Source organism: Pan paniscus, chromosome 12, assembly GCF_029289425.2.
Source record: "Pan paniscus chromosome 12, NHGRI_mPanPan1-v2.0_pri, whole genome shotgun sequence".
NCBI classification, from domain to species: domain Eukaryota; kingdom Metazoa; phylum Chordata; class Mammalia; order Primates; family Hominidae; genus Pan; species Pan paniscus.
This window is the reverse complement of record NC_073261.2, coordinates 65,811,739-65,955,917: the sequence shown is the minus strand read 5'-3', so window position 1 is coordinate 65,955,917 and position 144,179 is coordinate 65,811,739. Positions and strand designations below refer to the sequence as shown.

Genomic DNA, 144,179 nt, shown 5'->3' with positions numbered 1-144,179 from the left:
GAAAGTGGGCAGGGGCAAACCTCCTCCCAAATTCCCCTTCTGAGAAGGGGTAGGAGGTGGGGTGCTTGTCCGTCACAGGTACACATTGTGTTTCCATCTACATGCACCATGCCATGCCCCCACTGCTTGTAGACAAAAAGGAATGAGTCAAATAACTGTCAAGTGACTCAACACTTGACAGGCTGTGTGGCCATTATGTGGGTCCCTTCCATACTGGCTTCTGGTGACTGAAGCCAGCCTCAGTTTTGTCCTCTGTGATGTGAGGACTTGAGCAAGAAGCTTGCCAAAGCTCCCCTAGCCAGGATACTCTACAATTGCACACCCCTGGCTTCAGGCCTCCCCAGGGAACTTTACCTCCTGGTGAGAAGGGGTTGTGGGCCAAGATCTGCTGGCAGCAGAGCTCCCCAGCATGGGCCATTAATCCACATGGGGACAGTTAGCATAACTGAAATTTAATCAAATAAATGGCTAAAACTTAATTGTTAAGTGGGAGTTTGCCTGTGCCATCTCACAGATGGCATGCTCCCTAATCCTACAGCTTACTGCACGGCTAGACACCATCCGAGGGACAGGGTAGGACCGAGACAGCTCCTGCTCACCTCCCAGTTGGCCCCACACCATGCACACTCAGGTCCTGGTGAGGCCACTTGTCACCAGAAGGCCCATTATGCTAACATGCAACTAAGATAAAATGGATAACTCTTAAGGGGGCAAAAGATCCCTCGTGGGAAAGGCTCATGGTAAGAGAACGCACCTCCCTGGAAACAGATGTCTTGGTCCTATAACACAAATTGCAGTATCACATCCCCAAAACACAAGCCCTCCCATAAATCATTCAGGGGAGCCTGTTTCGTTTTCCTGTTCTGATGAAAGTGACCTGCATGTGGGGCTCAAGGCCAAAAGCACTGCCACACTCGAGCAACTCCACACTTCCCCACGGCTTACTGTAAAGATGCTGACCAAAACCACCAGGGCTGGAACCGCTGCCCTGCCCGACCTGTAGAAGTTGGCATTCCCCAGGGTTCTGCCCACAGGCTGAGCCCCTGCCCTTCCCCCTCCTCCTTTGCCAATCCTACCAAGTGCTCAATGCCCACCCACGTTGGTCTCCTTTCTCCCACCTTTCTTGGATCATCTCACACAGAGTTGGGGGCTCCAGGTCCCATTTTTTATCTTCTATAGTGCCCAGTCTATGGCTCTGGTTTGGGCATTCTCTCTGACTCTAACTTGCGTTGTTTGTTTCACACAAACATGTTCTCTCTCCACATTGTATTTTCTGTAGTCAACAAAAATTCACCAACTGTAAGTGCGCAATTGAATGAGTTTTGTCAACCATATACAACCATATGACCACCAGCACAGTGATGTGTAGAACACTGACGTTATCTCTCACCTGTTTGCCATCAATCCCCTATCCAGGCCCCATGGCTGTTGGGAATCTCTGATGTGTCTTCTATCACTATTGTTTTGCCTTGTCTAGAGTTTTGCATTTTGCAATCATTCAGAATATAGTCTTTGTGGTTGGCTTCTTTCACATAGCATATTCTTTGAGATTCATCCACATTGTTGCATGCATCTCAACACATCATATAGTTGCATGCATAAAGTACTTCAGTACTTCAGCTCTTTTTAGAACTGAGTAATATTCCAGTGTATGGATAGATCACAATTTGTTTACCCATTCATCACTTGATGGGTATTTCAGTTATTTCCAGTTTTCCTTAACATAACAAAATGCCACTGTGAACATTTAAATACAAGTCTTTGTGTGGATGTATGTTCTCATTTCCCCTGGGAATATAGCTAGCAGATAAATTGCTGAGTCATACGGTCAGTGCATATTTAACTACATAAGAAATCACTAAAGTATTTCCCAAAGTGGCTGTGTAATCTTGCATTTCTAGTGAATGAGAGCTCCAGTTGCTCCACATCTTGGTCAGTGCCTGTTATTGTTGGTCTTTTTAATTTTGATCATTCGAGTGCATATGTAGTGATATCTCCTTGTGGTTTTAATTTGCATTTCCCTAATGACTAATGATGTTCAGCATCTTTCCATGTGTTTATTTGCCATGCCTTCTTTGGTGGAATGTCTGTTCAAATCTTTCGCTCATTTTCATTGTGTTGCATTGATTTCTTACTATTGACTTTTGAGAGTGCTTTATTTATTCCGGATACAAGTTCTTTATCAGATGTATTTTTTGCAAAAACTTTCTCCTAGTCTGTCTTGTCTTTTTATTTTATTAACAGTGTCTTTCGAAGAGCAAAAGTTTTAAACTTCGATAATGCCTGATTTATCAATTTTTTATTTAATAGTTTGGTTTGTGTGTGCATGTGTGTCCTATTTAAAAATTATTTCTCAGGCCGGGCATGGTGGCTCACGCCTATAATCCCAACACTTTGGGAGGCCGAGGCTGGTGGATCACCTGAGGTCGGGAGTTTCAGACCAGCCTGACCAACATGGAGAAACCCCGTCTCTACTAAAAATACAAAATTAGCTAGGCATGGTGGCACATGTCTGTAATCCCAGCTACTCAGGAGGCTGAGGCAGGAGAATTGCTTGAACCCGGGAGGCAGAGCTTGCAGTGAGCCAAGATCGTGCCATTGCCCTCCAGTGTGGGCAATAAGAGCAAAACACCATCTCAAAAAAAAAAAAGCATTTCTCTAATGCAAGGTCACATCGATTTTCTCCATGTTTTCTTTTATAGTTGTTGCCCTGCATTTAGATCTGTGATCCACTTTAAGTTAACTTTTGTGTGTGGTGTGAGTTGTAGGTTGAAGTTCTTTTTTTGCATATAAATTCTAATTATTCCAGCTCCTTTGATGAAAAGATTACCCTTTCCCCCATTAAACTGCTTGTGCATCTTTGTCAAAATTCAGTTAATCTTATATGCATGGGTCTATCTCTGGACTTTATTCGGTTCTATTGATCCTGTCTGTCTGTACACTAACACCACAAGTTTTGAAGTCAGATAGCACTGTATAAGTCCTCCAAATGTGTTTTTCTTTTTCAAAATTGCTTTAACTATTTTAGGCATTTGCATTTCCACATACATTTTAGAATCAGTTTGTCAATTTCAACAAAAAAAGCCTGCTGGGATTTTGACTGGATTTGCATTGACTATTGATCAATTTCTCTCCCTGTTATGTTTTAAGCTCCTGGAGGACAAGGAACCTATCTTGCATTTCCCCACGGTTCCTGAGCCATAGTAAACTACGTGCTTATCTCTGGCAATGTGGCTGTGATTGGGGGCGGGGAGGGTGAAAGCCAAGCGAGAGAGGGTAAAGCAGAAGGCAAGGAATTGTGTAGAGTCACAGGCAGACGTGAGGATGATGAATGCAAACTCTTGGCTGGTGTCATGTATTCTGGCAGTGGCACAAGGAAGTGGTGACTCGGGAGAGGCCAGTTTTCTTCTCATAGCCAAGGTCACTGTTTCACAATCAGGGAAAGTTGCAAGATCCCCAGAACTTGAGATTTCTAGGACAAGCTAGGGTTCCTAGAGTCTGGGATCTGGTGAACAATTGCCAAAGAATAGAATGGAAGTTGATTTCATGTCTGTCTGACTTTAGCTTCCTTCTAGAAAGAGCTAGAAAGGTCTCAGAGATCATCTAGTCCACATTTTATAGATGAGCAAAACAAGAACTGGAAAGATTGAGGTCACAGAGTTAAAGAGTGAATTGGTAGCACCCTAAGACTACGAAAAAAATCAGGTCTTCTGTCCTCAAGGCTGTTGACCTTTTGGCTACATCACATCTCCCCCCACTTTTTTTTTTAAGTAATGTTTGTCCTCTCCTGTCTGTCACCAGAGCCATTTACTTCACAGAACTGGAGCTCTTAGAAGTCAATCAGTTGGCTGTGCCAGAAAGTCAGAATTTGGTCTTCAAGTCCCCCCGATGCCTCCTCCTTTCCTGTGCATCTATCAACACAAGACATTATTAAGAAAGCTTAGTGACTTCTCATCAAAATCCCCTCTATAACCAGACTCCCTTTCCCTGCCATTTGCTTCAAGCCAGCTTTGGCCTTCCCAGGTATTTTGGTGAGATGGGATGGGCTATAAACCAGAAATCAGGGACATGGTTTTTAAACCACCTATTCCTTACTCATCAGGCAAATCACTGAACTTCTCCACCCATGGTTTTCTCTCTCAAATGAGGACGGTAATACTCACCCTATCTGCTTGAAGGCTTATAAGAACACAGTGAAAATAGAGCAGAAGTCCCCTCCAATGCCTACAAGGTGGCATATAATGGAAGATACAGGGAAGAAGATAACACACTCCAGAAACAAACTTTTTCTGAAACCTCACTGCCAGAAGCAGGAATTACAAAGGAGATTTATGGGTACATTGTCAGGCCTCTGAGCCCAAGCTAAGCCATCATATCCCCTGTGACCTGCATGTATACATCCAGATGGCCTGAAGTAACTGAAGAATCACAAAAGAAGTGAAAATGACTTGTTCCTGCCTTAACTGATGACATTACCTTGTGAAATTCCTTCTCCTGGCTCATCCTGGCTCAAAAGCTCCCCCAATGAGCACCTTGTGACCCCCGCCCCTGCCCGCCAGAGAACACCCCCCTTTGACTGTAATTTTCCACTACCCACCCAAATCTTATAAAACGGCCCCACCCCTATCTCCCTTTGCTGACTATCTTTTCGGACTCAGCCCGCCTGCACCCAGGTGATTAAAAAGCTTTATTGCTCACACAAAGCCTGTTTGGTGGTCTCTTCACATGGATGCGAGTGAAATACATCTTGGATGCATACACTCTCCCTGCCATGAACTGCTTCCCTACTGGAAGGAAAGACTGATTCAAATTCCTTTCATTCCCAGTATGTGTGTGGGGAGGGGTGTGTCAGGCCTCTGAGCCCAGGCCAGGCCATCGCATCCCCTGTGACTTACACGTATACATCCAGATGGCCTGAAGTAACTGAAGATCCACAAAAGAAGTAAAAACAGCCTTAACTGATGACATTCCACCATTGTGATTTGTTCCTGCCCCACCCTAACTGATCAATGTACTTTGTAATCTCCCCCACCCTTAAGAAGGTTCTTTGTAATTCTCCCCACCCTTGAGAATGTACTTTGTGAGATCCACCCCTGCCCACCAGAGAACAACCCCCTTTGACTGTAATTTTCCATTACCTTCCCAAATCCTATAAAATGGCCCCACCCCATCTCCCTTCGCTGACTCTCTTTTCAGACTCAGCCCGCCTGCACCCAGGTGAAATAAACAGCCATGTTGCTCACACAAAGCCTGTTTGGTGGTCTCTTCTTACGGACGCGCATGAAATTTGGTGCCATGACTCGGATTGGGGGACCTCCCTTGGGAGATCAATCCCCTGTCCTCCTGCTCTTTGCTCCGTGAGAAAGATCCACCTACGACCTCAGGTCCTCAGTCTGACCAGCCCAGGAAACATCTCACCAATTTCAAATCTGGTAAGCGGCCTCTTTTTACTCTCTTCTCCAACCTCCCTCACTATCCCTCAACCTCTTTCTCCTTTCAATCTTGGCGCCACACTTCAATCTCTCCCTTCTCTTAATTTCAATTCCTTTCATTTTCTGGTAGAGACAAAAGAGACATGTTTTATCCGTGAACCCAAAACTCCGGCGCCGGTCACGGACTGGGAAGGCAGCCTTCCCTTGGTGTTTAGTCATTGCAGGGATGCCTCTCTGATTATATACCCACGTTTCAAGGGTGTCAGACCACGCAGGGACGCCTGCCTTGGTCCTTCACCCTTAGCGGCAAGTCCCGCTTTCCTGGGGAAGGGGCAAGTACCCCTCAACCCCTTCTCCTTCACCCTCAGCGGCAAGTCCCGCTTTCCTGGGGCAGGGGCAAGTACCCCTCAACCCCTTCTCCTTCACCCTTAGCAGCAAGTCCCGCTTTCCTAGGGGGCAAGAAACCCCCAATCGCTTATTTCCACACCCCAACCTCTTAGCTCTGCACCCCAATCCCTTATTTCCGTACCCTGACCTCTTATCTCTGTGCCCCAATCCCTTATTTCTGTGCCCCAACCCCTTCTCTGCTTTTCTGGAGGGCAAGAACCCCCCACCCCTTCTCTGTGTCTCTACTTTTTTCTGGGCTTGCCTCCTTCACTATGGGTAAGCTTCCACCTTCCATTCCTCCTTCTTCTCCCTTAGCCTGTGTTCTCAAAAACTTAAAACCTCTTCAACTCACACCTGACCTAAAACCTAAATGCCTTATTTTCTTCTGCAATGCCGCTTGACTCCAATACAAGCTCGACAGTAGTTCCAAATAGCCGGAAAACGGCACTTTCAATTTTTCCATGCTACAAGATCTAAATAATTCTTGTGGTAAAATGGGCAAATGGTCTGAGGTGCCTGACGTCCAGGCATTCCTTTACACGTCAGTCCCTTCCTAGTCTCTGCCCAGTGCAACTTGTCCCAAATCTTCCTTCTTTCCTTCCCGCCTGTCCCCTCAGTCCCAACCCCAAGCGTCGCTGAGTCTTTCTAATCTTCCTTTTCTACAGACCCATGTGACCTCTCCCCTCCTCACCAGCCCAAGCTAGGTCCCAATTCTTCCTCAGCCTCCGCTCCTGCACCCTGTAATCTTTTTATCGCCTCCCCTCCTCACACCTGGTCAGGCTTACAGTTTTGTTCCGTGACTAGCCCTCCCCCACCTGCCCAGCAATTTACTCTTAAAAAGGTGGCTGGAGCCAAAGGCATAGTCAAGGTTAATGCTCCTTTTTCTTTATCCCAAATCAGATAGCGTTTAGGCTCTTTTTCATCAAATATAAAAACCCAGCCCAGTTCATGGCTTGTTCGGCAGCAACCCTGAGATACTTTACAGCCCTAGACCCTAAAAGGTCAAATGCCATCTTATTCTCAATATACATTTTATTACCCAATCTGCTCCCAACGTTAAATAAAACTCCAAAAATTAAATACCGGCCCTCAAACCCCACAACAGGATTTAATTAACCTCGCCTTCAAGGTGTACAATAATAGAAAAAAGTTGCAATTCCTTGCCCCCACTGTGAGACAAACCCCAGCCACATCTCCAGCACACAAGAACTTCCAAACGCCTGAACTGCATTCCTCCAGAACCTCCTTCCCCAGGAGCTTGCTACAAGTGCCAGAAATCTGACCACCAGGCCAAGGAATGCCTGCAGCCCAGGATTCCTTCTAAGCTGTGTCCCATCTGTGCAGGACCCCACTGGAAACTGGACTGTTCAACTCACCTGGCAGCCACTCCCAGAGCCCCTGGAACTCTGGCCCAAGGCTCTCTGACTGACTCCTTCTCGGCTTAGCGGCTGAAGACTGATGCTGCCCGATCGCCTCGGAAGCCCCGTAGACCATCACGGACGCCGAGCTTCCAGTAACTCACAGTGAAAGGTAAGCCCGTCCCCTTCTTAATCAATACGGAGGCTACCCACTCCACATTACCTTCTTTTCAAGGGCCTGTTTCCCTTGCCTCCATAACTGTTGTGGGTATTGACAGCCAGGCTTCTAAACCTCTTAATACTCCCCAACTCTGGTGCCAACTTAGACAATACTCTTTTATGCACTCTTTTTTAGTTATCCCCACCTGCCCAGTTCCCTTATTAGGCCGAGATATTTTAACCAAATTATCTGCTTCCCTGACTATTCCTGGACTACAGCTGCATCTCATTGCTGCCCTTCTTCCCAGTCCAAAGCCTCCTTTGCGTCCTCCTCTTGTATTCCCCCACCTTAACCCACAAGTATAAGAGACCTCTACTCCCTCCTTGGCGACTGATCATGCACCCCTTACCATCTCATTAAAACCTAATCACCCTTACCCCGCTCAACGCCAATATCCTATCCCACAGCACGCTTTAAAAGGATTAAAGCCTATGATCACTCGCCTGCTATAGCACCGGCTTCTAAAACCTATAAACTCCTTACCATTCCCCCATTTTACCTGTCCTAAAACCAGACAAGGCTTACAAGTTAGTTCAGAATCTGCGCCTTATCAACCAAATTGTTTTGCCTATCCACCCCGTGATGCCAAACCCATATACTCTCCTATCCTCAATACCTCCCTCTACTACCCATTATTCTGTTCTGGATCTCAAACATGCTTTCTTTACTATTCCTTTGCACCCTTCATCCCAGCCTCTCTTTGCCCTCACTTAGACTGACCCTGACACCCATTTGGCTCAGCAAATTACCTGGGCTGTACTGCCGCAAGGCTTCACAGACAGCCCCCATTACTTCAGTCACGCCCAAATTTCATCCTCATCTGTTACCTATCTCGGCATAATTCTCATAAAAACACACATGCTCTCCCTGCTGATCGTGTCTGATTAATCTCCCAAACCTCAATCCCTTACAAAAGAACAACTCCTTTCCTTCCTAGGCATGGTTAGTGCAGTCAGAATTCTTACACAAGAGCCAGGACCACACCGTGTAGCCTTTCTGTCCAAACAACTTGACCTTACTGTTTTAGCCTAGCCCTCATGTCTGCGTGCAGCGGCTGCCACTGCTTTAATACTGTTAGAGGCCCTAAAAATCACAAACTATGCTCAACTCACTCTCTACAGCTCTCATAATTTCCAAAATCTATTTTCTTCCTCAAACCTGACACATATACTTTCTGCTCCCCGGCTCCTTCAGCTGTACTCACTCTTTGTTGAGTCTCCCACAATTACCATTGTTCCTGGCCCGGACTTCAATCCGGCCTCCCACATTATTCCGGATACCACACCTGACCCTCATGACTGTATCTCTCTGATCCACCTGATATTCACCCCATTTCCCCATATTTCCTTCTTTCCTGTTCCTCACCCTGATCACGCTTGCCTCATGCTATCCCCAAACTGCCATTCTTAACTCTTGAAGTAAATAAATAATCTTTGCTGGCAGGGCTATGCTGAATCTCCTTAGGCACTCTCTAATCAGATGTCCTGAGTCGTCCCAATTCTTAGACCTTTTATACCTGTTTTTCTCCTTCTCTTATTCCATTTAGTTTTTCAATTCATACAAAACCGTATCCAGGCCATCACCAATAATTCTACACAACAAATGTTTCTTCTAACAACCCCACAATATCACCCCTTACCACAAAATCTTCCTTCAGCTTAATCTCTCCCACTTTAGGTTCCCACACTGCCCCTAATCCCGCTTGAAGCAGCCCTGAGAAACATCGCCCATTCTCTCTCCATACCACCCCCCCAAAAATTTTCGCCACTCCAACACTTCAACACTATTTTGTTTTATTTGTCTTATTAATATAAGAAAGCAGGAATGTCAGGCCTCTGAGCCCAGGCCAGGCCATCGCATCCCCTGTGACTTGCACGTATACATCCAGATGGCCTGAAGTAACTGAAGATCCACAAAAGAAGTAAAAACAGCCTTAACTGATGACATTCCACCATTGTGATTTGTTCCTGCCCCACCCTAACTGATCAATGTACTTTGTAATCTCCCCCACCCTTAAGAAGGTACTTTGTAGTCTCCCCCACCCTTAAGAAGGTTCTTTGTAATTCTCCCCACCTTTGAGAATGTACTTTGTGAGATCCACCCCTGCCCACCAGAGAACAACCCCCTTTGACTAGTTTTCCATTACCTTCCCAAATCCTATAAAATGGCCCCACCCCTATCTCCCTTCACTGACTCTCTTTTCGGACTCAGCCCGCCTGCACCCAGGTGAAATAAACAGCCATGTTGCTCACACAAAGCCTGTTTGGTGGTCTCTTCACATGGACGCGCATGAAAGGGTGGACATCCTAACTTTCTACCGATTGCTCCATCTCCATTTCTCTTTCTAGAAATGGAGGCTTCCCAGAAAGTGTTAAGCTCACCTTTGCTCTGGTCTTGGAAGCCCCTTTCACTCCCAAATCACTGCACACAGCTCAAGTCCTAAACTTGACTGTGTTTCCTCTACTTCCTCTACTTTTCCTCTACTTCCCAAGTCAGTCCAGCCAGTGTCCTGGCCCATCTATTGATAGACATCCAATTGCACCCCTGATTTTCCTGTTCAGTGGCTGACTTAGACACCCCAGGGCTAAATTCCCCCAGAAGCCAGAAGTTGTTTGTTCATTTAACAGAGTTTTGCACCCACCTAAGTATTATTAAGTGGGAAAGATCCATAAAAGCAATCAGTGATCACTGCTTCATATCAAGCACTGACCATTCTAAAAACTCATGGACTTCAAACTCTATCTAGTTCCCAGAGACATGTTCCTTTTGCTTGCTTTTCTGTCCTCGGAAAGGAAAGCCTGCGTTTTTGCTGAGACTGAACACTGCTCACGTGGTGAAAGCCTTCTTTTTGGTGATGCAGGATTCAACTCTGGTTCCTGGAAGAACTCAAAACTCAGTGAGCCTGGAACTGACCCTAGGCTCTGCTTATCTCTCCTGCTTTGAGCAATTTAATTAGCAAATTAAGATAATACCATTGTTTTTCTAACCACAAATGGCTTTAAAAAGATCCATGTCGCTAATGGGTAGCTGAATCTCCCTCTAGCCACCTCCCCCACCCACGTCCTAATCTTCCCACCTCCCCCCTCCAAGGAGAACCATACTGTCTTGTCTTTGAGTGAAAGTGCCACATTTCCATGCAAATTGAGTGTCCAGAGTGAATGGGGTGGGGGCGGTGCCCGGACTTTCTCCATGGCTGAGTTGCTGGAGTATTTGCATAATAAAATGCGTTAACAGCTTGGAATTAATCATTGCTGTTACCCTGAATGGCCTAGGAACTATTTTCCAGGCCCTCTTCTGTGAAAACTATGGATGCCATTTGTAGGTAATGGAGCCTCTGCATATTTTTCTAATTATCACTACTACATTTTTCTCTGTCTCCAAAATATGCCCCCATCCTAGAATATCATAAACTGTTGTAGATAACTGGGAATTTCACATGATATGAAAATTCTCAAATGCTCAGTAATTTACACTACACATGCCTTTATGCATAAGGATGATGTTGGAATAGGATGAGCAAGGTTTGCACAACAGAGTGGACAGAGTAATGACTCTAGTTTGAGTCTTCTTCTATGGTTGATTTAGGGCTAAAACTTGGTTCCCTCTGCTGTAAAAAAGGGATGTGGTAGGTGGCCTTCTAAAATGGTCCCATTCTCAGCCGGGAGCATTGGTTTCACGCCTCTAATCACAGCATTTTGGGAGGCAAAGGAGGTCAGGAGTTGGAGACCAGCCTGGCCAACATGGTGAAATCCCATCTCTACTAAAAATGCAAAAATTATCTGGGCATGGCAATGGGTGCCTATAATCCTAGCTAGTCGAGAGGCCAAGTCAGGAGAATCGCTTGAACCTGGGAGGCGGAGATTGCAGTGAGCCCAGATCCCACCACTATACTCTAGCCTGGGTGACAGAGCGAAACTGTGTCTCAAAATAAAATAAAATAGCCCCATTCTGGTATCCACACCCTTGTGTAATCCCCTCCCCTTGAATGTAGGCTGGACCTAATGGCTTGCTTTTAGCAAAAAGAATATGGCAAAAGTGATAAGATGTGAATTCCAAGGTCAGGTTACAAAAGTCTGATCAATCTCTCTCTCTCTCCCTTTTCCTCTCTCTCCCTCTCTGTCAGCTTGTTTAATGAAGCTAGCTTCCATGCTGTGAGCTGCTCTATAGAGGCCCATGTAGGAGGAAACTCAAGGGGCCCCCAGCCACTAGCCATTGAGGAACTGAGGCCCTCAATCCAACAACCCACAAGGAACTGAATCCTGCCAACAACCACTGAGTGAGCCTGGAAGCGGATCCTGCCCAGCTGAACCTCGAGGAGATTGTAGCTCTGCTGCCCTGACCACTATTCTAACTGCACCCTTGAGAGAGACCCTCAGCCCAGCTAATCTGTACCTGGATTCCTAACCTGGAGAAACTGAAATAACAATGCATGTTGATGTAAGTGCTAAGTTTGGGAGTAATTTGTTATGTAACAATAAATAACTAATAATACTTATTATTTAGGCAATAAAACCATAGAAAATACTTCTCAGGGATGTTTTCTCCATAAGATAATCAGATTTTAAATCATCAAGTTCTATACAGATGTATATTATTTGTTTTCTACCCAGTAAATAGGTTCCTCTCCTAAACACTCCACTTGCTCCCTTTGACCAGCCAGAGGAAGTTCTGCCTTCCTCTAAATGACCCATCAATATATTTGTCTGGAGTTTTTATTTCTGTCACAATTCTGTTTCACCACTTGGGTTTGTTGTGACTACGCTGTGGGCAGGACCACCTCACAGAAAACAATGGGTGGGCGATGGTGAGAAGTGAGTTGAGGGTGCAAAAGGATACTGTATCACGGGACTCCCAAATCACTAAGCCAAAGAAAAAGGTCAAGCTGGGAACTGCTTAGGGCAAACCTGCCTCCCATTCTATTCCTCAAAAAGATAGCTACTAACATAAAAAAAGCTACATACCTCCTTCACAATTTGTCTACAAGGAAATTCCTTGTGGACAAATGACAGACAGATGTCAAAGTCATCCCTCTGCTCACTGAGATAAATGCATATCTGATTGCTTCCCTGGGAAAGGCTAATCAGACACTCAAAAGAATGCAACCATTTGTCTCTTCTGTACCTATGACCTGGAAACCCCCTTCCTGCTGCGAGTTGTCCCACCTTTCCAGACCAAGCCAATGTAAATCTTGCGTATATTGATTGATGTCTAACGTCTCCCTAAAATGTATAAAACCGAGCTGTGCCCTGACCATCTTGGGCACATGTCACTAAGACCTCCTGAGGCTGTGTCATGGGTGTGTTCTTAACCTTGGCAAAATAAACTTTCTAATGCAAATCGAAACCACAATGAGATACCATCTCACACCAGTTAGAATGGCTATCATTAAAAAGTCAGGAAACAACAGGTGCTGGAGAGGATGTGGAGAAATAGGAACACTTTTACACGGTTGGTGGGACCGTAAGCTAGATCAACCATTGTGGAAGTCAGTGTGGTGATTCCTCAGGGATCTAGAACTGGAAATGCCATTTGACCCAGCCATCCCATTACTGGGTATATACCCAAAGGATTATAAAACATGCTGCTATAAAGACACATGCACACGTATGTTTATTGTGGCACTATTCACAATAGCAAAGACTTGGAACCAACCCAAATGTCCAACAATGATAGACTGGATTAAGAAAATGTGGCACATATACACCATGGAATACTGTGCAGCCATAAAAAAGGATGAGTTCATGTCCTTTGTAGGGACATGGATGAAATTGGAAATCATCATTCTCAGTAAACTATCGCAAGAACAGAAAACCAAACACCGCATATTCTCACTCATAGGTGGGAATTGAACAATGAGAACACATGGACACAGGAAGGGGAACATCACACACTGGGGCCTGTTGTGGGGTGGGGGGAGGGGGGAGGGATAGCATTGGGAGATATACCTGATGTTAAATGACGAGTTAATGGGTGCAGCACACCAACATGGCACATGTATACATATGTAACAAACCTGCACATTGTGCACATGAACCCTAAAACTTAAAGTATAATAAAAAAAATTTAAAAAAAACTTTCTAAATTAATTGAGACCTGTCTCAGATACTTTTTGGGTTACAAGGGTAAAGGAAGGCTGCCCCCCAAAACTATTCTTACCCAGCTTTTGTCACTGACAAACTCCTACCAGTATAATATGGATAAGAATCATAATAACAACTACTACCAATTTTTGAGCAACTTCTTTGTGCCAGGAACTTTGCAAATATTCTTTCAGATCCTCACCACAACCCTGGGGAAAAAAATCCAGAGAGTTTAAACCACTTAGTCAATGGTAGGCAGTTAGCACATGTCAGAGCTGAGGTTAGAACAAAACTCCTCTCTCTTGTATTTGCTTCTTATCTTCTAGGGCTGTGTGCCTAAACAAACTATTTTCAATAAAGTTAGAATTTATTGGTTTTGTATGCTTTTTATCCCACTTAACACATTAACATGAATATTTTTCCACGTCATTAAACTTTTTTTGAAAACACTATTTTTAAATGCTGCATAATATTCCATTGTCGAGTGGATTTGCCCTTCCCTTATTTTTCCAGCCTTTAAGCTGTTTCCAGGTGATTTACTGTCATAAATTATGCTGTAATAAGCATCCTTGTACATGCATCTGTGATCGCATCTCCAATTATTTTCTTAGGCTAGAGCACTAGAGGAGGGACTGCCAGGTCAAGTTAGAAAACGCCTTTAAGTCTCCCGATGCCAGTTGCCAAATTGCTTTCCCGAAAGGTTGTACCAATTCATATTCCCAAGGAGATAAACACTTAACTTTGAAAGGAAAGGGTGTTTAAAAGTGTGAGATAAGCCGGCACCTTGTTTAAAGGAACAACTCCTTGAGTTCCCCACAAAGGCCCTCAGAACCCCTGTGAACCATGGGCTGAGGAAACATTGTTCGGCCTTCCTGACTGGCTGGTTAAATTCCCAACGTCCCAGATGTCATTTTACTCATGGTTGTAGGAGGAGATTCGGTGGGGTAAGGGGGGAAATGGAAGCATTTGCATGATAATCAACCTGAAACTTAATAATCATGCTTTTATAAAACGTGTATGGTCCTTTCTTGAGACAGCTTTTCCAGAATTGGATGACCTTCTCCAAGGGGATAAGGATATTTTTCACTGCCAGATCTTAAGCTAGGGCATTGAAATTATTTCTATACACACACACAAAGAGAAGGAGGGAGCTGAGGTGCAAATATTTAGCCACCCAGAAAGAGGAGAAAAGACACCACTACAACTGTAATCCTCTACATGGTACGTAAGGCCAAAGGAAGATTCGGAACAAATTTTTTTTAATTGTTAAAATTCTCTACCCCAATTTGTTATGCATTGACATAGCCAAAGAACTATTGGCCTATTTTAACCTTTGAACATTTCTATTTTCCTTTGTGAATTGGAAGAGGGAGAGAGGAAAAGAATGTTGAAAAAGACAATGGGTAAAGATGGCAATGGGAGGGAGACAGAAACAGAAGAGGGAGAAAAGGCTATTTTAATTCTCTGTAGTTACTTGGATTTTCACACCATAGGCTAGATCTTAAGAAATCAAAGTCCACTTCCCTTACAGGTCAGGTAGGGCTGGGCCTGCGTGGTATGGTTTTTAGAGGTCAAAAAGATTTCTGTATTCTGCCATTATTTGAAATGCCCTGCATCAGTCAGAGAGGCTAACTGCTGTAACAACCCCAATCTCAGAGGCCTAACACAATAAACTTTATTTCTAGTTTATATCAGTTAGATACAGGTTAGCCAGGGGGCCAGGAGTAAAGGAGGACCTGCTCCACACGGTCATTCAGGGACTCAGGGAAATGGGTATTAAACCAAGACCAGGTCATTCTCATCCATCAGATGGACAAAATTTTAAATTTTACAACAAAAATACATGTTTATATCAATTGTGTGATTCAAATAGATTTTAGGAATTATAATACGGCTTCTAAGTGTTTTGTGCCCTCAGAGAATATAGGAAACACCTCATAAGCAAAGCTAGGGGTAGAAGGAGAATGAGGTGAAAGGGAAGACACTTGAGGGAACCACTTGCTTTGCTCCCCAACTCAAAACAGGTTTAGAAGAAAAGGGAAAATGGGTCTAAGCCGTTGAAGGCTGTGCTTTATAAAATAGGCTCTTTTAGACTCTACGACCACTCTCAGATCCCTCCCTTCAAGAATAACTCACTTAAATCAGGATATCTAAGAATCCCAGGCATGGAATATCCATGCTCATCTCTTAAAGCTCTTGTTTTCTTGTGGTCACACATTTCTTAGCAGCCCAGTCAAAGCATCCATTTTGGAAGGAAAAGATCTTTTCGGAAGAAAAGTTGCTCCTTCGCAGGCATGAGGTAAGGGCTTGGGAGACCTTGTGAGAACCAAGGCAGAGGCCCAGCCACGGTCCCACCTGACTCCTCTGAACCTTCAGCTTCCCACCCTAGGACAGGTGAAGGCAGAAGGAGAAGCCTGGGATGAGAAGGTGACTTCAGGGACATCTGGTGCAAGACCAGCTAGACCAGGTCCAAACTAGCTTCTGGGATAGGAAGTGACTTAGTTACATAGGCATAGGGGCTGGGGGAGAAAGCATTTCATCATTTAAATTTCAGTATTTACTTAATAGGGACCCGAAGAGACTTTAAGGGAAGTCAAGTAATGGCCAAGGAAAATCAGGGTTTTCTAGAATCTTTTTATATTTCTTAGTGATGCTGTCACTTGCCCTGGCACCACCTTAACACTAAATTGGTGGGAACTGTCCTTCTTGGAGTGGCCGCCTGGCTTGTTTGCCCAGTGCTTTGCTGGTTTTAAAACTGATGGAAGCCACCTGTTCTCAGGCACACCAGCATGGCTGCCCCCCTAGATTGTCTACATAATTTTGCTGACAGCATCAACTGGGAGCTATTTTAATCAAAAAGACTCGGCCTGGCGCAGTGACTAACACCTGCAATCCCAGCACTTTGGGAAGCCGAGGTGGGTGGATCACCTGAGGTCAGGAGTTCGAGACCAGCCTGGCCAACATGATGAAACCCCATCTCAACTAAAAATACAAAAAATTAGTTGGGCATGGTGGTGGGCACCTGTAATCCCAGCTACTCAGGAGGCTGAGGCAGGAGAATCGCTTGAACCCGGGAGGCAGAGGTTGCAGTGAGCCGAGATCGTACCATTGTACTCCAGCTTGGGCAACAAGAGTGAAACTCTGTCAAAAAAAAAAAAGACAAAGGATTTGGTCTGAACCACTGACCGTCTCACCTAGAGGAGTCACAGTGAGGATAGGACAGGACTGCTGTCTGTGATTCTGGCACAACGCAGCACCGTCTACTCCATGAGGAGACTGAATTTACAACTTTGGCCTCTCATCACAGACTTGGAAGGGAGCTTGGAGATTATCTAGGGTAACTATCCAGATGGCAAATAAGGAAATTGAGATGGAGAAACCTTAAGGAACTCACCTAAAGCCATGCAGCAGAACTGTCCAGGACCAAGTCTTCTTTTATAATCTAGTGCTCTTTCCAACACACGGCGTAGACCCATCACTGCAGTGCCCAAGCAACCAAATTAATGGGCCTCAAGAGATAAACATGGACATCCATCCAAAACCCTATGAGAAACGTTCCCACTAGTCACCACCAGTGGCAAAGCAGAGGATCGCAACAACAGCCACCCCCAGGGAGATCAAATGTGATGGCTAAGAAGCCACACATTACCACTTGGAGCCACCAGGTTCTTCTGGGACTCCACCCCACAACTTCCAACCTCTCCTGTCCAACTGCAGAGCACTAAACCATCCTGTAATCTCTTTCCCTATCCCACCTTCTTGGGTTTACACAAGTCTGAAAAAGAAGGCCAAAAGAGAGGGAAGAGTGGGCATAGGGTGCAGTCAGTTAGAGTCACCACAACAGCCTCCTCTGAGAATCTCTTTAAATAAAGTTTATTGGCAACTTTTGAGAAGCTGAGTTAAATACTTTGTTCAAGTTGATTTCATAGAACTCTCATTTCTGTTCTCTGAAAACCAACCTGGCACCGAGCAATGACCTCTCCAGCCAATGAAACACCTGCTTACCAATGTATTATTTTTTAAGGGAGCAGAAAAGGTTTTGATCACGCACAGAAAGGAGCGCTTTGCAGCTAGTAGCATATGGCTCTTGGGAACACAGGGCTTTTAAAATCTCCACTTTTATGACTCCTCTCATTATTATTTCATCAATTATTTCATTATTGTATCATCTGTGTCATCTGTGTAGATGTAGGTAATTTGGGTTGGTTATTGTTTTAGGAAGCATGTGGAAATTGCTGTCAATGAGTAATATTTCATATTCTCACCCCTCCCAGTTCTCCTTCTGGACTTAGAGCTAGTCACTATTAAGGCAGATGAACGTGGGAGTTAGACAATGAAACCACCCTCTTCACTATTTGAGGGTTGAAAGGCCACTCCAGGTAGTTATAATTGAACCTCAAAGCAGGTGACCTTGCAAAGTTAAAGCATCTGCTCCAATTTACCTCTGCATCTCACTGCCCCCAGACACAAGTTCTGCCGCTCTTCTCTATTCATGGTTCCTGCAAATCTTTTCTGTGCTCTGAGACCCAGCTTGAGATCCTCTCAAGACATGGTGCCAAGCCTCTCCAGCTGACATATTCTCCCTTCCCTGAATTCATATAGCTCTTAAAGTAGCACTTAATTACAAAATGTGTTATATTGTGCTGTGTTTGGTGATTGTCTGATTCTTCCCCTTAGAGCACACAGAGTGCCCCATGTGGAGGCAGCATGTTTGATGAGAAATGCTCAATTAATATTTCTTAAATTAATTAATTAATTAATAAGAGCATGGATTTTTGAGTCAGAAAGACTTGACTTTACCATGTACTAGCTAGATGACCTTTATCGAGCCACTTAACTAGTTTAAGCTCCAATGTCTTTATCTGGAAAATGGCAATAATGCTACATGGCTTGGAGGAATAACTGAAATACACCTCACAGATGCTCAAGTGGAGAGCATGTTCTTTACCCCTGCCAAGCGCCTACTGAGTAGACATTCATTTATTGACTGTCTAAACCAGTTTGTATTCCAGAGTCCTATTTTTCTTTTTAATAGTGTTCATTCCAAGACATGTCTACCACATTTTTGTTATTTTCACCTATCAATTATGAAAAAGTTTTCAGGAACCAAGACCCAAGTCCCACAACAAAAAGACACAGGTAGGTCAGCATGTAGATGTGTGTTGATGTGCCTTCTTATCTGAAAATAAAAATTCCCCAAACTTAATACAATTTGGGAAATGTTGAGTCACCTGCTGTGGACCTAGTATTGTTCAATTGTCATTTTCCTTGAAACACTTGGTACTGTGTCTTGCAGGTAGTAAGACATAGTGGGGGGCAGGCACGGTGGCTCACAGCTGTAATCCCAGCACTTTGGGAGGCAGAGGCAGGCGGATCATCTGAGGTCAGGTGTTCAAGACCAGCCTGGCCAACGTGTCGAAATCCTGTCTCTACTAAAAATACAAAAATTAGCTGGGCGTGGTGGCGCACACCAAAAATCATAGCTACTCGGGAGGCTGAGGCAGGAGAATCGCTTGAACCTGGGAGGCAGAGGTTGCAGTGAGCCGAGATCACACCACTGCACTCCAGCTTAGGCAACAGAGTAAGACTCTGTCTCAAAAATAAAATAAACTAAAATAAAAAGACATAGTGGGTACTCCATTTGTGTTTGTAAACTGAATTATAGCCATGATTCCAAAGTATTGGGAATTTAACTGCCTAGGATGGGATGAAAATGTTTTCAAAAGGCACTTAATTCTCTGCATTCTAAACTATATTTCAACAAGCAAAACTTCCAAACAGAATCCCAAAAGATGCCCAAAGCTGCAACCAAGACAGCCCCAGGCCAAGAATTGTTAAATGGTGTCCTTTAAACTCTGCCTCGTAAATACTCCCAGCCTAATGACTCAATGCCCCCAAACAGCCCCTGAACTGGTCTGCTAACCCCAATACATGTTAAATTTATGATTTCTAAACAAGATAAAAGACCTGATTGGATTTATTATCTTTAAGAAAAAAAAAAAAGCATTCCACTTCTGACCAAGCTGGGACCCTGCGCTGGTTTGTTTGCTACTGGCGCCTACTGGCCAATCACTTAGACAAAACCTGCTTGTAAACTTCCCTGGTGTTTTGGAAGTCGCCTCCTTCCCCTGACTGGCCTGCACCTCCTTCTCTCTCACCACAGATTGCTCATGGCAGGTGACTCCTCGGTGATTCAGGGATGCCTCCTGTGCCTCTGCCTGGTGGCTTCGTACCTGGCCACCCTGAGCAGCCGCCTCCCAGACGCCCCTCCTGGGTTCTCTTCCAGTGAGAGTCCTGTAGAATCTAAGAGTGACCTTAGAATTGGCTGGCTCCTGCTACAGATGAGAAAACTAAGACCCAGAGAAGAGAAGAACGTGAACTGAAGGAGCAAGGATTAGAGCCCGGGAGTCTTGGTCCTGAATCCAGTGCCATGCCCAGCAGCCATGTGGCCCGAAGACAACCTCAGCAGCCCCCTCCCTGAGACACTCCTGTCAGCTCACATGGGGAGTAGGAGGAGTTTGCCTTCAAGGCCTGGACCCAACACAGCACCTGGATAGGGTCCCTGCAGCTGCCTTCCTCGCTGCCAGCGCTCCTGCCAGCTCCAGTCTCATCTCAGCTCACTCCCCGACCTTCCATCCTCTCAAAGTCAGAGTCCTTTCTTCAGGAACCATCAAGGTGAGATGTGCTAAATCTATCTGAGGAGAGGAGACTAAAGACCCCTCCCAGATAATCTGAGAATAATAAAACAACGGCCTACTGAAGGAAACAGCTTAGCTATCCTGACCAGAACAGCAACCTCAAAAGAGGGCATCTGAATTCGGAGGGGAAGGCAGGGGAGCTGGCCAGCCTCAGGAGTGGCCCAGAGACTCCATTCATCAGTGCCATCAGCTATTGCAAGCTGAATGCAATCACGTAGAACTATGCCTCACTAGCCTGACCTAGCACTCACACTCTGCCCTTCCAAGAAACGGTCTGGCCTGAATTGCTATCACCCCTCCCCCCTCCATGGAAGGGTTAGGACCAGCTCTAGCCTGAGCACTGCAAGAGCTACCCTCCATTCCCACACTCACCCCACAACATCCAACACACTCCTGCCTAGCCCCCAGCATGTGTCTAAACCCAGGCGTGGGCATGACCAGAAAGGACAAGATTGAAAACCCCAAGGGAAGTCTGCAGAATGAGTCAAAATACCTGCATCCTAATCCATGCTTCTTCTAACCGGTTCTGTGGCCTCCAACAAACCCCCGGACTGCTCTGAGCCTCAGTTTACTTCTCTGAGAAATTAGGGCAATAGCAATACCTGGGTGGCATATAGACAAAATGAGAAAATAAAAACTCTTCAAACTTAAAAGTATTTGTCAAAGCTATGACTATCTCCTTGCATTACTAGTAATAATATAGTCACTTCCTTGCCCTCCACCCAGATATTTACTCAGAATTTTCAGAGAATTCCCCAAATTTACCAAGCACCTTGGAAGAATGAGCTTCTCTTGCTGCTCACATTCCCTTGTAGTTAATCCCAGCTTGTGCCCATCGATTTTCCTTAATAAGATTAAAGGGGAAGATTCGACCAGGTCATCTCTCAGGACTCAGGAAACAAAACCGTTTGGTAAAAAATAAATTCCAGTCATCTGCCTCTGTCACCAGCAAATATATGCTCAGTGCTACCTGAGAGCAAATCAGTGCTGAATACTTGGCTCCTCTGCACTGGTTTCAGAATGTAATTTCATTTCTGAAGTCCCTTTACTTTTGAGGCCAGTTCTTGAGCTTCTGGTTCTAAAGCCTGATGACACTTTAGCCCAGTGGTTCACACCTGTACTCCTACAGTTTGGGAGGCCGAGGCATGAGGATCCCTTGAGCCCAAGAGTTCGAGGCCAGCCTGGGCAACATACTGAGACCCCCATCTCTACAAAAAATTAGCCAGGTGTGGTGGCTATCCCCAGCTACTGGGGAGGCTGAGGTGGGAGGATTGCTTGAGCCCAGGAGGATGAGGCTGCAGTGAGCCACGATCATACGACTGCATTCCAGCCTGGGTGACAGAGCAAGACCCTGTCTTAAAAATAAAATAAAACGGAGCCTCATGGCAACAAACAAAACATGTGCCCATGCTCTGCTTTATCTCAGTGTTCACACCTTGCATTGAAGCCTTTTTCATCTAAGGACTTTAACCTTCGGGACCGAACAGAGAAATCTACCGGCAGGGGCTGGGTTGTAACTCCACTATCTTGTTGCTTAAAGGGAAAAAAGAGAGGAGTCCATTCTGAAAAAACAAGGAATGACCATACAACAAATTAATACAAAGTTTAGTCTTCTTGTCTCTGCCAGCCTTAGTCCCTTTTTTTTTTTTTTTTTTTTTTTTTTGAGACTGAGGTCTCGCTCTGTCACCCAAGCCGGAGCATAGTGGCACAATCAATCATAGCTCACTGCAGCCTCAAAGTCTTCAGCTCAAGCAAGTAGCTAAGATTACAATCACATGCTACCATGCCTGGCTCCAAGTCCAAGTTTGAAAGCCAGCTTTTCCATGTTTCCTAACAGGTAGTATGGACAACATGAAACTTTTAGAATGATAAAAGTAGATGTCACAAACTCACAGTAAAGAGCTGGGCCCCAGGGTAGGGAGCATTTTACCTTTGTTGGGAATGCTCCCATCATTTTAAAAGCCCCTATTTCTTCTACTTCCGAAGGGCTTAAAAATTATTCAAAAGTGAGAATATAATTAGAGGAAGCAGCAACCACGGAATTTGATGACTTTTCCCAATCTCCTCCTCAAAAGAAACCTTCCACTAAAGTAAATAGCTCTAAGGGCACAGTTCATCAAGAAAGCACTCATATCAACCCCCGGCCTTAAAATAGACATAAATATTAGGTCAGTTTCACAGTCATTTATCCCACTCTGGGGATAAAACACATAAATAAATTGGAAATGGGCACTTCTCCCACCCTAGGGATATGATCCTGCCCCGGGGCTCCAGGGCTGCTGCCATGCAGTAAAAGAAAGCCATCTCTTCTCTGGCTGATACTGGGACTGTTTCCCTGCAGGAGTCTCAGGCCCCAGAGAATGCCTCTCTTCCCAGCACTAAGGTATGCGACCCCTTGGGCAGAGCACCACCTGGACCTCTCCCAGAGACACCTTGTTCCTTTTCATGATGTACTGTTGTGTCTTCCACACCAGCCCCTGTCCTTTACCCTTGGGCCCTCTCTTCTTCCTTTGCCTCCTTTTTTGTTTTTGTTTGTTCGGTTGTTGTTTTCTATTTGGGTTTGTTTGCTTCCTTTTTTTTTTTTTTTTTTTTCCCTTGAGACAGAGTCTCACTCTGTCACCCAGGCTGGACTGCAGTAGTGCAATCTCGGCTCACTGCAACCTCCGCCTCCCAGGTTCAAGCGATTCTCGTGCCTCAGCCTCCCAAGTAGCTGGGATTACAGGCATGTGCTGCCAGGTCCCAGTTAATTTTGGTATTTTCAGTAGAGATAGGGTTTCACCATGTTGGCCAGGCTGGTCTTGAACTCCTGTCCTCAAGTGACCTTGGCCTCCCAAAGTGCTGAGATTACAGGCATGAGTCACTGCGCCTGGCCTGTTTGCTTTCTTTTAACAGTCTGTTTTAATTGTGTTAATATATATATAATGTACCATTTACCATTTTAATCATTTGTGAGTATACACTTCAGTGGCATTAAGTACGTTCACAATGCTGTGTCCTCATCCCACCGTCTACCTCCAGCACTTTTTCATCATCCCCAGCATAAATTCCCTACCCGTTAAACAGTAGCTCCCCTTCCCCATCCCCTCATTAATCCCTTAGTAATCTCTATTCCACTTTCTGTCTCTATGAATTTACCCAGTATAGGTACCTCATGGAAGTGGAATCATATAATATTGCTCCTTTTATATCTGGCATATCTCATTTAGCACAATGTTTGCGAGGTCCATCCATGTTGTAGCATATGTCAAAATTTCATTTATTTTTATGGCTGAATATTATTCCACTGTGTGTATAGCTCACATTTTGTTTATCCATTCGTCTCTTCTTTTCTTTTTTTTTTTCCTGAGACAGATTTTCCCTCTGTCACCCAGGCTGGAGTGCAATGGTATGATCTCAGCTCACTGCAACCTCCGCCTCCCGGGCTCAAGTGATTCTCGTGCCTCAGCCTCCTGAGTAGCTGGAATTACAGGCATGCACCGCCACGCCCGGCTAATTTTTATATTTTTAGTAGAGACGGGGTTTCACCATGTTGGCCAGGCTGGTCTTGAACTCCTAGTGTCAAGTGATCTGCCTGCCTCGGCCTCCTGAAGTGCTGGGATTACAGGCGTGAGCGGCCACGCCGGGCCTCATTCATCTTTTTATGGATGCTTGGGTTGTTTCTACTTTGCGTTTACTGTGACTAATACTGCTATGAACGTGAGTGTATAGAAATCTGCTTAAATCCCTGATTTCCATTCTTTTGGCTATACACCTGGGAGTGGAATTTCAGGATCGTATGGTAAGTGTGTAACTTTTTGAGAAAGTGCCCAACTGTTTTCCACAGTGATTCCACCATTTGACATTCCCACCAGCAATGCATGCGGTTTCCATCTTCTCTACATTCTAACTAACACTTGTTATTTTCTGTTTTTGTTTGTTTTTAATAGCCATTCTAGTAGGCATGAAGTGGTGTTTGCCTGCTTTTTTGATGGAGGTGGAGGAATAGGGTGGAATTGGTCCTTAACCATCAATTAAGCTGGGGGCCTTAGACCTCTGTGAATTGGCTGTGACAATAGCTAAAGGAGGCTGCTACCTCATACTGAAGAGTATGAAGACATACTAAGTTTGTCACCGGAGAGGGCACCGAACCAACTTATTGTCTTGGAGGGAAGAAGCAGCAAGGCAGAAGACTTGAACTTCTCAGAGAAAAAAACAGTCTACAGACTTCATTTTATGCTGTCCTCACACAGTACTGAAAGCTCTACCCTGGGGACCTGGCTTGACTTCTAACTAGCTGTGTTATCTCAAGAGAGCTCCCAGCTGCTCTGAGTCTCAGTCTCTCAATCAGTGAAACGGAGGCAATAGCACCTGCCTGGCTGCATCGCCCCACAGCGCTGCAATGAGCATCCAACGAGAGAAAGCTTGTCACCTGTGTTGCAAACTAAGTTACACAAATGCAGGCAGTAGCAGCTAGAATAAAATGGTTGGGAATCTGAAAAGAATTAAAGCCCCCCATGAATTTCTTCTCACGCCTCCTCCAAAAGCCAGGGACTGCTTCACCCCGCCTCCAGGACTGCTGCTCCAGCATTTCCGGCAGCTGCTGACAGAATGTATGTTGCTTCTGATCCCCCATGGCACAGTCAAGCCCAGATGGAGCAAGGGCCTCCCTCAGAGAGAGGCACCCAGGGCTCACCCTTCCAAAGGAAGCACTTGGAGGGATGGCTTCTCAAAGGTCACACAGGAAACTAAAGTTAAAGCCTGGATCTAAACTATAGGAGAAATAGGAGCATTTGAATCCACACATTTGAATGTGGTAATTAGTGATCCCACTCCCCCGACCCATCCCCAATCTTCTGCCCATCTGAGAGCGTTTAGATGCTCTGATGATGTTAATTTGAACTTCAAAACACTTGAGAAAAATGTCCACTTTGCTTTTTAAAAATGGAAAGAAAACAAAAGTAAGTTACTCCAGAGACCTGGATGCATGTGGCCGTTCTAGTGACAACACAATAAAGAAAATAAAATCCATCCTAGGAGAGGAAATTATCCCACCAAAGTTCTTCTTGGCCCTTCCAAAGGCCATTTACCTCTGGGCATCTATGCAGAGTTCACTCATCACCCAGGAATTACGTGAGGAGGGCTATGCTTGCTACAAGGGAAGCCACGAAGAGTAAGACAGGATCAGATGGAAAAATAAGACATTTAAATATAATGCTCCAATTAATAAAGCCCTAACAGCCAACCTCCTTTGTATGAAATAACCTGGGTTTAAAAACAAAAAAAGCAAAAAGCTTTATTGAAGAATGCAAAGTTGAGCTGTGGTCTTTGCAGCTGCCTGACTGAAATATAACCCTTGCTGAGATGCTTCCTTTCTCACTGTGACATAAACTAGGCCCCCAGACTCCTGGCTAAGAGGAGAGACTTCAAAATGCACGCTCTGCACCCAGCCCTCTGATCAGTTTTATCTGAGTCTTTCCCACACTTGTTCAGTGCACCCCAGCAAAACCAGGAGAGTTCCATGTCTTCACTCCTTGTTGAGACTTGGTGATTGATTGGCTGGTTATTCTTTAACCCATTCATACTTAAGTGTTACCTCAACCCAGCCTTTGTGGGGTAAGCATTTTTCTCTCCTAATTGTGTTACAAAAAGATTTTCATCTTATTAAGGAAATCCAGACCTTGGCAGTTTAGCGGGGCAGAGTTAGTCTAAGAAGCCCCTGCAATAACCGCAGGCTCACCCAGTCTGCCTCAAGGTTAACTGAGTTTCATCATTAGGTGACCTGGGGACCCCTGTCCTCCGGCCCCTTCCCCCTCCTCCCTGCTGTCCCTAACTTTCACTCTTCAGGAGGTGGCTGGTGGCCTATTTCTGGAGAGGGTTAGGCAGGGGCAGACCACACTTATGTCCATAGCGTCCTCTTGGGCTTGAGCCAACGCCATCAGAGTAAATGTGTCTCTCAGCAAACATCTCATGTCCTCAAGGGCTGGACGTCCCTTTCCTCCCCAGCCAACATCAAGGTGACCCCTGAGGTTATCTAACATAGTGTTAGTGGTATTTCATGCTTGCGCCCTATTGACCTCTGATGCATCCCTATGCTTCTTGCAATAATTTTCCCTCTAATCATAAAGGTTTAACCCCCTAAAAAGGAGGCATTTGGAAGACCCTCTCTTAATTCTTCAAACCCTGCAAGCCCTAAATGGTGAAAGAGGGGCTCATGCAGTGGTCAGAGAGTAGGGGTAGCACACTTCTCACAAGTTCATGTGTCTCCCTAAAACGCAGATCGTGACTCATAGGTCTGAGGAGGGAGGGGCTGCAGGTTGCGCATTTCACCTGGCTTACAGATGACGCTCTGTGGCTCTACGGTCCACACACGATCCCACATGAGTCTCTGGCGGGGAGCTCCCTTCACCCAGAACCCCCAGGTGAGGAAGGCTTCTGAGAGGGGGCAGAGCTGAGGGCCGATGTCCTCATCTGTGGAGCCCATGGGGATGACCACCTGGAGACACACAGAGTGCATCCTCTCAGTGACACCCTGAGAGGGAATTCACTGACTCAAGCGTGGCAGGAAGGCCACTAATTACCCAGAAGGCTGTTTGTGCCACCCAGGGAAAGAGGAACTGACCTTTTTCTCATGGGGAAGTGCGTCTTCTCCTCTCCAAACCACAGGCTCACAAGCAGACCAGCTCAAGTGAAGTTCCTGCAATGACCACTGGGTGTGGGCCTGCTTTTCCGGCCCCTGCTGAGAGGGGTCCCTGAGAGAGGTCCACGAGCCACGCAGGGCCACCATTCCCCTGCCCTGGTTTGGAACCCCAGCCTCCCCCACCCGGAGCCAACTCGCCTCCAGCACACGGGCGCTGTGCCTCCCAGCCTAAGCCAGGAAAGAAAGCTGTGTACGCTGACACTTAAATTAGAGCCTCGCAATTATCTCTCAATCCCGGCTTGCCCTGTGCTGCTTTATCACTGTTTTTTATAGCTAAAGTTACTCGCCCTCGTTTTAAGTACATTGTGCATAAGGCATAGGCCAACTTCTGATATATTCCCACAAGCAAAATTAAATACCAGTAACATGTGTTTTAGTGAATTGGGTCCCTCAATTTCCATCTTATAATAAGGATGTTATCATACTGGTTTATGGCTGAGCTCTTTAGTTTTTATCTCTCTGGGGCTAGATTCCCCCTCATGAGTTCAATATAAGTCCATGAACTAATGCAATTTTTAAAACACTTTTCTTCTGTCTTAACATTAACACCCTTATGAGTGAAAGTGTTTTACTCCCCAAAGTGTACAGAATGTTTGCATTCAATGGAGGATGTGGCGGGATATTAGCCCTCAGTGATAGCTGTGGTTGCTCATAAGTGAAAGGAGTCGAGTCTGTAATCCGGTCTGCCACTGCGAAGAAGCCTTTTTCACCTCTTTGCACTGAGACATAATCTCTGGTGTGTTCATTCTCTTACATTTAGATTAATTATAAAACATTGTCACCAGAATATTAAAGTAATGTTTAATACACAGAAGGGAATAAGGTATTCTGGAAAATGCATAATTTCCCTATGATGATTTCGCCAGTTGCATGCAATATGATCTTTTGATTGCCAGCTATAGAAATATTGTGACTAAGCTTTCACTAGCTTTTTATTTTTGCAACCATCCTGTCATAGCACTTTGAAAACTGTAAGCTTGGCCCATCAAAAAAAAAAAAAAAAAAAAAACAACCAAGAGTGCCCATGCTAAAGACTTCTGTCAGCTTGGTTCCAAAGAAGGGAGATGATAGGAGAGGGTGAGCCTTGTACAGGCAGCACCTTCCACTTCAGCAAGCCTAACACAGCTGGGTGGTGGAGAAAGGATGGACTCTTACCCTCTGTACAGGCCCAACACACATGCACAGCCATACACACACACACACACACACACACACACACACACACACATCCTTTGAACATGGGAAGGTGTCAACATTCCTAAATGGAAATCTCAAGTCCTCTCACTTGCTTCAGATTTTCCAAGCTCTACTGCAGCCATACACCCCGGAGGAATCATCTGAATCAACACCGAGTCACAGCTAGCAGAACTCTCCTTGCTGGCAGTGGCTGAAATGGGACCAACATTCCTCAGGGGGCTGCTCCTGGGGATTGGTTACCTCCCTCTAGATACTGGGCTCCATCCTTGGCTGTGTTGGTTAACAACCAAGTGTCGTTACCAGCGGAGGGCTCCTGTCCTTCGAGGTCTCTCTCCAGGTCTCCGCAGGTGAAACTTTTCCACGATGATAATCATTTAAAAAATAATCACAATAATAGCAGAAGGAGCACTCCAACCCATCCGTCTTCCCAGCACACTCACTGGGCAAGTTGGTAACCCCATGCTTCTGTCACACCATCAAGAATGCTGGTAGAATTCTCAGTGTGTTTTAAAACTAAAATTAATTTTTAAATGTGTTTTCTGTTTATCCATGCCCCCTAATGGCAATGTACCCAGCACCTATTATCTTGTTTCTATTCTCTTCAAGGCCTCCTACGTCTCTCTGACCTCTACCCTCTGCTCTTCGAAAATATACTGGATGTGAAAAGCCCTCTCAACCCCAAAAGGCTCAAAGTCTTGTAGCTTAATTACCTTTCCATTTGCAACACGGAGGCCCCTTGGGTCAGAATTCAATGTGATTTCCAGTAGGAGAGGGGATAGGTTTACTTGGCTCCAGCCCACCCCACATCTGTTCTATAGACACAAGGACCCCCTAGGCCAGGAGAGGATATATGCTAACCTTTGCTGGCCTGGCTTTCTAGCCTTTACCTTTAACTCCAGGAGAAGAGTGGGAGCCCAGAGTGAATACAGCTTCTGAGGATAAGACTACAGAAACTAGAGGATAATGACTATCAAAGATCAAGGCCAGTAATGTCATTGAGATCGTCATAGTCGTTACAGATGAGGCATTTTTTTATGTCTAGATAGATGTGTGTATACGGGTGGCACATGAATAGGCATGTGCTATAAATAGATATATACGCAAGGAACTATATGTGTGACTGTGCATATGTGCATACTTCCCATACATATACCATGATTCTGACTCATGGGCAAAATGGAAAAGAACGAATCTATGCAAACAGGCCCTTGGAATGCATGCTTGCATTTCCTAACCCAAGTATAGTATGTATGACTTTTAGTGAATATGTTTTGCTGAGGCACGGATTAAGCCTTGTGCTGACATGAAGAGGGGGTGCTTAGCTAGTGAAGGAAGTTTGCCTGCTCACAGACTTCATCTCACACAGGCCTTGCTTTCCTCCCTGTCCCCAATCAAGGTCTATACCTCACTTTTTCATTACACTTTACTATATTTCAGTGGGAGGGGAAATATGGGGCGTCCTGGTAATAGCAGAGTGTTTTCACACCTCAGGGGAACACTTCCATGTGTGTTGAACCCCTCAGACGCCTCCCGGCCGTTCCCTTGTGACTGATCCTTAGCATTTATTTACACGCTTGCTCCTAGGCCACCGTCCTGAGGTGGGGGTGTTGCAGGGTGGGCATTGCTGAGACTTGTGACCATGGCAGGTCACAGGAGTGGAGACCACAGAGCTCTGGGAGAAACTCTAGGATGAAATAGAGAGTTTGCAATCCAGCACCAAAAAGGAATTCTTTATATGCCCTAAATATTATGACTTAAGACACTGGACAGTCATAGACTAGTCCTGCTTCCAGGAGAAACAGGATAGTAGGCATGGGGGAGAGAGATAGGGAAGGACACCAGATGATATGACTTATGACTGCAGTACAAAAATACCAAGTCTCTATTTTTGAAATGCAAGCTCCAAGAGAGTGAAGCCCCAGCCTGCACTGCCTTACTTTGTGCAGAGAATGCTTCTTTGGTTATGTATATACATGCTTGCTTATTCTAATCCATGCCTTTATTACGAAATTCATCTAATGTTGTGGCCAAATGGCAATAAAATAATATTATTACAGGACACGGGCCTGTACCAACAAGCATATTGCAAAGAAAAAACAATATAATGTAACTTTTACAAATAGTCAGGAGAATCAAAAAATTCTTAAATCACAGCTGGGTGGTGGCTCACGCCTATAATCCCAGCACCTGGGGAGGCCAAGGCAGGAGGATCATTTGAAGCCAGGAGTTTGAGACCACCCTGGCAACAAAACAAGACCCTGTGTCTACAAAAAGAAAAAAATTCTTATATCTCCCCTCAAAAAAGAAGTATTTGTACCTCTCTGATCTGCAAAAATCTTGTAGCATTCTATTCTTTTTTCTGTTAGGTTTATCATTTTGCTTTGAGACATGATACTAAAGTGTTAAGTGCTTAATGAGACATGAAGTCGTCCTTTGTGTTGTAAAAATAGTCAATCCCTAGGAACTAACTGACCTGTTTGGGCCTCAAGGTCTTTATCTTTAGGCTGTTTGTGGTGTGGTGTGGTGTGGTGTGGGGTCAACCCATAAGGAAGAACTTTTTCAAGCTTCTACAGTCTTTGATGGGTCTAGACCAGCACAAATGGGGAATTTAGACACAGCTTCAAACAACAGGGTCAATGTCTATTTGAATGTGTCAAGGATGACTACATAGTTTAACCCAAGTACTGTATGCACAGCAGAATCCTTCTTCAATGAAACAACCAATGCCTTCCAGGATCGGCCTTCTACTGGTCTCTTGGCTTGTTTTGAATTCCCTTTCAATCTATTTCATGCCCTGCTACACTCTTCCAAAACTTTTCTATGGACATGATTTTGAATAATCATTAACAGACTATAAGATTTAAGAAAGGCCAGGTGTGATGGCTCACTCCTGTAATCCCAGCACTTTGGGAGGCTGAGGCGGGTGGATCGCCTGAGGTCAGGAGTTCAAGACCAGCCTGGCCAACATGGTGAAACCCTGTCTCTACTAAAAATACAAAAAATTAGCCAGGCGTGGTGGTGGGCACCTGTAATTCCAGCTACTCGGGAGGCTGAGGCAGGAGAATTGCTGGAAGCTGGGAGGCGGAGGTTGCAGTGAGCCAAGATCATGCCATTGCACTCTAGCCTGGGCAACAAGAGTGAAACTCAGTCTCAAAAAAAAAAAAAAAAAAAAAAAAAAAAAGATTTAAGAAAATGTTATTGACTATAAGATAAAATACAAGACCCTTGGCCTATTGTCAAAATTTCTCCATAACATGGCCCCAAATTAGTTTCCCACCTTATGTTCCACTAGTTTCATAGACGAACCTCTTCCTGCCATACTGGTCTGGTCAGTGCCCTCCAGACACTGCAGTACTGCCTTGAACTGGTTTGCTGTCATCTTTTCTCTCTGTCATCTAAATCCTAGCCTGTCTTTGATGGCTAAAAGCCTAACATCTCTGTGGGCCTCAGAGAAATTGTCTTCCTCTGCATTCCTCCAGTTGGCATCTCTCAATAATGGATTAATCATATTACCCTCTCCTATTGTTATGTGCTTTTATGCATATAATCTCAGCCCCCCCATAGGACCAACTGTAATCCCTTTGAGGACAGGGGTTTGATCTTGTACCTATTTATAGTTCCCCACGTGCCTAGAGCCTCTTGCACACCGCAGGCTGGGGGAAAATATTTGCTTATGCTGATGATCTGAGAAAGATAATCCTGCAAACAGGAGAAGTAAAGATTTCTTTGTCTTGTTCCATTTGGAATGAATTAGTGGCAGGTAATCAGTTAGAGGTCAGTTCAGAAGGCTAAAATACATGGACTTATCCCCTGTTACAGGTCTCTTATCTTTACAAAGATTGTGTTCCTGTTACTAACCTCTTTCTAAATCATTGGTGTTGTTATTTACAAGAAGGACTGGGCCAAATATGTGAGGAAACATCAATGTATACTCATCCCTACCACTTGAAAAACAAGTTTTAAGTGTGTGTACCACTGATGAAGTATGAAGAATAACGTTCCCATTCATTCCAGAGTACTCAGGCCCTTTGCCTGGGACTGCTAGCTACACATGCAAAGTGAATTCTATATCAGCATTTTGAAAAGCCCACTATTCTCACCATACCAGCTTAACTGCAACCAGTTATTTAATAGGATTCTAATTAATTTAATTCTCCACTGGTAGCAATTTCTGATGCACAATGTCTGTGCCTTTTACCTCTTTGCATCCCTTCCCCAGCACTTAACTCAGCAGGTTGCATATAGCAGGAACCTAATAAATATTTGTTGATTGAACAAATGAATGAGCCATACGGCAGATGGAGAAAACTGGAGAGTGAATTCCTCAGATATGCCTCACAAAACCATACCGGTCCTCCCAGCACCAGAAATGGACAGAAATGCAAGCACCACAGCACGAAATGGCACCAGCCTTGCTCCATAGTCTGCAGAACCAGAGCCCTCAAAGCAAAACCACTTTGAATAGACTTCTTAATCAGTTTAATTAGCACTGCTGTTAATTTTTTAAGATGGTAAACTCAGCATTGGCATTACAACTGGTGAGAAAATTTCAGGATGAGGTAGATACTAGGAGTCAAAAGGTAGAGGTTGGGAGTAAGCATTCTGTAGTTATATGACAGTAGTAGTACTATTTGCAAAACCTTAGACATGTCATTTAAAGTCTCTCTAAGCTTAAGTAGAATGAAAATAGTAATAGTACCTATACCACACGATGGTCAGGAAGAAGAAATAAGAACATGCATGGAGGCCAGGCACGGTGGCTCACGTCTGTAATCCCAGCATTTTGGGAGGCCAAGGTGGGTGGATCACCTGAGGTCAGGAGTTCGAGACCAGTCTAACCAACATGGTGAAAGCCCACCTCTACTAAAAATAAAAAAATTAGCTGGGCGTGGTGGCACGTGCCTATAATCCCAGCTACTCTGGAGGCTGAGGTAGGAGAATTGCTTGAATCCGGGAGGCGGAGGTTGCAGTGAGCTGAGATCGTGCCATTGGACTCCAGCCTGGGCAACAATAGCAAAACTCCATCTCAAAAAAAAAAAAAGAACATGCTTGGAAAAGCCTTATCACTGTGCCTAGAACATAGTAAATTCTCAATAAACATTAGCTGATATGATTATTTCTACTTTAACCTACGTTTTCCTCTTTACCAAGCTCTGGGCAGTCTGCCAATCAAGGACGAGAAGGGTTAGGTTCTCAGTCAGAGATCACATTTCAGAAACATCTGGGCCTGGATCTCCAGGCACTCGAAGAAGTTTGGTGCTTTGCCACCCCCAGTGAGATGCCAAGGCCCTGTGGGAAAGGGCTGCCCTCCATGCTACCCTCCAGCAGGAAAAGGGGTGAAGAGGGACCCCCAACCTTAAAGTACAACCAAAGTGATAAGATGCACCCTGAGCACTGTATAAGCAACTGTGTAAAAAATGTGTGCATGACGACGGCTTTAGTTTTCGAACAAAAATCGCTTGCTGCTTTTTTTCTGTGACATAAGCTTATAAAGAAAAAATGGGTTTACTAGCCAAAAGCAAAGAAAAGCCCACCCTTAACATGGACCACCACCCCACATCCCCGTGGCCATCAAGACTGGATGTCAACACTCCAGTCCCAAGAGGCCGGAACACAAGAATGTCTCCCACTGCTGTGACTGTTGCGTGCTGCTGGGAAGTAGGAGGTAGGAAGCAGATTGTGTCCTTCCTTTTTCAGAGGGAGGAATGGGCCTTGAATGTGTCACATGCAGAAAGAGGGGACACCAGGTGGGTCAGCATGGCAATGATAAAGCCAAGATCATAACCCTGAGCTGTGGGCTCAGAGAACAGCACCGTATACCAGTCCAGACCAAAAAGCACAGGAACCCCATCCTCATCCTGCCCCCAACACATAGGCCTGTGTCAGAGGGAAAAGAAAATGGGCTCTCAGAGAAGCTGAAAAATAAAAAGAGTTCCACAAATAAGGCATATTGGCTGCAGGCAAATCCACACAAAGGACCGCTTTAAAGAAAAATCACTTGTGTTCCTGAGTTCTGAGCTTTGGGTGAGTTTCTGAAGAGGAATATTTGCATTTTGGGTTTTCCCCCTTTGTGTGGTGAAGCAACAGGTAAAATCAGTCACTCTGAAATAGAAGCATGAGCAACTCTGCAAATCTTAGAGCCCAAAGGAAGCTAATCTCTTCCTACCTCTCAATTGGCTTTCTACGTATTCTAGAAGAGGGACAAATCAGCAGGGAGAGAGAAGCAGAAGGTTCAGAAATGGCAGCGGGAGTTGTCTGCTTGCATTACCATCTAAGGAAATTCAGGGAACTATCACTGGGGGAAAAATCAGGCAAATTACTTCGTCTCAGACCATCCTCAACAGGGATGTTTGATTTGCTGTTGCTCAGTGAGGCTTCCCGCTGTCTTTCTCCTATTTCAGGGAGGGCTTTGCCTGTGCAGGCTCTAAACAGCTGCTGCGCACAGCAACTGCTGCCCTACCGGGCCCCAAGACATTCAAAGTCAACCCACGTCCACTAGAAATAAATGTGAATCAAAGGGTGACTGGCAAGAAAAGAAATGGCCACAGAGGCCGGGTATGGTGGCTCACGCCTGTAATCCCAGCACTTTGGGAGGCCAAGGTGGGCGAATCACCTGAGGTCAGGAGTTTGAGACCAGCCTGGCTAACATGGTGAAACTCCATTTCTACTAAAAATACAAAAAATTAGCTGGGCATGGTGGCTTGTGCCTGTAGTTCCAGCTACTCAGGAGGCTGAGGCAGGGGAATCACTTGAACCAGGGAGGCAGAGGTTGCGGTGAGCCGAGATCACGCCACTGCACTCCAGCCTGGGAGACAGGGGTGAGACTCCATCTCAAAAAAAAAAAAAGAAAGAAAAAGATACAGGTTATGCTATTGGTTATTTGGATTCTCTAACAGGATGTGATGTGGCATTGAAATTCAAATGCAGTGGGTGTTTCTCTTATATCTTGTCTAGAGAATGGAACAGATTGTGAGACCCACTTAAGTCATTGGAGATGAATTTGGTTTGATGAGCAGCCCTTTTAACTTTAAAAGCGGTCTCTCAGAAATTCTTGGTCTCCAGGTTTATTTCTACCATTGGAGGGGTGAATTAAAGAAGAATCCATTCAGGTTGTGACCTAAATCTTCTCCGTCATAGGAATACTATTTTAGAAACCTGTTTTCTGTATGGGGCAGGCTGACATGTTCCCTGCTAGTACTGGCACTACCAAAACAAGCTTTTGGGTTTGTTCTTAAATCCTTCTGAAATGCATACTTTTCTGCTATTCCTATTTCTGAATTTAGTGGGTCACTAGGGAGAGATTTGCCACTTGAATTCCTTTGCACAGGAGCTGGGAGACTTGGGTTCCAATTCTGACTCAGCCACTAACTGTGTGGTTTCAAGCTTGGCTATGATGTTTTTTTCACACTGTGATCTTAGGTACTTCACTTAATCTTTGGGCCCTTATTATTCTGATCTCTAAAATGAGTGATTACTAGGATTCCTTTCAACTTCAGTCTATTCTTTTCTTATCTAATTTATAGAATCACAAGGAAAATTGATTCTATCATGTATATAAAAGTATTCTATAAAGCTTAAGTACTTCCTGGGAGCATTTTTTAAAATACAAAGCAAAAAGAAAGGCCATGTGGTTTGTAATAAGATATCCTAATTTAAACTAAGATAGAAAAACGGACAATGACTGCTTCTGGATTTTACTGGAAGTGAGAAGTTCCATGACTTAATGTAACTCCAGGGGAATGCAAACTGAAGAGTACTGTCTCTCCTAGGCAGTCAGAGGAAAGAAATATAATATTGTTTCACTGCTGGTTAGGAACTCAAGATGAACTCTTGAAGAAGGAAGGTGTGCTTGCATCACCAGTTATTTCGGAACTTCTACCAGACTCAAAATTCCTCAAATCTGCTTCCTTCACACTATACTCCAAAAGGAGTCAAAGCTATGTGGCATACTGTAAGAACAGAACCAACAGCCTACAAAATACTTCCATTCTAATCCTACTATTACTTCCGGGGACACTGATTTATAAAATAAGAATTATAAAATAAGAATTTTTAAAAATAGGAATAAATATAGCCATCTTCGTCAATGTTAACCTCACTATCAAAAAAAAAAAAAATCATGTCAATGCATACAAAACCTGAAAGATATTCCTGACCACTTGAAGGGCTTGGTTTTAATCTGAATGCTCTTGGAAACTCCAAGCAAAAGTGCCCAGAAAATATGCTGCCAAGGTTTGGGGCACTCAGTTAGACCTCAGCAGATTCCAAGATTGCACTCCTTGCCTAAGAGTTTTCTTTAAATGATCACTGGTTTGGGAAACAATTATTTCTCAAACAGGTTGATATTCAACATGCTGGATGCTGGGTGCTGCAGGGGCTTTGAGTGTCTTTCTCTCCCATCATGGACTCCAATTCTAACAGACCTTTTTTATATAGTGTAATAATCTGTCCGGGCGCGGTGGCTTACACCTGTAATCCCAGCACTTTGGGAGTCCGAGGCAGGTGGCTCATGAGGTCAGGAGTTCGAGACCAGCCTGACCAACATGGTGAAACCCCGTCTCTACTAAAAATACAAAAATTAGCCAGGTGGTACGCACCTGTAATCCCAGCCACTCAGGAGGCTGAGGCAGGAGAACCACTTGAACCCGGGAGGTGGAGGTTGCAGTGAGCCAAGATCGTACCATTGCACTCCAGCCTGGGCAACAGAGTGAGACTCCATCTCAACAGTAATAATAATAATAATCTGAACAGCCCACAAAAGGCTTGGGAAAGTAAAAACAATGCCCTGCATTTGGTCTCCTCCATCCAAGTGGCTGGGACTCTGTCCTCTAGTCTGTGCTCATGTCAGGCAACCAATTTATCTCTCTGCAATCTGAAGTTCCACTCTGCAGAGAGGACACAGTGAGAACCCCTGGCAGATTTGTGAGCCTCTTCCCTGCTTCTGCCATTCATGGATAACCATGATCTTGACTCATCACACAGAGAGATGTCTTCCCAAATTGTCAATCTTGTATGGGGTTTCAAAAGTCTAGCCCTAGGCCAGGTGAGGTAGTGCAATGCCTCTAATCCCAGCACTATGGGAGGCCTAGGAGGGTGGATCACGAGATCAGGAGATGGAGACCATCCTGGCTAACACGGTGAAACGCCGTATCTACTAAAAATACAAAAAATATTAGCTGGGCGTGGTGGCACATGCCTGTAGTCCCAGGTACTTGGGAAGCTGAGGCAGGAGAATCCCTTGAACCCAGTAGGCGGAGGTTGTGGTGAGCTGAGTCCTTGCCACTGCACTCCAGCCTGGGTGACAGAGCGAGATTCTGTCTAAAAAAAAAAAAAAAAAAAAAAAATGGCTAGCCCTAACACAATACCATTTCCTAATAAATTCTGTAAATAAATTTTTGTTGTCTTTCAACTTTAAAAGCCATGGGAAAAGACAGTCTTTTTGTTCTGTTTGTTTTGAGGGGGTTCTTCTCCACAGTGAAGAGGATAAAAAGATATCCTTTATCCACTTCTGTTATCCTCTTGCCCCTTAAAAATCCCACTTTTAGAGATATCCACTTATTTACAAACTGACTCTGAGAAGAAATATATAAAAAGTGGGGGTAGAAACACAGACCAGAAATGAAAGTGTAGTGACCACCAAGTGAGTTACAAAGGCTGAACTTGTCTCAAGACCCAGGATTGTTGTTTCAGTTCTGGCCATCCTTTGGAAGTGGTGTCACTCTTTCTAGGCATCAGCAAGGAGTTCAGCACATTTAGGGAGGATGCCATCACAGAAACCCTAATGGTCTTATGTTTCAGCAACACATAGGCAGAGCATGGGGCAGGGAGAGGGTTTCTTTATGAAATAACTTCTTGTCTGAAAGTCCCAACTAATTGATAGGAAGTCACAAACAGGCCACTCGTGCAATCAGGGTTATTTGTCATGGAAAAGCCACAGGGGAAAGGTGATGGCAAGGAGGCTGCAACCTCCCTTTCTCAGTGCACACATCTGTTGGTAGGAAGGGGCAACTCTGCATGCCTTTACCAAAGGCCATCCTGGGTCTGTATGTGTAAGCCACATGTGTGTGTCTGTGAACATTTATGACTTATGTGCTAACACAGGAAAAGATACTCCCTTTGATCAGTTAAACAGAGTTTGGTGAAATTCGCTCTGGACAAGAAACCAGAAAACCTGGCTTCTCTGCTTTCTCTCTTACTGATGTGGCCTCTGGCAAGCCCTTAACCTTGGTGAGCCTCAGTCTCCACCTCCATAAAGTAGAAGTCATGAGATCTGTCCCAGAGAGCAGGTGAAATAATGCACGAGACAGCACTGTATACAGTATAAGGTAGTTCACTACTGTAGACAGTCATTATTTATTATGAATAAGCAGGAAAGAATTCACATGCCAATTATTTGGCTATCTTTTCACTAAGTTAGGTAATCTAGCCAGAAGGTGGATGGGTAGGATTTTCCCCACTTAGGTTCACGGCCTGTATGTGAATCTACAGCACACAGGTGTCTGAGCTCTATTATTGACAAACCTATTTTAATTTGCTATATTGTTTCTAATTCTCTTCTGGATCTCCAAGCAGTAAAAAATACCAAACTGAGAAAAGTTCTGTGCAAATTAACTGGGCCAGAAAGAATTTTTACCACCTGTTTGTAGATGTAACTTATTTGTGGCACTAATTTCTAAGGAATAGAGCATTGCTGTGATTGTCTGTTCTGATGCGAACTTCTTTCCTCCTATAATTTCCCCCCTCTAAAATCTGCCCCAAATTTCCTGATGTAAGTACTAAAGAAGTTTTATGTTTGTTTGTTTGTCTGCATTAAGATATATTTCCTGAAGGTTTGGGAACCTAAAATTAGAATATTTAATAAGAAACTACTGACATTTATCACCTTCTTTAGGATTTACCGCTCGCCCAGTGATGTTCTTTCCTAAGCTAAATTAAAAGACAAATTCAAATCCTGCATGGTAGCCACCAAAAGCATATATTTGAAAAACAGGATTCGGCGTGCCATATTATGCATTATTTAATGGTATGCAAATTATAAGTCAGACAGTTAGGAAAACCACACTTCAGCATTAATAAACAGCAATATTACTACTACATTAATTATGATATTGCTATGATTTATTCCCAAGTTTTGCATTGTGATTCTCCTTGAAAATTTATGCCATCTGATAAGCGGTAACCTAGTTCCCCTCCTACATCTCCTGCCCATTTCTCAAATCTGTTCCTCCTACCCACCCGATGGGTGTCTGTAGGAAACGGGTACAGAAATACAAAATCATAAGCAGCCTCATTGTCTTATAAGCATTAAAAATTAAAGAACAAGCAAACACCACCTAAAGCTCCAACATTTATTGTGTCAATGTTAAGCACACTTTTTAAAAGACAACATAGAATGTATAGAAACAAGGGGTTGGGGACTCATGCGCATTTCCACAATACAGGTAATTAGATTGGCTGGTTTCAGAAGGGCCAGGGCATCACTCATGACAGCGATGGTCCACGGGCCCTCTCTATGGGACTGATTCACTGTTCCAATGTGGGTCTGTTTTTTTGTTTTTACTTTTTATTAAAAAATATAAATAAAATGGCGCTGCAGGCCTAGGCTGGAAGGACTCTGCAGGACTCTGTCTTCGCACAACGGCTTCTTGGAGGCTACTGTCAGAAAACATCACAAACTAGCAGGATGACAGACCACGCTGACGTCGACTGGGCGGCACGCGTCCACCCCACCCCTGGGGGCTTCAAATTTTCTCAGAACTTAAGGGCTCTCGAGCTTCCATCCGAAAACTGCCACACATCTTGAGCTCTCTGGGTACTACGCCGAATGGGGGTGTGTGAAGAACCTAGAAAGAGGTTGGAGACAGAGGAGGGGGAAAAAAAAAAGTACAGGTGTGACTTGGCCCAGTGATTTTCTGTTCTCTAACTAGCTTTTTAAAAATTAGAACTTAAACCAACCACAGGTCGAGCCACTGGCATCTTAAGCATGATTTCAAACTCAGCCTCCCCTCCCCAAGTATCTCTGACCTCTGAGTGGTCTTCCCATGCCTCCCTCCCTTCCGTCCCCCCAAGGAGGACCCAGGTCCCCCCACCCCTGCCCAATTGTATGATAGTCCTAATAAACTCGGGACACACCTGGAAGGAAACACTTGCCCTTATGACTGAGAAAACTTAGTAAGAAACAGTCCTTTGGTTGAGGAGAGCGGGAGAGGGAGGAGGGAAAGGGGACACCTTCTCAAAATAATAATAAAATTATAAAGAAACAAAAAATCAAAACTGATGTAAAAGCAGCACAACGAAAACATGAAATGTCATCAAGTTCAACGTCAAAGCAGCCAATGATTTACAAGAGGCGAACAAATCTCTGAAGAGAAAACCAGAACCCAAAAGAGTTGCTCTCAAATTGCACCAAAAACTGCCTGTAGTTTCTTTCAAACATGCAGTTTTCTTTTCTTTTTTGGAAGGGGGAAGGCAATGGTGAAGGGAAGAAGGGAGTGGTTATTTTCCTCCGGGGTTCCTCCCTTGCTGTGGACATTGACTTGAAGCAGCAGAACTGGGAGTCCGGATGTGCCGAGGAAGAGGGCTACCACTGTGGCATTCCAGGCCTCGTTGCCATGGCGACCCGAAGCAGGGGCCTGGGGCCTCCTCTCCCCTGACTTGGCGCCGCAGGAGGCCCGGGGTCTGGATCTCAGCTGCTCTCACGCATCCCACCCCTGAGCAGAGCAGCGGAGACCTGGGCTGAGGGGCATGCTGTGTCCAGGTGGGTTCTGGGGAATCCCATTCCCAGTCCAGCGCTAAGTCACTGTCGTCGAGGCCCCTTTAGCTGATACCCCAATCAAACCCTTTCGTCCAACCTGCTACCAATATTCAAATTCTAATAGACAAAGTATATCATGGGCATGTACCACGTTCACAGCTATTTAAAAGCACAGCCCCCCTATGGGTTTAGGGGCTCCCGCTTTAGAGGATACTTGGGGAAATGGCTTAATTTGCCTTTTCTACCATCTCTATGAAAGATCTGATACACGTGCTCCCTTGAAATAGTTTTTGCCACTTTACAGAAAGGAAAAACGTATTTGGATCAACCATCGAGCTGTGTTCAGCCAAGTTTAGGTTCTCAAGTACAATGACCCGTGTGAACTGGATTGGTCTCTTTCCCATTTGGAAGGGAGGAATTAATAGTATCCCATGACCGTAGATGACGCTGGGAAATAGAGAGAGAGAAAGAGAGAGAGAGAGAGAGAAACAGCCCCATCCCCCTAAAGGCTGAGTCACTGGCCTCGTGCTGTATGTAGTAAATTAAACAGCGGGCTAATGGGATAACGAGATGCCAGCAAGCAGAAGTGCAGACCGGACAACCCATGTCCACAGTTCATAGCTATAGCAGCCCTAGAGTAAATACACATCATACCAATTCCCTCTATGTGTTCTGATGTCCATTTCTCTAACAATGGGTTCGTTTATTTTCAATTGGGAAATATGCAGGGCTTTAGGAGACAACTAGGAAAATCTGCTAGATGGCTCATGCCTTTTAAAAGTTAGCAGTCTTTTAAGAAACATTTTTCCAAGCAGGTTGAGAGAACTCTGCCAATCCCATCCTCATATCGGCAAAGTTCCCACAATTTTTTTTTTATGGGAAGTTGTCTGAAAAAAAGAGAATGGGATGGGTACATTCCTGAACACACCAGGCCCAGGGACAATGGAGTAACAGAATCGTAATGAGGAACACACAGTTACAACACAGTCATAAGAAGTCATGTTCATGTGTGTACGGAGGGGGAAAAGAGGCTTAAAACAAGAAAACACTGTATTTCCTCCCTCAGTCTCTGTGAGCAAAGTACTACAAGCAGGAGAGGATGGGGCCTGAAGCTTCTCAACTCCTTTTCAGGAAGGCCCGAAATAATCCCAGTACCTTTCAGCAAACTGTGTCTGTGAATAAACCACCTCATTTCCTTATTTCTCCAACTGGAATTATACCTAAGCCATCTCCCGCCACTTCCTTTCAAGTTCTCACTTCTAGCATTATGAATATATACAATATGTACTTATTGCATATACAAAAATGGTATTTAAATAAACAGTTCTATATCTACAGAATGCCCTGGGAAAAACTCAACTACTTCACACTTTCTGCCATGGCCAGTGCAAATGAAGAACTGTGTTCACCTCACTTCTTAGCAACCTTTGTAATGTGTTGGTTCCAGCCTTTTTGTAGGTCCTAAACAAAGAGAGGATAGCAAATGGGTTCAGGAAGGAGGTAATATAGGCACTGGAAGAGTTTCTGGTTTAAAATCTGTGAGAAATAGAATTTGCGGTATTCCTGTTTATTAAGTTGTTCTCAAATGAAGATTAAAAAGAACATTTTAAGCATCAGTTCAGGTATGTAGAGAACATTCCATCAGCACGTCAAGCCTGTTACAAAAACTTACTTGAGGATTTTAAGAGACATTAATGATCTTAGTAGTTCCTCATTTTAAAAAAAAAGATCATGAATTCATCTTACTATTGGAAATGTGCATGTTATTTTATATTAAGATTTTAAATTTTAGAGTTCTGGATACAAAATATCATTTATAAGTTATATCATGTTGGCTAGGTTCTCATGCTTCTATTGTTCATCAGCTTCAGAAATAATATTTTATCAGAAGGCGTCAATAAGTCAGGAGACTAAGTAACCTGAAGAACCCATCTCCCAGTAAATTTATTTAACTTTGGGACCATGTAAATCAAACATAATCTGTGATTTATCACCAGATGTTTGCACTCCTCCCCATTCCCCATTTGATTTAAGAAATTTGAACAGACAAGTGTACAGTATCCACTATTAATTCTGTCTGTCAGGATGCAAAACCTAATTACGCTAAGAGCAGCATATACTGAGAAATTAAAATGAATACTGTACATAAAACCTACACAGTTGCACTCATAGCTCCTAATAAAAGAGTAATAGGGACACACAGAGGTTTTATGGACATTTAATAGGGTGGAGTTGAAGTCACCACATCTAAAGCTGGCATGGCACTGGGGAATTATTTCTATCTGTCTTGAGCAGCATTTTGGATTCAGTTTTGGAGAAACCTAATCCAAAACACATACAGTATATCTTTTCTAAGTTCAGTGACAAACATCAAGTTCTCAAGGTACCGCACGCCCACCCCACCCCACCTCCTATGTAATATTCTCCAACATCCTTTCTCAGTGGATTCCTCTAGCCCCACTCTCTCCTTCCCACCCAAACTGGCTTTTCAGAAAACATTGACTTTCTTTATACTTTAGAAAGATAAAACTATTCTTGCCTCAGATAAAAGGCATGACATGAAAAGGCCACCTCACAGGCACTAGGGCATAAGAACTGAGCGACAAAAAATGCTACCACAAGAAGACAACAGAACGGCTTTTGTTTTGGTTTTTTACAAAAATAAGAACAATGTCGTATTCATTCATCTACACTGGGAACAGGGACACGATATCACAGAGGTATGTGTTTAGTAAAGCAAATAGATGCTGCAACATGCAGTATTTGTAAAAGTGACAACACAGATTTCTAAGGATTTTTAAAATAGACCTAACTGGCTGGTCAGAAGATAATTGAAGGGTATTCCCGCCCTTATTTGCTGTCATCCAGGAAGACCCTATCAAAACACCTAAAGTAATCTGTAGCATCTAGGGTTCCTGGGATCTCAGAACCACAAGGCAAACCACTATGCATCTCAGGAAATCAGTGGCTGATTCCAAAGATTTCACTATGTCTGGCTACACCCCTAGTGGCTGCTTTCTTTTCTTTCGTCTCTCTCTTTTTTTCTCCCTCTTTTTTAAACAAAACAAAACAAAACAAAACAAAACCTGATGCCTTTGTTTCCAGATTTTTAGATTTCAAAAGTGGGGTTATTTTGTTATGAGAAAAGACTCTTACATGGAAACCAAAGAGCTGATTTTTTTTAAAAAAATCTTTTTTACATTATGTTCTAAGATAAAGCAAGGATGGGAGAATAGAAAAGAACTTTTAGACAACAAGAACAGCAAAAAATTTAAAGGAAATAAAAGTTTAAGATGCTATTACCAGCAAGTTTTTTCACTTATGTTTGAATGGATTTCTGCTAAGAGATGGAGTAAGTTTTTAACATCAGACTGAAAACACCTTCCATTTCTTGAAATCTATTCTAAACTGGAAAGCCTTAAAACTATGTCCAGGGTTTGAGATATGTCTATTTTAATATAGTAAGTACTTTATGTTCCTTTAGGGTATAATACACGCATCAGAATGCCCATAGAAATAATCCTGAAAAAGACTGACTGGCCTTCTCTTAAAACCTGTTATTTTCTTGAAAGTAATTTACAGAGTGTGTCAAATGAGGACACAAGAAGCTTACAATGTGTACTTTAATTTTTTTTATTTTTTCAATAAAGGGACAAAATGGGTGTATGAACAGGTTAATGCAGACAACTGCCAAAAAAACACAGACAGTGGTTTTTCCAATAGAACTTAACAAAGACCAGAAACAAATACAATAAAAAGCCAGGTTGTAATGACCTTTGGTCATCTAAATAAAAAAAAAATAAAAACAAAGAAAAATAAAAGATCAAATTAAGTGCCTCTGTTTTGAACAGGGCACATAAGCAATAATAAATAGTGACTCCCATAGTAAAAGATAAAATTTCAAGTTACGACAAACAGCTTTCATTACAGGAATAGAAAAGGCCAATAACAAAATATTCTGCATTGCCATTTACAAAAAAGTATTGACTAAAGCGGGCTTTCTCTTTAATATGCTTTGCATATGAAATTCTTTCCAATCTAAATATAAAGCACCATTTAGTTTTTGGCAATGAAAAAAACTGCAAAACATTGGTTTTTTTTTTTTTTCCTTTTTTTTTCTTTCTTTCTTTTACTGCATATGAAGGTAAGATGCTGGAATGTAGGGTGATAGAAGGAAAGGGACAAAAAGCACACTACATAACAAACCAACGTTATTAGCTTGCAGTACTGCATACAGTATGGCAGCAGGAAAAAGGAACAAAAAAGGATATGTACAACCCCTATGACAGCCATCCATGTGACATTCTAGCAGGCTCCCCCAAACCGCCATTATATGGCTTCTCATCTGTAATGTCACACTTTTTTGTTTCTCTCTTTTTTTTTTTTGAAGCATACAAATAATTTGCACTATATTATCCTGCCAAATTAAAAAAATATACTGTGGCAGCCTGTCTTTTTTTTTTCCACTACCAAAAAAGGTACATTGATACCTTTTAAGAGAACAAGCAACAGTTAAAAATACAAGCTTCAATATAAATACTATAGTGCCTAACACTAGATGAACATTTAATTCAAATACCATTCTAGAAATACAGAAAAAAGACCATAAATGTATTTTAGCATAGGAATCAACATGAGTGTGCATTTTCCTATATTTAAGTACTATATAATCTTAAACCTTTCCCCAATGTATGTTTTTTTTTTTTTTTACAACCTGAAGAGCGGTGTGTATCCAAGGCATAGAATTTCCACTACCATTTTTAAATGGATAACAAGTCTTGTAACACCACCAAGACAATGGAACCCTAAAATGCAGTTCCCCCCTAAACATAATGAAGTGTTTTTTAAAAAAATTTTTTCTTAACATTTATATTTAAAAAAGTTTTGTACAAAAAAATCCTTGCACTGTAGAAGCGAAAGCAATCATTCATTTCTATGTTAAGTGTATTCTGTTTCCATTCACAGCGCTTGCAATGTTGCGTCCAAGTAAGTAAGCTCAATAGTCAAGTAAATGGCTGGCAAAGTTTTTTTTTTTTAGTTTTTAAAAAATGCTCCTCAATGAGATTGTGTTCAATTTTTTTTCAGCATTCTTGCAACTTTTCCCTTAAGTATAGACCTGTAAACTGGGAAAATTGTACAGTGCACTTAATTGTCCTATCTGAGCAGGTTTATTTTATACTCAACCTCTGTATCTCTGATTAGAGAAAAGATACAGATATCACAGGCAGAGTCAAGTGCTATTTGAACACCAACTGGGGCAGATGCTAGCTTAATAAAAAAGAAAAAATTAAAAAAATAAAAATAAAAACAATGAATCCTCTTCCATGTTAACACAAATAGCACACAGTGTATGGAAAAGAAATGAAGTACAACTTTTAGGGAGCACAGACATATATACTGCTACTCTTAAAATTCTTTCTCTTCTTTTTTTAAGAATGTCACATTTAAATGCAAGTCTTAAGAATTCATAGTTAATCATCATTGTATCAATATTAGCTTATATACCTGTTCTAGTTTTAAATGGCAAATAGTACCACGTTGTGCTAATAAATCATATTATTTTCTTCTGTTCCCCTCTGTCAAACCTTATTGTCAGCCTCTTCCTTTCAATATGGTATACAAGGTCTTAAAGTTTATCATTTGATTGTCCACTTGACAACCAAGTAGATCTGGATCTATTTCTTTTGGTGCCAGAATTTTTAAAAAGACATTATTAAAGCAAATATCTTCATAAAATGAACTCCTTACTAGTGTATTTAATTGCGTTCCAGGGCTTTTGCACATTACACATTCAATTTAATCATTGTTTAAAAAAAATAAAACTTTGGGCAAAACAGCCCATTTCTTTTAAGCTCTCACCAGGAGCAAAGTAGCTTTTATACTGGTATAATCAGTTTTGTTTATAAAATTAAACTAAAGGAAAAATGATGATTAACTAGGACATAATGGGTCATCTTTTTAGGTAGCCATTGTTGTGAGAAATACAATATAGAATTATATGCTAGTTCCTAAGGTTTATTACCTCACCCAATGCTGAATTAAGCTACAAGTTTATAACAAGTAGAAAGAACCATCGATGTGGTTTTAATAGATCCAAGGCACTCATATTTTAAAACCAAATGATAGAATAAACTTGTTCTGTTTTTCTCTTAATTTGTCAATTCAAGGCCTTTTTTTCTTCCTCTCCAATTGATACATTTAACCCTTTAGAGACAGACATTTAGCTCGTAGAGATTTTTTTTCAGTGCTATCTATTCTGTCTATAGAGGGTTAATCCAAAGACTGTTTTTCCTCCTCACGTTATAAAATAAAACTGTACATGATATGTATTACAGAATGTATGCAGCATGGTCTTTTTCTCTCTCTCTCTCTTTTTCTCTCAGAACGGAACTGGAAACAGCAACATGTTTGCTCAGCAACGAATTAGGGACAATTTAAAATAGCCATAACATACCATACATGCTGTCTAAGTTTAAAAAAAAACATACACAACATGTAAATTATTGCACAAGAGAAAGGCTCAAAGTTTGCGTAAAATGCAATAGTATTGCCCCATACAGATCATGCATTCAAACGGTGAGAACATAAAGGAAAAAAAAAAAGGAAAAAGAAAAAAGAAAAAGAAAAAGAAAAAAAACAGGTGTGCTGGTGACAAGCACTCTCATATTCTTAGCTTCGTTACTTCTGTTTGTTTGTTTGTTTGTTTGTTTGTTTAAATCACATGGGACTAGAAAAAAATCCTACAGGGAGTGGGGCTGGAGGGCGATGGGGAAGGGGAGTGGTGAAAAAGGGGGTGTCAGGTGGGAGTGAGGGAGGGGTATTAATATACCTCTATTCAGTTTTTATATCATTATTCAACACTCGATCACTGTGCCATTTTTTCATGTGTTTCTCCAGGGTACTGTACACGCTAAAAGGCATCTTACAAATTTCACATTTGTAAACGTCCTTCCCCACCTGGCCATGCGTTTTCATGTGCCTGGTGAGCTTGCTACTCTGGGCACAGGCATAGTTGCACAGCTCGCATTTATAAGGCCTTTCGCCCGTGTGGCTTCTCCTGTGGACAGTGAGATTGCTACAGTTCTTGAAGACTTTCCCACAGTACTCACAAGTGTCGCTGCGTCTGCCCTCTTTTGAGCTGGGCCTGCCCGGGCCCGGACCACTAATATGGGGCGTGCTCCCTCCACTTCCCGTGCCGCTGCGCCCCGAGATCCCTCCGTCCAGCTCCCCGGGCGGTGTGGAGAAGCGCAAGCTCCCGTTCTCCGAGGAGTGCTCCGACGAGGAGGCAAAAGGCGATTGTCTGGAGTCTCCGAAGCTAAGGAAGGGATCTTTGAGCTGCCTGGAGGCCGCGTAGCCGGCGAGCCACTGCGAGTACACGTTCTCCGTGTTGGGCATCGCGGCCGGGGGCAGGTCGAACTCCTTCTCGAGCTTGATGCGCTTAGAGAAGGGGCTCAGCGAGCTGGGGCTGCCCAGCAGCAGCTTTTTGGACAGGCCCCCCGAGGCCGACTCGCCCGGGGAGCAGCCGCGGCCATTAACAGTGCCATCGTCTATGCGGTCCGACTCGCCGGCCACCGAGTCTTCGTCGCAAGTGTCCCTGTGGCCCTCGGCCTCGGCCAGGTGGCCGCGCTTATGCTTCTCGCCCAGGACCTGGTGGAAGGCCTCGCTGAAGTGCTGCATGGAGCTGAGCACCATGCCCTGCATGACGTCGGGCAGGGCGCGGCTCTCGTCACCCACGCCCACGACCGCGCCCCGCGAGCTGTTCTCGTGGTGGCGCGCCGCCTCCAGGCTCAGCCCGAAGCCGTAGTCCACCCTCTCGCTCTCCGTCAGCTCCTCCTCCTCCTCTTCCTCCTCTTCTTCCTCTTCCTCGTCGTCCTCCTCTTCCTCCTCGTCCCCGTTCTCCGGGATCAGGTTGGGGTCGTTCTCGCTCTTGAACTTGGCCACCACGGACTTGAGCGCGCTGCTGGCGCTGCCCACCAAGTCGCTGGTGCCGGGTTCCGGGGAGCTGGCGGTGGAGAGACCGTCGTCGGACTTGACCGTCATGGGGGACGATTTGTGCATGTGCGTCTTCATGTGGCGCTTCAGCTTGCTGGCCTGGGTGCACGCGTGGTCGCACAGGTTGCACTTGTAGGGCTTCTCGCCCGTGTGGCTGCGCCGGTGCACCACCAGGTTGCTCTGAAATTTGAACGTCTTGCCGCAGAACTCGCATGACTTGGACTTGACCGGGGGCTGGGAGGGAGGAGGGGCGGATTGCAGAGGAGGGAGGGGGGGCGTCGCCAGGAAGGGCGGCTTGCTACCTGGCTGGAATGGTTGCAGTAACCTTTGCATAGGGCTGGGCCGGCCTGGGGACAGCGGTGGGCTAGACGTGTTCCCTGCCAGCTCTCTAAGTCTCCTAGAGAAATCCATGGCGGGAGGCTCCATAGCCATTGGATTCAACCGCAGCACCCTGTCAAAGGCACTCGGGTGATGGGTGGCCAGGGCCATCTCTTCCGCCCCCAGGCGCTCTATGCGGTGGGGGTCCAAGTGATGTCTCGGTGGTGGACTAAACAGGGGGGGAGTGGGTGGAAAGCGCCCTTCTGCCAGGCCGGAAGCCTCTCTCGATACTGATCCTGGTATTCTTAGCAGGTTAAAGGGGTTATTGTCTGCAATATGAATCCCATGGAGAGGTGGCTGGGAAGGACATTCTGCACCTAGTCCTGAAGGGATACCAACCCGCGGGGTCAGGGGACTTCCGTGTTCGCTTTCTAAGTAGATTCTTAATCCATGAGTGTTCTGTGCGTGTTGCAAGAGAAACCATGCACTGGTGAATGGCTGTTTGCAAGTTGTACATGTGTAGCTGCTGGGCTCATCTTTACCTGCAAAATAATACAACACCAACATCAATGTTTAATCACTGGGCGGGCATCAGCAATTGCTTATTTATGTTCCACCTCCAGCCTTCCCTGCCCCCACCCCTCAACCCCAAGGCCTAAGCCCTCACTGACCTACCCCCTGTGCCTGGCACGTCTGAGCATGGGCACCCAGTAAATATTGGTCCAATTGGTCTTCCTGCCATTAAACTCAGTTCTAGAAATTTTATATCCAATCCCCAAAGCAGAAAAATCCTGACCAGTTCTGGCTTGAGGATGAAGGTCCCTACATTCTAGGCACCTCAACAAATGTCTTCTAAACTTTCCAGTTCCATCAGCTGTAGTTTGGGGCAAGCCATCTCATCTCCATGTGCCTCTGTTTCCTCCTTGTTAAGTGAGAAACTTGGACAAGGTGACCCAAGGAAACTTTTGGCTTCCTAAATCCCAGCTTTCTATTCCCCCCTGGGTGGCAGGTGATCTTTCTAAATAGGCAAACATTTCATAGAGGTATCAAAAAAGGGGAAGAAGGTCAACTCACTACAATGTTCTATGGCCCTAAAGATGCTTTCAGCGTTAGCCTGAAACACACTAATTGTTGATATTGTTAAAATGAGAGGGTACTCATAAAATACTTCCGTGGAAAAAAGACTAGCAACATTCTCACACCCCAGACTGTGGGAGGATCAGTGAGTCCCAATTTTGGTTCCACAACACCCCATGGGGACGTCCATTTTTATCTCAAAGAATGTTTAAAAAATCTGAAAGAAAAACTTCATTCAGATTTAACGGATAGGCTGTATCCAATCTTTAGGAGTTGTCCCCCGGTCAGACAAATGCAAGTCTGGAAAAGTTAGGAGGAGTGGCTGGTGCCCACTTAAGCAGACACAGCATCCTAGTTTAAGGAACAGTTAAAACAGCCAGCACCATGACAGGCAGCAGGCTGAGAAATGCTACACTATCCTCCTCCTCATTATTTTGAGAGGCTAACAACGTGAACCAAATTATACAACATCCTGCGCCCTCGGCTGGGACTCAGCTTCAGTTGAGAAAGAAACAGAAAGATACAGTTCAGCTAGTCAACTCTGGCCAGTAGCCAAGCCGTCTGGAGAGGGGCCCTGCTTAAGTCACATTATTTCCCTTGCTGAAAAGAACCCAAGAGTGGTAAATGCCACTTTGGCAAAGAAGGGCCAGCTTGACTTCACAAAATATTTCATTTGGGGAGATGGCTAAATTAAATATATATGGGGAGATAGCTACATTAAATATATATATATATGGAATAACTAACCAACAGTTTACTAGTCAACTGCAACATTAAAAAGGGCAGAAGTAATGGTAGCCAAAGGACGAGGATGAGAAAAACAAAACTTCCCAGAGATTCTGAAAAAAAAGCCTTAAAATATAACTGAGAAATAACAAACTTTTCTCCTTCTTTTAAAAGAAGGGCTGCAAGAGTTCTTTAAGGCCACAGCTAGTATTTGTCAGTAACTTTCTAAGAAGGAAAAAAAAAAAAATCTACCAGGGAGGTTAAGAGTGAGAATGAGGAATTAATCAATTATATGATGCCTCCATTTAGCAAGTCAGAAAGAAAAGCCGGCAGGGTCTTCTCAGGAGCCCCCAAACACTGGTATTCCAAAATAAGCCAGCCTCGCTCAAGCACTTGTCTAAATAATGGACTCCTGCCCTGACCTTGTAATTTACTTTACAATGCATTTATAATCCCACTCAATATATCTCACTCCTGGGTAAATCTCTTAAACAAGATTAGATGGTAAGATACCAAAATTAGGTTTCAAACATTTGTCTAATGTGGTAGGGGGAAAAAAGGCAGAAAGATTTTGAAAGAAAACGCTGACATTAGTATCACATTATCTGCCTATTTTTGTTTGCCTCCTCTCTTCAAAGGGAAATAAAAAGCTTCATTGAGAACATTTTTATAAATTTTTTGTTGTTGTTGAACAATAACTTGGGTCCCAAATAGGCTGGAAAAAAAACTATCTGGTTCCAACTACATGATCCTCTGTGGCTTCCTCCTTGTCCTCCCTAGATCTCTGGGTGACTATCATACCTATTTAGCCTGACGATCTGAGTTGGGCAAGTAAAAAGATTTGTCTGATAATCCAAGTCCTTAACACGTTCATCACTCCAAATGCCTTAAAATTATATTTTACCTTATAAAACATCGATTGAAATCCAGGACTAGACTCATAATTAGTGGTGCTGGTTTCACATGTGCCATGAATTGTAGTCATTGATAAATGCCAAAATCTGTAGCATACAGCACTACATCAAGGATCTCATTTGTATCCTTTCAAAAAGGCTTAAATGAGAAAAGTCCATTTTATTTTGCTGCCCTGAGCATCCTAAACTTTTTTTCAGAGCCAGTTATGTGATCATGCTACAGTATGTTAACACTGTGATGTTATCCTCCCCTCTCTCTCATACATCAGGTCAGAGAAAATGGCATTTTATCTTATAATGAGCATACAACATACAGTTTTCACTATCGCACTTTAGTATTCCCATCAACTAGATATTCTAGATCATGAGGGCAGCTAGTGTAATCATAATGTCAATGAGAAGGGCTGTTACGATTGAGACTAAAGATTACATGGAGAGAGCTGCTTTGAAACTGGTAATTATTACCAGTCCACTAATAGCAAATGATGCATTACAATTTCACCATATAATCTGTATTTCACTCAGCTCATGCCGGTGTACCATATTATATTACAGTGCTCACAGATTCTAAATTCCTAAACTGCAGTCATCAATAAATGTGTTACTTGCCATAATTTGTGAAATTACTTTGTTCATAACATCTTTGATGATTTAGAAAGACTGGAATTGATTTCCTGCGTGGCAAAATTAGGCCTACATTGATTTATTGATGTGTAAAATATAATAATATTCTTCATTTACTCTGATGAAAATCAACTTCTCAATTTGAGAGCCTCATTGGGCATTTACGGGGATTGTTTTGATTTAGAGCAATAAACTGACACCTGGCCCCTAAGCATAGGAACTTGAGACATCAAAAGGGTTAAAATCAGCTATTAGCCCACCTACTGGCTTTTATTTTATTTCATTTTACTTTAGGGGAAGGAATGACCCCTGTTTCTAGTATGTCACCAATGTGAAAAAGTCATGTGATCTAAGCCTCAAGATTCAGAAGAACAAGGAGGTCTGAGACTGGAGTCCTAGCTCTATTATTCACTAGATTGTAACTCTGGGATAGTCATTTGATTTCTCTGAGTCTTAGAGTTCCTATCTGTAAAATGAGCATAAAAACAGTACCTGTAAGAATTGTTGGGAGGTTCAAATGACAGAAGTATATAAAAGCCCTCTGTAAACTATCAGGTCGAATGTGAATGTGAGTTTTCATTACTACCAGGGGTGATTAATTACTGAGGGTAATGACTAACCACATTACACACCCCGAACGGCTTCCAGAGGAAGGTCCCAGTCCAGGCCTTAACCCAGGCCAAAAGGAGGCTCTAGTTAAAGAGCAGGGGTGACTGGCACACAGCAGGGTGGCCACAGGGAAGTGCTATGAGCTCTGGAAGCCAGGGGCAGCAGGTTAATGCCGCCAAGTGGAATGGGCATCAGGTTTGTTCTAGAGCTTTCTGGACCCCCACAACCCACTTCCACATACCTTGTTCTGGTCACTCCTAAATTGGTCCTGCCAGCAGGGGCACCAGCAAACTATGTACCCTCCCTTTGTGGGAAGGTGGGAGAGGACAGGGGTTCCCTATCAAGCTCAGACTTTCCTACCAGTCAAATCAAACTCCCAGCCCTCAGGAAGACCAGGCTGAAGACCGAGAACTATGTTTCCCTGGCAACAGCCCTTGGCCTCTCAACTCCACCCTCCTCTCAACTGCTCAACTCCCTTCTATCCCTTCCCTCCAAAAGTGGCTCCGTTCCCACAGCCCCATGCAGGCCCCAGATGCCCCCAGCAACAGGAGAGCTCTCCCCACCCAGCCAGCATGCAGGGACTAGAAACCGTGAGCCCAACCTCCTAAACCTTCTGCAATCTGTGACCTAACCCAGGCTTAGGCCCAGCTTGGGGGAAGGGAGCAGATGAGGTGCTTTTAACCCCTGAACCACCCAGCCCTCAGGACCTGAGGGCTTATGAAATTCACACAATAACTCTTTGTTACCTAGGATTACCTAGGAGTTAACAAAAATAAACAACTGGCTTTGAATCTGGTCTCAGGGTGCATGCCCTGCTCTTCAGATACCATTTACAAGATGGGTAAGTGTCATCTCCCTCCCATCTAAAAACAGTCCCCCTTAGAGCCTTAACTCTGGCATCTTGCTCTTTGTTATTCTCTCTCCATGACCTTTTTCCTTTTCTTTTTTTTTTTCTTTCCACAGCAGGTTATTTTTCATTTACTTTCAAATAAAAATTAGATGTCACACTTCTTTTCTTCTTGAACCTGCTTTTTTGTGTTTAGGGTGGAATCACTGCCCACCCCCTAACCTTTTAGCCATGCATGATTCATACCATGTGTTCCTACACAGAGAAGCAAACTGTATTATTTTCTAAAACAGTATATTTCAGAAAACATTTGTATAAATGGACAAATTTAAGTTTCATAAAATGGTCCCTACTATAAACCTCACTTGAACAAGTAAATGGTGGTGGCGGTGGTGGTGGTGGTGGTGGTGGTGATGATGATGATGGTGGTGGTGGTGGTGGTGGTGGTGGTGGTGGTGATGGTGGTGTTGGTGGTGATGGTGGTGGTGGTGTTGGTGGTGGTAGTGATGGTGGTGGTGGTGGTGGTAGTGATGGTGGCGGTAATGGCGGTGGTGGTGATGGTGATGGTGATGGTGGTAGTGATGGTGGTGGTAATGGTGGTGGTGGTGATGGTGGTGATGATGGTGATGGTACTGGTGGTGATGGTACTGGTGGTGATGGTGATGGTGGTGGTGATGGTACTGGTGGTGATGGTACTGGTGGTGATGGTGATGGTGGTGGTGATGGTACTGGTGGTGATGGTGGTGGTGGTGGTGATGGTGGTGGTAATGGTGGTGGTGGTGGTGGTGGTAGTGATGGTGGTGGTGGTGATGGTGGTGATGGTACTGGTGGTGATGGTGGTGGTGGTGGTAGTGATGGTGGTGGTGATGGTGGTGGTTGTGGTGGTGGTGGTGATGGTGGCAGTGGTGGTTGTGGTGGTGGTGATGGTGGTGGTGGTGATGGTGATGGTGATGGTGGTGGTGATGGTGGTGTTGGTGGTGATGGTGGTGATGGTGGTGGTGGTGGTGGTGTTGGTGGTGATGGTGGTGGTGGTGGTGGTGGTAGTGGTGATGGTGGTGGTGGTGATGGTGATGGTGGTGGTGATGGTGGTGGTGATGGTGATGGTGGTGGTGGTGGTGATGGTGGTGGTGGTGATGGTGGTGATGATGGTGGTGGTGGTGGTGGTGGTAGTGGTGGTGATGGTGGTGTTGGTGGTGATGGTGGTGGTAGTGATAATGGTGGTGGTGATGGTACTGGTGATGGTGGTGGTGTTAGTGATGGTGGCGGTAATGGTGGTGGTGGAGATGGTGGTGTTGATGGTGATGGTACTGGTGGTGATGGTGATGGTGATGGTGGTGATGCTACTGGTGGTGGTGGTAGTGATGGTGGTGGTAATGGTGGTGGTGGTGATGGTGGTGGTGGTAGTGATAATGGTGGTGGTGGTGGTAGTGATAATGGTGGTGGTGGTGGTGGTGGTGATGGTGGTGATGGTACTGGTGGTGATGGTGGTGGTGGTAGTGATGGTGGTGGTAATGGTGGTGGTGGTGGTGGTAGTGATGGTGCTGGTGGTGATGGTACTTGTGGTGATGGTGATGGTGATGGTGGTGATGGTGGTGGTGGTGGTAGTGATAATGGTGGTGGTGGTGGTGATGGTGGTGATGGTACTGGTGGTGATGGTGGTGGTAGTGATGGTGGTGGTGATGGTGGTGGTTGTGGTGGTGGTGGTGATGGTGGCAGTGGTGGTTGTGGTGGTGGTGGTGATGGTGGTGGTGGTGGTGGTGATAGTAGAGCCTTCACATTTTAACTACAATGATGTGCATTTTTCTCTAAAACCAGGAGAAAAATTAGTCAAAATTATGTGTGGGCATGAATATACAACATATACTATGTTCAAATACACATGTAAATACATAAGGAATATGCATTGGAATAACCCTGGAATAACCCTAAACTGACTCCTTTTGATTCTGGCCTTGGCTAAAGATGTGTGCCATGGACTATACCCAAAGTCCTAAATGAGACCACAGGAGTGAATGTCCAGTAATAAAATGGGCTCCAGAGGCACAGGCATCTTCAATCACTAGCCACGGAGCAAGACAAGACCCTGGGGAGAAGACCCACAGGGATGAGCTACTATCAGCTCCCAGCCTCCAGTGAGGAAAGAAAAAGGGGAGGGAAGAAGTCCCTCTGGGGCTGAGTGGAGTGGGGAGCGGCTGCCAAGTGAGTAATGGAATAATACATATGACAATCTATTTTGGAAGTAACTCCTTCAGTACTTAAAAAGTAAGGGCAATTTCCAGAAATTCTCATCTCTATACACATGGACATTTGTAGAAGAAATAAGGCTCAACTTACAAATACCCTGCGGTGCATATTCTGCACTCATCCCAGGCGTGGGGATTAGAGCTCCATGTGCAGAACGAGGGGAGGAGAGGCCCCTCCAGTGCAGAAGTTTATCTGTGAAAGAAACCCAAAATCAAGCACTACAGCTACAAACAACGTGCATCATAAACCACAGGATATCACATTTCAATTCCATTAAAATAGATTACAACATCATTACAACAGCCTTGCAGATAGTTAACAGGCCCAAGGCCTGAAACAAAAGAAGAGTGGTGAGTTATTTCCCAGAGTTTCTGTTTTGTTTTCAATTTCGGTCTTTTTGACAAAAGGGAAAGGGTTTGTTTTAGGAAAGGGGAGAGGTGGTCTTTGGTTCATTTGCTTATTTATTTGTTGTTGTTTGATTATTGTCTTGTGGAAAGAAGATGTGTAAACAGCAAGGGGAAAACTGGTAATATTGTGGGTAGCCTGGAAACATGGGGGGATTTTATCTGCAAGGCTGGTTTACATGCATACATTAACTTTACTTTATAGACAAACCCAAGCAAAAAGCAAAATGCTGATAGGAAATGAGTAGATTTGTGAATCGTTTTTTATGGGACAGAGTCCCACTTTGCTTTCTCTGTCCCTCTGCCCCCCTCTTCCCATGCTATATTTATGATAGCGCCTTCAGTGATAGGGGAAACCTGGGCATTTCTGGACTGAGCTGGGCCATACTCTAGAATCCTGTCAACTGGAAACCTTACACAGATGTGGCTTCTCACAATACAAAGCAATGGAAGATAAAGATTAGACTTCTGGGGTCCAAATAACTTTGACCATTAAATGACAAGGAAAGAACCAGCATTCCAATAATGCCAGCACCCAGAAACCCTGACCCATCTTCACCATTTTACTGCACTTTGTTGTACTCTGGTGAAGACAAGTGACTTCTCACACTAATAAAATGAATCTAATAGTCAATGAAACATTTGTAGCACTGAGATTTTTTTGAGAAGAGGAAAATTTGGTTTGTGCAATCTGGGGATTTTATGGTTTATGTGGTAAGTGCCTAGCTTTTCCAAGTCCTCCTCTAGCTAACTAACCATGTAGCTGTCCATCTTGAGACAGACTGGAGGATAGATGGTGCAGGAGACGCTCTGTGTGTTCTAGAGGTTTGGAGTTCATGATGATTGGGGAGGGCGGGAGACAAGAAAAACAGACTTTGATGGTGAACAAACAGTATGTTTTCCATTAGCTTAATATTAAGAGCACTTAGAAGTGTTGTTGTTGTACTCTAGGATAGCAGGTCTCAAGTGTAAAATACATCCTGTTCTCCTTATATAGAGCACACTGCCAAGCACAGCCAAGGCAGTTGGGACAAGATTTCCTTTCGCAAGGAGCCTGGTGGGTAACGATGGTGTGCTGCTGAGAAGGCTCTTACACAGACAGCATAGGTCTGCTGTTACCAGGCCTGCAGAGGGAAGCCCTGGTGGAAGCACCACCTAGTCTGAGAACATCTACAGAGACATTTCATCCTCTCTGACCCAAAACAAAATAAACACCACAAAGTGAACCAACACAAGCAGGAAGACCGGACTTAACAAACAAGTATGTCTACATTTGACTGTTTATGTCAAGTGAATTGAGAGTGTGGTGTAAAATTACTACAGATTTTGTCATGGTATTTTTCAATGAGAAATCTGAGAATCCATCTTTGCACTTGTTTTTGCCTCAGCCGTTCACTAAGTTTGCTGCCAAAACAGACATCCTTTTCTTAGGAAACACAGGCAACCCAGGTATCTCTGTGATCCCAGCATAAAAGCAACAGGTACTTGGATCCTTGTATGGGGAGTATCGAATTTCAAATTCTCTGCCACTTACTCTGGGAAGAGACCCTGAAGTGCTTCAGCAGGCCTCCAGCAAGAAATGGGAGAACTGCTAACCTAATCCATGCCTAGCCCCTCGCATGAATCTCTTGTTGGCAAACTTGTCTACAAACCCATTAGCCCTAAACAAGCTGACGGCAGGACCAGATCTCTACAGTGTCTGGCCGTGTGGCAAAGTGAGGTCTCATCTGAGTATCTGGCAGCATAGTTTGTTTTTGTTTTTGTTTTCTAAGTTGTAAAAAACCCTAGCTATCATCAAGTCTGTCCCTTCATTTTACAGATGGGGAAACTGAGGCCATGAGAAATTAAGTGACTTGCCCATGGCTACACTGATGATTAACCACAATGTGAAGATTAGAATTAATCTCCTGACTCCTGATCCAGTGGTCTTTCCTGGGAATTTGTCTCTTCCCCCCTGCTGCTCCTGCCGTGGTCTTCACTGCCCAACAAGAAGGTCCTGTTTCTACTGATCCATTAAGCAGTACTTAACAGTCTTGGGGGAGGGTCCAGCCCAGCAGCGCTACATGGGGCTTTCGAAAGGTGCCAATGAACTGACTTGGTCTCACAATTGGAAAACAAGGCCTGCTCTGCTGCCTGGGCCTCCTGGCCTCACCTTTGCTGTGTTCACCCTCTACCTCTGCTTCCCCTGCAGAATTAGACAGCTAAAAACATTTCTATCAGCCTAAGAAGCTATTTACTTCAGAAAAAAAGCACACTGTCTTTGTGAGACTCACCCTTGCATTTATCTTCCTTCAGGAAGAGGGTCAAAGCAAAGCCAACTGGGGACCCCAGCTGATTCTGCTGCTTCTTCCACTAAACACATCCATAATATTCTCTTTGGTAAGTAAAATCGACATTCCCACATGAACTGGAAATGCTAAATTGTTAATAGCCTCCCTAGGGCTTAACTTCTTGCTATGATGCCTTCAATTATTTCATCACGGCTTAGGCAAAGTAAAGTATCACAATTAATGCTTCTGAGCGTCAAACTCGAGGAGCAGCTCTGCCTTCCCAGGCCAAGGTGGGGAAAAGGAGCTGCCCCTGGTTGAGGGCCTCTTCTTTTCCCACCTTCGCTTTCATTCTCCCCAGCCAGAGATGGGCTCTGGTTGCTGGCTAGGAAGTGGGTGATCTAGTTATGTCCTCTTTTTTTCTTTGTTAGTGCTCTTAGGCAAGTGATTCTCACAGCGCAGACCCAGGCCCACCCCCGATCAGCATCACCTGGGAGTTTGTTCAAAATGCAAATTCTTGGGCACCACCTCAGACTTACTGAATCAGAAATTGAGGGTGGGGAAGCAGCAGTCTATGTTGAATAAATTCTCCAGGTGATTCTCATGCACACTCAAGCTGAATCAGCACTGCTGTCTTAGGGTAAGGGAAGTATGAACGCTGGAAGCTTTGAAATTCCCTGGGCAGAGACCCATGGGCCATGAGGCTGTTTTCCCTCCTGTCCAGGACCCACCTCCTTTAGGACTGGAACAGTCAAAAACAAATTAAGCTTAGGGAATCCCTAAGGATCCCTCCATTAGGAAATTCAGGTTCCACCCTCCGTCTGTCATTGATAAGGACAGGGAACAGGTCCAGGCTCTCCATCAGGTCCAGGGCCTTCTTAGCATGAGACAACACCCAAACCAGCTTGTGCCAGACAGATTGTGTCCTCACTGCTTCCATAAAAGCCGACATGTCAGAGAACGCAGCTGTGGCAACTGCACGGACACAGCAGGAACTGGACTCTTGTTTCCCTTTCTGGTCTCTCAAATGGGACACATTTCCCTTTTCTGACTCAATCTTTTTTCAAATGTCTTACACTTTTCTGGTGGAAGGTGTTTCAACCTGTTCTATTTCATAAAGGTCTCTCTAGACCCAGTATTTCCACTTGGGGCCTCAGAAATGCCTTACACATTATTAGGTTGCAAAGTTTCCTTATGGCTGAATTTAAAAATAGTGACTCTTATTTTTCAGGTTTCATTAAAAAATATGCAGCAAACTGGGAATGGCTTTGATTTAATGTTATACATTTGGTCACTTTGCATTTCTACATATATTGGGTACCAACTTTTGACAAAGAGCTCTAAGCCCAGTGGGATGTTCCTGGAATTTAAGTCATTAAATCAAGTTTTTTGGTTTCCTCAAGAACATCTCAAAGATTCCTTGACTATTAACATGCTATTTGTTTCTGAAACTAATCACTGGGTGTGTAATACAGCCACATTACTGTCTACTAATCAACAGGTAATACTGCAGATTTCCAAATGTCCCAAAATAGCTAAGCAAAAAGCATCATTCCAACACGTTTAATGACTGCTTTGGGAGCCCAACTTTAACAGGTATTAAAACCACAGGACTCTCCACAGGAGTACATAGATGTGTGCTATTCACTAAAATGTACGTGTGTGTGTGTTTGCAAGCATTTGTGTGTACATATGTGTGTTAGCGTGTGCATGCATATGTTTGTGAGCATGTGCATGTGTGTATATTGTGACTGTGTGCATGTGTGTGTGCTTGTGCATGTGTGTTAGCATGTGCATGCACATATGTGTGTTAGCGTGTTCATGTGTGTGTATATGTGAGTGTGTGCATATGTGTCTGTGTATGTGTGTGAATGTGTGTATATTTCCTAAACATATGTTTTTAGATAATTTCCCTGTTTTTTTTTTTCAGTGAGACAGGCACAAAAGCAGTAGAGCTGTCCCACGTGGAATGGGCTATCTCGTGACACTGTGACCCCCTTTCTTTCACCCTGGGTCTTCAAAAAGAGAATGGATGACACTGTGATGAGGAGGGGTCTCTATATTGGTGACAGGCCAAAATACAGGACTACCTACAGTCCTTTCGCAGTCCATAATCCTCAAGTCCCTCAGCTCTTCCATGTAGCCACCTTCTAGACTACACTTAAAATACATCCTGAACGTTTGTAAAGTACCCTGAAGGAACCCATTCCAGTTCCGAATCCGATTACTAGGTTCAAGCCACACAAATAACAACAGTGCAGCTAGTCTGAGCTAGAGGCTTCTTTACCTAACTGCAAAGTAAATGTCCTTTCTATTCAGCCGCATCTAGCTCTTGACCCTATGTTTACCATAGATACCAGTTCTTCTCACTTAGATTCTCTGACTTATCAGAGTATTATAGAGCAAACATTAGCTATGCCTGTGTCTTGAGTTGTGTCAATCTGTAATGAAAATGTGCCAGCTTTATCATCACTCACAGACTTCTTAATTAACCTTCTGATATTGTCAAAATTGCACTCTCTTTTGTTCTAGAAATGAGCATTTACATGTGCATTTTTTTCCTTCATTGCTTTTTTACTGGCTAAGGTTTTACCAAATCCTGATGTTCTTTAAAAAGTGTATTCTGCAAAAACAAAAGAAAGCAATAATTATAGACACTACAATATAGAATTTCTTCCCTGAAACTCTCTCATGGTCCTTAGATTCCTTGATACTTCACCAGTGACTTTAATAACATCAATCACTCATTTTAAAACTCTTTTTTGATCAATGCTATCCTCTCAGAGCCTTGATTACTCAAACAACAGGTTACTAACTTCACCTTTTAAGAGTTCTCCTCCTAGGCTTTTTCTCAATAAAGGGAGGAAGTAGAGATGACATTTTGCGTGCCCCTTTATCTATAAAAATGCCAGCCACCAATCTGTCAGGCCTAAACAAAATTTTTCTGCAAGCTGTGTCTTTAACATAAGCAAAGCATATAATTCCAAAAAAAAAAAATCTTGCTTTTCTGAAAAGCAACTAAGCCAAAGACATTGTGTTCCATCTTTGTGTTGAAATGCAGATTTCCCACTAAAAGGCAAATCCTTCATTTCAAAAGGTTGAATAGGATGGTACTTAAAAAAAGAATTCCAGCTGGTTAAATTTAGGGTGTTAAAAAAAGTTCACTCCAATAATATTCTTTGGCTCTGGGCCCAAAGTATTTTCACTTGATCGTGAATTAAATAAATTTTTATTACACTTTAAGCTTTTGCCTTAGAATGGTGGAACTTATCTAGGAGACTGAGAGGGCAGCTGCATAAAAAGACAAATTGTCTTAGGACAATTTTTTTTTGTTTGTTTAATCACATACCTCACTATGCAAAATGTGTGTTCCCAGGATAAATTCCATTCATTCATTCTCTCATGCATTCATTCAACCTCTCATGCATTCATTCAACAAATATTTACCGAGTGCCTACAATGCCCAAAGCAATGGGCTAGCCGCTGTGGGCAGTACAAAGAAAACACGGACACAGATTTCTCCCACAGCAGGCTTCATTTAGTAGAAAAGGTAAGGCCTGCACAGAAATTGCTCTGCCCCCATGTAGAAAGTGTGTCATGAGAGAGGTACAGATGAGCTGCTATGGAAATTCAAAAGAAGAGAAATTACTTCCATTTGGAAGGGAGGGAGAGAGGCTTTGGGAAAGAGGAAAACTTATGAGTTAAACCTGGAGAGCCAAGAGAAAGGATATCCTAGATAAAAAGAAAAAGCAGGTAAAGATGCTCAGAGAGAAGCAAAGCCCAAGGTGGGCACAGAGTAAATGGGGCCCAATAGGCGGTTACATTCACATCAAAATATTGCACACTGATTCATCCAGTTGACAGCGGAGGATACGACCATCTAAATAAATCCTCTGAAGATTTCTGTGACATCTTCAGCTTTCACAAGTGCGTATTTTCCAATTTCACATTTTCTGAAAATAAGGGACACAACCATGTGGACTCTTGTGAAACTCCATGAAGGTTCATCTGTTCTGTTTTCCCCCCACCTCAATTGTTTCTTCCCCCAATGAATGTGGGTGGCCCGCTAAGGCAAAATTTACTATGTTTTATTCCTCTGAGTCAGACAAACAAGTGTTGATAGCCATGTTCTTCCTTGCAATACTGCCTCCCTGGCTTAAATAATCTATTTCAGATGTCTCATTGCCAGTTTAAGATGGGCTTGTACTTGCTGACACATTTTCAACAAATGACTGTGCAAGAAACATTGAGATTTTCCTACAGTACTTTGTCTCTTCAATCATCAACTTGACCATCCCTCCAAATTTCCCCTCTTTCTTCTTTTCAAAGCCATGGGGAGGATAGAGGTGCCCTTACTCCTGCTCTGAGTCCTCAGCTGAGGATCTTGTTTGTGTGTAGTGGGGGCAGGGGGAGGGGTGTAGCCTTGCCTCTATCCGAGGTATTTATCAGGTTCTTTGGGAGCTACTTTCAGAGATGCCCTTGCTCTATGTATTCCCACTGCCACCACTCCCCGGATTCTTTTCTTCCTTTAGGAAGCAGGGACTTGTTCCTCTGGAGAGACTGCTAGAGGAAAGTCAGGAACCTAAGTTCTGCAACCCCAACTCTGCCACTCACCAGCTGTTTCGTGACTTTGAATAAATCCTTTCTTTCTGGCCCTAAGTGTTTCCATCTTTAAAAGGAGAAGACTGGATTAGATGGGGTGGCTTCTCTCTCCTGCCTCCCATGCCAGTCCAGGCCTCCTTTGGACCAACCAAGAGACCTACTATAGGCTGTGCTAGAAGCTGGCCAGGATACACCTGTTCCCCTCATGACCTTGACCTGAATGAGGAGGGCCTTATAGGAGAGTTCAGGGCTGGGCTCGGTCCCCAGGCTAATCCTTAGGCTTAGAGAGTGAGCCTGATGATGGATTTCAACCTCCTGGGACACAGTCTTGCAAAGTTTACCTGTCTGAGCTTCAAGGAGGAAACCTAGGTGCGTCCTGAGCCAATGAGACTGAAGGTCAGAGAACCAGGAAGAAGCTTCCCCAAACCCAGGCTAAATGTCAAGGGAAAAGGTCTCAGTGGCTCATGCCAGAAGTCCAGTAGCAAAGCTCGGCCTCATGCCAGAGCCTGGCACCCATTGCTCACAAAGGCACACACAGGACTCTAAGAAAAGGGAGTCCTCTCCCCAGCCACCACAAACCAGGACAGCAAAGCCCAGCACCCTGTGGTCCTTGACCTCCCACCACACCCCATCAGCATGGAGGGTTCTTGGAAAGCCATGTGTAAAATGAATTTCTGTAAAATAAATCATATTTGCTAACCAACATAATTTCAGAGATGTTTCGTCACCCTTCCAGGCTCACTGAAAATTGGCAGGGCTTCTAACATTTTACCTTTTAAGTGTGTCTTCCTTCCCCCAACCCCCAATATCCTCTCTGTCAAGTAGTTAATGATCTGTAAACAAACACTTTAAATTCAGTGGGGGAGCTCACTATTTAAAGAAACCCTGTGGTGAAACCTTTTGAAAAGTTAACAATCTTTCTGTAATGTGAAAAATCACTCTCTAATTTATCAGTTTCCATTAATGAGATTTTTGTGTGTATTGGGCCTTCTGAAAGTGGGGCTCAACTGCAATCCATGCCTTTGTAGTTAGAAGGGATGATAAAAGACACTGCCCTGAACATATTTCTGTCACCTGAATTGTCCAGCTTCACACAAACGTATCACAAACACCCCGATGCCTCCCTGCCCCACTCGAGAAATGAAGAAAAGGATGGGAAATCATCATTTGGACACCTGGAAAGCCTTGCAAACCACACTTGCGTTTCTCCCAGGTTAAGTATTAGATACCTGAGGAAGGTGAAATACGCATTTTCAACTGAGCGTTCAGGAAGAGGCATGGGGCTGTGAAGATGGATGCGATGAAAATGATCATTTGCAAACGTTTGATTCTGATAACACCTGCCAGGGCAGAGAAGGGCTTGTCTATCAAAGCCAGCAGAACACACAACTCCCAAATTACTCTGAAGACCACCCCAAGCCTTTTTATCTGCATCAACTCACAACAAATGTGCTTTATGCCTCTATATTATCATTTCGATCGGTCTTGAGAAAATACTAGAATAAGCTAAAGAAAACCAAACATGGGTGGAGGGGCAAGGGGAGGGATAGCATTAGGAGAAATACCTAATGTAGATGACGGGTTGATAGGTGCAGCAAACCACCATGGTACATGTATACTTATGTAACAAACCTGCACATTCTGCACATGTATCCCAGAACTTAGAGTAAAAGAAAGAAAGAAAGAAAGAACCAAACATGGTGTTTCCAAGAGACTCCTGATGTTTTGTTTGTGGGCACTGTGGAAACAGGGGCAGTGGTGCTGTGAGAGACAAGGGAGTGGGGAGCCATGGTCAGCAAGTGTGGGCAGCCCCAGCGACACTGCAGCCCGGCCAGGTGGAGGGCTTTCCTGACTTATCATCCAAGACTGGTCTGTGCACGGAGAAGGGGCCAGAAGAACGGGCAGCCCCAGGAAGGCTCTGTCAGGCCTCCCCCAAGGCCAACAAGCCCAGAGGAGGGCAAGGCCTCCAACTCTAGCCCTTCTTAAGGAAGCACATCTGTCCTGGCCTTTATGGAAAGCTTTTTTTTTTTTTTTTTAATTGAGACATGGTCTCACTCTGTTGCCCAGGCTGGAGTGCAGTGGTGCAATCTTGGCTCACTGCAACCTCTGCCTCCCGAGTTCAAGCAGTCCTCCTGCCTCAGCTCTCAAGTAGCTAGGACCACAGGCATGCGCCACCACCACACCTGGCTAATTTTTGTATTTTTTGTAGAGATGGGATCTCACCATGTTGCCCAGGCTGGGTGGAAAGTGTTATGTTCTTCCCAGAGTACTCTCCTCACATCCTGCCCCCACAGTCGCCCTGTGGAATGAGGGAAGGTATTAGCCTCACCTCCCAGTGAGGAACTCGAAGATCTCAGAAGTGTCCTGCTGTGGACAGGGAGGACAGGGCTGGGCTTCAGGACCCTGCCCACCTTCTGACAAACTCCTCCCACTGCCACCTCAGGGCCGCGGCAGAAACGTGTCGTCTGGACACTGGTCATACAGCCCCTTTCAGGCAATCTCCTCACTTGCCTTTCTGGCACTATTGAGTGAGTGGTGTGTGGACTTCAGGGGAAGCGTGGAAGGCACTTCACAGGCCTAATACTCTGTGACAGTCTTGGCCAAGAGATTCTGAGAACCAGAACTGGCCATTCTCCAGAATTAAAACCTATTATGTCCTATGGTTAACACAGAGCTGCTCAGAAATTATGAGAACTAATTTAAGGCTTCAAAGCTCTACCAAAAAAAAAAATGGTCTAGCAGGTCAGGCTCTAACATTTCTTCAGGAATAAAACTAGGCTGCCCTCTCGCCTGAGGTGAGGCTGAATGAAGGAGCGCTCTGGTGCTGCGAGGCCAGGCCTCCTCCCATGACGGCAAGTCCTTCTTTCAGAAAACAGGCCTCTGCCCGGGGCATGCTGCAGCTGCTTCTCTGCAGTGCCTCAGCACCTTCCCGCCTCCCAGGCACACAGCAGCCCAGCCTCAGTCCTCATCTCTCTGGCAAAGTCCCACAGAACAAAACACAGGCCTTGGCTTTGACGTGCTTTGTTTTTTTTGTTTTTTTGTTTTTTTCCCCTCCTCCCTGGCTTTTTACCCAATTTCCTAATCCTTCATTTATACCACTGACCAATCTGGAGAGAGTTCCCTGAGCAAATCGGAGATGCCGGCAGATACAACCTGCCATCATTGGAGCAGCCTCAGTCCAGCCATGGGGTGGGGCACTGCCGTCTGTTCTTGGGTCTACTAATTCTGCTGATTCCATATGAGTAACATCCAATGTTCCCAGACACCTCCAAGCTCCTCCAACCAACAGCACAACATCTTCAACTCCTTTCTACCCACCTAGCAGGTCCACGTGGGGACTTAGCCTATGGACACCTGGCCTCTGCGGGCACAGGGGCCACACACCACGGTGGGACCCGGAGACCATTTTTTGTTTTGAGTCTAAGACTGCTTGGAAAATGAGGTCTCTCAGGTCTAGCATTTCCACGCAGTCCCAACCATGAGGCTTACCAGAGGCCACCAATGTCAAGCTTTCTCAGGTCTACTAGGAACAGGAAAGAATAACTCTCCCTTAACAAGCCCCTCAGGCTGAAATCCTTTTGCTTCCAGGGCCTCAACCTTCTACTGCTGGGTAGAAAGCCCCCTCTGTCACCGGCCCACAGATCTCAGCCGCCATCACACTCAAACCCTGTCAGGCGGTGGAGAGTGTGGACGGCAGGCTGACACGGTTTCAAAGAGGCCGACCAGGCAAGAACCGTCCTGTACTCCTGCCCCAGCTCTAATGCAATAAAATGTCTTTTATCAATGTAATTCAAGGCAAAGAGTCAAGGGTCTGTCACCATTTTAAAGAGGCTTATTACATGGCCACAAAAATTTGCCTCAGGCTCAAACCTGGCATGTAAGGTATCAGCGTGGGACAGGTTCTTTTGATTTTATTTTATTTTCTTACAAAATCTGAAAATGAAACGCTTCTGTCCCTCCCTTCCACCAACCGTTTTTTGATTTATGGGGAGGAGGAAAGAAATCTGAAGTTGACAGGTTGGGACAACTCCACTCAGCTTTCTCACTCAAAAGCTGCTTTTGTTAAATCATACTTTGCATTTATGGCCTGCGGCTCTTGGCTGACTTTGGCGGCTCCTCCGGTGTGGAGCAAGCTGTGGACTTCCCCGGGAGGAGGCCCCACTGAGATGACTGCCCCACTCTGCACCAAGGACAGCGAGGAGGGGGGAAGGTGGGGGTGGAGGAGCTGGAGGCCAGGGGGCTGGGGACATGAAGGCACTGGCTAGATAACACACAGGCCTGTAAAGGATATGTCTCTCTTCTGAACCTGGCTCTCCACTCCATTTCTCCTGGATCCAAGTCTCCCTGTAATCAGCATGTATCTACCACTGGTTCTCCAACTAAAAGTTCAAGGCTTCTAAGAACCAAGACTCAGTGGTCTACCTCTGACTGCCCAGCACCATGCTGGGCAAAGAAGAGCCCCTCAATAAATAATTAGGATTCAAGCGCTGTGCAGTGAACTTTTCTTCCTGTTGGAGAGCCATTCTAAATGACCTGGCTGGAAGGACCAGGCCATGGAGCCAGCAGTGACCAGGGGAAACCTTCCCTAGTAAATGATTCACTAACCAAGGAGCCTCTGGGTCAGCCTTGACCCAGGAGAGGATTACAGCCCCTTGAAAGTGGCTGCTGGTCCATCGCTTCACTGTACTATTTTGGCAATCTGTAATAGTGTATTTACTCAATGGTTGTTATGGACAATCAGGTTAATCATTCACTTTCCAAATGCTGTGTAATTACACAGTTAAAACAGCTACAATGGATGTCAAATTTCCTTAAGTCTTCTGATGAATTGGTCTCAATTACTAGTCTGGGTCCCTTTCTTCCTTCCTCTCTCAATTTGTTTTAGCAATCCTCCACATTTTCCTCTATTCTAATCCCCTATCTGCACCCCCATCTCTGTCCCAAGAGAAAGAACTGTGTGAAGTACCTCCGCTTGAATAATCCTATTTTTGAACTCATAGTTCTAAATAGTTTTTGCTCCACTAAAAGGGCTTAAAAATAAGGCTAGGAAGCTAGACCTGGGAGGGGCATTACAGGCTGGCTGGAAGCCCCCAGCTGCCTCCCTGCCTCAGATGCAGGGAGAACACCTGCAGCCACCCACACCTTGTCACCCAAGTTGCACTAGATCCTGGTACAGCCCAGTGGTGGCCGCAGCTCAAGGAAGAAAGAAGGCAAAGCCCTGCTGTGCTCAAGGAGATTGAGGCTTCCCAGCCCCAAAACTGGGAAGGGCCCTGGAATGGGATATCCCCTCCCCTCCCAGCACCCCATTCCCAAACCTAGCCACCCATCTCTGCTTGGGACATGCTGGAAGGCAAGAAGAGAGAAACAAGTAACTCCTTGAAAACAAAAATGAAGCAGGGATCCTAGGAAAAGCAAAAACATTCAGAACCCAGGGCCTTCTCTCTGTCTCCCACGACCTACACCAGGCCCTTCGCACCTCTGCTTTGCGGCTTTAACGCACTACACCCCACCCACCGCAAGCACATACACATGCTCTCAAGAGTCAGAGGGTCACCCAGGGCTAGAACTTAAGCCACCCAGCCCACAAGCTGGCAGGTGAAGGAGGACAGGGATCAAGGTGACAGTGCTGTCCACGCTGGCCCCTGGCTAAGAGCAACTGCAGCAGAAACAGTGTTTCTTCTCCATTTCCATGGCTCGTGAATTTTTTTGTCTTGTTTTTCTTGATGCTCCACCCCCTACATCTTTCTTTTCCCCACATGCTCCAGCACATACAACTCAGGGCTCCAGTGTTTTAAGGGCATTTTTTTTTCCACAAGTGAGATTAATTTTCTAACAGAACCCTAGTACATTCTGTGTGATGGTGGGAGAGCCTTTTGACCATCACAGTGTCCTGGAATGAGCTCAGCATGCTCTCTGGGAAGTGAATTGGGAAAGTGAATGGGGAAAAGCCTCAACACACAGACAGCCCCATGGAAAATTCTCCAGATCAGGAAACCCACCTAGGTATAGAGACCTTCTCTGGAACCTCTGGTCTGTTCTAGTCCTGCTGTCAAAAGAAAGGGGTTGGACTGATGTTTCCCAGTGGAGGGCTTGTTTGTCATTTTTGGACCTAACATCCAGTTCATCAAGGTCACTTCTGACTCCCAGGAAGAGAGGCAGACCTGTTAAGGGGCGGGTGGTTTGATCCACTTAGGACATTTTGGACATTTTGCATCTCTCATGATTCTATCTTGAGAGTTTAGTTTGGTTGGAGTTTAGTTTTTGAGTTTTTTGTTCGGGTTGTGGTTTCTCTTCCTCCATTAAAAAAAAAAATTGGAGCTGTATTTCTGTTTCCTGTTCACGGAGCGGACAGAAGGAGGGTGTGCAGTGGAGGAGGTGTGTGGGGAGGAGGCTGATACATGGAGCAGAGCCGAGAATATCCGGAACTGGAGAAAAGTGAGAAATGGAGCTTTTTTCTTGGCTTCCAAACAGTTGTAATTTCCACTGCCACTGCTTAGTTCCTGGGCACCAGGCATACAGAGTGGGAAAGGGGCATGTGACAACTTTGCCACAAATCAGGATTTGGCATTTAAATCCACAGGAAGCAAGAAGAATAGAGGGACTGCTTATTTATAGATTTGCAGATGAATGAGATAACCAAAATGCACTTCTCGCGTATGTGAAGGAGCAATTCCATTTTCAGACTTGGAAAGTTCTCCATAATTAAGTATCACCCAACCCTGAAAGCACACTGCATCCCAAGGTTAAGATCAGCTTCCTGAAAACAGGGCAGAAGAATGCTGCTTCAGTGGTAGCTCAAAAATTCTATTTTGAAGGACAGGTTAGTACCACACTACATTTAACTGGATTCAGTTCATGTGATTATACAGTGCCTTGCTTTCTAGAATATGTAATCATCTCTTTCTGATGACATTTTAAATATCCAACTAGACAAATAATTGCAGCAATAATTGATAGCAGAGTCAAGCTGGAAGATCATTGATTGGCAGAGTCCCCACTGAAACAAATCTTTCTTTCAAACATTACAGAAATGATGATGTTTAAGTCTAACTTTTGCTGATAAATGCTCAAAATCTGATTTACTGATAAAGGCACTGCAAGAAAACCTGCACTTCAGCCCATGATTACTTTGCGAGATGTTTGAGAAGAATCAGGCAGTGTGATTTATATTATTTCCCATGAATAATTGCAAGGATAGTGTGGGTAGTTGGAGGAGAATCAACACAGGCGAGAGAAGTGTTGCTCCTTAATGCTACACTTCCTGAACAATGCTAGCCAACAATCAGGGTTTACAGCCGTTTTCCCCTCTAATATATATCCCGTGGTAGAGAAATGGTCTTGACAAGGGGAAGACCAGGAAAAGAAGACACACAAATAATCAGCTCCATTCAGGCCTTTGAAATGTGGTTTAAATCGATGCCTCAAACTGGGACTCAAATTCCCCTGCCCAGTGCAAAGATCCCTGGCCAAGGTCAGAAGACTTGAGACCAGGCAAGTCCCAAATGATCTCAGGCAAGTCCCCAGGTATAGCTGCAGTCCCTTTAGCCCCAGTCTGTTTCTCTGTCCAAGGCAGAACCCAAATCAACTGCTGTCTATGTCATGTGTTTTGATTGTAATATTTAAGTTAGGGCACTGTGTTCAACAACTCAGACCCTGTGGAATGCTGCAATTGTCAGAAATAACTCAAGAGAGGATGCTCGTCTCCAGGAAACATCAAATGAATGAGCTGGCATATTAGCAGACGTGGATTACAGTAAGGAAAATCTAAAACAGAAGATGTATCTGGATGCTTCAGCAGACAACAAAGGAAGAATTTGGGGACTGGGTCTAAGCACTCGCCCAAAGCACTAGAAGGAGGATTTCTTTTTATTTTTCTTTCCTATTTTTGTTCTTCTGGTTGTTCTTTCTTTCTTCCTTTTCTCCCTTTTTTTCTTTCCTTCTTTTTCTTTCTTGGTTGCTTTTTTTTCCCCCTTTGAAACTGAACCATTATAAATGAGTTGGTCTCATAGCTTCTGTTAAAAATCAGAAGCTTGTTAGATGTAATGATTATCTGCATTGTGACACTTACCGCGTATGAGGGGTCTTGTCGAACAGCTTTACTCTAATTTAGAGCTCCTCTGTTAATTAGAAAGCCCTCAGATTTTCTGCAAATGCAGGTCACTATCGACAGCTCATGCTTTTGATGCTTCGTCTGTGACAGTTGTTGGGTTGCCCTTCTAGGAGCTGGCAGGGTTGTCCAGACTCTGACAGTGTCAGAAAATGCAGTCACCACGGCTGCTTCACAGGAAGTTACACGCAAGGTCCGCACACAGTCAGTTTCCCTGTAGCCCAGAAGCCTGATGAAATCTGCACTCACATTCAGCTGAAAATAGCTCGAATTCCAACCCTCTCTCCCCCTGCCTCCTCTCTTCCCCTTTTCCTCCTTTCTACTTCCTTGCCTCTCTTTCTCCAACCTCTGTTTCCAGCATCTTCTTTCTCATCTTCTCTCTCTTTAGTCCTCAACAACTGGGGTCCTCTGCTGTCAAAAACAGCCACATTCACCAGAAAGGGAAGTAGGTTTTACAGATAAACCGGGTTGCTTTTCACTGAAACAGCAGTGATTGTGGAACAGAAACTCTCCCCTCCCTGCCTTTTAAATAATATTTCCTATTTTTTTGCACCGGTCAGCAGCCGCACCTGGTGAGGCTGAGGTCAAGGCTGTACTTCCAACATGGCTCACATGTTTTTTCTTAAGAGAAGGGGGAATTTGGAGGGGGGCAAAAAAAGAAGGAGAAAGAGAGGAAAGGTTAACCACTCGAGAAAAAATGCACATGGGCTGAGGTTTCCTGCCCTTATCACCATTCCAGTATAAAACCTCAAATTATGGGAATTCTCACTTAGGAACACCTCATTATGGAACATATGTGCTGGGGGGTCTGGGGAGATGGGAGAAGGGGTGTGTGTTCATGACCATGTGTGTAAACTTGTGTGCTCCAAATTTTATCAAGTTCAAGCCAAAAAGAAATCCTCTGTGGCACTTGTTTAGGACTTAAAAAAAAAAAAAAAACCAACGAACCAAACAAACAAAAAACAGTATTTAAATCAAAATAGGAAATATAAAAACGATTTGTACACCCTCACCACCACCACCAAGGCATAGCCTTGGAAGAAAAAGGCATCCCTTGCAGCCACAATTTCGCAAGTTGACCTTTTAACCAGGCCAGTGCCTAATTTCCTAAACAGGCCCCTTCTTCCTTGAGGTCCCTGCAAACAAATGCAGTCATCCAGAGTGTAATGGAAGTCTGGCCTTGGAGTTACTGGCTTATGAAATGCAATGGGATGAGGTGGGGTGAGAGGCCATAGCCCAGACTGAACGGCACAGTGACCAGGCAGGGTGGAGCAAGGCCACTCCAGCAAGAATGCCAAGGATAGCAGCAGCAGCTGCTGCCGCCGCAGTGGGTTATTAGCCCCAGCAGGGCCCATGCCTCTACGGCCATGTTGCTGTCATCTTCGTTCTTGGCTAGCAGACGCTAGTCCCAGGAATGTCCTCCATGCCTTTAAGCTAACTGCAAAAACAGAACGGTGTGAGCCAGGGCAGACCCCATACTCTTTTAGATTCTACCTATAAGGGAAAAATAAACCTAGACCTGGAAAATAATGTGTAAAGTGGCAAAAGCCAATCAACTCATTTAAAAAGAAAAACCCTCCATCCAACGTCACGAAGCTGCTGAATATTAGGTTCCTGGGAAGCTGTCCCAGCAACCTAGATATGAGAAACAACGCTTGCTATTCTGGGGTGAGAAGTGAAGTTGCCTTTCACTCGGGACTGTCAAACACAGTCTATAAATACCAGCAATGCCCCTTGTGAACTACGGGCTGAGCTCAACCCAGAGAAGGCAAGTGTTTCCCAAAGGTCACACAGCAATTCCAGGTCCCCCAGAAGTAGCCCTTCACCAGATGGATCCCATCACCAGATAGCTCTTGGAAATAATACATTGCTGCATCTGATTCTCATTTTCAACAAGAAGGCTGAGGAATGAGATGGCACATTTTAGTTTCCTTCCCCAACTTTCTTTCTCCAACCTTCTGCTCTGGTTCTCCTCTCCCCCACCACACGTACAAAAAAAATCTTTTTAGTATGTTTAGGGATCTATTTCCATATCTACTCAAAATCTCCAAGCCCCTTGTTCTATCAGCAGGTCAAGAGTAGAGAACTGTGACAAGCTGTTCTCCATTCTGAAATGGATTTGACTGAACAGCTGCTGAAAGGCAAGACATCCTAGGGAGACTGGTACTGGGGATTTCAGGGTCCTTGTTCTGTGGGTGGACCATGGCTCCTTTCCAGAGAATGACTTGTGATTTGTTCTCTCTCCTACACATCAAAGTGAGACACCAATCACAGCTCTACTGGCCCACCTTGCCCCACCTCCAATTTGGCAACTTTGCCTCCTTCTCACACAATGAGAAAGAACGGATAGCCAAATTCTAAGAGTTCACTTTCTGCACATATGTGTAGTTAAGTACTGAAGTGAGAAATTCAAGAAAACTATACTTAGGCACACACACACACATTTTGAGAGATAATTTCTAAAGACCTACCAATCTAAGATACTGAAAGAAAATGGCTATATCAGGCCCAGAAAAGCCTTGAAATTTTCCCTATCCACAGACCACAGCCCTGTGATGGACATGAGATCCTCTGGCTTTGAGATGAATAATGCACAGAAATGAGCAGCATGATGGATTAGCTGGCAGATTATTACCAGACATGTGAACATGCCAACTCAACATCAGGATTGGGCCTGAAACTTCTCTCAGGAAGGCCTTGATAGCATTAGATGGTTGACAGAGGTATTACAGTGTGACAGAGTCTGAGCCCACAGTCTGAGAATGACCACATCCCTTCCCAGGGAGACGTTCCCACTCAACACCCTGGGAAGACTACTGCGAATCACTCTGTCTCTCAAACCTGGCCATGGCTCAGCCCACGCCCTTTCATGTATTCGCCCTTTTCCCTGCTAACAGAAATGGAATCAGAACAAATTAATATTTAATTTTAAGATTACTATTCTATCAGAATAAAAAAGACTCGGGAGATTCAAAGCGAAGGCAAATGCCCCTCCTTTAAGTCTAACGTTGCTATTCAGGCATTTAGGAGCGCTAGACACAGTGAGTTTCCCTGCCTCCAACCTGTGATTTGCCACAAGGCAGGAAGGGGAAGGATAGTGCAACACCCCTAAGTGTGTGAAGTTCTAACCTTTTACCCATGTAATGATCTAGTTAATGTAATATTTTGCCTTTAATCAATGAAAGAGTAAGATAATTTGATATCCTATAAAACTCCCTAACCTATATTTTGCAAGTCGATTAGCCAAGCTCTTCATGCTAATGTCAGCAGAGCCCATGTTACATCTCCAGTCAGGCTTTCAGGTGTCTGCACCCCACAATGCCACACACCGAGAGTGGAAAAAGAAAATTCAGCAGGGGGAGCAGTGTAGTGGGCAGTTACGTTTTTGTCATCTGTATGGAAATTGGGAAATCGTCTTCTCAAATGTAGATTATCTTCCCTTGGGATCCTTCTGGAGGGCTATAAATAATAGAACATACTAATCAACATTAGATATTTAAAAATGAATACAGATTCAGATTAAGGGAAAACTAAATGATGCCTTTATAAAATCCAGAACAAAACAAAACAAAAAAAGGCACGAAAAAGAAGGCTTAGCGGATCCCCCTCAAGTTAGCCCTATTCTCTGGCAACCAAACCAGCCTTTAACGAGGGTGTTCAAAGTAACCATTTCCCACTCCCTTATTTATGAGCAGCAGAATGTAAAAAGCAAGAGGCTTAATTTTAATGCGGTAATTTTCTCATCAACCATTCTATCTAAGGAAGCTGCAGAAAGGTGAAAACTGGAAATTTATGAACCTTTAATGGGAAATCTGGATAAGAATTTGGTCTAAATATATGAAGAGGAACATGGACAGCTGGCACAAACACAAAATGCAAGTACTCCAACTCCAGCTCCCTGATAACATCTGCCACTAAAGGTTTACTGACTTGGTTTTCCCAACTCTAGAATGGAGCCCTCATCTAAACCTGGGGAAGCAATATATGAACAATTAGATATTAAATGCTTATAGATCCCTCTCTGTGCTATTACTTTTGACCTGGGTTTTAAAAACACAGTAACACTTACAGTTTATTCTCATTATGTAGAAACATTTAAATTATCCTGGAAGAGTTTGTCTCACGGGCTGTTCAAAGAGTGTTTCTTCCTTTCCTTCTAGGAACATGAGGAGTGAATCTGACTATTTCATCAAAGCCTGTAAAAGATACCTGAGTCATGATTTTAACTGAACGATGTCTCCAAGAATTCAAACTGTGAGAGGGGGAAGAAGACCGTCTCTTTGGTGCAGTGGGAATTGCCATTGTGTCCTCCCTGGTTCCTCTCCTCTGTCCTTGGCAATCCAGTTACAATTTGACAGCATTTAAAGATGACAGTACTTGAGATAATAGGACAATGCCATAACAGGATTACAGCAAATGTGAAAGAAAGGACACACGTAGGTACTGTCATTTAGGTAATGTCATCTATGATCAGTTTTTGTTTCATTTTTTGCTGACACAGAACTCAGTGCTACTTATACAATTCACTGGAAACCCTGTTATGGCTGTAAATAGTTTGCTTCCCCCAATGAAAGAAAATACTTACTGTACTGCAGGGGAATTCAGTAAAACTTTCTAGTTTTGCTTAACATGAAAATAATAACAAAAAATTTCAAATCAGTATCAATAGCCAAAGATCCAAAAACAGCCTAAAGCCACTGCTACCCAAAACGATTTTGTTTGTTTGTTTGTTTGTTTGTTGTTTTTTGTTTCTGAGATGGAGTTTCGCTCTTGTTGCCCGGGCTGGAGTGCAATGGCGCAATCTCGGCTCACCGCAACCTCCGCCTCCCGGGTTCAAGCGATTCTCCTGCCTCAGCCTCCCAAGTAGCTGGGATTACAGGCATGCGCCACCACACCCAGCTAATTTCTGTATTTTTGGTACAGACGGGGTTTCTCCATGTTGGTCAGGCTGGTCTCAAACTCCCGACCTTAGGTGATCCACCCACCTCAGCCTCCCAAATTGCGGGGATTATAGGCATAAGCTACCACACCCAGCCATACCCAAAACAAATTTATCTTCAAAGAAAAAAAATGCTGTGTGTCCTAAATAATAGGTGGTCAAAATGTTTCTAAAGGGTACCTTAGACCCCAATTAAACTGTTGCTTTAGAGTTTGGGGAAAATAAAGTGGAAACACCTAACTAAATTCACACTGTGAGAGCCAGTCAACACTAGCCCACATGCCAATGGGGTCCTTGTCAGTCACTTACACTATTTCTCATTCCATTTCTTTTATGTCATTTTGCCCACAACATATCCAAATTCATACAATAGAGGCATTTGGAACCCAGTGCTACTCTGCTTCCTAACTAATTTCTGCCGCTGGAAGTTTGTTCCTAAAACCACCAAGTCTCCTAGAAGCCCTTATTTCTTGGCAGTAAACACACGGCGGCCCTGCCTGCCATTAAAATAGCTGCCTCATCATCCAGGATGACAAAGAGCCACACTGTGTGCCAAGTGACCAGCCACAAACAAAAGCTTGTTTGACCAGCACCTATCTCAAAAGAAAATTCTGAGTAGAAGAGGAAGCACCTGAAGGAAGCTGAAAAGAAAGTCTGACATTTGAAATTCTAACAGAGGTTCTTTCCCCTCTAGGACACTCTGGGTCACTAGCATCTCTGCTTTCCTTGTTCCCTGGCTCATCTCCTGAGCCCCCGGGCCGTTCTCCTTTCCAACTGTCTATTTACTAACCACTTTTATCAGCCCCCCTCTCACCCCATCCAAAAATGTTTACTCAAGTTCAGGCTAGCTTAATAACCCCCAAAGCAGGAGGACACTATTAAAGAGAGATCACAGGGATATGAATTTTGATGCCTGCCTTATTTTATCACATATCATCAAAATGATAAATGCTATCATGAAACACCATCCATGCCCTGAGTATCCCAACATGGATGGACTGGAGGAGAGGGACAAGGGACCAATACAGACCCTGACGGGCCCTTGATTCTGAACTTCATTCCTGCCCACTCCCCATCTGCAATGGGGGCAAAGGCAAAAGGAAAGCTTTCCAAGATTTAAACAGTCCTCTATATTAGTAACAGACCCATGTGCTAGGCTCCTACAATATCTGGTTCCATTCTGCTAGTGAAAGGAAACCCTACGGTCAACCAACTCCATCCTCTAGAACATATAAGTCAACAGGGGAGAACTCGGCATGAAGGGTATAACAGAGAATTTCAACAACTCATCCACCCCCTTTGCAGAGTCCTCACTTAACATCCCCTAGCATGCTGCCTTTGTCTTCTGATCAGAGTATTTCAGCAGCCCTCTATGATCTATAGGATATGGTCCAACTCCTTAAGCCATCATTCCAGAGCTCCACAATCCAACTCCAATTTTCTATTCCAGTCTTAGTTCCCCGTACCCATCAAGGAAAATATTCTGCCCAAGTAAAAATCCCTTCCGTTCTCATTTCCTTCCTGGCTTTTCTTCTTCTTCTCTTACCTCCTGGAATCCTGCTCATACTTCAAGGCCTCAATGAAGGTCTACCTAGTCACCTTAGCAAGAAGAATCAATCTCATCCTTCTCCAACCTCATAGAACACTCATCCCATGCACCACTCCCTGACTCATATCTAGGCCTTACATTGCTGGTTAACCCTCTATGCCTCTAACTAATTTCATGTGTTCCCAGTGAGTTTCTTAAATACGGGGACTCTTTCTCCTACTTGCTTCTATTATATTTGAAAGTACCAGCACAGCATGTGACATGATATTCATATATTCTAGGAATTCAACAAATAGCATATAAATGACTGATTTACCTTCCTAAAAGGGAAGTTATTTTTCCAAATATCATTTCTGTTCAAAATGGTAATTTTAACCTTCTTAGCACCCACAAACAGTTCCCTTCTGATATCTACTTGAACTTTCAGATAAAAAAAAAAGCAAGTTGCAGTAACATGTTATGCTACACAAAGATTAGCATGAATATCCACCCTCTTTAAACAGCCACCCCACACCCTGGAGAAGAGCAAATGTGAAGTTTATGTGCCAACCAGACTGTGCGCCAGGTTGGTAAAGTCCGACAGAGTTACCAAAAAATGACAACATCTTCTATATGTGAAGCCCAACTACGTGGTTGTGCAACTCTATAGCTGACTTTCAACCATGGTCATCTGCAAAGAAGTTAGTCTCAGCCACCTGCGCATCCTCAATGCAAAAAGCTAAGTTCTAACAACATATTCTTAATGCTGTTTTAAATGCAGCACTACTAAAAAGGACCTCATTTTGATGCCAGAGGGCAGCAAACATGGACACTTTTGGCCCCCTTCAGCTATTAAGTACAGTAAAAGGAAGTCCTAACTATCATTTGAAATGCTCCCGGCCAGGCGCTGTGGCTCACACCTGTAATCCCAGCACTTTGGGAGGAGTTCAAGATCAGTTTGGACAACACAGTGAAACCCCGTCTCTACTAAAAATACAAAATTAGCCGGGCGTGGTAATACATGCCTGTAATCCCAGCTACTCGGGAGGCTGAGGCAGGAGATCGCTTGAACCTGGGAGGCAGAAGATGCAGTGAGCCGAGATCGCGCCATTGCATTCCAGCCTGGGCAACAAGAGTAAATCTCTGTCTCACCAAAAAAAGAAAAAAGAAAAAAAAAAAAAAAAGAAAGAAAAGCTCCCCTCAGTTCTCCAGGCTGGGCTGACTGCCCACGTCAAAACACCCTAGGCATCATCGCTCCGTGTTGAGAGCCAAGTGGCCAGGTAGGACCCAACACTACGCAGGCACAGACGTTTTCCATGTTAAGAACCCAAATCTATACAGTCCTTAGCACCCAAATAGGTTCAGAAAAGGCAGTCCACACAAATCTGCCAAATAAATGAAGTTCAGATATTGCATTTATGCTAAATACCTTGGAAATTGAGAGGGAATCTGGAGAGGAAGATGGATGTAAGAAAAACAAAAACCCTCACTTTACAGGAATTCAGCACAGGAGATGCTACATTGTTAGCATCACCGCTTAAGGAGAAGACATACTGATGAATAAGACTGAGTTGGTGACAGGCACAGTGGCTCTCACCTGTAATCCCAGCACTTTGGGAGGTCAAGGCAGGAGGATCACTGGAGCCCAGGAGTTCAAGACCAGCCTGGGCAACAGGGAGAAACTCCATCTCTACAAAATTAGCCGGGCATGGTGGCATGCACCTGTAGTCCCAGCTACTCAGGAGGCTGAGGTGACAGGATGGCTTGAGCCTAGGAGATCAAGGCTGCAGTGAGCTATGAACATGCCACTACACTCTAGCCTAGGCAACACAGCGAGACCCTGTCTCAAAAACAAACAAACAAACAAAGACAACTAATTGGGCTAATGTTTAGAATAAATGTATTTCTAGGGAAGAAAAAAACTTAGTTGGGTACTCCCTCCCCTTTTTACTTTTTGAAGCCTGCTGGAATTCTAGGAAAACAGATTTCCTCCCCTTGCTCTCTCCTTCCTCACATACTCACCAGTACTCATGCGCTTCTCAGACCCAAATGCTCTGCTTATGGTGGATAACCCCATCTCAGTGGGCCTCTCTCTCTCTCTCTCTCTCTCTGTCATTACCAACTTCTATAAAATCTCAGAATACAAAGGGCATTCTCATTTCCCTGAAATGTACTTTGGTGCTACTCTGAAAGACGGCTAGAGTCTTGAGGAGACCCAAACAGTTAAAGGTTACAGACAGACTTGGTTCCACTCCAGTGGTGGGTGTTTTGTTTTGTTTCGCTTTAGCTTTATTAAGGTATAATTTACATACAACAAAAGTCATTCATTTTAAGTGTACAGTTGGATTCAATTTGCCAGTTGTATACAGCTGTGTGGCCTCCACCAAAATCAAGATACAGAACACGTCCACCAGTCTAGAAAGCCCCCTCATGCCCCTTTGCTGTCAATCCCCTTCCCTAACCCTCTGACCCCTTCCTTCTAACCACTGAACCCTCACCTACCACCACAGTGTTGAGAATTCTAGAATTTGTTACAAATGGACTCATACAGGATATCGTCTTTTGTGTTTAATTTCTTTCACAGAGCAGAATGATTCTGGGATTCATCCATGGTGTGGAGTGTGTTACTCTTTCATTCTTCTACTGTTGAGTTGTATTCCACCATAGGGCGTTTATCCATTCAACCTATTGGTTGCCATGTGGGTTGTGACCACTTTTTGACCACTATGAACAGTGCTACAATGGACACTGTGTAGATGTGTTTATAGGAATGTATGTCTACATTTCTCTTAGGTAAACACCTAAGGCATTTCGAGAACACAGAAAAGGTTTTGAGTTTGAGTCCAGGGAGCCCTCATTTTGTCATCCTCCAGGCTGCCCCCCTCCCACCCCATTCCCTGGAGAGTTCAACTCCAAACCCTGTATCCCAGCTATCTGTTTGGCTCAGCTACCAAATGTCATCCTATTCCGAATAGAAACCTCTCCACTACACTAAGGAAATGATGGGAAGAGACCCCAAAACATTCTTAAAATGGGCATTCATTTGAATCAGGCCAAATGAATTGGACTCTGGGTCAGAGATAACTTAAATGTGGTGTTCGGAGTCCTAAGAGCACCCACCAGCTCAGAAATGGACTTAGTTGACCTCCCCCATTAGCAGCATGGAGAGTTGAGGAGATGACTTCTACCTTGCCAAAGGCCTTGGGAAGAAAGACAGCATCAAGGTCTCACACAACACTCCAGGGAGGCAGCTGCTGCCCAGTGCTGTGGACAGCAAAGCTTCGGTGCAGGAAATTAAGATTCCCCCTGCCTCCCCCTCCCCCATCCTCATCAGCTCGGCCAGGGCAGGGCTGGGGGATCAGAGGTGAACAGGAAGCAGAAGGACCCCTGGGGGAGACAGGGCCTCCAGTGGGACCAGAGCTGAGTGGCCCCAGGCAGTGGCGGAAGCTGATTAAAGGAAGGTACGGGGAGTGGAGGGGAAGTGGGCAAAAGACAGGACAGCCATCTTAGACAACAATGCAAGGGGGAGAAACTGAAGAAAACAGAACAGAGACCACTACTGGCAATAAACAGAGAGAAAGTGAAGCCCCATGGGTGAGGCACACCTACATTACTTAAGAAACCTGAGCACATTCTTACGCCTGGGGCAATAAATACATCCTTGAGCTACACAGGCTAAGCAAGAGTGAGAGAGGGTGATGCTGACAGGCCACATGGGAGAGTGGGAAGACGTGGGCTGGGAGCTGGGAGTTTGGCTTCTCATCTGTGCATGGCCTCTAAACTGGGCAGTGACCATGGCCTGGTCACCTCCCCACTCTGGACCTGGGTTGCCCCTCTGTCAACAAGGAGGTTGTAATAAATTATCTCCAATACCCTAATGTCTTATAAATCTTATGCAATTTTTGCCGAGATGGAAGTGTGGGGAGAGAAGAGTGGAAACGGCCCAGAGCTCAGTGAGATGAGATATCAAAGGGGAGGAAAAGTGTTCATTCCATCTCCCTAATCTCCAATTGGCAAAGCCAGACTTGGGGCAATACAGACTGGTTCTGTGATGACAAATAACTCCTAGCTCATTCCTAATGATTTATCACCAAATGTTCTTTCTTCAGCTGGAATTTAAAATATGGACTCATCCGTAAAATAGGAATAATAATAGTATATGCTTCATAGGGTTTGTATGAAAATAAAATGAGTGCGTATTTGTAAAGTTCCTAGAGCAGAGTAAGTGCTCCGAGCTTGTGAACTAAAATGCTGCCTCCTGGTATTTATTAGTTACACCTCAGCAGAAACAAAGTTATCAGGCCCTTTCCCGAATTCCTAGTTTGGGTCAGAAGAAAAGGGAAAAGGGAGAGGAAAAAGGAAAAGAATATGATGTCAGGGGGAGGCAAGTCAGTTGGGAACACAGATCCTAACACAGTAGCTGGTACCTGATAGGTGCCTATATGTGATGGATGGGTGGACAGCCCGACAGATGAAAAATGGACAATTATGAGGAGGGGAGAGTGCAGACAGGGGAAGCTTCACCTCCTTTACAATTTTGGGAGTCCACACGGCATGGCATACAAATTATTTCATTCCCATTGAGAAATAAAATCCAATTCTCCATCACCAAGAGAGCCTTCCGAAAGAGGCCCCCCTGGGCAAACGGCCACCGACGGAGAGGTCTGCCAGTCCTCTTCTACCCCACCCACGCCCCCACCCTAATCAGAGGCCAAACCCTTCCTGGAGCCTGTGATAAAAGCAACTGTTAGCTTGCACTAGACTAGCTTCAAAGTTGTATTGACCCTGGTGTGTTATGTCTAAGAGTAGATGCCATATCTCTTTTCTGGCCTATGTTATTACCTGTATGGACTTTGCACTGGAATCAGCTATCTGCTCTTACTTATGCACACCTGGGGCATAGAGCCAGCCCTGTATCGCTTTTCAGCCATCTCACCACAGATAACTCCCAAGTCCTGTCTAGCTGCCTTCCTTATCACAGGGATAGCACCCAAGGTCCATCAGTACCTCAGAGTAGAACCCCCTATAAACTAGTCTGGTTTGCCCATGGGGGACAGTCAGGCTGTTTTCCGGGGTGGGGTGCAGACATTCTCTGCCTGTTGTGATGCTTACATATAACGTCATAACAGACACACGTATGTGTTGTGATCCCTGTGGTTTGAGAGTTTGGAGCTTCCCTAAAAGTCAAAATATACTCAATGGGCCCTCAATCAGCACATACACACAAAAGGTACCTGGAAAACTGTAATTCTTTTCCTGCTCAAAGACAGGCAATTCAATACCCCTTCCCCCAACCAAAAACCCTTGCCACCATGGGAGCCTGGGGCAGAGAAGGCACAGTGAAGTCAAACTGTAATTCCAGGCTCTAAATGGTGCTGTCATTTTTCTGAGAGTCTCTAAATTACAAGGGTGTTTTCACTATTCTTAGCATATTTTTTAAAACACCTAAGAAACATACTGCAGCTCTGGAAAAGAGAACAAACCAAAGAGAAGGGATCCAGAGGTCACCCTCATATGTGAAAAGTCAATTGATAATGAAGGCTTTAGGATAACCGGAGGGGAGATGATTGAAAGCAATGCACCTGTGCAGGAAATGGATTACGGAAACGGAATTGTTCATGAAATCCCAGAAAACCAGAACCGGGAAAGTTCTGGAAGTCGGAAAAACAAATCATGACTTAAGCAATGGAAGTCCAATACACGTTTACAGAATGCCTTGTCCCACGAGGCAACACAGGCTACCACAGATGGGGGACAGGGTGGGAGTGGACCATCCCAGTGGTGTTACTGAGGGGCAAAGGGATAGCCCTATGAGGCAAGTGTCCAGGGCAGAACTGGAGCTTTGTGAAACCATTTCCCAGGTGGAGACAGAGCACTAGGCTGGTGCTGCCAGTCTGACAATAAGTCTGCCATTGTCCTCTGGTCAGCTCTGGACACACAGCAAAAGTGAGTTCAGAGTAGCCTGAAGCAGGAAAGAGGGAAGAGAGGAGGATAACACCCATCTTCCACTTTGCTGCAGGTTCGCGGCAAGGATTTGAGACAGTTACCCCTTCTGGAAGAGCCTGGTGAGTACATCTCTCCTGCCTTGTACAACCCTCTCTCCTCACCGACTTTCTCTCCCAGCAGCCAGCAGGGGCCTGGGCCATTTATGGAATGCAAGCCCTGACCACACAGACTTACTTACATGCCAGGACAGCCACCAGGTAGCCTTTCCCACTCTAGGTTCCATTGTGAGTGCTCTCTCTCTCTCTCTCTCTCTCTCTCTCTCTCTCTCTCACTATGCTCCCAAGAGGAGTCTTACATCAACCCCTTCCTCAAATCTCCCTCACTGGATGTCACAGTCATAGGCCTGAAAAGCAGCATGCAAACTGAATTTTTGTAAAGCAGGACCCATTTCCCCATGGACAGTCATAAGAGATGAGTGAACACAACTTAGCACTTAATTTCTGTCTTCACGATTACTTCACGATAAATCTGGATTCCAAAGGGACTATAAGCTCTCACATGGAAGGAAGCAAGATCTCTACTCCTCCCCCAGTGTTGAGTGGACAGGGAGTACACCGCAGACACCTGTTGGCCAACCAATTCTAATTCCCTTTAGCTAGCATCCCCTAAGCTAGAGCTAGAGCTAGAGCTATTTCCTTGCAGCCTTCCTTTTCTCTAGCAAAGTCCTTCCATGCAATAGCTAATGACCTGTAAACACTTAATGAGCCAGAGAAACATTCCATTGAAAGGAATACCACTGTGCATCCTTTTGTAAAGAGGGGGGAAAATCTTTTGTAAAACGAAGCATCGCCTTTAACTGCTCTGTTTGATCAAGTCAGATTTTTCAGAATATGAATAGCTAGTATTCAAGCATATATGAACTGTCTTTAAGTTAATCAATCCCTAGAAACTAGCCCTCAGGTTAGCAGGCCAAGGATATATGAGAGTGCTTTGAAGTCTAGACTTAAACTGCCGCTCCTGAATTGAATTAGAACATTCCAGGTAGACAGATTCATGGCCCCTAACGTCAGGAATCAGCTAGAAACTCAATCGGCTCTTACCAGTCACTACCTACGTCAGTGCCATATCCTATAATGGTGATGATAATGACCATTATGATGATGATAATAATAATAGCTTCCACTGGATGGCACTTTGCACCTTCCAGAGCAATTTAACATCCTTTACTTTTTTTGGAAGGCCTTCAGGTCCAGCCTCCTACTCTTCTCTTTCTCTGAACTATCACCTTACTATAGGCACATATTTCCCCCAAAGGACTCAGTGGCCTCTTTTGTCTCATTTCTCCCTTTGCTGATGATCCAGTAGAGAAATGATCAAAAGGATACTGCACATTGTCCTAAATGAAACCAAGCTTCCTCTGCAGGATGGAAGTGAGCCAGGTGATAGAAGGGGGAGCCTGGACCCACCGCTTCATTGGCCGAGGATGACCCCATAAAGGTCAGGGTGTTGCAGAGATTGCTATGCACAAAATCCAAGAGGCCCATGGAGGTGGGGAGATGAGGGACCCACCTGGCAGACCCTCAAGAGCAGGGGTCTTCTCTTTGGGGGAGGACATCACTCTTAGCAGGGCTGGGGTGAGTCAAAAGTCTGGGAGAATGGAGGTGTGGAGGGGATAACTGGGTCAGACCCCAAGCAGGAAGGGCCTCTATGTAGACGGGTGTGTGGCTCCTTAAGGTGACCCAGCAGCCCTGGGCACAGAAGTGGTGCGTGGAGATAATGCCAACAGTGATAACCAGCAGGGCCTGTCAGAAGAGGCCCTGGACACTGAAGGCTGGGCACAGCCTTGGGGACCGCTCACAGGACATGCAGCAGTGTGTGCCGACAACTCCCTACCGCGACCCCTATCAGTGCCGACCAAGCACACAAGATGCACACCCAGGCTGGGCTGGACAGAGGGGTCCCACAAGATCACAGGGTGTGCCCTGAGAAGGTGGGGAGCTCACAGCCTCCAAGCATTGCATCATCCTGGTACCAGGAAGGCAATGGGCTGCCCCATACCCACTTCCCTTCCTAGAATTGGCCTGGGACATTCATCATTTAGCCACCTCTGGCACCTGCATTTGTTTTTCAAATTTTAATAGCAAATAGGCTTAGTGTGCTGGGCAGAGCTGAGCAGAGGTGATCTGACCCCTCTACCTACTCACATAAGATCAGTAAAGAGAAGGAAGCAGGCAGATGAGGTGACAAGGGGAGAAACCAGTGAGGTCATCTATAGGTCCAAGTTCGTACAGACCCAGCCAGACTGCCAGTTCTCTGAGGAGCTAGAGACTTGTGGCTTAAGGCAGCCTCTTTGATGGATGTACTAATATGTATGTACCTTATACATACATTTGAATTACCTGTAAATCTTGATCAAACTCAGATGACTGTCCAACTCATCCAGAAACTACGTTTGTCTAATAGAACAGGAAGCAGGTGGTGGTGGTGGGTGGTGGGGGGGGCATTGATGAGAGGCAGGGCCAGTGTTTCTTCTTCATTTTCCATTCCACTGATTCTGTCCCCACACAGGCATCCAAAGGGAAGAATGCTACAGCTACAGTCCATTTCTCGCTGGCTTTTCTGGGAGATCACCCTACAATGTGTTCCCCAGTATTCAGGTTTCTGGGCTGCCATTATCTTCTCTGGTCTCGGGGCCCAAGCCAAAGAGCTGGAGAACAGTATCTGGCCACAGAACCTAAGGCCTGGTAGAGCAAGACAGCCATGTGCAAGGCGAGTGGATAGCGCCCTTCCATCACTCCCACAGAGCTGCAGGGGTGTGACGCCCCTGCCCAGCCATACCCTTCTGGGCCACAGTGCTGGAGGCTGAAGTCAAAGCCCATCGTGCCTTATTCCTTCAGGAGCAATACTCCTGGGAAAGGTTGCACATTCTGTAACTCCTCTAAGTGATATTTCTTCCCAGGGGCAAAAAAGGAAATTAGCCCCATTTTATAGATAAAGAGCCTGAGGCCCAATAGGCTGATTGACTTGTCCGGGGCCACCTAGCCAGCAGGTGAAAAGACTCATGTGTAGCTGACTTTAGAGTCCAAGCTCCTTCAACGTCCCACTTTCTCAAGACAGTGTTTGCCACGGGCCAGGGCTAGCAAAAAGACCCCTCCAACCCCTCACACCTCCCCACCAACCCCATGCAGGTCTCAGTGAGGCCCAGGAACATGAAGCTCCCCGGACCAAAGGGGTGGACAGCACTGAAGGAAACCGCTCAACCTTGAGTGGAGAGGCTGCTGTGAAACAGCTCTGGGCAGCACCTGGGCCACAGCATGTGGAAGCAGACATGTTCCTAAGCTGCCTGGTACTCTGCCATCTGTCTTCTCTTCCTCCTAATCCATAAGCACCAGACCTCAAGCCCCATGTGCAGCTCCGGAAGCTGCTAGACCTCAAGCAGGACTAAGATTCGGAGAGAGCAGCCACCGACCTGGCTCCTCCCAGGCAGGCCAGCCCAGGTGAGCCCCTCCAGCCAGGCACCCACCCCACTGCCAGGCTGTTTACTCTTAGCTGGTGTTTGTCTCCTGTCTGCTCTACTGTAGCTCCCTCCCTCCTCTCCTCCTTTCGGTCCTCTGCCCAGGCCTGCCTGAGGCTGCCTGCCAGTGAGATTGCATGTCAGGGCTTTGCCCTGGGCACTGAGGGCTGGGGTGCCCAGAGGCCTGCGGCTGTGCCCTGGATGGAAAACCAGCAGCCTGCAAAGCTGTGGGGGCAGCACAGGAGCTGTGTGTGAGAGGGGTGGTCTTGAGAGTGAAAGTGGCCAAGTCTAGCCCAGGCGGAGAGGGGACAGGGGGCAGGTAGGGATAGGGCAGGTGAGGTTCCCGGGGCCAGTTCCCCCATTATGCACTGCCTCTGCTCCCCCGCCACCATTAACCGTGCCTCTGTGGGCTGACAGATGTGCCTTCAGAGAAGGGCAGGGAGCAGCTGGGGGCCTGGCCAGAGCAATCATCCCAGCAGGAACTTACATCAGAGCTGGCAGCCTACCCAAGAGCCAGGGAAGGAAGGAGAGCCCCTGAGAAAAAAGGGCAGAAGAATGGAAGGGACTATGTGTATTGATGGAATAAACCAGACACCCCACACTTCCCAACCCCTCAGGATGGGGTTCAGAGCTAGGCTGGTGGCTGCTACACAGAGACAGCACCCTCCACCAGTTAAGGTATAAGACAAGGTATAAGGCTGATGGGCTGTAGGCATCAAACCTGGAACTCACAGTCGGGGCACCTCACTTCAAGCCTTGGTGGATAGGTAAGATGAACACTCAGGTTCCCAAGTTAGACAGATGAGCTGGATCCTTCATCTACCACCAATTTCCTGGCTGTGTGTCTGGGAGCAGCTCTTTAACCTCTCCAAGCCTCAGTTTCTTCACTGGTAAAATGTGTATGATGACATTGTATGGCCAACCTGGGGTTGCTGATGGAACTAGTTAAAAGAGTGTCTGTAAAGCAAGCCTAGCTGGGTGGGCTTGCAAGCATTTCTGGGTCGCTGCATCCTCCTCTGTAAAATGGGAGAACCCTGAACTGCTCAGCCGACCTCATGGTTGACTCACTCAACAACAGAGGTCTCCACAGGAGCCCTGCCCACATGAGACATCTTTGGCACATCTTCTGAAACAAGACCTGTTTCTGGAAAGTTTGGTAAACACACAATTTTGCACTTATTTATATTATTGTTTCAGAAACACTACCTTCATTCTGCTTTGATTCAATGGCAGCCAATTTAATTCATTTGGTCCAAACCTGTAGTGCTACTTGCCAGAACAAAATGGAATGAGCCTCATTCCCTGCCCTCAAGGAGCTCACAGTCCAGTGGCTCTGTCTTTAATATCTATAAGAGCACAGGTAAGTGTCATAGGAAGCCATGGTCCTTTGGGGGAAATGAAGAACACTCTTGTAATATGATTAATCACTTCCAAATACTTTACCTGGTTTGTAAGTTCTCTTTCGGGTGCTTCCCTGAGTGGCAAGAGGGAAAGGCCTTTTGCAAGTACTGACACCGCTTTCTTTTTTTTTTTTTGAGACAGAGTTTCGCTCTTGTTGCCCAGGCTGGGGTGCAATGGTGTGATCTCGGCTCACCACCTCTGCCTCCTGGGTTCAAGCAATTCTCCTCCCTCAGCCTCCTGAGTAGCTGGGATTACAGGCATGTGCGACCATGCCTGGCTAAGTTTATATTTTTAATAGAGATGAGGTTTCTCCATGTTGGTCAGGCTGGTCTCAAACTCTCGACCTCAGGTGATCTACCCACCTCGGCCTCCCAAAGTGCTGGAATTACAGGCATGAGCCACTGCGCCCAGCCTTACACTGCTTTCTTAATTACAGCAGTGTGCTCATCTCACATAAAAATTTAAGAGGGGAAAACAGGAAGATGCATTCTGAGAAGTTATATCAGCCCCTCTGCCTCTCTACATTCCAAAACAGCCTTTTATTCTAATTATTTTACTAGTGAATTATGGAATAAAGTAGTATTATGTTTCTTTCTACACAACTTGTGTTGCACTAGGTGAAATCTCAGGCTAACAGAGCTTCAGGGAGGAAAGGCCAGACCAAAAATATGCCTCACTCCACAGAGAAGCTGTACCACCAGAAGTCCTGGAAAACTGAGAGGTTTGCATGTTGTAACAATGCAACTCAAGACTATTAGAATGATATAAATATTTGTATAGATACTTATCAAAGCAACAATCAGAGATCAGGTCCCTCCAAATGAGCTTACAGTTTATTATCCTGCTTTGTAAAAGTTGGTGAAACAAAACGATGGATAGCAGATTTGCTGAGCTCCAAAGTCAGGGAGTAGGTAAACAGTGTGAACATGTCAGCTCCCTCCTGGCTCTCCTCTACAGTCTGTGAGCAAACGGAAAAATAAACCATCGGAAAAAGTCTCAGCCTAATAAAACTGCACAGACAGAATAACTTCTTCATCGGATTCAGAAGAGTAGCAGGGGGTTTCTTGCTAGCACAGATTTGAGCTCTGCCACCACACACTTTGTACATACAATTCTGGGATCTCAGGTATTGCTCCTAAAGAAAGAGCCAGCTTCCTTCTCTTATCTTCCTCCAACATCCAAAAGCAGTGTTCACACCCAATCCCATGCTTTCTAATATTAAAATATGAATTTAAGAAATACCAGTGAAAAGAGATTTTTTAAACCAGAAACTCTTTGTGTTGTAATGTTCTTGATATGTTAATAAAACTGTTTTCAATCATCATCAGAGAAAAACAAATTTACCTCTGATCATGGTAGCACAGTAGAGCAGAAAGAGCACTCAACTGGTGATCAAAAGAAATAAATTCTAGTCCTATCACCCAGAAACTATGTGACCAGGGGAGGTACTTAATCTTTAAGAGAATCAAGTCTCGAGTGGGTAAAATGAGCTGGGGAAGGAGTGAACCAGTGAGAAAGAACACTGGTCTGTCTGGGGCTCCCAGAAGACACAGCCAGACTTCTTTCTTGCTCTTGTCCAAACACCTCCTTGTCTTTTAAGGCCTGGGCTGTCTAGGGGGATGGCTACTGGCTTGGAGCAAAACCAACGTGTGTGTCATCTTAATACACACGGAATGTGTTGAAATGAAGGTGTCTGTGTGGAAGGGACAGACCCAGATCCACTCTGCATTTGTCCTGGCAATGGGAGCAGGAATGAGTCCACCTTCTCTAAACCTGGTCACTCCTAGTCCCAAGATGGAGAAGCCACATCACCCTTGATCATGTTAGCCCCATTCTGCAGCCTCAGGAGGCTCTGACCAGGTGGAAAGCCAGAATGGGGTCCAACCAGGAGACCCAAGACAGAAAAGGCAGGTGGCTGCAAGGAGCCTCACTTCTCCAGCCATTGTGACTTTTTATTAAAAACCCTTACCCATGCCACCCACCGCAGCCTGGACAGGCATTCCAGGAGCCAGACATGTCCCTGGAAGACAGTAGGCTATTGCTTCCTCCGAGCACTGCAACAATTTTCTCTGGACCCTATCCTCCACCTATTCACAGGTGGGGCATAACCCTCCCTCCTATCCATTAGATTGCCCAAATCTGGGAAAATAATGTGTGGCGCTCAGGTCTGAGTGCAGACCAAGCTCCCAATACCAGTGGCTCTTTCAGGCTTACAAAGCCTTGGTGGTTTCCACACCCAGCAGTTCCTACCCAGGACTGAGAAGCCCTCAGCAAACACCCAGATGGCCCTTGTTCACCCTCCTGGAAACCTATAGCTGCCAGGGAAATGTGACATTTTGTGAGGACTAATTTAACCCGCCTAGAAGATTTAGGAGCCAAGATGCAACCCTAAAGCCCACTGCAAGGGACGATATTCTGGATCTTTTGTCAGAGCTTTATTATTTTAATAAAACTTTTATATTAAACAGTAATTCACATTCATCTAAACCTCCTGAAAATTGGTTATTGGCTGCTTCGTTGATTCTAGAAAAAAAAAGAAAGCAAGAAATGCAGGAAAGGAACGAGGGGGCAGAGAGGGAATGAAAGACACTGAGTGTTAAGGCCCAACCCAGCCAAAACCCCACCTGCTAGAAGCCTGCTGGAAGCCTACATGGCTTCGAGCGGCACATTCTGAGAACTCTGAAGAGTACCACTCAGCCGACACTGCCCCCATGACATAGGGCCCTGGTCTCCTCTTTGACTCACACTTGCCTGGCAGGACTCCCCAAACAGAACAGAGATGCTCAGCCGGGCACAAGAGAGCAGGCCCCAGGGCTCATGCTGCACTGTGGTTTCCGCAGCAATTCCAGAACTGCTGCCTACCGGCATGCATGCAGGATCAATGATGAAGATGCAGTACCTTCTGGGTCTGCCTGGGTCCACCCTTCCTTTCTTAGTCACTGCAAGATTTCACCCAGCCCAGCCACACACTGAAAAGGCAGAGGAGGCCACCTATCTGAATGCTAGGATATGACACACTTGAACCTTCCTCCTGGCCAGCCTGCTCTCCCAAAGAAGGAATAACAGAACAAAAAAGTCAACCTCTGACTACTTCTGGTTTGTAAATTTATACCAATGTTCTTCTTGAAGTGGGAGCTCAGCATCGGGACACCCAGGAAAAATAATCTCCAAGGCAAAAAGCAAATAGCAGAATGAGTCTGCTGAAACAGCCAACTCTGTCTCTGTCTCCCCCAAGCCCTCCTAGTCAGAACCTTCTCTCAGCATTTCAGCAGGTACTGCTCACCTGGAAATACAGCTGATGTATTTACTGAGAAGCTTCTTCAAGCTTTCTACTGGTGCTTAGGGACAATGCCAATCAAGTCTTGAAATTATATAGAGAGGTGGAATATCAGGTACATATCTGTCCCCGAAAATGCTTAAAAGATCAAACTGATTCCTATCACATGCCTCCCCTACCAGTGAGCGCCCACCACTAGCTTCCTTGCTCCAAACTATTAAAACAGAGCGTCCCCCCAAAAAAACAGCCTTCTGCAGGCCGCAACTTCCCTACCCTGTGTGCAGGCTGTGGAAGCGTGGGGTGGACCCAGAAGCATAAGGAGTTCTGGATCAGAATCCCTAGTCTACCCCTGCGGCTGCATGAGACCAGACATGCCATTTAACCTCTCTAAGCTTCAACTACCCCTTCTCCTGCCTCTTCACAGGGTTACTCATGAGGTGAGGCTCAATCTGACAATACTCCTCAAAGGGCTTACTCAAAAAAAAATGTGATTTTATCCGTATCCTCATTATTAACAGCACAATGGACATTCGAAAGGGATGGGCCCAATTTTTCATAAGCCAAAAAAGCTAGAGGATCGGAGAGAAGAGAAGGGACGGATACTCAGAAACGGCTTCAAGGGTGTCCTTTGGCACCCCATTCTTCCAGATTGTTCCAAATGCCTGCTGCAGTAATAACAGCCCCAAAAGAACACACCACTTTGTCAGGACTTGTAGGTGAAATGTGTTGGAGCAGCTGTCAGCTTGGGGAAAATCACTCATCAGGTAGTCAGCCGAGTGAGGCTGCCTTCAGCTGGACAAACACTGCATCCACACAGGGAACAAGCGGGTGCTTTCCTGTCCTTCCCTTAGGGGCCAAACCAGCCCTCTTTTACCTTCTTGTCCAACCCAGTGGGCCTCTCTCCCTCAAATGCATACCTCCTTCTCTTTCCTCCAGCTCCCTAAGCTGTTGTTCAGGGCACAGACAGCTCTTCAGGCTGCCAGAGCAAGAGAGTTAGGAAATAACGACCCCTCCACATGCATTCCCACCTCCCGGAAGCAGGGGACACAGCTGGGCACTCTGTGACGGAGGGTGGGTAACCTCTCTACCTGGGTCTATCATTTTAGAATAAATCATTCGTGGCTGACTCTTAAATGGGAAGGGCCAATTACAGATATCTCTGAGAACAACTCTACCTGAGGGAGGGGGAAATACCTCCCAAAACAACGGTGGGCAGAAAAATCTGCATCCCGTAAATACCCAGAAGCAATAGCAGCCCCACCTGGTTCGTCTGCCAGATGCTGTGGAGATGGCATGGTGGCATTTGGTAAATAACCCAAATAGGGCTTTGCAGGGTATGGGACACCACACTAGGCTTTGCAGCCCGGGTGAAACCAGATGGTGCGAGAAGATAGTGAATCACTCATAGGCAAGGGATGTTAGCACACCTAAAAATCCCCTTTTCCCAGCCATCCTTTGACACCCACCATAGAAATCACAGAGAGGTCAGAAAGAACACCTGGGCCCAAAATAGCCTGTCCTGTTAGCCAAATGCCAGCACTCCCACTTTCTCTGAGGGCATGGAGGGGAGGCAGCAGCTAGGGCTTTGGCCTCCTCATTAAATTCTCTCTGCATCAGAGGAAGAGTCACCTTCACAGGCCAGCTGTGGTCTGACTTGCCACATCTAATGCCACCAGGCCCTGCCAGCGGCCCCCATTCTGGTCTGTCAAACTCCTGGAAAACTTCAGACAGTGTTCCTCAGATCCAGGACAGAGCTGGCTCAGGACGCCACATGGGTCAACCCGAGCGCACCAGTCCTCAGACCCTCCAAGGTGGCAAAGACCTCACTAGACTGTATCTCATTTTTCCAGCCTCAGTGAGCCGGCCCCAGCTGGCATGTTGAGTCCAGGAAAGCCCTGGCTATACAAAACACAGCACCCACGCGCCTTTGTGCATGGCTGCTTAGAGGGCTAATGATAAAGGCAGCTCACTAAGGAAACGACCGTGCCCAGCAGTCTCCTAAATGGCGAAGGCAGCATTTACCACTGATGACAGCCCCCCGCGTGTTTCCTTCTAAACGCCTGATATATATCCATTTTTCTGTCAGCAACCTCAAATAATGTCTATAATGCTGAGATTTATACATGGGTACTTATAAATGTGATTTCATTATAGCCTCTGCAAAACTACCTTTCCGCCTAAACATTCAATTAATGTAATTAAATTGCTACCTGATGGCATTATCTAATTTAACTTGGGATCCAAACTATTGAAAAGCATGTGCCTTTTAACACCCTGACTGGTAAGGCATGTGATGAACAGAGCTATAAACATGTTGGCGTAACTGAGCTGTTTAAAAATAAATTAGCAAACTATAAAAATAAACAGTAACGTACATATGTACTCAATTATGAACTAACTCTAATTTTTGTTCTGAAATACTGTCTTTGACCTTAGTCATAAACAAGCACTATTAAAAAAACATAATATCCCAACAGACAGAGGGCCAAGGATTAAATGCTCTTCTAGGTCTGCAGAATGCAAAGCAAGACAAGGAAGAAAGGAAGGGAAGGGAAGGGAAGGGAAGGGAAGGGAAGGGAAGGGAAGGGAAGGGAAGGGAAGGGAAGGGAAGGGAAGGGAGGGAGGGCGGGCGGGCGGGCGGGCCCTTGCCTTTCTTGAAAAGCTAGAAAACTGTGTCCAAAACCTACAAAGACTGCTGTGCTCTTGTTGACTTGAAGCTGCTTCCGTTCAAGCCAGAAAAGTTAAAACCTTGCGAAGGGCTTTTACATTTTCAGATGTTTTGGAGTCTCTCAAGAAATGAGGACAGGCAAGGGGAAGAACTGTTTCCACATGCAGCTGTTTCAACAGCTCACTGCATAACAGAGTCTCTTACACAGGGCTGCCTCCGCACCTGAGCTGAGCTTGCTGTCCTAAGTCGGCTACTGCTTCTAAGTCCCCAGCTTTTCTAAGACATATGGCAGAAATGTGGAAATTGTCTTCCAAATAGCACAAGACAGAAAGCGGGTGGGGTGGGGGGCGACGGGTGCGGGGAGAAGGGAAGAAGTAAAAACAAGCTGTTGAAACTGTATACAGGACACGTTTTCACAGTAATCCAATGCTCCTGTAACAAAGGACAGCATACTATGGGATAATTACTATGGATTATTATTACAGTTTCTAAAGCAAAAGAACAAAAAAAAAATTCACAAAAGACATATTACACAAGCAGATTTCTAAAGCTTTAAAATCATACGGTCTTCGGTGTTGGTTCCTATGGGGTTACGGATAATGCCCTAACTGAGCACGACAGATGCAAACACAAAAAAGAAATCACAATAAACCTGAAATTCTCTCATGTCATGGTGCTTACTGCCCTTTCTTTCACAAACAAAAGTAGTTGAGCAACAGCTAAGTAGTTATTCATCTCAAAGAACCAACCTAAAATGCTGACAGGCCCAGCACTGTCTACCCCCACCCCCAAACAACAACAACAACAACAAATTACACAAATAAAAACTAGGAGGAAGCTCAAACTCATCCACACTTGGTTCAGAACACAGGGAAGGCCTGATGTGAAAGAGGAGACAGAGAAGCTTCCTGGGTGTGCAGAATTACACCCCAGGCCACACTCCCTGCAGGGGCCACAGGAGCAAGCACTGCAGCCGGGTCCCTGAGTCTGACTTTTACCCAAACAGGGGGTTGCCAGTTGCTGCGAGACAAATATCCCTAGCACATTACCTAGTTGGCAAAGGAATGCAACTGGGAGGTTCTGGAATAGCACAGTGTGGAACTGCACTGGACTTTTCCTGTTCTGAAGAGGACTTTGCTTTCCTCCGGGATGTAAAGCATTTGGCAGGCAAAGGACAAAACTTACCTCAGGTACTATGGCAAACTGGCCAAAGAGAAGCGTTGCTAGGAGAATGGACACGGCAGGAAACAGCCTCAGCTTGGCCCAGGAAGAAGCTGGCGCTCAGCTACAGGGGCCGTGGGAATAGCTGGAGGCCTGTGCATTTCCCTGAGGGTCTCCTTGGCGACAGGGCTGGACCTTTGCACTGGCAGCCTGGACTCTTCTCTGAGCTCCCCCTTGGGTTACCTATGATTCCAGAAAAGTTTGTTCTACATGTGGCAAAGCCAGCACCATAGAGGGGACAGAGGGAAACCTAAGGCCTACCTTGAGGGATGTTAAACTTACGCCCTACCCACTGCAACTTAAGGTGTCTTTTGAATCCTGAGGACCAAGGAGCTCTCCTATGACAAGGAACCTGTCACTGGTTCTTCTGTGATTGCTAAAGCCTAGAGGACCTCCTCCAAAGAAAAGTGGCTCAGACAGAAACACTGACTCTTATTTCTCATCAGACTCCGAACTCACAGGCTTCTGGTCTAAAGATTCAAGCTGAGAAACAAGAAAGCAATTTGTTTGATTCAGGCCCTTGCAAATTACCCCCCAATAATTTACTTGGTCTCAGCTTTGGCTGGCTTGGATGTTATGAGGATTCCAAGAATTTTTTTACTTTTCCATTAGAGGGCTCTGCACTCTCCTTTCAAGGAAAAAGGCTCTATGTGCCAGCCCACTTCTTTCCAGGAATGGGGAAAGGGAGGAGGAGACCTGTGGAAAAGAGGACAACGGATTTCCGGAAGAAATTCCAAGCCAGGGGCTAACCGTGGACCTGAGCACAGCAGAGCCACACGGACGTCTCAGAAAACGGTTCTGTGGAAGCACAAGACACGTGGCAGTGAGAGTCCTGAGAAGTCCAGGAAAAGATGCAGCTTCCAACCCATTCCTAAATATCACCAATTAACAGCAGCTCGATGGTCTACCTGAGACCTGAGAAAACAAACGAAGGGAAAGAAATGCAAGAAACAAAGCGCATCTTTCTGGATCAAAAGATCAAGTTGTCTTTGGTAGCTAAAGAACAACAGAGAAGGAAAAAGAACAAAAAGATTAGGAGGAGGAGAAAAACACCTGGCCTTCCCCAAAGGACTCGACTTAAATCATCTCAGCTATAGGCAGTCAACTGGGGCTCTCCGAACAGTCACAATCGGGGGGCTACTCTCTTTCCCCTCACGATCTTCCTGAACAGGGCAGTAGTCTAGCATCCACTGAAGTCCTGAAGTGGGGAAGGAGCCCCAGACACACCCATCCTCTGAGCACCTCCACAGCCTTTCTGGCCCATCCCAATAAACAGCAATTCTATTCTCCCAGTCACCGAGCCACACATTTTGGGGTCCATCTTGACTCCTCCCTTCCTTTCATACAACCCATCCCAGCAGTCAGCAAATCCTGCCGGTTTTACCTTCGAAGTATGTCCAGAATCCAGCCCCTTCTCACGTCCCCACCACCCTGGTCCACGCCACCATCACTTGCCTAAAATTTGCCTTCTGACTGCTTCTGCCTCACTTTCCCATGCTTGAGTCTCAAAATGCAGCCAAAGAGACTCTCTGGAAGCGCAAGTCATATGACATCACTCCTCCAGTGGCTTCCATCTCCCTTGGAGTCAGAGCCAAAAATCCCTGCTCTACATCCTTCAAGGAGCCAGCTGGTCTCCTCTCCTCCTCCTCCTGCACTCTTTCCACTCTGACCTCAGGGCCCCTTGCTCCTCCTCCAGTAGCCAGGCGTATTACACACAAGGTCTCTGCTCTCTACACACTCTTCCTGGAACCATCTTCTCAAAATTCTCATGGCCAACTTCCTCACCTCTTTGGAGCCTTTGCTTCTCATTGGGCCTTCCCTAATTATCCTATTTAAAAGCCTGGTCACCATGCACCCCTTACCCCTCTTACCCACTTTATTTTCGTGCAGGCAGTTTGATCTTCTTTTGCCATACTATATAATTCACATATTTATTGGTGCATCTTCTGTCTCTCCCCAGCTAGAAAGGGGGTGCCACAAGAGCAGGGAGTTTTTAAGGCTTTCTATGCCCAACACCAAGAACCGTTCCCAGCATGTGGCAGGTGTTCAAAATATTTGCTGAAAAATGAATGAGTGAACCTTCACAATTCCAAACTGCCAGGAGGCCACTCAATGCCATATCTATAAAACTGTCAGGCAGCCCAACCTGGGGGCACTTTAGCTTTGGATCTTGGGTTTGAGCCAGATTCCATTTTCCCCACAGGCCCTGAGACCCACAGGGAAGAGCTTTTGCATTATAATGTAAATGGAGGGGTTGAGCTGGTTTGGGGGAACCCTTGACAGGAGCCAGTTAAAACCAAACGAAAGTCTTTCCTAAGGCTTAGGTGGAGCCTCTAGAAAGAAGGGCTGAGAGCCTGGGGAAGAGCCAACCACCAGCAGTTCCTCAGAGTTCTTCCCACTGGGGCTGTGCAGCCAACTGCTTTTCCAGGCACACTGAGATGCCCATACTCATATCCAATACTGTGCAGGGGCACTGGCCAGGCACAAATCCCAGCTGCCTCCACGGCATTACTCTCCCTCCATTCTTGCTTTCAGATTCTCCCTCCTCCTGGCAGGGGCACTGGGGAGGGCAGGAGAGAAGGAGGCCATGGCAAAGGGACAAATCCCTTCTACCTGAGAGCCCGGGATGCAGCCAGAAAAGCTAAAATACCCTTTCCCACCCTAGCATACATTTTGACAGGTGAATAAGTGCTCCCCAGTAGGCAATAACAAGGAGAAGTCTGAATTAAAAGAACTCGCCAATTTGGGAAGTAATGTCATTCTATGTGACTCCACTCTTTTCCGTTACCAATAAAACACTTAAAGATGCTATTCATGCAGACATAAAGTGCTAATGGCCACTTGTTAACATGTTTCATAATGCTAATATTTCCCTCTGATTTCTGACAGTTCTTTTTTTTTCCTTCTTCTTTTTTGGGGCTATTTTAAGTTAACAGAGCGCTAATCTGATTCAAAACTGAAGACTCAAAGAGCTACACTCTACATAACTGCACTATTAATGACAACCATTGCTTTACATGTTGCACCATTTCATGAAAACAATCATCACTCAGTCAACGTATTTTCCAAGCCACAGAAAATAAGTTGAAATAAGTTGAAAATGCAGTAGGCAAAGAAGCAGCTAGTCATGTAAGACACTAAAGGGCAGGGGAGTCATTAATTCTTCTCCAAGCTTTCAGCACTCTGTTTCTATGAAGGCAAGGGTTGGGGGGAGCTTTTTTCTTTCAAATAAATCAGTAAAATGATGAGGTGCTTCCTCTGCTACGCCCAGTGGCCCAGGCACACTCACTAAGGTATCCTCCCAGCAATGTAGGTGTTCAAAGGCAAAAGAAAGGGAACCAGCTCATGGCGTAATACTTGCTCGGCCAAAGACATGGTAACACTTCCCAGGAAATACAAGTGTCACAGTCACTCCAAAATGAATACGTGTGCAGCCACCTGGGCTTGCAACTTAATTCAAACAACTTGGAAGGCTAGGGAGCACTGGAGCTGGGGAGCTGCAGATGAACCCCTGTGCTCACCACCCCTGGAGAGCAGTCAGAGAGGAAGCCTGCTTTCCTCAGATGTTTTAAAGGAAGCCACCTAGAGCCCCACCTGTCACTGTGGAACTGCTCATGGTGGCTGCCCGATGCGCTGATGTGGAACTCAGAATCATTCATTTGGGCTTGTGGCTGAGCTGTGCTAGGTAACTGGGTGGCCTGGGCAAGTCACTTCACCTCCCTTGGCCTGTGTCCTTGAGCTTTCCTGGCTGCACATCTTGCTCTCAGGTATAAAGGATCTGTCTCCTTCTACCTGCCCCTGTGCCACACACACTCGCCTCTCAAATGAGAAAGGCAGCTTTGAGAGAGGATGCTTGCCTTCCCGGCTCCCCTCCCAACCCAGAACCTATCACAATGCTCTACAGAGAGTACATGCTCAACAAATCCAATGCTAAATTGTAAAAAGTGAGACTAGATGGTATCTGCCTCTCCTCTCAGCTCTAAATTATTTGGTCTAAAGAAAACTGAAGCCCCCAGCAACTCCATTTTGCATATCTAATTGGAGATGGTTTCAATAATATAATTATCAAGGCATCCCTACGTTACTTGAAGTTGGTTCATAATCTGGCGACGTTCACAGCCTGATGAAGACAGTTTATTCTCTTTTAGTGTCTCAAGTATGAGTCACCTCTGATGACGGATAGGAGAACAAGCAGGTTTTACTACAATACACACCTAAAGTAAATGAATAAACCCAACCACTTTGCCCACCCACATGGCATCCATTTGGAGGAGACACAGAGAAAGGAGTTTCACCTCTTAGACGTCTCAGAGATTAACATTTTCTCAAAAATGAACACACAGAGCAACAGCTGACGAGTCACAGCGGACCACACCACCACCTCTGGTTACCCCCTGAGAAAGGCAGAGAAAGGACCCCCAGAACAGTCACCATTTGAGGAGACGTTCAGGGATCATGAGGACTCACCACCCCACTGAAATCCATGGATAGTCTAGCCTGTGAGGGGTTGGGGGTGGCAAATTACTTTATCTTTCTCATCTTTGAACGGCTCTTCCCCAGAGTCAGGATGACTCTCACTAGGTTTCAGGTACATCCCCCTCATGCCCCGGACTCCAGTCTCTGCAGCTGACACGGCTCCAAGATGCTAAATATGAGACAAGGAGGGGACAAGGAATTCAGTCCCAGGAGTGGCACTAGAAGGAGTCCCTGCTCCCTCAGGAGCCATCTGCCGGGTGCTTCTGGAGATGCTGCCTCCACTCCCCACTTGAGGCTGTCCACAGCAGAAACCAGCGCCCAGATCCCCTCAAGCCAGCCACCCCATGGGAACCCCTTTGGCAGGTGTGGGTGCTGGGTTAGCCTCTAGCCAGAACTCCTGCTGCTTCTCTCTTTGTGGAGCAAATCTTCATGTCCTGTCTGGATCTTCCCAGTCCTGCCCTCTCTCTTCTGAATCTTCCCACCCTTCCAAGGGCCTGCTGCCTAATCCATCTCCCCACTTACACGCTAAAGTAAATGAATAAAACCAACAGCACAGACTCATCCCTGATCAGGACTGAAAAAAGAAAAAGAAATAGCCTCCCATCACACCACTCTCTGGGAAATTAGAACTGAGTCCTAGCTCTAGCACTGGGCACAGCTGGGTCAGCACCTACGAAGGGTCCTATGCAGTGAACACCTTGCAGTCTGAAGGGCAGACTCTCTCTTCTCAACAAGCCAGAGATTCTCTGCCTTCCAGACAGGCACCTCCATGAAGAGAAGCTGTTCCTGGCTTGTGGTGAGCAAAACTCCCTGGATTGAGTCGAGACCTGGATTCTAGTTCCACTACTTTGAATTCTCTAGGTTCACAGTCCTAAATCCTCAGAGAAGGACAGACTTGAGGGCAGACAGCCACAGGTGGCCTGGCATGGGCTGAGGCAGCACACAAGGACTCTGAGCCACACCAGCCATCTCCTTGTGGACTTTCCTGAGAGCACATGCAGCTAGCAGTGCTCCAAGCACTCTCTGAGAGGCTTCCAGGATGGAGCTCTGAGAGGCTTCCAGGCTGGGCTACCTCCAGCCATGTGGTGGAAACTGGTAGCAAAGGAAGCCCAGAAGGGCCACAACTGAACTAGAAGGCTAAGGACCACCCCGGCCACTGGTGGGATCGCAGTGCTGAGCCATGAGCCCTACCAGGCAACCCATTTCTGGGCAGTCCCAAGACTTGGAGAACAAGCCATCTGAAAATAGAATTAAATAGCCAGGTGCGGTGGTTCACACCTGTAATCTCAGCATTTTGGGAGGCCGAGGCATGTGGGTCACCTGAGGTCAGGAGTTCAAGACCAGCCTAGCCAACATGGTGAAACCCCATCTCTACTTAAAAAAAAAAAAAAAAAAAAAAAAAAATCATCCAGGTGTGATGGCATGCACCTATAATCCCAGCTACTTGGGAGGCTGAGGCAGGAGAATCACTTGAACCTGGGAGGCGGAGGCTGCAATGAGCCGAGATCGTAGCACTGCACTCCAGCCTGGGCGACAGAGCGAGACTCCATCTCAAAAAAAAAAAAAAAAAATTAAATTGGGTGGGGGAGTTTCTTAGGAAAAAAATCAGAGTTGTGCAAATAAATCTAGTTGGTCTGACTGTCTTTACAACACAATGAAAGGGTAAGGCACCATAAGAGGCTGTGAATTCCATTGATAAGAGAGGATTTCCCTACTCAAATATCAAAGGTCTTGCATACACATACACTAAAACAGAAAAAAGAAAAAAAAAAGAAAAGAGAGACAGAGAGAGAGAGAGAATCACCTTTTAAACTCATCCAAGAGCCAGTCAGAGCCACCCAAAGGAAAGTAGGCCCCAGTCCCTTCCAAACTCAGCCGTTCTCCCTCTGGTGAGACAGGCTCTAGCTTGTTTCCAGAATGCCACTACCAGCTTCCCACACCTCCAGGGGACCCCCTAACTCCAAAGTGTTGCCCAGACCTAAGGATCCTCCCCCACGTGCTCCTTCCCCAACACTGGCTTCCAGGTGAGTGAGACAGAATCTGCAAGCAGAGTTCACTGCTTGACCATGGGGTGAAAGCCACAAAGACACCACCAGCTATCCCAACCCCAACACTTTCACTTTTTCACTTTCTCCACAGGGAGGAAGGGGGAAATAAACTTGCCCAGCCTCACACCTTCCCTGGACAGGGAGCTGGGGATCCATTCAAAGCCCGGTCTTTCTCTGTTCAATCAAGCAGCGTGAGCAAAGTACAGATTAAATACTACATATGAATCAGCTTTATGTGAGGCACCAAGAAGGCACAAAAAATAAAACATGACTCCTGCCCTCCAAAAGGTTATAATTTGAGGAGGAGAAAATACACCCACGAGCCAATGTGAATACCACTGATCCCCTTTTAACTAATCCCAGAGTGACACCTCCTCCAAAGAAAGCCAAGTTGCTGACAGAGTCAGGCCTTCCTAGTTACCTAGAAAAATGGCCTGGGGAGGTCCAGCCCACTGGAAGGAGATACAGAAACAAGCCCTCCATAAATATCTGTGGGACCCAGCTACCTCTCTGAATCACAGCCCAGTGCTTTCAGGCAGGGAGAAAGTGGTGGTGGGTGGCGGACGGAGATGTGAGTGGACTGACACAGACATGGGGGCTTCCGAATGACTCTTGATCACCCAACTTTCCAGCTTCCCCATTTCTGCCCCTGACTTGAGTTCCCAGGCCACTCAACCCACTGTGAGGTCTTACTGTGGGGATTACCGAGTCACCACCAGGCTGCGCAGAACAGGAAGTGAACAAGTCAATTCGAGAAAGATCCAATAAGGGAATATTCTCTGGGCACCGCTGGGCCAACACCCACGGAGGGGTCCTGGAATACAAATACCCTGGAGTCTGAAGGGTGGTGGCCCCTCTTCTCACCACTTCAATTATGTCTTCATTGAACTGGGGTATGAAAAAGGGAAGCAGGGATTGAAAATCTAGCCTTGTGGCCATAAGCCTGTGATGACTCATGCCAGCTTTGTGTGCTCTAAGATGCTTTCCCATGTCTGTAATGCTTTTCATATCATCCTACACACTCACTGTCACCTCTCCTCACCCCAGCACACAGAAAAGATGTGCTTATTATGTGCACTTAGGTTTTGTTGTACTATTAAACACAATGACCCACTCCTATTATTATAACACAGGTTTTACTGGAAACTCAAAAAAGACTTGGCTCTGCTGGCTCACAGGGAATCTGGGCTCCGCTCTTCCAAAACCTTTGTTCTCCAGATGTCAGCGCAAAGTTATGAACAGCTCTCCCCCTGAGCTAACTTACCGAGCAGTAAGTGAGGCAAGAAAGGCCACTCACTATATTTCTCAGCCTCCATGAAGTCGTCACTGGGAGAGGAGCCAAGAGGGAGGGGGCACCTTAGGAGACAAGATCGTAACTCACCGTCATCCGGGGAAGTGGAGAGGAAGTCAGGGAACTCGTGTCAGGAGTGGAAAGCTAAGCTCAATATGGACAAGGACAGAGAGGGGCACCTGGCATGGGAGAAATGTGGCATCAGGACAACTGGGAGTGAAAGTTTAACTGCCCTCAAAGATGGCTGACAAAGATCTAGCATTCCTAGTGGACACCAAGCTGAGCATGAGTCATCAATGAAGCACTGGTTTTTAAAAAAGCAAGCAGGACATAAGAGTGCAGACATAAGACTAAAGAATGTGGAAAACACTAAGATATCTTGCCATTGGACTCTGTAGTTATCAGACTAATGTTTGAGTAAAAGAGCTGGAAAACCAGCAGATTCTAAAGAGAGGCATAGAAACAATAAATGGGTTACAAGATAATAGATGCATGAGTTCAGGTTCAGGAAAGAGATTATTTAGGAAGAAGAAGTGGCGGAGAATGGAATGAAGAATGTAAAATATGAAGCATTTCAAACCAAAGCTGGTGATGAGATACTGTGTCGTCTCTGGAATGAAGAGGAAATGGGTTTAAAATGAAGCATAAGGGATCGAAGGTAGACAAAAGGAAGGATTTCCTGCGATTGAGAGGTGCCTTTAAAAATAGAACTAGGGTGGTGAGGAAGAGGTTGGGCTAGCCAATTCTGGAGGGCCATCTGCCCCTGAGAGGGTACACGTTCCTTCACCACCCCAACTCCATCTACTCCATTATCTCCAGTTATCTGAATAAAAAAGCCAAGCTATTCCCTGGAAACACCATGTAAACCCCAGAAGGGCCACACTTTGGGAGCCCTAGCAGGAAAGGTGGTAGGAAGACCAGCCCCGAAAAAGGGCAGAGAAAATAGGGAAAGGAACAAGGCAAGAAGAAAGGGCAAAGGACCATTCTCTGCAACAGCACAGGTGATTGGGTGGTGGTTTTGTTGCTTGGGTTTTACCATGGGCTCCCCAGGTTAGCACTGCCACAAAAGCACCAGGCTCTTCAACAAAGCTCCAGTTAAGAAAAGCATTCCAGCCATCACCGATAAAAGCGTGGGTACAAGTTCCTCTGCAAAGCACATGCGGGCCACCTCTGGCTCCTGCTGGCCATGGAGAGGCCGTGTGCGATTGGTACAGTCAGCCAGGAATGAAAGTGGGAAGCCCCAGGCTCTGGGCCAAGTCTACCACTGCCTAGCAAGTAGCCTCTGGCACTCACTCCCCTCTTAGCCTCAACCTTTCTCATCTGTAAAATGACAGGGTTAATGATATGACTTCACAAGTCTATGTCTACATAGAAGATGCTCAATAAGTATTCACTTTGCCTTTCCACGAAGGAAACTATCTATGCTCAAAGAGCTGTGCTTTCTTCTATGATTCCTCAGAAACTCTTGTCGACTAGAGGAACAAGAACCTTACTCTAAAACCCAATTTTAGGGGAGGAGAGAAAATTTTTAAAAGACTTTAAATTAATTACTTGAAGGCCAGGGGCATTTGCTTATGCCTATAATCTCAGAAATTTGGAAGGCCACAGAGGGAAGATTGCTTGAAGCTAGGAGTTCAAGACCAGCCTGGGCAACATAGCAAAACCCTGTCTCTACAAAAAGCTTAATAAATAAAATAAAATAATTGCTGAGATTTAGCTATCTTTTCAAAGAAAATATAAAATTTGGCCCAGTTTTTTATCTATCAAACCTAGACCTAAAATCATCTTGTCTCATTCCCTCTGTCAACATCTGCTGAGCTCTCATAATACATAAAACATCATAGATAAAGGAGTCACAGGATTAGACCTACCGTTCCATACCAGTGTGTTACAGCCTGTCATGAAGCAGACTCAGAGAATTTGGCTACTACTTAGTACTAACATTTAATTTAGTTTTAAAATGTCTGCGTTAGAGCAGATTCAGGATTATGCCTGTAAGATGACATTCCAACTCACCTGCATTTAAATATGAATAAAGAGTGAGCAGAAGGGACCAGGTAAAAATGGCACATGGGAGGGCATCGCACATGTGAATTTTAGCTTCCCACACGCAAAGGCATGGGGGGACAAGGCAGGAAGCATTGCTCTAGATCTAAGAATCACCACACACCAGAGAGGGCATGGGAGGTGACACACAAACCCAGCAGAGAACGTTGAGAAAGAGTTTTAAGAGCCTACTCATCATTAGAGTTCACTTAAAAGTCCATCCAGAATCAGAACGTGGGATGGGGTGCCCCAAGGCATTCCTGGGGGCCGGGCGTGGATTTTAAGGACTCATCAATTACTGTTCAAGTTCAAGTCAAGCTGGATGGACACCATCCACATGGTGCTGCTCGATGGGCAAAGATCAAGAGGCAGTCGTTCACCACCAGCCGTATTTCCTGGGGCTGCTTGTTACTGACATTCTGTCATTCAAGGTGGGTCCTGAAGCCACAGTAAGCACCAAATCTGCTCCCTACAATCCACAGCAAAAGGAGAGTTCTTTCTTTAAAAGAGCGATGGCACACATCTCTCAACTCTTGAGAGAAAACGGACAGAAGTGGGATTTTTCAATCCTGATACCAGCAGGAGACAGGGAGTCTCTGGTAGGTAATACCAAACCAAGAAGCTTCTTTTCTCCCAAGTATACCAGGAACCCCTTTCAAATACAGGTGCTACAAAAAAAGAAGTAGGTGTGAAAGCGGGGCAAGAAAGGGAACCTGAGGACTATGCATGCTCTGTCTATGGGTATCAACACCTTTAAGGCATTTTGCGGTCTTTTTGATTCTATAACCTCCATATTGAGAGACATAAAACACAGAACATTACACCTGTCAGGTGCTGGGCCCTGAACTATCTCCAGGCAGCTGAAAGTCAGTACATCAGCTTTTTAATGACGTGAAAGTTAAAGATTAAAAACATGTTGGAACGCTTACTTTATGCAGTGCCAAAAATGTGTCTATAACCTGTAAGGAGAGATGGGTGTGGAACATCGTAGGAAAAAGGTGACTGCACTCATGCTGCAGAGAAAAAATAAGGTCCTCACTTGCCTGCCTGCCTTCCTTCTTTCCTTACAAGAGAAATCGCTCCTGAAATCTGACGTGCTTTGCAACAGCAGTAAGTTGACCACTGGAGAAAGTGAGGCTGGAACCACTGGAATCTTGTAGATTTCTGAGGCCAGTTCTGTTCTGACACATGCAGCTGGGAGCCACTGGTTTAGGAATTCACGTGGGCATGGGACTGTGCTTATTCAGAAAGGGCTCCCAGTCACATCCTGTATTCTCCTAAATTACTCCAATGACAAAGAAAACTCAGTGAAGACAAAGAGATCGTTTTCATAGGCATTGTCATTTGCCAATCCATAACTCAGGAATTCATGGCTATGCTTTGATAATTCTCTCTAGACTTGGAGTGTTAAAAGTTTGCACCTAGTTATTCTCCCCTCTCTCTGGCAGGAGAATCATGTCACTGGCAAGCAATTATTGTATCCTCTTCAAATAATTCGGCCTAAATTTTCATTTATGCCTGTGTATTTATGCACAAATGTGTGTATGATATAGTATTATGGCTTCTTTTTCTGAAAATTGAAAAATTCAGAAAGCCAAAGATAATAGAATATACCTTGAGTGGCAAGGTATATTGATTAGGTAGGAATCAAAAATAATTGCAAAATTATTTATGCAGGAGTATTAAAATTTTCCTCAAAAGTTCCCAGGCAAATGGGTTCCTCTTTAATTTTCACCCTTACAATAAACTCTTCTGCAGGTTTTGTTTATTTTGAGGAAACATTTCACTTTTTTTTTCAAGACATGAGGTGTGAATGATGCAAAACAGTATTTGGATATGTAAACTGAATTATTTGCATAATGCATTACTAATCAGTGAGTATAAATTCTGGAGTCTGAGGACCTGAAATCAAGTGCCACCAAATTTTTTAAAATCTAGATTATAAAAGTAAAGAGCATCACCCTTCGGTGGGATAATGTACACATTTGCGTACACATTCGCCTTCCGTTTATAAGAAGGAGAAATTATCCTCACAGAGTTTTCTGAGGAAAATTAAGTAAGTGGCCTTTGATGTAAACTGCTTTGCTCTGACTCAACACTATGAGGCATAAGGTCCTAAATTCATAGGCACAACCACAGAAGCACCAAGGAGAGCGAAGATATTTGCATCAAAAAGAGCAGACGGTCCCCCACCCCCACCCCATGTTGGTCGCCTACGGAATCTACAGGAATCTGAAGGGGCAGCCAGACATTCTGCCTATACCACCCATCAGATCAGCCACCAACCGAACCAAAAACCACCCATGCCCTTCTCCAGTGGGTTCCCACCGGTGTTTTCGTGCAAGCTTAGCCCCTTCTTTGCAGAAAAAAAGATATTGATGTGCCAACAGTAGAAAGAAGAAAAAACTATTCCAGCTCTGTACACAACCTTTGTCAACCCAGCATGATAAAACCAAGTCTGGGAAACTATTTGTCTAAACACTTTTTGGAAAGGGATGAAATGGAGAGGAAAGGAAAAGGAAGTGTAGCCTAGTGGTCAGCACACACACACACACACACACACACACACACACACACTCTCACACAAATCCTTGAGGGTGCCAGATTACATTTCTACAACAGCTGCCTTCCATTGTCTACTGCCAGTGAAGCCAAACCAGCCTAAAATTTAATTTAATCTGCTGTAAACCCAAGTATCAGGCACTTAGATGGCAGCTAAAAGCGCCACTCTCAGATAACTGAGTGACACTTGCTAATAATAGCCTCTGTGTGAAGCGAGAGAGAGCGGACATTTTGTAAAACCAGAGGGACCTGGGCCTGGGCCTGGGTCTGGGAATGGTGTGATGTGGTTAGGCCAGTCTCAGCTTCCAGGCAGCAGATACGGCAAAGACGAGGCCCACCATGGCTCCCGTGTGACGGGCTGCACGAAGCCCACCAGTGACCTAGCTTTCAAGTCACACAGCGACAGTCCTGGCTTTTGCTATCTAGAAGAACAAAATGCCCCTTTCCAGCTCTGCATTTGCCACTCTGCTCCCTTTCATCTTCCATCTTGTGCCCCAGTCCTCCCTTAAAGGGAAGGCTGCTTAACCCTTGACGTGTTCTTTGTCCCCTTCTTTCTGAGAGTGTGGTCAATCTCCTCTCAGGCAAATCATCTTTCTCTAATAGCCAGGGCTCAAATGGCCAAAGAAAGGTCCCAAAGCCTTGTCTTCATAACACTACCAGCCAAGTGAGCACGTCCCAGCTGCTTCTTCCTGACCCCCACCACGAGGCACAGAGGCACCTGTGCTGAAACTCAAGCAAACGCCACATCTGACTCTGCCTCATGCACTGAAAAAGACAAGGGATCTCTGTTCTTCCAGGAGAATGGGGGACAGTGCACAGTACAGACCCTGAAATGACCCCTTCACAATGAACTTTCCAGATACAAGACTTGAGCTCACAGGTACTTTCTTGCCCATAGGACACTTGTCCCCTTGCTACCTCTGAGCCAAACCCTTGGTGAAGAAACAACACCGACTAAACAAGGCCATACTGCTCTCCACCAGTCAGGCAATACCTTTATTTTCTGGAAAAATCTCAAATACTACAAAAGTAGAGAGAATGTTATAAATCAGTCCCCAAGTCCACATCTTCCAGCTCCAACCACCACAGCTCACAGTCATTCTTGTCTTCTGTAACCCTATCGCCTCCCTAGCCCATTTTATTATTTAAGTTGATCCCAGACGTCATATCATTTCATCAGTAAACACCTCTGTATGTATTTTTTAAACATAGGAACTCTTTTTTTTCTTTTAAATACAACCGCAAAACCATTATCACACCTAAAAATAATAAAGTCACAAATATAGTCCCGTATTATCAAATAGGGGAGTTATTTTAAACTCAGAAATACTTCTTTCCATCTGGGTCATGTTTTGGAGGATCCATTCCAGTGAGGTTCAAGACTGAAGCTGCCAAGAAAAGCTTCAGAGAATCACACTCTCTAAAAAGGGCCTTGTGTAAAGCCACCTTGCATGTCAGCCCAAGCTCCTGCCCCTTGCAGTCCTTTGCCCTATTCAGGGCTGAATGCACCCTCTGAGAGTCTCTGTGACAGTCCTCCCACATCGACTGCCCCACAGGCCCTGAGTCTCCCTCACTCCCCACCATGTGGCCCATCACCACATCCGACAAGCAGGTGCACTCCCAGTGTTCAGAACTGGAATTTATTTGTCTTGGAAGAAAGTGTTCTCCTGGACGGTTCTGCACAGAATTCATTCACAGAGCATGTCTTGGATATACAGCTGACTACATATGTCAGTTATGTTCCAAATGGGTTTTCACAGGTCAAGGTTCTGCAGGCAAGAGCAAATACTATTTTTAGACAGGATAAGGTCACAATGCTTTTAGAGACAGTGAGGTCTACAATAAAACCTATTGATCAGCCTCTGGAACTAGTGCTCCAGAGAGACACAGAGATTGAAACAAAAATTGCCTGGCCGTTTTCTCTGTAGACTCTGTGGGTAAAAGCTTGTTGGACTTAATATCTTTCAGGATATAAAATAAGTAAGAAGTAACTGTGTACAGATTACTGAAGTCCATTTAACCAGATGCAGAGGCAGGTCACAGAAAATACACTCATGGCAGAACCGTAAAGAAGGGAGATTTCAAGGCAACACGTGTTGCAACCTAGAGAAAGAATAAACACCAGTCTTCTCAACTCAGGGGAGGCACAAAGGACAGCCTGCCATCCAGGATTCCTGCTTGGGACTGTTGCTCCTAAATTTGCCACTATGATCCTCAATCCAGCGCTATGTGAACAACAGACTTTCAGATAAATAGTATGGAGATAATTTGCTTAAGTCAGATTTTGATGAAAAGTGGTTTCTACATGGACAGCTTTCAAAAACTTCTATATTGATTTGATGGAATCATGGTGAATTCTAAAGAATTTCCTATTCTCTCTCTCTCCCTTTCTACACACACACAGGGACACAACTATACATATATTCATACATGTGTATACGTATGTATATATGTAGTATGTACATATGTATGTGTGTATATAGATGCATATGTATATATGCTTTATCTTATGATGACAGTGTTGATGTGTTTGGGGATTTTTTTTTTTTCAAAAAGAGTTAATAAGCCTTTTATAGGTGTACCACACAAGACTCCAGTAAGCAAAATCATTCATTGCCAGGCAAAACTTGAGAAATAAATTTAGAAATCATACGCGCACACAGGAGCTCAATCAAGTACATGAATCACCAAGGCACAGAAAGTCACTGGAAAATTACTTAACTAGCCCAAACGTTCAAGAATTGACCAAGGTTTAAGTAGTAAACCCTAAATAATTTATTTAAGCCAAATAGGAGCTTTAAGCACAGACATTAATGTAATGGACTATCCCATCTTAAACTTCAGCCAGAGATCTAAAACTTTGAAGTCAATTATGTTCCCATAAATACCTCTCCATTATCGGGGTGTTTTATTGTTTGAGAGACTCGGGACCACAGGAACTAGTGTGAAACTGGAGGGTATCTTCATTTATCATCCGCTCCCATTTCGCAAACAAAATATGCCATGGTAAATATAATCTATATATCACATTGTGACACAGCTGACCGCATTAGTGAGCCAAGACTGTCCTAGCGGCAGCTTCCTATCATACATTAACAATACAACGGCTGATACGTTTGCACAACACAATAAGAGGTGGGGGAGAAGAGAGAACATTGGGCTATGAAATCCTAAACTTCATGTCTGAATACATTATTTTGTCCCCTATCTCTGGCATGAATGTTATCATGCTTTTATTTCAGGTAATAATGGAAGGGGAAAGTAGAGCCTCTGGGGGGCTGCCATTCATTCGGCCTGTTATTTGCTTTTGGGTTGGGTTAGGGCTAAACTTTATGTTCCTTGTTTTTGTTTTTGTTTATTTTCTTTTTTCTTGTTTTTGTTTTTGTTTTTTTTCTTTTTTCTTGTTTTTTAAGATTTTATTTTTTTACCAGAGATAGAAGAGCATGCAAAATCAGATACAGCTGATTACCAGTGCCCTTACAGAGCATGCCTATTAAAAATCCCCAAAACATTATAAATTAAAGAGGCAGTAATTTAAATAAATTACCTTTTTATTGAAGCTATAGATCTCAAGAGTGCCTGTGTCCTACAAGGAACACATATTTCACAACTGATTCATTTGCCCCTTACTCTGAGCACATGGGATAATAAAAGAAAGTTTTAGATCATTATCCAAAGGATAACTTTGAATGCCCTTTTTCAGCATGCTTCTGAAAACATCATTTCATATCTCATTCAATGCCACATATAAATGGTATTTGCTGGACAGTGTGGAAAACAGAAACATCCGTGCTAAAAGCCAATGGTAAACACCAAGTTTAAAAAATGGATTGCAAAGATCGCATGTCCCAGAACAGGCCATATGCTTTTACCTACATGATGAATAAAAAAAGAACATTTTCCCTCAATTTATGCTGTCTTCAACACTAACAGAGGGAGAGTTCTTCTAAACATGTTGCATCGGATGCCTTTAACAAGCAAAAATTCCTAACTCCAGGGACTCAGCATATGTAGGCTATGTCCATACAGAGAAACCAGCTTTTGGGAGGAGGAAGGAGGAAAATATCACTGAATTCAGTCAGTTAATTGAATTTAAAATACCTGGTTGTTTGAATTCAACTATTTCTTTTTCAAAAACGTACTTCTATTTTGATGTAGTTACATTTGCCCAAAAAAGCAAACTTGGAGAAAATACACATTACATTCTTTGGAGTTTTTCAAAAAAAAAACAGCTTGCAACAATTAAAAGATGGAGAAATCTTGTAAGGCTGGAAACTTCTGTGAATTATCACCATTCCATTATACTGCACTTCAATTTTGCTTCCAGCAATTTGAAAGATGCCTTTAAGCTTTCTGTTGGGGAATCACGAATCCAAGCCTTAATCTCCGCCATAGCTTCCATCTTTGAGGCAAATCAAGAAAATAATATTCTGCTGTCTTTGCAGGTGAGCCCCATTCAGCAACTAGATTCCAAAAAATAGCAGGGAGAAAACTGGTCAGTGGCGTTCATACTATGCTAGAACATCATGGGGACTTAGAGACCCACCCAGTCCAAACTATCTATTTTACCGACTTTACAAGACAAGGAAACAAATGCTAACAGGTGAAGGGAGCCCAAAATCTCACAGCATGATACAATAAGGGTCAGAACCCAGGTGTCCTGGTTTTCAGATCAGTGTCTCTCTGTTAACACTAAAAGTCAAAGTTTGGTTCTGGAAAATCTGTAATGCCCAAAAGACCTTAAATGCCCTCCCCGCAAACCAGTCTTGGTAATTTCTCCACGGCTTTCACAGAAGGGTAAATGTCTACTTGGAAGGCCTTTACTAATTTTTATGTTATCTTCTTCCTTCATTCGTGTTTGGTAATCAAAAATAGTTTATCATAATGCTCTCAATTGGAAGGTCTTCATACTACAGGCAGATACTGTTATTTTCTGGTAGAGGATGGCAGCAGGGCTGGGAAAAAAGAATGTGGTTTTTTTCTAACCACAGTAGGTTTTTTCTATAACAATGATTTCACTTTCTAGATATAAAACAGGCATGGTTTCTCTCACCCTGAACTTCTGCAAAATCTAGATTTGATCAAATTCAGAAACTGGTGATTTGATCAAATTCAGAATCCCATATTTTGGGATGATGTGTTCTAGCAGAAAGCTATTGGTTGGCTATATTTTGCTCTTTCTTCCCCAAAAGATTTTTAAACAGTTTTCATCTTTAAAAGGATTTCAACTTCAGATTGTGCCCATGCCAAAGTCTCTATACATCTAATCAATCAATAAATAAGACAAACAAAGCAGCATATGTTTATCCTTTACCATTTGGGAAGTGTACATTAATTACTGCAGATTGTCTCCTATGCATCTCCCCCCACCCCCTCTGCATCGCAGACAGCAGTGCTCAAAAGGGTCCGCAAAATAAAAATGTATTGAGTAATTAAATGGATATTTATAATTAGAACTTAATAATTTGCATCAGGGACAAATGAGCTCTGATTTTAATCTGCAGCGCATTTAGATTAGCCCAAAGATAGTGTAATTTGATGGTTTATAGGCCTGCTCTCGGATTATGAAACAATACCAAGCCTTCAAGTGCAATGTGTCTATGTCAGGAGTGTGTTAAAGAAGAAGATGCAATGAAAATGTTTGACAACGTGAAAGCAGCCATAAATTACATGACAACTGTGTAAAAGTCATGATGAAACAAATAAAGGGCTGACCTATAATGCGTCTGATTCATTGTGACACACACAACTCCCTGCGCTAATCTCTGCCCAGCCAACGCATTCTTAAGCGGGGAACTACTTAGCACCAGGAATGTTGTAAATTATCACTAGTCAACAGCATTGATTTTTAGTCGACATTTCAATCAGGTTGAAGTAGAAATACTACCCGGCTCATCCAACAGCCTCTTAACCAGTCCACTGCCCCTCTGAGGTCTCCCCGGTTATGGCTTTGTTAAATTTCCATTGCTCTCACCATTCGATATTTATTGTAGCTTTGCCACATCCAGGCACTTGGCCTGAAGGGTCACCGGCCTGCCTCTTGGGACATCAAATTTGTGCTTACCTAACGAAGGCAGAAACAGAAAAAGAAAAAGAAACAAAAGGCCATCATCAGAGACGTGGCCTGATTTTCACTGATTTTCAAGGGAAGAGAAGGAAAACTAGGGGGTGCGAGCGAGGGAAATAAGAAGGGTTCTAAAGCCATGATACGCCTTTTATCATTTCAGCTTTATCATTTCAGTCTAGGAGACCCAGCAAATAAAACTAAGAGCTTCTCTTCCAGGGTGACAAGGGAGAACCACTACACTCTTGACCCAAGGGTACGTAGAGACAATGAAGAGGGCCAAGAGAAGGGGTGAGGGGGAAGGGCTTGCATGACCTCCATTGAGGACGTCCATGCCCCGGGACAGAGTGCGAAGTAAAAGTGAAGCTTTGGAGCTCTTGACCCACACGGATTCTCAGCAGCCACCTCCATCCCACCTCAAACTCAGAAGACAACCTGGATGTGACCGACAACTTCTTTGTGATGGATCTGAACAGCCTCCCTTGGTTCTAGCAGAAGGACTTACCAAGTGAGCAGAGCTCCCATCCGATACTCGCCAGTGCTGAGGCCAACTCTTCCACTCCTCCCACGGGGCCTCCGCATGAAGTAGGCGCTTCTCAACTACCAAATGATTCTGAAATTCTATCAGTGGAGGTCTATGTTAGCCTGGCCAATTTGAAAGGATGGAGAATACAGGAAAACAGTAACATTTGGTTTTGGAATACATTGTGTAATCCATCTGCAACGAACCTCAGGTCTTGCTTCAGCAAATATTAATAGTGTCAGGGCAGCCTGTGGAGTGACTGGGAGAGGCCACCACGCAGCTGAAAACTTGCCTCTGGGGAAGCCACATGCGGATCATATGGAGCTGTTGACTGCAGTTTCCATTCAAAACTTCCCTCAAGTTTCCAGCATGCCTTCCGGACTTGCCTTACCACAGCCTTGTTCAGCCAGAAATGAAAACCTCCTTGAAGCAGATTATGACCCCCCAGAACCCATCGTCCTAAGAAGCACCACTGCCACGCACACTCACTCACACTCAGTCTCTCCCTCCCTGTATAATTCTGATTCTCCCCCACCTTTGAAGGTACGATCCGAGAAGTAAATGCCACAGAGACAACACACAGAACTGCTGCAGGCCAAGCCTCACCACTTCTTAAAAGTCCGAGCTTGGTTTCTCATTCAGCCCACTGCAGTCTCCTGACCAAGCCACACACAAACAGTAAAACCTCCTCCCTCTCTTTCTCAGGACCCTCACTCGATTTCAGGCTCATTCTGGACAGATGGGGAAATGACTACTTGCAAAGCAGGATTCCTTACATTGCAACTTTTCCCAACAGCTCCGTGCTCCTTCAATATGCCCAGAACTGGAGGGGAACATTCTTCTCTTTCCCAGAAGATTGAAAAACTTGACCACAGAACCCATGGGAGGGACAACTGTCCAGCACCAGAGCTTCCTGCCCAGTTGTTGCCTGGCACCGCTGAAGAAAGCTGCACACGTACTGAAGAGGTAGCAGAGGGTGGCGGCCGCAGGCCAAAGGATTGAACAACTGTGGACCCTCAGGGAAGTCATTTAACCCTTGATGAACCCCAATTTCCTCCTCTAACAAATGAGGCTAATGGGAGTGTTTCCTTTCTGAGGTTGTTGTGGGATGGAATATCAGTGTGTCAGACACATGGTAATGACAACAGCAATTCTGGAGGTGCAGCCCCCGGAGCAAGTAATGTCTGTGCTTTCCCTCATTTACTTCTCACATGGACTCTATAAGGTAAGGGACCTTGAGTTATCTCCATTTCACAGAGAGGTGAAATGATTCCCTCAGACTCTCCCAACCAGCTAGCAGTAACATAGAAATCTGAACCCAGAGTAACTGTGTCACACACCCAGGCAGGCACAAGCCTCTCGTAAGGCAACACACGTCTATGGGGAGAGGGGACTCCCACCCACTGAGGGAGCTGCCACCAGAAACATAATGAGACCCTGAGCTCTTTAGACCCCCACCTGCCCTGCTCTTCTCTCATCCCAACCTGCTCACCCCATAATGGGGGGAACTACTTTGAGACCCCAGGAGCACACAGTTCCAAGCCATGAGTCATAACCGTAATAGTAATGAGCTTTTGTGACATGTTTTACCATGTGCCCAGCACTGAGCCCAGCGCCCCCACATGCTCTCATAGGATGCTCAAAGGCCCTATGAGGCAAGCCCCGTGATTCCCCCCACTTTACAGATTGAGGAAGCAGAGGCTTAGGGAATGAAATCTGCCCAAGGTTGCACAACTAGAAATGGTATTACTTCTTTACCCTCAGCCTAAACCATTTTATTTCGTGTAATCAAAGAGAAGAAGAAAAGAAAGAAGATACATCATATGTCAAGGGCATATTTCCCCTCTTTCTGTCCCTCCTCCCTTTCTTACCACCTCAGGTTACAAAGACATCTAGGTGGGAGAGAAGACTGCCTCTAAGGGCTTGGCTGAGTTGGCGGGCGGGAGGTGGGGCAGGTATCCATGGGATAAACCCAGAGGCCCCCAAATTTTCCCAGTTTTTATTTGCTACTGGAAAAGGAGAAGGAAATCCTGCCTCCCTTATGAGGCCTCAGCCAGGGGAAGTAAATGTGATTTTATCACATTTTATATAGATGTGCACAATGGTGCCTTTTCAAGTCTGTGATGGGAAAAATATTTTTTATTGTGTGAATATCATTTCAGACAGGTCCCCAAACCACTTGAAAGCCCTGGTGTCCCCTAGGTGGGATTCTATGAACCCAGCTTTAGCCCCAGCAGCTCCTCTGGTGGGAACTAGAACATGCCTCCTGCCAGTTAGTAACAGGGAAATTCAATTACTTCGCCACTTGTGGCAGGAGGGCAAAGACTGCACATTAAAAGAGCTAAAAATGTCAGGAAGTTATTGGGATGATGACTCTTGCTTGCCAACATTCATATATGAATGCATAATGTCACAATAAACTAAAAAACACAGGAAGAGGCCAAGAAGATAAGAAAATCGAGAACAAAACAAGCCCAAACACATGGGTTTGCCATCGGTCCTGGGTCCTGCCCAGGAAAGGCTGCGCCTCTAACAAGAGCACCTTTTCCCCACTCCTGGCCTTTCTTGAGCCTTCCTTGAGCCTTCCTTGCATATTATCGTTCTCAGCCACCGACAGCTTAATTCACAGGCCCTTCCAACAAGTTAAACTTCAGCCATTTAAAAAAAAAAAAAAAGAGTTTCCACTGATTTCTTACCTGCACATGCAGGCACGCCGGCCACGCCCCACCCCACTGCACCACGAGCTCTCACACCTGGTCGCCTGAACACAACCAAACCCTTCCCATCTGGCCCTCGGGTTACTGGCGTTATCACAACTCTTTTTTTCCCAACGGCAAGCCAGGAAAGATGATAGAACCCGCATATGTAGCCAAAAGACTGGCCTCAACTGGTTCAGAGGAGGGAAAAAATTGAGCTGTGCGTCTCTTTATTTTTTTTATTTTTTATTTTTTTGCCTTTAGCCAAAAGACCAGGGAGCATTTGATGTACAGTCAGCAGGTATTTTAAAAAGAAAGAAAGAAAAAGGAAAAAAAAACACTGAAAAGGCTTGGCTGCACTGGGGCCCTGACACGCTCTCATCTAAAGCCTGGCCCTCGGCCAAGTTCATCTGTTAATGGACAACCACAACCAGGGCCTGCACCTCCCCCACCTCCCACTACCCCTCCCGAGTCTTCTCTGTTCTCCTACCTCTTTCGAGCTCCTAAAAACTAGACATCGATTATGTCTGCGCTTTTCCCTTTCTATTCAAGATAAACAAAGTGCTTCAAGTTCAGGGCGCACCCTGGGACCCCTGACAAAACAATCTATCATTCTGTCTGCTAAACCAGTCTGGCTACACCATGGCCAGGGAGAGTAACGCTCCCAATGTACAATTTTCCCTTTGTGCTCCTTCCCTCTTGCCACTAACTTCTTTTCTTTACCACCTTCTCCGGAGCAGATGGACTTGACCACTTTGCTTAAGCCCCTCCTGGCAACCTCAGAAATTAGAGGAAAAAAAAAAAGAGCTCCTGGCTACCCTACTCCGGTCCAGGTTTTTCTCCTCCCTCTGTGTTGCCCGACGGTCCTGCACACACAGACACAAATCCCGTTGGACCCACAGAATCTTTTCGACCCTCTCACACTGACACTAAACCAGAAAATAAATTAAATACTGGGACTGCCCCCTCCTTTGCGTTCTGCAAGAATATTTTAAGTGAGTTTTGTTTTAAATCATATCCATTAATTTACCCTGACTTGCAATTAAATGCAAGTACACTTTTTACAACCAGTACGGAATGCATTAATTATAACTACAAATGGTCAAATGAGAGCAAGGTCCCTCCAAAAAATATTAATAAAATACATAATAAATAATATTAATGAAACAAAAATAGATTCATAAGCCTTGGCCAGGGCTTTTATTATTTCATGCAAGGGGAAAGTCCAGCCAATGAAACTTGCTCCATACACTTTGGCAGGACTCAGACCAACCACTACCATTAAACTCAAGAGCGTGTTTTGGCAGTGCCCTGGCATTGGGGGGCCCTGTGCAGACACCACCAGGAGACGCTGACCCCAGTACCCAAGGCAAGGTCCATAACGTCTTATTCAGCCTTCCCATGTGGTCGGGAAGTTACCCACAGGCTGCTTCCCTCTTCCTAACCACCCTCTCTGCCGGCCGCAGCTGTTCTGTCAGTGTCCACCCTGCCCCTCAAAGGACAAATGAAATCCCCCAGACCCAGTGGGAAATAAGCCCACCTAAATGAAGGACTCAAGACTAGGGCACCATGAGCATCTGGGTTAAGGCTCGGAATCCTGCACCAGCGTTGGAAGCTGCCTTTGTTCCTGCCACACCGCCGGGCCCCTGCTAACCTGTCTCCACAACACTCAGCCTCACGCCTCACCCCAGCACTCCCTGCCTCTGCCCCTCCCCCCAAATCCAACACACCCACCGCACAATCGAATCTAATTAAGATCAGGAAGAAATTTGCATTTTCTTTTCACTGTACCCCCAGTAATCACAGAAGTTCTTCAAATTTTGAGAATTTTGTTCCTCTGCTAATTATTTCCCTCATTTTGCATTTCAAGGCACAAAGACAGTCTATCTCACTGGTGGTCTATTAATAGTTTGAAGTTTTGAGCGTCAGAAGGTGGTTGTTGCTTTTTGGTTTTTGGGTTTTTTTTTTCCTTTTAAAACTATTCTGTCATTTCCAGTTTTGTAAAAAGGTTTTGTTTTGTTTTGCTTTGTTTTTTGTTTTTTTGTTTTTCTTTTTTTGGTGGTGGTGGCGTTAATGTTTCTTCAGAAAGACAGCTTCTGGGCCACTCTGGGTATTATGATTTGGTTTCCCCCTTACAATAGTTACTCTCTGCCTGGTTTACTGATTTACAGAACCTTGGTATGTGAATGGCGAAAAAGAAAAAAAAGGAAAGAAAAAAAGAAAATTCCTTGGCATAAGTATATGTTTGCTGATCAAATTTCAGATCATGTGTTGTTCATTATTATGACTTTACTTGAAAAACAGTTTGCCACAGTGAGATGGATTCACTTATATGCTTTCTACCCCTCCACTCCCTTTAAGTACTTCGAAAAACAGTACAATTTTTTTAAAGGTAGATTTAAAGCATTAACTGGTTTGGATTAAAACAATGTTTCACCATCTGTAAATTCCCTGAAAATACATTTTCAAAAGACTTATGCAAAGCCACATGATTTTGAAGGAGCTAATGAGATTGTCCCACCAACAAAATTTAATGGTGACTTAAGAAATTCTAATACTTTTCATTTACTTCCTGTAGAATTATTTGTGTACTTGACATTTATACAGTTTCTCCATTATATAACAATCTACCCTGGGTACACTAGATTATGCCAATCTATTAGAATGAAATTTGTACTCCATATAAGCAGAAGTTTCCAGTCGCTTTTGACTTACCATTATGTTTCAATGTAAAGTGTTATTATAGCAGAGTATAAAGCACAGCTCCTCCATGCTCACGTTTTTAACTCTAATACTGTAATCTTTCTTGCTGCTTCTAGGGCTGTGTCAGTGTTTACATTCCTGGAAGTTAAATAAACCGACATGGCAAAACTCCTGGATAGACTGAATAATAAGGCTTGTGATGACTAAATTGTTTACTTTTTACCTTGTTAGGATCCCTTTCTTGTAAAGTTTGGGGGAGAGAGAGAGGAGAGAGAGAGGAGAGAAGGAATGAAGGGGGTGATGCAAGATAGAAGGAGAGAGATTTATACACTGGCTTCCATATGTCACAAAGACCTTCCTATCCACAGCCAACGCGACTGAAGCAGCATGCATAAGTTAGTGTTGCTTGTTTTGTTTTCTTAAATACCAGGTCAGCTGAATACCCCTTTCTCCACTGCCCACTCAGCCCCACATAAAGTATGAAGATTTTTTTTGACCATTTTCAAATAGCAAATTATCCATTAGATTTCATCATATCTTAGTAAAGCAATTACATCAAGAAAATGATAGTGCGTGTGGAATCAATTATGCATGCAGTTGGCCGGAGACCAAAGGCTGTGAAGTCGGAGAGGGCAGAATCGCTCGACACACACAAATAAAAAGCCCCTGGATCTCACAGATGGACCCCATCAGTTCATCTTACTGCCTAAAAAGTTCATGCACTTAATAATTTATTTGTGTTCTGGATACTGTTTCCCAGCTGAATATTAACAACTTTAAACTGAAGCATGCTTTTAGCATGGTATGGATGGAAGTCACGGTAGGGCAGTGCTAGGTCCCTCGGAGGTTAAAATTATAGTTATGTTTCTTACACACTGTTCATTTTCCATCACAATTTATTTTCTTTCATTAAACATTCGTTTTAATCAGAATATCAGTTACAGTGTTCTGATTCTGCTTGTTAACCAGTGATAAACTCATAAACCAAAGATGAACATCAATAATACAGCACAGGTTATTCAACAGCAAAGGCAAACACCAAAATCACAGGCTCTCAAAAATCGGAAACCGTTAGTTAGCACCTTGTTTTCACCACCAGGGCACTCGTGTACCTTGAGGGAGACACTGGGAGCCCAGGGAGCCTGGAGACCAGGATATACTTTGGTGATGAGGGGAGGACACATTGTAGCTCAGAGCAGCAGCTGAATGAGAAAACTTACTTGATCTAAAAGATAAAAGAGTCAGCCAAACCCAGGCCCAAGTCCTTTAGGTGCCAGCCATCTATCTAAAGAAGAAACCTAAAGCATTGTTAGAAAGGTTTGTAGTTCTGTAGCCTTCCCTCTTCCAAAGGAGGAACCTGATGTCTTAATACACTAGAATAGCCAAGGCTTCCTGCCATCAAACTGCTAACAATAAAACTGCCCTGCAATGTTCGTGGGGAACAGAAACAGGCAATACATATTTCTCTATGTATCTGGAAGTGCCTCAATCATATACTTAAATTTTACAGTCTTCTCCCCAAATGAGAACGATTTCCAGCCAACACGTTCACAAACTGTACTTAACGTTAAAAGAAAACGGATAAAACATATGTAATTACTCAAGGTTAGACTTCTAATTCCTCAATTCACTAAAGGAAACTTGGCAAGAAGATGCATCATTTTGCTCCTTTCTACTGGGGCATCTGAGGAGGAGAGCCACTGAGGCAGCTAATACACAAAACATGATCAAAAGTGATTAACAACAGCTTCATATGCAAATTACATTAATGAAGGAGTGCAAAGTCATCATGTAAATTAAATATGTCAAATCTCTTGGTGAACTTTCAATCTTGAGAAGAAAAAACACTGCTTTAATTTTTTTACATCATCAATTTTGCAAGATTGAAAATCTAAGAATCTTGGTGCTATAAACAATTTTCACCTTTTTTTTCTCCTTCAGCAGGCTGACAGGCCAGCCTGATGTGCACCGAATGTACATGTTAATAGGCCAATCAAAAATGCAAAACAATTCGCAATTACTGGAAGGACCTAATGGTCATTAGAATTTACAACTAGGTAATGAACTGAAGTCTGCCCACACCATGCATATTCATAAAGCAATTTAGCCTTTGAAGATTAAAGAAGTGCTTAAAATTCAAATGAGCTTTAGCAAATTATCAGTAAGATTCATCCAAAAAGCAAAGGGTTTTTCTTCCTATGATTTCCTCATTTTTTTAATGCAAAATTGTTATATCTTCCAGACTGAGCTTAAACTAAACATAGAGCTTCTAGTCAAGCCAAAGGGGCTAAGAGACAAACAGAGGCTGCAAACATCGTCACGGACTTTGTTCATAAAACTAAGCCCTTAAGAGCCAAACCTATCTCTAAACATGGTAATTTATCAAAAACAGCCCAGAGTCGCTCATAGGCAATACTGCATAGTCCTCCAACAGAACAGATTAACTCGAGTCCCTCCACCCTTCCAAAAAGCCTTTTCCCCCTCAAGTTGTCTCTCCTGTGTAAACATCCACTGTGGTATAAAAACAGCTTTTTCATTGGCTTGGAGTGGCATTAATTTTAGAAGTTTCTGCTTCCAAAGGGAAACCAGCAAGAAAGGAGAGGCACAGGAGGGAGAGGAGCAAGGTCTGGTTTACTTCTGAGGAGTGCAAATCCTGTTGCTTGAGATTTGCCTTTCTGATTTCCTCCATTCAGCACCAGCCGCATTTAATCCATGGTGAACGGGTCATGCAGACATCAGCTGACATTCAGAAAGTTGTGGTGTCCACCCACCACCACCATCCCACCCCAGTTATTAGAGAGTATCGTGGGAACCTGGATTTGCAGGCTTTCCAATTACTAGTCTGGAGAAGAATCCTTTGCTTGAATGCTAACTCACACCTTGCTAACCTCCTGACATTTAAAAAATTCTAGTGACAGAATTCCCAATGAACTCCTCTTCCTCCCAACCCCAACCTCTCCAACCCAGGTGAAAGCAAGAAAGTATATGTTAAGTCCTATCTCAGCTGGTGTGCAAGTCAGACTGAGAATAACAGCTTCGAAAGGCCACGTGTCCCAGCTTACCGCTCCACTGCTAGACCCAAAAGCTCTCTGCTGTGGGGATTTCATTTGAACTGCTATCGAAGAATATTCCAAGAACCTCTCTCCACACCCTTCTCCCCCTCTCTCCCCCAGCCTCAGACTTTCTCCTAGAGTTGATCTTACCGAAAATGTGGATATTATCAAGGAAATCGGAAAGAGAAGGGAGAAAAATCTCAGGTACTACCCCCTGATTTCTTAACTCTCTTATCCTTGGGCCCTGCTCAGAAATGTGCCACATTTTAACATTTATTAGAAAGGATAGGATGCAGAGCTGCATGGAACCCACATCCACAACCATCTGTATGAGCCACAGGTCCACAGTCCTGACCAATTCCGTTTGACACTAATGTTACTCTACATGAGTAGAGTTCAATGAGGGTTGATATGGGATGTGACAGGGCAAATCAGAATTAGATTAAAAACAAAAGTTTAGAAACCAATGCTACACTACAGAGCAAATGGGACTTGAAGGCCAAATTTCCCCTAACTGCCTTCAAGTGATTTTCCCTATTAGAGCGTTTGCCTGCCACCCCCCTGCTGGCAACACCGCAATCACATCAGAAAGTAAAGTGGAATGCATATAGGAAGCCTTGAGATATTCCTCTTTAAATACAATACCTATATACTTAATATATAGCAATTAACTTCTGGTCAGCAGTGTGCAGGCAGCAGGCTGCCCCAAGCAGATAGGAGGGGAGGGGGACCCAGAGCTGGGACAAGCACAAAAGACAGGTCCAACAACAATGCCTGCTGTCAGCAGCTGAATTATTTTTATACAGGAATTTTTATCTCTATTGTACAAACAAGTACGTGTCTGTGCTGACTTGTTAAGCAATCCACTTGTATGTAGAATAAGATTTTTTTTCTTTCTTGCTACCAGTCACACAGCTCCAAGATCAGAAGAAATACATAGTCTTTGAAGCTGCTCAAATGTTTTAGTTAAAAGGACAGCAGTTGTTTTCAAAGATCCAAGAGTATCTTTATCAGAATTAAATTTTTCCTTATTGATTTTTTCTCCTTAACATAACAAAAACATAACATGAGAAGGTTACGATTTATTATTAAAATTTTTTTCAGCCTTTAAATCATTCTTCAGTAGCCAATGTTCAGTTTTAAATGTAAAGGAATAATTTTTTTTTAAATATTAGGGTGTGATGGAGTAGGAGAGAGAAACTCATGAGATTTAAGATTTAACATTGGTTAATGCATTGTTTTAACTGGAAACTGAAAGGATCAGGGCAGGGGAGTTAAAATGGGGAGTAAATGGTTCACTGAGGGGTTCCCCCCTAAATGTAAATAAATCATAAAATCATGGTATACCTTGAGTTGGTGAAGGAGAATACTTCAGGTTTGGTTCTCTTAGTTTTTTGAGGTTTGTTTTTGTTTGAGGAGGTGCAGGGATTGGCCAAATATTAAAACTCTATATTTAAAATGTACAGGAACAGACTTGGCACATAGTGCTTTGTGCTCCAACATAAGAATCCAAGCTACACTTTATTTCCCTAAAAATTAACAGATGTGATTTCCTTGCAGCCTTTTTATGCATCATTACATATTAAGAAAATGAACAACTGATGAATATAAATTTAAATGCCCTGATGCTTAGCAAAAAGCTTCCTTGTGTTTTTTAGAAAGTTCAAAAAGCAAATAGAAAGGCAAGGTAGGTATACAACAGCACTGGTTTTCTTTTTGAAGGCACCCTTGCAGGTTTCACAATAATTCCATTCTTCATTTTAACGGGAGTTTTTAATCAGTGGATTCGCCTCTATCTAAAACTAAAATCAAATTGTAGGTGCAATTGTTCATTGGCAATGCTAACAACAGTGAGAATACAAACAAAAACTCATTGTGAGTGACCAAAGGTCCCCAGGTATCCCCTTCATCAACATACCTGCTCCAGGTTCCCACTGGGAATTCCCTGGCAGAGACCGATTCAGTTCTGAATAACATGCTGTCAGCCCTATCTGGAAAAGGGTGTGCAAGGCGCCTTCTCGCCTCTTTTACAGGAAGTTTAAACCTGACCATCTCACCTTTAGGTATATATAATTTGTTGTTTAGCACTCTGAGAACTTGGTATTTTATCTATCTAAAGAGATCAAAAAGGGCAAAAGATGGAGCGAGCTGAGGCCCAGCCTAGCTCTGGTGCATACGTCAATCGTGCACTGCGCGTTGCCTTAGAGGAGCAACCTGTGCAGGTAAATCTTCCAGCAGCATTGCATCAGATCCGCTCACATCAGTCTCCAGGGTGAACCAAGAGATGACACTTCAGTTCCCTGTCTGCAAACTTCTAATTCGCCAGTTCTTAGCAGCTTATTTTTCCAAGTGTTTTGTTTCAGGAAACGTGTATTTTTCTTTATACGTTTTGTGGATCTACCACAACTGCTTCTGACAGCTGTTGATTCTGTTAAAGGAACACATTATAAAAATCTTCTTTAAAACCTCAAGCAATGTGAACTCAAAAATATAATGGTGAAATATTTTAATGGAATTCCAGTTGAAAGTTGTTTTTTAAAAAAAGTACAAATGAAGGTACAGAAGTCCTTTAGATCAGTACTAGATTTAAACTGAATGTCTCTCTTTCTCTCTCTCTCTCTCTCTCTCTCTCTCTCTCTGTGTGTGTGTGTGTGTGTGTGTGTGTGTGTTTAATGGGGAAAGAGGGGTGTTGCAAATCACCACAAATATTTACACTGTACTCCCTTTGTTCAAATCACATACTTTTAACGGGAAAAGCTGGAACTGTGGCTATTTAAAATTTTAAATATTCAAACGCCTGTAATTAACCATATGAAACAAATTATGTTGCATTTCTCCATACCAGCACATGCAAAAAAATTCTGGTGGTGAATTGGGAGGTGGCAGAGTTGGGGAGACAACTCCAAGAGAAGAAAAGGATGATGTTTTCATTTCGCTATAGATCAAAGGAGAACAAGAATGGAAACTGTGGCATATCGAGCATTTTTCCATTGCTGTCTTTCACACTGGGCTATCTAAGTTTATACAATTCCCCAGACTAGCTGCATATTAAGCTTGCTGTGTACAGCTTTATTATGGTGCGGTGGTGGAAGAAACATTAATATTCCAGCTCCGCATCTGACAGGGCATTTACATGCGCCCATCTGAGCGGCACCTGAGAGCTCCTCCAAGGTGCAGTAACTGTGCGCCTATTGTAAAGGCAAATGAAGCTCACCTATTCCCTGCTGGGATCAGAAGTGACCTCACCACCCCCCATGCCTCAAATCCTTCCCTTGCCAACCTAACTCAATGCCATTGCAGAATGACGAATGAGCTCAGAAATAGACCCCAAGTTACTAACCCTGCTAAGAACAGCAAAAGCCTTTGCTGAAATGTTTTAAAAATGCATAGGGAGTGCAGCTGGCCAGTAAAAAGCAGGGAGACAAATTCCAATGAACCCAATATGGAATACGTTACATTTTAAAACTGATTAGAAATACAGTCTGATGTTTACTGGCTTCAAATTGAGTTTGGCATCAAGTATACTGGCTTTAATAATGCTGGCACTTTTAAAATTATTATTATTTTAAATCTGCCTTTGGTCTCTAGGAGCACATGTAGAGAGCTAAAGAATTCTTATTTGTCAGGTTACATTTCCTGGAAATTAAGTTTGTGACAGAAAATGACTCCAGTAGCAATAATATGGTTCGTGCTCAAATTAATTAGGTCATGTTGTAAAATCTACGTGGCAAATTACAAAGGTAAATTTACTGATATTGGCCAGTGCTCTATACCCTGGTCGTAAAGGGGAGAAGCTGTTTAAGGATGCCCATTTACCTAGGTAGGAGAAAAGAACCAAGGAGGGAGGGAGACAACAGTCAATTTCCTATTTGTATTACAAATAAAAATAGTAGTCATTATCCATTAAATTATATAGTCTGAACATATTTTACGAACTTCATTAATGTCATCCAAATTGACACATAACATAAAAACCTGCTTGATTTGAAATAATGTTAGAAGTGGGCTCTAAGTTAGAATCTTTTTTTTTAATCCTTGAAATAACAACACTGCTGACATAGCCATGACCCAAATGAAATCTGAACAAGCAGAAAGGTACTAAAGATGCTTGGTGATTAAATCTCATGCTAAAAAAGTGGCAAGGTGCCAGGCTGGGTCCAGCTTGATGCTAAGTGCTTTTTATTGCACAAAGCTGGTACTACTGTATGTAAAAACAGACTTGGGCTTGGGGTAAATTTTGTCAAATGACTTCTTTGTGCAATAAAGGGTGTGAACAGACCAACCAAAGTAGATTAAATTAACATCCAGTGACGCAATCTTGGTGCATCTCCCTAGCTGTGCTTTCTACTTCGGTTAAATTTAATATTTCCCCCCAAAGGAAAGCCAAAATTTGTTTCCTTTCTTACTGACCAGCATGCAAAGCCACCATTCACCTATTCTCCTTTATTAAACACTTTCATTGAGAAATCACAAAAATCTAAAAAATGTTTCCCTAGGATTTGCATGTTTTTTATGTACCCCAATTTAGTACTCCCACATTAGCCAAACTACATGGAAGCTGCAGTGTGAAATTAATGATTTTCCAGGACTCTAAAAGGTGCCATTAATATGCATCCAACTCGCCTCCTCCCTGAGCTGAAGGTTGCCTGTCCTGACCCTGCCTGCACGTTTCTACACCCAGTTGCATTTTCCAGCCCATGTGCAGCTCCACAATTATATGTCACATTCACTAAGAGAAAGGTGTGCAAAACATATTTCAGATCCTTTATAGTAAAGGCACAACTTGCAACACAACAAGGAATGGGGTGATTTAAGAAATTACAGCACTGGTTTTGTGTGTGTGTGTGTGTGTGTGTGTGTGTGGTTATTTTGTTTTTGTTTTTGTTTTTTTAAGCTTTCACAGAATAAACACAGAGAACGGGAGGGAAACTTTGTCCCCCTCTGCTCCTGTTCTTGAAGTGAATACATATTTGTGTTTCCAATAAAAGGCCATTTTTACATTAACTGTCTGTAACAGCAGGAGACAGAAAAACTAACACAATCTCCACATCACACACAGGATGATCTTCATATCACGTGGACCTATTCTCAAAACATTATTTATAAAAGATGACTAGGAAAATGCACAATGCATCTTTTCTGTGTCACCACAAGGGTAATGTCTGAAGAAGTTTGGGATCTTTAGGATCTTCTACATTTTAGATATTTTTTTTTTTTCCTTTTGGCTTTCCTTAGTAAGTTTAGCAGCCATGCGGGCCACTGTGTTTAATTAAGCTTTCAAAAGTCCTGACAATGCCAACAATTGTAGGACACTTCTGCGGCTCAATCATGCAATCACTGTGACAGTTCTATTTACAATTTGTCTTAGAAAGAGTTTCTCTGACATTGTACTTTGACAAAACATCCAAGCTGCCAGTTCACAACCTTTCTCTGTCTTATTTACAAATACAGCTTGTATATAGGACTCCCAGTTTCATGAACATTAGTCTTTGGATAGTGGCCTCACAAACATAGGCTCCCTATGAAAATCCTAGGTACTTATTAGGAAACAATATTCTCTACTCTCTGGATTTTGAAGGTAAGTAAAATGTTCACCAGTATATTGTTTTTGTAGTAGTGGTGTTTTTTTGTTTTAACTGCCATGCTGAAAATTCACTTCAGAGGTCAGTCGTTTTTATTCAGAATCACATAAATAAAGAGAAAAGAAAAATAAGTAGTCATAATAGCATACTATAATTTATAGTCTCATTTACAATTACACCATAAGGTACACAAATACATCCTCCAGTTCAGTCTGAGCTAGGAGAGAATCAGAATGGATACAAAAAGAAAAGGTAAGTTCATTTTCTAAATTCTGAAAAGCATATTGTATTTTATTTACTTTTAAGAGCATGCTAATGTATTTCCATTTTGAATTACTATTTCTCCCTTCTTTAGAGTATCTGTCTGATATATCATTATCTAAATACCAGCTATACTGTCTAGGCAAATAATTTTAAATACCCTGATATAAATGTCTATGTTCATGATTTTAAAGAGAAAAAATGTTATATATCAACAGGAGCAGACTTTACTACATTTTATAGGACTTGTCATATTTTTTCTCTAGTCTCTCAAAAAGCTAACTTTATGACAGCCCAAACCTAATTTAAAGATTCCTATGTGCAATAAGCCAAAACCTCAAATCTGACATGATGGGATAATGTTTGGGTCTTTTCTATAAGGGAACAGCAGTTTCACATTCAGTAATCTTCCATGAATATTTCCCCCATCATAAAATATGAGACTAAAAAAAAAGAAAACAAAACAAAACAAAACCCCTATTGAAAGCTCTGACTGCAAGTCAAAGGCTGCTGATATCTGAGGGTGGATATTTGACACACATATTGATGAACTGGGCCCACACAACATAAGCTGCTAATTCCCAGCTAAATTAATACTACTTCAATGATCTCAATGGATCACAATCACACAATATTTTGAATATTTAAATAAAATGAAAAAAGCAACCTGATTAACATCTATGTGTACAGCTAATATGTGTACGTGGATGAAGTGGGGGAGCACATACCCATCTATTCACCAGGTAAAAAGAATCCTCTAAAAAATACTCAGTTTGGGCCAGGTGCGGTCGCTCAAGCCTGTAATCCCAGCACTTTGGGAGGCCAAGCCAGGTGGATCACCTGAGGTCAGGAGTTCAAGACCAGCCTGGCCAATATGGTGAAACCCTGCCTCTACTGAAAATACAAAAAACTAGCTGGGCGTAGTGGCACACGCCTGTAATCCCAGCTACTTGGGAGGCTGAGGCAGGAGAATCGCTTGAACCTAGGAGGCAGAGGTTGCAGTGAGCCAAAATCATGCCACTGCACTCCAGCCTGGGCAACAAGAGCAAAACTCTGTCTAAAAAAAAAAAAAAAACAAACAAACAAACAAAAAAAAAAAACTCAGCTTGGAGAGGCCTGAGTACAGTGAAAATGCATACCATTTTACTCAAGATTTAAAGAACTCTGCCTTATTCTCCTATCTGAAAGTCCCGAATTCTAAGCTTTATTTATCTTAGGAAGAAGATCTGTCACTGTTTTATTCTTGCTTCCTGCCTATAAAATGGTACAGGCTCACAGTGAACTCAAATCCAACTTACATCACTTTAATAAAGCCTTTCCTACCCAGCACGCTTAAATGACTACCTTTTATGTGGTTGCCAAACATATTCTTCTAGAGATTCATCAATATATCTCTTTCCTTAATACAAGGCATTGCTTCTCCTTTCTTTTTGTGACACAATTCAAATATCTACTGAATGATTACTGTTATTGTTTCCTTCCTCATCATAAAAAGAAAAGCAGACTTGGAATTGTGCAGACGTGCTTTAGAGAAATGGGCTGGGGGTACACACACAGCCGTCTTCCAGAACTTCGCTTCAGGGGCACCTGAGGGCCAGAGCATCGGAATTTATGTGCAATGGTAGAATGTTAACTTCACCATAGGAAACTCTTAATTCATTACTGTGAATTATGAGAAGTCGTGATTCTAGTTACTGACATCTCACTTTGAGATGTGACCACACTATTTATGTTCAGCCAGTTCCAGGGTGGGAACAGGTGATTAAACACAATGAAAGAAATCAAGACTTTGTAATTATTCATGCACGAAAGGTTTACCTCACCTGGGTCACAGCACTTGTTGTGCGCCCACTGAATATCTTAGACATCTTAGAGAGCTTTTCGTCTCAGTTAAATGATTGATTATTAGCGCTATAAAATATATTTTAAATTTGCTTTTGGTTTTGGCTTCTCTAGGCTCTGCTATTATACTTGTTCTTTAAAAAAATAATAACAGAACCTTTAGACAACCAGGGAGTTCAAGCAAATATCTCTTATTTCCCTACATAGATTCACAACTATAGCAGTAAAAGCCTTAACTATATGTAAGGCCTTCCCCCCAGCATTTAGATTCCTCCTCTAAATACAGAGGCACAGAATTTTTGAGCTGGTTAATCTAAGACTGAATAACCTATTTGGGACCTCAGTAAGAAGTGTGGTTTTAATTCTTGCTTGACAGACACTGTGTTTTGTCTTTTAAACGAGCAGCTCGATATGTAAATACGATGTTACATCACGCAAGTGTTACTCCATATTTGGTGATTTAGCAAGGCTTTGGATCTCCGAAGACGACAAATCCCCTTCCGCCTGCTCTTGCTTCATTAATCATGCCTTACACTTCTGTTCATTTTCCTTCCAGTCACAAGACAACACATGGAAATGGTCATTCCCACATCCTGCTGGGGGGTAGGGGAGATAAAATCTTCACCTACATGTCACATAAGGTAAATGTGGTGGATTCAAGAAATACACTCCACAAATGCAGCTTCCCTAGCAGCAGATTTCCCATTTCACTAAAGGGAAAGTATCTGAGTGTTATCACAGAAAGCATTAAAAAAAGAAAGAAAATGCCACGTTTAGTTTTAATGATCAAATTCTAGAGGGGGAGAGGAGAAATAATATGACATTTAATCCCCTCTAGACCACTGACCTATTATGGTTCAACTTTGTGGTCAAACTAGGTCGGAGAGACAAGTTCCAGTGAATCAATTCATGATATGCACTACCTTTCCTAAAACTGAACAAACCTCTTGCCTTTCGGGAGCTGGCTGGTAGGTAGATGGAAGAAAGCGATCCACCAACAGGCATGGCATGTCTGTCATCACAGAATCTGCATTGACTTTTGTCTAACATGCTCAAGCAAAAAATGTTTTGAGGGTCACTATATAGTGTTAGTGTTTATCACTTAGAGCAGGGAATTTAAGTCCCACTGCTAGCCTTTAATTCCTTTTCCCTTGAGCTGCCGAGAAACCCACACACCTAGCTGCCTCCCTGCTAAAATTAACCGAAGGAGGGAGGGCTGTTGAATACGTGTATTTTTCCAAGAAAATTTTTACATTGTGTTATAGCAGAAACAGTGGAGTCTGGACTGGACATTTGTAAGGGTGACATGTGGCTGTGTAAACCACAAACAAAATCAAGATACATCTGTCAAAACCACATCAGAGACAAGAGAGAGCACAGAGAAGCATTTATCATTTAGCTGAGGAGGCAGGCTGCAGGGAGCAGCCGTTCCTGTCAAACCAACCTTTTGAAATTTCCAACATGCCCTTAAACTTTTCGAGTAAGCATGTCTGTGCGCTTCAGCAACTGCCCTCTCTACTCTGGCCTGGCCAGTCGAAAATGGCATCTTAAAGTCAAGGTCATGGTGTCATCCCACCACGGGGCTGTGTTTAATTACAGCCCCATCCGGGCTGACAGCCAATATGGATCCAAGGCTAGCCCTGAAGCTCAGTTAACTCTTTCCACCACCTCCAACTACCCTGCCAGCCCACTCTACTTCAGGGAAGCCTTGAGAACGAGCTGAACCCCTAAGGAGGCCTGGCCAGATGTTCTGAGTCAAACAAGTCATTAGCTGAACTGCAAATGCCTATATGGCCACTTTGCCTCTGACACATCACCAAGGCTGGAAATGGACAATGGAAGCTGGACTAGGTGTAGTAAAGCTCAGTACTTCAAAATGAGAAGGTGGGGATGGGGAAGAAAAGAAATCCAAAATCGACAGATCCAGAGAGAAGGTGTCTGATGTGTGTACCTATCCTGCCTACATCTGATTCAGTGAGGTGGAAAATATTTATTTTTCTGTGTTCTGGACGTAAGCAACAGAAATGATTATTTTAACATTACAGGGCTGTCATGGACAGTCACATAGAGTAATAGAGAAAGCACTTCACAACTCCTTACTGCTTGGCTACAGCACCTCTGAAAATGAAAAGAAAACATGCAAACAGCTTTTCTCCTTGCTTCTCATTTACCTGCTATGTGTTCCTGTTTGGGGCAAATTCCTCTAGATGACGTTGATAAACAATCGTCATCCTCTGGCGTGACCTGGATGCCAACCTCCACGGGATTGGATGCTTTTTTCATCTCGATTGGTGAAGGGGAAGGTGGCTTATCCACAGCTTTTTCTAAGCAGAGGCTGCCATTGCATTGTTTCCGTTTGTGCTCGATAAAAATAAGAATGTCCCCCAATGGGAAGTTCATCTGGCACTGCCCACAGGTGAGGAGGTCATGATCCCCTTCTGGAGCTCCCAACGGGCCGTGGTCTGGTTCATCATCTGTAAGAATGGCTTCAAGAGGCTCGGCTGTGGTTGGAGAAACAAAAGCACAATTATTAGAGTGCCAGAGAGGACAGAAAGGGGAGAAGCACATCTCAACCCCATGCCATCCCACCACATCATGTAAAGTGTTTCTAGGCTTCTCTATATAATACCCAGAAAATGTGAGGATACAAAACCTACAAGGATGTGAAGGTTATCAACCAGAGAGCAAATTTGTCAATGAGGCAAATCATCACATATGTAAAGAAAACAGTCTTCCTTGCATAACTCCAGAGAACACACACACACACATATACCCATGCACACACCCACAGCAACAAATGTGTCTGGTTTGTAAGTTTAGAAAGAATGCTACTTAAATAGTTAACACAGGGAACATAAAGAAAGCTTAAATAATAACTACAAGAAAAACTGGTTAAAAAAAAAAGTGGATAGAAACCAAATTTGTTTCTTTTTTCCTATACACCAAGTTGTCCATTGTGCCAAAGAATGAAAGGAGAGGTGAATAAACACACACACCCTTTGTGTGTGAATGTATATACTCCTAAGTAAACAGACATGGCTTCATAAATTAGAAAGCTACTATGTCACACGAAAAATGTGCCACATTTACACTGCTGTAATAAGAAAACGACTGCATGCACCTATGAAATGGATCTAAATAATAATCATGTCGCAGCATAATTCAAACTGCCAAAAACCTTTCTGCTCTCACTCTCAGCAGTGCCACAAAATCAAAGAAATACCAAATTCACGGGCAGTATTTCTCAGACACATTAGCTAAATGGGATACTTTTGAGTACTTAAGAAAATAAGCCAATTAGTCATTTTTTTTTATTCTGAGAAATGGAATGCCTATAATATTCTAAACATGTTTGCACTTGGTGGCATCTATGATATAAAAATCAGAATGGTCAAGCAAACACCACATTTCAGAGCAAGGCTGAGAAGTCCTTTCTTTAGACTTGAAATACTTCGCCTAATGTTGTCAAAGTGGACTAATTTTCTGAATGAGCTCCAAAATGCTTCATTATGAGACTATTTCTGCTCACATAATCACCAGCGGATGGTATAACAAGGTAGACATGTCTTTCTTTCCTGTTTGCTTTTTTTTAACTTTGTACTAAAATACTCCAGCATCTACTTTACCAGCTTCTATCATTTTTTAAGCTTCCAAAGGGGAAAAGAGAGTTGGTAAGTCTCTGCTTGTGAAATCTTATGCTTGCTCTATCAAAAAAAAAAAAAAAAAATCACAAAATACAAAACATCCAGGATGCTGCCAGTTAATAAAACTGAAGCAGAAAATGTAAAAGTCTTAAACAGTTAATCAGTCTGACCTTCTTTAGCAAGCTGCCAATTTCACATTTAATGAACTTAAAGCCACAGAGAATCAAAAAATAGATTTTAATTTGAGTGTAGAATATTGGAACAGATTTTGATAAAGTGCAAAAATCCAGTGAACTCAGGTTAAATTTATTTCAACCCTACCCAGGCTGAATATTGAGGGGGAAGATCTGGAGTAACTCCCAGATGTGCTAGGTGAAATAATATTGAGAGAGCCCTGCCTAGCTGCACCTGTGCTCAAGTAGGACATCTCATAATTTCTAGCCTCTGGTACTCCTCCTAATTTAACATAAGGTCACCACAGGAATATGAAGGTTATATTCCTACTAATAAAGACAGTAAAGTAAGCACTTATGTTTCTTTGCCCAACATACTGGCCAAAAGATAAATACAGAATACATATGCATACTTTTCAAATAAAAGAAGACAAACGGAAGTGCCTCTGCATTGTGCCTTAATGTCATTCTTCTCTTACATTTGCTTCCATTTTGACCAAGTGAGGAATAGGGAACTCATTCTCAAAATATTCCTGTTGTCTGAATTAAGGATTTTAAGTACACATTGATAAATGTGGCTTTTTTGTTTAGCATTAGCTACAAGTTCTGAGGTTTACAGACTGAAGGAAGACTTAGGAAAATATTTTATCAAACTTACTAGTACATAGAACCTTTGCAAAAAAAAAAATTTTTTATTTCCACCGTTAAGATTCTTTTTTTTTTTTTTTTTTTTGTTCCCAAGGTCTGACACATTTCTAAAAGTGGGAATATTATTTAGGTGCAAAAGGAAATATTCTCCTAGGTATCAAATAGTTAAAGGTAATGTGGTTCAAAACAGACTTGGTTAAAGTCTTCTAAATGTAGTGACTGAACTGATTTACAATCAAAACCGGGAAGTGAAGTGGTAATTCAGAGGTTGCTGATTACACCTCCACATTTCACCTAATTAATTTTATAGGAGGCAAAGTTCTTGAAAATAACAAGATGATCAAATGTACAGATATAAAACCTGTAACCTCAACATTTTCTATGCTCTTAACGTAAATTATTGCTAATTAACAAGAATTATATCCTAATATATGAAATACGTTTAACATCGGTCTCCTTGCAAAACATTTGGCTAGTGGTGTTCAGAGAAATACCAAAACGTGTTTTTATCATTGCTGGTATATTATTAAAAATCAGACAAAGTGGGACACAAAGAAAATATGAAAATACAATTCTCATGGTGTAGTCTACTGATTTGCATTGACATCTTTTCTCAGTGGCAATCAACATTTCCTTTCTGGGCATCTGATAATTTCTCTGCATTTTAATGCAAATTCCCCTTTCCCTAAAAACCTTCCTAACCCTCAGCCATTTACCCCCTCCCTCAATTCAACTCCATCCTCCTTCGCCCCAACAATACCAACATTTCTAAGCTCCGGCCTAAACTCCGGCTACAAAACAGGGAGTCCTCGATTGAAGTGGAAGGGAGTGGGCAAATAATCATAATAATTAGCCGCGAATTCTCTCTACGAGGGGAGGAAGAAATAGAAAATAAAATGCTTCTACGTTCAAACAGCAAGACAGCCTGGAACGTCTCAATGTCTCAGTGACAGACTGAGATCTCTTTCCTCTCTGTGTAGTTGCAAAAGAATAAATTTAAGGGAAAAAAATAATCCTTATAGGAAATGTTGGTAGGGAGCGAGCAAAACGAGAGCTGCCGGGGAGCGGAGGGGGAGGGGGAAAGGGAGATGTGTCTTCAAGTTTGCTTTCCAAGTCCTTCTCCTTGATTGTCTTAACAGGGTAAAGAAGCAAACGGAGGCTGAAATTCAGAGAGGAAAAGCAAAGAAACAAAAGCAAAGCCGGGGGCTACAGGCCCGGGGCAGGGGCCCCGACAGGGGTGGACCGTGCAGAAAGTGAAGTTGGGCGCGGGGACTCTGAGGCACAAAGCGAGCAGCGTGCTGGCTGCAGGCTCCCGCCGCGCTTGCTGCGAACACGTGCAGCAGCGGCCGCGGGGCCTTGGGGCCCGGGGGCCCGGAGACGGAGGGCAGCCAGGGGCCCTGACTGCTGCCTCCATGCCCGTCCAGCTCGGCCAGCTCGGCCGCGGGGTGACGGTTCCCTGGGCCTGCCAGTTCGTGAAAAAGGAAGTGAGGTTTGGAAAACCCGGCTGGTTAACCTGGTGCAGTCTCAGTATCTCCGCACACACCTCAAGCGCGGGTCCTGAGATTCATTCTGTGTCCACAAGCTTACACTTTTTACTTTGGGGGATCTCTGCAAATGCATTTCCCCCGCAATTCTGGGCACTGGGTGTGCGCGGCGGCGGCTGCGGTTATTCATTATTAATGACGCTGCTTGCCCGCATCATTATGATGATAACTATTACTATTGTTGTGATTCCGAGCTCCGAGGCGAGAGGGGGGGTGTCGGGCTGCAGAGCCGCCCAGCAAGCCAGCCGAGGCCACCGAGGTCTGTGCTTTGCATGGGGGTGAGGGGGTGGAAGAAGTGAGGCTGGAGACCAAGTGCAAACTTGCCATATCCCCCTCTTCGGCCATGCCCCGAAGCCCTAGAGCGCGCACTCCCGGTTCCTCCCTACCAAAAATGCCGGCCCCGAAAGAAAGCGAAAACTGCACCGTGCTCCCAGCCCGGCGCGCGCTGGTCTCAGCTCGCGCACGGGGGTGTCGGCCGCGCGCCCGGTCGCTTCTCCGCGGCCCCGGCCAGAAGCATTTTTAAAGTCAAAATGAAGAACAAAGACATACGGGGTGATGGGGGAGAGAAAGGGAATTCTGCCTAACCGTTCTTTCCCCCCACCCCCACCCTCGCAAAGCTCGTTCCTCCCCGGACGAGAATCGCCGGGCAGGAGGTGGGGGAGGCTCTGGTACAGGTTCAAGTTCGCTGAGCTTTCTTGATCTTGTTCTGCCTCCTAGCGACCGAATGGCTCATTCAGCCCACATAGCAGAGGCGGGGGGCGGGGGGGTGGTCCTGAGGACCGGGATGGCTCCTGCCCCCTCTGAGCACCCAGAAAATGAGGAGAGAAAGAAGTGGCCCCCTCACCCCCTCCCAAACTGGCCCTTTAACCCCGGGACAGGAGGAGGGGGTACTAACCCTCCCAACCTAGAGTGTCCCAAGATGGACCCAGGAGGGAGAGGGGTACGAGGGAGCAGCCTGGACTGCGCGCCCCGGTCTGTCCTTTGAGCCCCCACTGCATCCTTCCGAAGAAGGGCCTGACTTTCCCGAGTCCTGCGAACACTGCCCTTCCTTCCCGCCGGTACCTGGCCGGGCTGTAACTTCACACCGCCGCGCGCCGCGTCTGATCCGCATCCGGCGCGGCCGGGGGAGTTGGGGGCGGGGGAGAGCGGCGAGGGAGGGATGCGAGGGGGTGGGGAGAGGGAGGGCCGCGCAACGTGCCGGGGTGGGGGAGCTTCCGAAGTGTGTGACAAGTTCCAGGGCCCAGTGAAAAATTAAATTCCCTGTGCGCACCCCCCACCACCACCCCTTTAAAAAAACACAGAACCAAGTATAGGTGGTCCTTTAAAACTGCATCAAAAATTTAAAGTAAGAATCATAAATTGAGTAGGGGGGGGAATGTGGGCCCTCACGCCTTTCTTTCCCTTGCTGCCAAACTTTCCTAAGTGCCCACCGCCCGCCTTTCCAGGCGCAGTCAGCGGGAGACAGCCACCACCACCAGCTCTTATACAGACTCACAAGAACCTCAAACCAAGCCAGGCCTGGGGAAGAGGGCAAGACCCAAAGGGTGAAGTGATCGGGGTCCCAGGATCCAGCGCCCTCAAAATGCACACTCAAACACACTTCTCCCCTGCCCTTCCCCGGCAACCCCGCCACCTGGCCTAGTCGTGCTCGGGGCGCAGGGGAACTGGTGACCAGACCGGGCGGGGTGGGGGGTGGGCAGGGAAAGCACGTGGTGACCTCCTCGCGGTCCCGAGCTGTGGACAAGAGACGTCTGAGAAAGTACCCAGGGCGGAGGGGAGGGGAGGCGCAGAACGCGCTTTTACAGTTGCTTTGCAAAATAAAAATGCTTTGCAAAGCCGAGTTTCACCCAGCCGATTTCGCAGTCTGGGAGGTCGAGAAGAGGTCTCGGCATTGTGCTGGGGGCGGACCAGGACCGCGGGCCAGGCTGGCGCGGAGACACTGCGTGGCCTGCCGCCGTGCCTGGCGGGTGGGCGCCGGGCGCCGGGTGGGCGATCCGGGGCTGGGCTGGGGCGCGGCGAGGTCGGGCAAGGCCCGGGCGAGGCCAGGCCGCCGCCGCCGCCTGCTCCGGGGCTGCCGCGCCGCGCTCGGTCCTCTGTCTGTTTGTTGGCAGGAGGCTCCCGCACACGCGGTGCTTGTAAACATTCAGACACGAGATTTTTCCCAATCAAAATCCACTTCCACTTTTTTTGAAAATCTTCCAAAAAATAGTAAGAGGAGGGAGTTCCTCTCTCCCTCTCCGTGCCGTCGGCGTCCTAAGTTTGCAACTGAAGGGGTTTGGGGGAAGAGGGTGATTGTAAATTTTTTTCTAGATGAGAGATTGTGAGATTTTTGCAGGGGGGCTGGTGGGGGAGTCAAAGAGAAGGCCGTCACAGAAAAGGGTTGGCAGAGCGTTTGGCTTCGGTTTGGGGGCAAGAAATTGTACATTCTCTTGCCTTGTTTTATTTATTTTATTTTTATGTATTTATTTATTTATGTGCCAGTCTTCTCCTTGCTGCCTCTGAGGTTCGGTCGGGAGGGGAGGGCAGCGGCAACCCAGGCGGCAGCAGTCCGGGCTCCCTCCCTCCCTCTCCCGCGTGCCCCCGGCCGCCTCCTCCCCCGGCCCTAGCTCCTGCCCTTCGGCGGCGGCGGCGGCGGCGGCGGCGGCGGCGCGGGAGGGCAAGCGCGAGGAGCCGGCACAAAAGGCAGCGGGACAAACACCCACCTCTGGCCGGAACAAAAGGCTGCAGTGCCGGCCGCGTCTCCCGTCCTTCCCGGTCCCACGGCTCTCCCCGTCGCCGCGGCCCCTCTCCCGACTCCGCGGACTCAGGAGCGCCGGGGGCCCCTTTCCACAGTGCCACTTTCTCACTATTGTGGGGATGACTACTTTCCTCCCGCTGCACACTTGACCGTGAGCGCGCTGGTGTCCAAAGGCCAGTCTCACCTCTTTTCTCCCCGGGAATCGTTTTTTAGACTTGTACTCACTCACTCCCTCCCCCGCCCCCCATTTTCTTACGGTGAGTGGGAAGCAACCTCCCTTTCCCCACCAGCTCCCACCCCCAGGTTTGCATGTGAGTTGTTCGCATCCTTAGCATTGTTCATTATTTTGCAAAACTGGCGGAGGGGGGGGGAGTGGAATCATTGCATTCCTTTTCGAAAAGAGAAATAAAGCGGCGGAAAGGAGGAAAGAGGAGGAGTCAAATTTTTGTAAAATTAAATAAAATTAAAAGGTGCGTGCTGTCTCAAAAGTGCATACACGGCAATGGTTCCAGATGGGATGAGGGTTTTTTCCCCCTTTAATCTCTTTCACCTCGACTCTCGGAGGTTTTTCTCGTGAAAAATTTAAAAATGCATGCACACACCCCTCTCTCCCCCTCGCTTTTGCTTCTAGTCCTGCGCGCTCTCGTGATTATTAATAATTATTATTACTATTATTGGGTTACTTACGCGAGAATTCCCGTTTGCTTAAGTGCTGGGGTTTGCCTTGCTTGCGGCGAGACATGGTGGGCTGCGGGGCGGGCGGCGGCGGCGGCGGCGGCGGCGGCGGCGGGCGGACGACGGCTCGGTTCACATCGGGAGAGCCGGGTTAGAAAGAAGGAGACTCCAGAGAAAATATCTTCATCAGTGCCTTTTGACATCCAAAATAAATTAGAAATAATACAAAGATGGCGCAGGGAAGATGAATTGTGGGAGAGCCGTCATGGCTTTTTTTTAAGCAAAAAAAAAAAAAAAAAAAAAAGGGAGAGAGAGAGAGAGAGAGAGAAGAGAGATAGAGGGAGAGAGAGAGAGAGAGATGAAAAAAATGGCAAAAGCCCCCCTGAGCTGCAAGTTCAAGTGCGGACGTGACGTCCCTGCGAACTTGAACGTCAGGAGTCTGGATGGACAGAGACACACAAAACATGGGCAGGGCGAGCAGGAGAGAAGGGGAGGAGGGAAGGGGAAGCTCACACCAATGGACACACATCAGGGGCTGGACATGAAAAAGAGACCAGGACAAGCCAATGGCCAGTGCGGGGCGGGGGAGGTGCGGGGCGGGGGGCTCCGCGGACGCCAGACGCGGCCCCCGGGGGAGGGGCGGGCCGAGGGGAGGGGGCGCTGGGGCCGCGGGCTCACCAGTGGCCGCAGCGAGCGCCGCGGCGGTGGCGTGGCCGGGAGAGAAGAAAGGGGTGGCAGGGGTGGGAGGAAAGGGTGGGGGGGAGCAAGACGTGCGCCCTGCTCCCCCCCACACACGCGGACTCTAAAATGAAAGATTATTCAAAAAAGAAAAAAATAGAGCGAGAGTGCACCGGGAGGCTGCAGCCCCGGGCTGGGGAAGCGCGGGCGGAGGGAAGCCAGGTAGAGTTGCTCCCGGACACCCTCCTCCGTAAGCACACCCACTTCCCCTCCCCGCCGCCGCCGCGCTCGCTCCCCGCGTGTGGACGCCAGGGGCCGAAGTAAAAGCCCCGAGCCCGCGGCTGCGCTCGGGAAACTTTGCCCGAGGAGAGGACAGCAAAGAAAAATCACCCGAAGTTGAGAGCTGAGCCTCCAAGTTACAGCTCCGCAGCGGGCGAGGGGAGGTGGGAGGGAGCGCACGGCAACGCGGAATACAGCCTAAGTTTGGAGGGCTGCGGGTCCGGAAGGGCAGCGCCCAAGTCTCCAGGAGCCCGCGCGGCCTGGAAAGAGGGGACCGGGGAGAGGCAGGCGGCGCAGGCCGGGGCCCGAGGGCGCCCCCAAGGCCGAGCCAGGGACCGGGAATCTGAGCGCCCCGCCAAGCGACTGGGTCTGAATGCAACTGAAAGCGCCGAGTCCCCGGCTCCTAAGGGTCGCAGGAAGAGAGCCCGAGGAATAAAGAACGAGGAGCCAGAGTCTGGCCCCCGGAGGGGAGCGCCGGGGTCCTGGGCAAGAGAGGCACCGAGGCGTCCACCTCTCTGAGAGGCCGAGGACAAAGCGCGGGCAGTCCCGGGAGTCCCAGTCCCTGGGAATGTGCTCACGGCGCCGCGGGAGGTCCCCGAGCCGGGTCCCTGGGAGGGACACACCCCCTCCCACTCCAGAGCAACTGCAAAAGCACAGAGAGATGGGAAGAAAATGTTTCTTACGGGCAGAGCACAACTGTTCCTGTGCTGTTACCCAGGGAAAGAGAAAATGGGAATGGAGAGAGAGCGACAGGCTCGCAGGAGCAGCGGGGAGACCACGGTGGTGAGATGACCGCCTCGGGTCACCGCCGCGCTCCCCAGGCGCCGCCGGCCAAGGCGCACACCCGGGAGCCAGCAGCCCCCTCTCGCCTTTCTGCAGACTTTCCCTGGAAATTAGGGAAGACCTGTTGGAAATAAAACCCTGTCTCTTTAATGCACACACGCACACACACGCGCGTGCTGCCGCTGTCAAAAAGCGGGCTTCACTCTGGCGTGGGATACTTTCAGTTTTACGTAAAATGTACAGCAACAGCACCCCCTGCGATTGGAAAGTTTATTCAGAAACGTGCCTGTAAAGTCCCCTGGCGCCTCCCGCCTCCCAGCCTCCCTGCCTGCCAGCACCACTCTGCAGCCGCCGCCGCCGCCGCCGGGGAGATCGCAGTCCGATTCCAAATCTGGAAGGAGTTGGGGGGAGTGGAGAATGGACTCAGGTCCAAGGGAGGTGCGGAGGGTGCAGGGTGGAGACGGGTCGCCATGGCCCGCGAGACCCTGAGCTGCAGGTGGATATGTGTGAGTGTGTCTGCAGAGCGAGGAGCCCTCCTTCCCTCTCCTCGGAGCGGTTCCACAACCCCCGTCTTCTCATCCCCCTCTTCAGTCTAAAGGGTGTCGCTTCCGTAAACTCACCCACCCGGTGGGGGGGCTTTATTGTTTTAAGCGAGGGCCCCGGGCTTGCACGCGCTCACCCATCCCGCAGCCCTGCCGGCAAGCGGCTGTTTATTCCTGTTTCGTCTTAGTAAAGTTTCAAGTCTACTGTGTTAGAAAATGACTGGCTTGCCTAGCTCGGCGGAGCTTCGGACCCCTCTAAGGAAGAAAAGGAGGTTTTGATGCTCAACACTGAGAGAGATGTGGGCTGTACTGGGATTGTGTCAATGTGGTTTGTTGTTTGTTGTTGTTTCCCTCCAGTTTGTGGGAGGGAGACCTCAAATTCTGTTTAAGAAGCGGGAAGATTCACTAGAAGTTAAGCTCTGTAGCTTGTGTGTGACACCATTTCCCCTTTTCACTGAGTTCTTCAGAGCAGGTCAGCATCTCTATTCCACCACAGTCTGCTTTTTGTCTTGTTAAACCAGGCTTGGAGTCACCAAAAGAATGTCTTCTTGGGGGGTGGCGGGGGAGGACGGCGTGGGGGACGGTTGGAGGGAAGGTGAAGAGAGGGAAGAAGAAAGTGCAACTGGGAGGCCCTTGAAAAATAAATAAATAAAAGAAAAGCCCCTTCAGGTAACAATAGTGAGCCAGATTCTTTCAGAACCAAGCTTTTCAGATTTGAATATTGTTCCCACCCGTCCATAAAAGTCCATCTATGGAGAAGATATATAAATGAGCGAGTGAGTGTTGTGGAAATATATATATATGTATGATTTATATATAATGGTGTGTATAAAGCTTTTCGGGGTTGGCCGTAGTGTAAAAAGTAATGACTTTATTACCTCTGAAAGGTTCTGTGGTTCACATTTAACAGTCTTCTGAATTACAATTCATTACACAATTGTGTGCGCTCTAACGACGGCACCCTATCAGGGCTGCTATCTGTGGCTATTTCCAATAAATATTTTATTGATTTTCCTTTTTAAAAAAAAAAACATAGGAAATTAAGCACTTAGTTACAAGTAGGTCTGCTATGTTATTGCACTTGTTTCAGATTCCAGGGGGTTCCTTCCTAAACCACATCTTAAAACATACATTGAAAAGCCAGTTTTGCAGCTGCTTTCCCTGGGTGCCAATGGAGAGGTAAGCAGCGACGATTCCCCGACATACATTTAATTTCACCATCATAATATGCCCAGGGTGAAATGGGAAGTGCCCTCCGCTCCCGCCCCTCCCCCAGCCAGATTTCACCCAGTCCAGAAAACC

At 44.9% G+C, this 144,179-nt stretch overlaps 2 protein-coding genes and 1 long non-coding RNA gene across 16 annotated transcripts; 1 reads left to right on the top strand and 2 right to left on the bottom strand.

Annotated features, from left to right (window-relative positions):
- Positions 1-39,382: 39,382 nt before the first annotated feature.
- On the bottom strand, positions 39,383-143,435 carry BCL11A (BCL11 transcription factor A). 14 transcript variants are annotated; one of them, XM_057301303.2, is made up of 6 exons: positions 141,274-143,411; positions 140,608-140,788; positions 133,346-133,675; positions 56,244-56,345; positions 49,512-49,654; positions 39,383-39,891 (listed from the first exon to the last, which is right to left on the bottom strand). In XM_057301303.2, exons 2-6 carry the CDS (start codon positions 140,660-140,662, stop codon positions 39,790-39,792), a joined length of 732 nt encoding a protein of 243 aa, XP_057157286.1. In that variant the 5' UTR covers positions 140,663-140,788; positions 141,274-143,411; the 3' UTR covers positions 39,383-39,789. The 14 variants fall into 14 exon arrangements, with proteins under 14 accessions (XP_057157286.1, XP_054963882.1, XP_003830907.1 ...); XM_034953199.3 differs by having other exon boundaries at positions 39,757-39,891; positions 47,632-49,654; positions 141,274-143,435; XM_055107907.2 differs by lacking the exon at positions 141,274-143,411 and having other exon boundaries at positions 47,760-49,654; positions 140,608-141,214.
- Positions 49,803-57,138, top strand: LOC134728617 (uncharacterized). Its single transcript, XM_063594602.1, has 2 exons — positions 49,803-54,625; positions 54,954-57,138. Exon 2 carries the CDS (start codon positions 54,959-54,961, stop codon positions 55,841-55,843), a length of 885 nt encoding a protein of 294 aa, XP_063450672.1. The 5' UTR covers positions 49,803-54,625; positions 54,954-54,958; the 3' UTR covers positions 55,844-57,138.
- Positions 106,131-116,329, bottom strand: LOC100995046 (uncharacterized). Its single transcript, XR_609265.5, has 3 exons — positions 115,020-116,329; positions 114,425-114,514; positions 106,131-112,913 (listed from the first exon to the last, which is right to left on the bottom strand). It is a non-coding gene; the product is annotated as an uncharacterized LOC100995046 (long non-coding RNA).
- Positions 143,436-144,179: the final 744 nt, after the last annotated feature.

Excerpts from the sequence above, each read along its gene's own strand:
- LOC134728617 (XM_063594602.1), top strand. The coding sequence starts at position 54,959 with ATGGTGGTGGTGGTGATGGTGATGGTGGTGGTGATGGTGGTGGTGATG.
- BCL11A (XM_034953199.3), bottom strand. The coding sequence starts at position 140,662 with ATGTCTCGCCGCAAGCAAGGCAAACCCCAGCACTTAAGCAAACGGGAA. Across the intron at positions 133,676-140,607 it reads AAGCAAACGGGAATTCTCGC|CCGAGCCTCTTGAAGCCATT; the intron begins GTAAGTAACCCA and ends CTCCAACCACAG. Across the intron at positions 49,655-56,243 it reads ATATGCACCGCAGGGTATTT|GTAAAGATGAGCCCAGCAGC; the intron begins GTAAGTTGAGCC and ends ATTATTTTGCAG.